Source organism: Haemorhous mexicanus, chromosome 23 (assembly GCF_027477595.1).
Source record: "Haemorhous mexicanus isolate bHaeMex1 chromosome 23, bHaeMex1.pri, whole genome shotgun sequence".
Taxonomy (NCBI): domain Eukaryota; kingdom Metazoa; phylum Chordata; class Aves; order Passeriformes; family Fringillidae; genus Haemorhous; species Haemorhous mexicanus.
The window spans coordinates 2961024-3104176 of NC_082363.1; the positions used below are offsets into that span (position 1 = coordinate 2961024).

A 143153-nucleotide genomic window follows, 5' to 3' on the forward strand; every position below is an offset into this window, starting at 1 on the left:
AGCCCCTGCTCCTCTGCTCCGAGCCCTCGGCAGCGGTCCGTCCCAGCCCCTGCTCCTCTGCTCCGAGCCCTCAGCACCGCTCCGTCCCAGCCCCTGCTCCTCTGCTCCGAGCCCTCGGCAGCGGTCCGTCCCAGCCTCTGCTCCGAGCGCACCGAGCCCTCGGCACCGCGCTGCCCCGCCTGCGGAACCGCCAGAGAACAGTTTTCGGGAAAACGAAAAGTCTAATTCGGGTGGTTTAAGGGTTGGACGTAATGAGGATGCATTGTGTTGGATTGCACGAGGACGATTAGTGAGAGCATCTCTCTTTAGCAGAAAGGCTGAGGCCGTTGGGTCTGTTTAGCATCGAGAAGAGACGGGTGAAAGGGCACTCGCGCATGTGTAAATATCTAAAGGGAAAATGCCAAGAAGAGGGAACTAAGGCTCTGCTTAGTGGTACCAACCAGTGGGACACAAGGCAACAGGCAGAAACGGATGCTCATGAAGTCCCAGCTGAACATTAGGAACAACTTTCCTATGTGGATGACCAAGGACAGGAATGGGTTGCCCGTAGAGGGTGTGGAGACTTTGACTGGACATATTCAGTCCTGTGCCATGTGCTCTAAGACGACCCTGCTTGAGCAGGGAGCTTGGAGCAGGTGACTCGCTGTGGTGCCTACCAACTTCACCCATCCTATGATTCTGTGGATACTGCAAAGGCAGATGCAGTTGTAGTGCTGGTGGGCCCAGGTAAGGGCTCAGTGGCCTTACAGAAGGTGGTGTGTTCTGTGAGAAGCAGACTTTGGGAGAAATGCACCAAGGTTCTGCCAAGAGTTGTTCTCCAGCTAGGTTACACAAAGACCTCCAACAGCTGCTGCACAAGAGTAAAACAACCTCACAGAAGGGGACTCCAGTGCTACAACTTCACAGGCACAACCAAGTGAATAAAAGCATGGATGTAGTTGCTAGTCACTTCCACTAAAGACATTTTAAAAATCATTTGCAATTCATAAAGGGAAAACAGAAAAAGACCAAAATTAGGATTGTCCTTGAAATGTCACTTTCCTTGGAATTTAAAACACAGGATTTAAACCACAGAGATTTTAATATTTCCTGGGCCAATGGGGCTTTTGCAATTTCTTCAAGTAAAAGCAATAACAAGAACTGGTAAAGCTGACAAAGAATTGGCAGCTGCAAATGAACTTGGAGACAATTGCTATTTAACTGCCTTTTTACAAAAACATTCTCCAACATTCAGCCCTGCAAGCAGATTTTATAAGAAAGAGATTCTCTTCTACCATTACAATGCTTAGTCAGCACTGCTCACACTAAGATACCCAAGGAGGAAAACCCCTCCTCTGTTCCTTGCACTCCCTATTTCCCAGAAACAGGGGAAAAGATTGAAAACAAACTAAATCTCCTCATAGTCTTTGTAAAATAAAGCCCTGTTAAAATGTCAGAGGTCTTAATCAGAATAAACTCAGTCACTGACCCATCCAATACTGATGATACTGTTTCTGGTACTCTTTCTACAAAGACTTAAAGATAACTCACTGTGGATATTTAAACTTGGACATGTTAGTTTAGCTGTAGAGATTCAGTTGCAGCACAGAACCCTCTTCCTTTCCCTCACCACAACACTGCCAATCCATGTTCTTCCCTTCTGCCTAATGCTCTTTGCTCTTACTTTCATTCTGGAACTTTATGGTGAAACCATTGGTCTCCTATACCTCTTTTTATTTCCTTAAAATACAATCATTCCATTAAAATACACCAATACTGTGAGGTAAAATGCTCTTTTTCTGGATTACCTTCTCTTTTTCTGGATTACCTTGTATTTTAAGAGATGAGCTGTGCAGCTTAATTTGTAAGCAGGGTCCATCATGAAAGACACTCTGGCCTCATTTCCTTCTCTGAACTGCTAGGGTTTGAGCTCCAAGAAGTGACAAGTTTAGCCTAATTGTGTTTGAGGACACAAGATAAACTTTCAAAATTATAAACAAAGCAACACTGTGAGTATAATTAAGGGAAAAAAAAAGCACTGTGAATATAACAAAAGTGACATCAGTTCAGATGTTTTTCCTTTTGGAATAAAAGGATTTTAATGGTTTTAAAAACTTTTCTGTACAAAAACTGATCAATGGCTGGCATTTGCTTTCCCATGGTGGCAACAGTTCTAATTACTGTTTCATTCTGCAGCAACTCCCACAGGTCCTGTAACAAAGATTATCTCTTTGGCCAGTGGTGTGTCGAACCCCTGCAAAAGAGTTTAACAAACGCTTTAATTCCTGCAGAAAATTCACTCAAGATTGAAAACTAACCCTGTTACAATGATTCTATCAGGAGAGGGTCCTGAGGCAGAGAGCACCCTTCTCCCTCCAATACTGCCCTCAGCTAGTGTTGTTTTTTTATGACTAAGTAACACACAATAATCACACCCTGCAGGCTAAACACTAAGTATCTATTCAGAATAAGAATGTTCATACTTGGCAGTACTTTTACTCCTCCCAAGCTTGGCAAATATTCTCCACTTCCACCTATCTTTGATCAAAGAAAGCAACTCCCACACCCTTTAACACCAACTTTTACCTCAACATTTCAAACCTTCCACTCAGTCATTGCATTAATCTAAATTTTTGCATTAACTTTCATGCATTAATCCTAAATTGTTGTGGCTTTTTTCTTTTTTTGTCCTTTAAACTGATGTCAGGGTGTGATGCACCCTCTTCCATTAAACATATGCTAAAGCTCCCACAGCAGCAGAGGCCAACAGCTATGGTCTGCCCATGGTTCTGGGGTAGGGTGTGCAAACACTCCAGCTGGACAAGAGCAGGGTAAAACCACACCTTTCAGCTTTCCCCGCCAGGTAGGACATGCTCCGGTTCCCAGACTGTTGAAGTTTGTTAGCTCCAGCAAATTTCTGCACACAGAAACAAACAAACAAATCAAACACCACCACAGTGAGGTTCCTCCCAGTTATATTCCATGACATTCATGTGCTGCCAGATCTTTCCAATTTCACAGAACTCTACTCATTGACTCCCCTGTGCTGGTCACACACATCCCTTAATATGCATAAAAAGGCAGCATAAAACATTGTGTCTGTTCATCAGCAAGACATGGTTTGATTGTTTATGGGTTTTTTCTTCTTTTCAATCTCAATTAGCAATAAGTTAAGTAAAAAAATCCCTGAGCTGAGACTGTTCCTAATAACAGTACTTGGAGGGGTACATGAGCAACATGCAAAGCTGCCATGTCCTGGAACCACTGGAATGCCTGTGATTTTAGAGAATTTAATCTGGAACTGGAATTTGTGGTGGTTTGCTGTGGTGCAAATGTCATGCTTGTGATGTATAAAAGCACAGGTGTGAGCAATGTATGAATAGGTGGGAAACAAGAGAGTCTGAGGGACTCCAAGGAAGCTGCTCCTGAATGGGAAGAAATAGTAATTCCAAGCATGAACTTGGGATTGGAAGCTGCATCTCAGCAGCTGTTAGGGAACATTCTGCAGATGCCCAAAATATCATGTGCCCTCCCAGAGAGCCCCTGGCTGGGTACATACAGTTTCCCACATCTCTGTTCCTCCTTTCATGACAGGTCCATACCTTGCCTGTGTAAGCTTGCTTGGCAGGATCAAATTGTGGTGACTGTTTTGATTTGCTGCCTCCTAAGAGAGAGAGGAGAGAAGCTGTTACTAAAATTTTCTATAAAGAACAATGCATTGCACAGTGTTCCTCTGATGATATGGAGGTTTCACTACAGTCTCCCACACAGTAAAATCCAGAACAATCTTTTAAGGGCAGGAGATGTTTTTGAATAGCTGCTTTTTTACAAAGGAGTCAAATCTCTTTTGCCTCTTAGCTCCTGGCTCCAATTAAACAGATAAGAGAAAAGAAACAAAATCCAAATCCGCAACCCACTTGGCCAATTGTTTCAGGATTTTGTTTCCAAATCAGAAAAGGAATACTCAAGTGTACATTCCTCAAGTCAATTTTTTGAACTATTTCCCCACTATAAGCAAGCACATTGTAACAGTCTGTACTGCACTGGCACCCACACTCACACAGCCCTCTCAAGGCTCAGCTGGTAACATTTTCCACAGCATGCAGCACTCCAGCAAGGGATCAGATCTTACCTGCAAACACTTTGAAGCTGGAATTGCTGTAATCAAAGGGGGTAAACTGCTTTAGTGCTTCCAGCTCCTCTGGTTGCTGGGTTTTTTTCTGCCGTTTCTTTTCTTGTGTTGGCAGCTCTGCTCCTGTTTCTGCTCCCATTTCACTTGTGTCTCTCTCCTTCTTCCTATTAGCTTGCTCCTGCTATGAAAGCAACCCACAGAATAGAAAAAAGGATAAGTTGAAGAAAGGAGAATGAAACATCTCATTGGGCAAATTAACTGCCCCATGGAGCCAGGCTTCAGTGACTGCTCTTGCTTTAGCAATAATAGCATGGGGAGAAATCTCTGTGCTCTTCCTGGGGCCTAAACTGCTTTTTTTGTTGTTTTTTTACCTCACAGTAGGGACTTCTATAAAAAGCTAAATTGTCATTTCACAGGATATGGGAAGCTGAGATCTGCTGTGGCCCCACTGGCATATTTGGGGGAACCTATGCAGAACAGCCTTAAAGAAAGTGAGGAGCAGTAGGGCATCAGTGGAAAACATCCCCTGCTGCACACATGGAGGGATGGGATGATGTGCACAGCACAATTAACAGGAGCCTGTCACACCTGGGGCAGCACCACTACCAAAACACTCTCATTCAGCTGTTTCAGTTACAGGGCTCAGAGTTTCACTCTGAATTATAACAGTCAAGATGAGCAGTGGCTGGAAGGAGGAATTTTATGACATACCATGGCTTGCTGGCGAACAGATACAACATTCTGTGCTGCCTTTTTATTCAGCTTTTGTGTCTGGACATGGGCAGCTATGGAGACAAACAAGCATTACTGTAAAAAGCAGGAGTAAGTTAGCCAGGGGCTTAGAAAAAGCAAGCAAAGCAGCTTGTATCAAGTCTCAAGACACACCAAGGAAGGGAAGAATGGCTGTACCTGACTGCTGGGCTGCTTTCTTATTGGTTTCATTCTTGGACTTCTTCTGTACTGGTGCCTGACTCATCAACTTCCATCGATTGCTGATCTGCAATGAAAAAATATTACCTGGAAAGGCTTTCTTTAAAGTTTTATGGCAAGAAGTTGCTAACACATGCTGCTGCTCATTAAGAGTATAAAAGACCAAATTCAGCTGTAAAAGAGATTAAGATCTGCTGCACCATGTGAAGTAAAACCAAACACTTTAAAAGTTCAAAGCTACAAACAAGCCTCAAAAACAAATGCACACACTTTCAGTAGAGCTTTCAGCTTTGACAGACAGGGACTATACAGCAGAATGTCTCCAATCCCTGGTCTTCAAAGGATACAAATGTCACAGAAACATGTTAAGTTTCTCAGGAAGTATCCAAGGAGAAAAAAATAAATCTATATTGCTGAGGCTCCCAATGGAAAATAAACTACTTCTTTGTTTCTTTTGTACTACTTGGCAGGAAATTTTAGCACCAGTCTTACTTCATAAATTTTTGATGATGGGTCAAACTTTGCAGATTGTGAGACATAGGCAGAATTCTCCTCTGGAGGTAGATACTGTAGAGAAGAAAAAGATTTTGCTTTAAACAGCATGTAACATTTAGCTCATTGCTAAAATGCTACTTGTTGTAAATCAGTGAGTTCATTTGAAGAAATATTCCACAGATAGAACACCTTGTGGAAAAAAAGAAGCCACCACAGCTACTGCCAAGAGAAATACTAAAGGAAAAACAACTAAAAACCCCTCCCCACGAAACCAAAACACCCCCAACAGACCAACCATCAACTGCACACCAGAAAAAATTTTGGTATTATTTTCTGATAATTTACCACTCCAAATGTGTAACAGCATTCTATTGTTCTTCTGATTCATTACAAGAGTAGAATCAGCTTACTAATGCTAGCCATGAAGGACAGATGAAAAACCTGAAAAACCTAAAACTAGCTTAAAAAACCCATGGTGAATGGTCTGTTTACTATGTAGAAAGACTTGTATCCAAGAGGTATTTAAATGTGTTTTGAAAACAAGTCCACACATGTGTCTTTGCAAGGACAATCCCTTGATTCCAGTCAGAGAGCAGCAGCTGATGCTCTATCAAGCCTTTCTGATATGCCAGGAAAAGTAGCTCAGGGCACCCTCTGCACTGGGTAATCTGAATCCCACTACTGGGAGCTTTTACCATTTTAAATGGATTTTCAAAGGACTCCATTATTAGCTGAGCTTTCCGCTGTGCTGTGGTCAGAGTCCTCTTATTTCCTTCGCTTTCATCACATTCCTTAAAAGAAAAGAAGAAAAGGAAGAAATATTAACATGGATATTCTTTTTGTTTGGCTACTGCCATTCCATGCCATGCTGCTTCTCACTCTGAAATTCTACTGCCAGCAGGGACCCTCCAGAGACATGGAGGAACCTTGCTGGCTTCCTAACCCAGCTGTCTTGGTTAGGCTTACGCCTGTCAAGTCAGTACTGTTGCCATGCATTCCCACCTTATTTCTTTCAACACTTCCACACAGTTTTATCAGATTATTAAGTCTGTTTTCTAGTATTTCAATACTGTCACAAACATACTGCTTACACTGAATATGCTGACAGTGGTAGTAGCAACAAGACATGTTGACTCTGGCTGATTGTCTTGAATATCCATTGTCCTCTCACTGTCTGAAAAGAGACAAACATCTTCCAAAACCAGTGCAGGGTCTGCATGAAAAGGAGACAAAATTTTCATTAGAGTCTTGTGTATTTTACTGCTCTTTTGTGTCATGAGGTTTCCCTGAAAGTTTTTTCAGGGCTGCTTATTTTCCCCATGTCAAAGCTCCATCATTACTAGCACAGCTTTTAGGTTAACTCTAAATTACCCAAGGCAGAGTTATTCTGGAGATGATCCATAGGAATCCGTGAACTGTCATGTGGTCCAAAGAGGGCATTCTCCAGCTTCTGCAGAGAGATTCAAATTATAAACACCATTGATACACTACAAATCTATTATTTTCACATACTGCAGAGACACTTTAATGAAAATTGAAAAAAAGGGATGAAATTCAGAGATGGAATATTCTTAGTGCAGCTCATGTGCCAGAGCACATTGCATCTGGCACCAAAGGCTACCTGTGCAAACACCCACAGGCTAATGAGATGCTGTACTTCATGTACATGACAAGAGAGAACGAGTCAGCCTTAGAAACTAATCTGAAACCTCTCTTCTTACAGCTCAGTCAATATATTCCAATATACATGAAACTGTCCAGTAGCCAGAGTGTTTGCTGATGAAACCTTAAGTGCTGCTTTATGGTGGTTTGTAAAATATCAGTTAACAACTGGTGGTAATATGAATCTGGCACAGATAAGTACCATTAAACTAAAGCAGAAAACTTGTAAAATGGATGAGAGAAGTAATTTACTAGCAGGTAGCAAAGGTTGATACATTTGTTTCCAAGTTTAAGGCTGAAGACACTAGGTAAAAATACAATACAAACAATACCTCAGGGTTGGGTAGAGGTGCTCTCTTCCTGACTGAAGTAATCTCAGACTAGAATGGGAGAGAAAGGTCAGTCACTTAAAAGCCCTGTTTCTTCTAGGCCGGCCACCTTACCAATGTTTTCATCACATTTATTACAAGCTAGCAGGTTAATAAAATTACTTTCTTCTTCTCCTGCAGTATTTGCACTTGGCTATACATTCAAACACCTCACACAAAGAGGGCACATGCTTGCTCACATATGTTTTTTTCACTATGGATGAAAGCTGAATTAATATCAACACGCTGCTGATATATTTTAACTAATTAACTTCTTACACCTAGGTTGGTTCTTTTGCCTCACCATAGCTGTAAAATATTTATGAGTCCATTTACATGGCCAGCAAATTCCTCCAGGTGCAGTTCTTCCTCACACAGGCAAATGTGATGTATAGTGTAAGACAAACTGCATTTTGCTCAAGAAGTGTCTGTTCATTTACTGCTCCAGTTTTCCAGGAAACTACACTGTGTGTAAGCCACTACACAGCAGACAGGCAAGAAGTTACAACATATCTTTCTGTTCTACTACAAAATTCAGTGTTCAAAAAGCAAACTTCAGCATACACATCACCACAGGTCACCATTCAGCTCCAGGGCCTGGCTTAGGGAATGCCAGTGATTAGTCTCCTGTGTGGTACAAGCTACTCCTACCTTGAGAAGAGGCATCTCTCGGGCCTGCTGAATGAGCAGATGCAATTCATTAATCTGCTGGCGAACAAGTGGTGGGACAGGGTTACAGCAAGCAATGATACCCTGGCATTCTCTGCAGAGAGAGGAGGAAAATTCAGTGTGCTGTATTTATGGCTGGTATGCTGGGCATTTGCATTCAAAGGATGTGCAATTCAAAGGATTTAACCACTATCCTGACTGTGACGGAGCAAGACAAGTCAGATTCATCTCTGTGATGAAATTCTGCACCAGGTTTGTGCAGATGAGGAGAAGCCATCAAGTCAGGCTCCTCTCACTTCTGTGGTCTGTCTGTCCTCATGATCATTTATTTCATTCAGTATTCACCTCTGAAAGTTGAGCCAGGCACCAGACCTGCCTTTAAAGATGTATTTTTTTTATTCTGAAGTATGGTTGTTAGGTGATGGGTGCCAAATGTTTGGGGAAAATATTGTATAAATTGGGTGTTTTAAGGGATCTGTCCCTTGCCCTCCCCATTCCATAAGGAACTGAAATAAAAATCCAAGTAAGTTTTGGGGGCACTAACCCCTCTCTTGCTCTGTAAAAGTGAAGGAATCTCAGAGGGAATGTGTAACAGAGAGCATTGCAAAGGAATGTGGTTTATTAGTGCAATACAATTCAAATGATGTATCCCAGACATCTGAAGCCTTCTGAAGGAGTACTGCTATTTATTTCTCTTCCAAACTGAACAACTATAGAGAAAAGCAGTACTGACAGCTGGAAGGAAGGGACCAACTGCATAAGTAATTACACCCTTGGAAGTGACTTGCTGGATATTAAGATCAAGTAAAACTCCTTCAGTGTGAACGAAACTTACTTGGGCAGCTCCTCTGCAATCTTCAACAGCATATGGTTTGGTAGCACATACCTACAACACAAAGAGGTGGTATGAATGTAACAGACTGTTAAAAACAATTAAAAACACCTTCAAAGTAAAAACTCTGCTCCCATTACAAGGTCTGGGATGATGAAATAATTTAAAAAGAAAAGAAACGTAACAAAACTTCTGTGAAACAAGCAGCCTGATGTAGTACAGTAATTTCTAGAGGTAACAAAGTAGTCCCATCTCAGGGGTGGAAGGGGCATAATCCAAGAGATTTACTAAAACATCAAGTCAGTGTCCATAACAAACGACTTCCTACCCTGTGCTCTCATCCTCTTGACGTGCTATCTTGTCTCTCCATGCAAACAGCAGCCTAAATGCTGCCAGCTGTTGGGTATCAAGGTGTTTTTTCTGCCTCCTGTAGAGATCAAGGTAGGATTCATCTGTAAAGAGGGGCTTGATGTATTTCTGGATAGGAAAAAAAGCAGCACTCGTGAGCTTTCCATTTTGCCTCTCAGAGACAGAATTGCACACACACATCAGGGGACTAAATTCACTCTGGTGCAATGTGTCTTTGAGCTTTTTATCCTAAACTATTGGTAGGAGCCTATTTCTGAAAAACACACATCCATTGTTAGGGGAAATCCACCCTCATCAAATCCAGGAGCAGTTTTACTATCATCAAGCTTTACTACATCACACAAAGCCTACTTTCACAGACAGTGCTCTCCACAGGCACCATATAGTTGTCTATGAACTCCAGTGAGGCTTTGAACTTTAGGAACGTCCAGCAGAACCAGAAGTGTAACATCTCTCTTAGGAAAGACACAACTGAATGCATTGTGAGGCCAAGGAATACAAGCATTCAGAAAAGAGCAGGAAGGCATCTGAATCCAAGGACCATAGCTAGTGAAAGTGACTGCATATGACTGAGTCAGAGTATATACAGATGTTTTCAGACACAAAAAAAGACAGAGAACAGGCAAAGGACCTTTTCTCCTAATGCCAAACTCCAATCCAGGTAACCAAAGCAGGTGAAGCTTTACCTTCAGGCAGATGTCCCTGCTGCGCTGCCACACAACCTGCAGCTGTGTGGGCTGCTCCTTCCCTCTCTCCCACAGCAACTCCCTCACTTTATCATAGATGTAGAGCAAGTAGTGAGTGTCTTCACGGGCATAGCGGATCATTTCTTCTGGCAAAGGGCTAGAAAAAGAGCCAGAATTACACCAACATATTTCAGCTGTCCTGCCAAACTGTTACTTTTCTCTAAAAAGGCATATTAGGGCAAAATGCATATGAGACATGCCAAGAACTAACATGGAAAATCTGTTTTCATACCGAAGGATTGGTTAGGGAACAGCAGTAAAATGCTGTGCACTGTCCAGTTCACATTCTTGTTTGTGTGCTGGAGAGCAGGACTGCTGTGTAGCTAAGTCATGTGGCAGAACTGCTTGCTATGGTATTTGTCATAGCTCTCCTCTCTCTGCAGAGCCTATAAAAGTAGACTTGAGATCTCTGTGGTGTGCAGGGTGCACCTGCATAGTCAAGATCACTGCTCCAATACCATCTGCTCTGCCTTGCACAGGTGATTAAATGTTTTTGTGGAGGCACTAGAGGAGCAAATACTATCTCTGTAACACTGTAGTGATTAAGAACTGTCCCTAAGAAGTGGGCTTCCAGATTTTCATTACTTCATCTTTGCAGATCTTTCCAAAAAGAACTCATTTAATAAAAAAACCATGGGGAAATGTAACACTCAAAAGTTTGGTAAATGCTGTGCTCATTCATTTTGAGACTAACCCATAACTATGGGTCCTGCAAGGAGAAGCTCTAGCAATGCAAACAAGGAGAAGTGCTACCCTGCAGCCCATTTGAGGGTCAGTTTTTACCGTATTCTCCAGTCAGCCAGCTGGTACTTCTTGTCAGCATCTACACTGCAATACAGCTTTAGCAAGTGATCCAAAGAATGTCTGCCAAGATTGAGGAGACGAGCAGCTTGGTGAGTATCAAACACATTCACCAAGTACAGACCAAAGTCTCTTTGCAGCCATTCCACGTCTGAATCAGCACCATGAAGGACCTTGAAAAGCATAAAAACTTCAGAATGATACGAAGAACATTTCTACTCCAGGCTGGTAGTGCTGTGCTTTCATACTCATGTGTCTAGATTTCTTTTCTCTGTTTTTTACTGTTAAGTACAGAACTACTAAATAAGTGCATCTGACAAGCAGTTCACTACTAACATCAAGGAAACAGGCTCCTGGACAAATTATAGTGAAAGCAGAATCAAGCGATCAAGACCAAGCACACAGTGTGATTTTACCTATAAGAAAGCTCAAACTAAAACAACAATAATAATAATAATGTTTTAAAAATCTGGTGAGTTTTGCAGCTGACCTTCACAATTGCAGGGTCTGTGAAGGTCTCATTGAGGATGTTCATGTCACTGCGCAGTTCCAGTGTATCAATAATGAAGTCTTCTGTTCGGGTGGAAATCTGCATCAGACACGTCAAGCCAAGGAAGCTCCTGTAGGAGTGGTGCTGAAAACAGGGAAGAGAGATGTAAGCTAGGATTCATTACAGAAACAATACTATAAAACAAATGGCATTCTAAATGAGGGAAGAAAGAGCAACAAGACTTCTTTGAGAAAAAAAGACACTGGATGAGCAAACTTTCTCTTTGCAGTGACTAAGATGACATTAAAAAAACAGGATTAATTGAAAGAAGATCAAATTTACTAAGAAGTGCACAGCCAGCCCTGCCATTGGAAAACTTCTAATACTGACACAGTTTAATTCAACCTTATAGATAATATCAGACAGATCAGGGGTCAGGAATTGTCTTTTCATGTCAGAGAGTACAAAGACCACGAGAAAACCACCCTCCACACCCCCCATGAGAAGAATATGATGGTCTCCTAGCTCCTAAAAGTACATGTGTAGCTTCTAAATAAAAAATGCAATTGGATTACCTCTAAGTCCAAGGCAAATTCTTTACAAGTCATAAGCTTTTCATTTAGTTCTACCAACTCATCCAGTGTGGTGATAAAATGACAGGGTGTTTCCTCGATGGGCCTGTACATCTGGCAGAGCAAATGAATTAGGTATGGTATATTCACTGTCAACTCCCAATCCCAACCTCCACCCTCAAACCTGAAACTTGTCAAGTATGGCTTTAAATGAACTACATCTGTTGTTTAAAATTAAAGTGGGCACCAACCTGGAGTTCAGGTTTCTTGAGAACTTCATCTGGTGGAGAAAAATGCTCCAGTTCATACTGGTAAGGATGAGCAAACCTGTGGAAATTAGGAAGAGACAAGCACAGACTAAATTCCAGTCCTCTTTATGAGGACAGAGCACAGAGGCTTTGAGAGCTATGGCTGTTTCCCTATTCTGTCTCTTTTCAAGCAGAGGTTTAGTGTAACTGCAGAGGTCTAAATCAAATCACATACAAAGAAGTGTGGACACAAACACATGCAGAAGTGTTATACATGATGAGCATCAGCACAATCTGACCACACAGGTTCACCCAGGGGACTCCAAGCACCTTGCTGTCAGGTTAGTTTCTTACATGTCTTGCTCAGTTTTCTGCGTCCTCTGCTGATGTATGAAGTCTGCCAAAGCAGCTGGCACATCCAAGTCCTCAGGGCGCTCCTTTCTCTGCCGTCCACTTTTTGTGAGGGCTGAACAACCAATATGGAATAACTGGACTAGGTCCCCCACACAACATGTTCTCAGCCTACTACTATCTCCCCCTCCACCCACCACAAGAGTTTACAAAGTATCAAAAATTTTAACAATTTAGTGCTGCTGTTTTCACTGTCATTTTGTACCTGAAATAACAACTCAGTTACTTGGCTGTTTTTAGGATGACACAAGGTGATTTTGGCTCAAAAGCTTGGATGGAAATTGAAAAATCTACAGAAAAACTTTTCAATCCTTCACGGTTACTGAAAGTACAACTGCATCAGTGCAGAATACAGATGAACTGGCAGCAGCAGAATGTGTTCCTGAGACAGGGTGTTACCAGCAGCTTTGATAAAGCACCAAAACCAAAGGTAGGTCTCCCCACACACCTCCTGCAGCTCACTCATCTGAAAGAATATCTGTAAAGATGACTAGTCACGACTTCTCATGCAAAAGTGACTCTCATGTATGCTCAGGGTAGTAAAAAGCAGCAGCAGATTATCTGTTTGGAACAGATTATTTGCTGTATACCAGCAAGAAGATGCTGTTTGCTGACCTAGCCTGACATTGCAGATATGGAATCAATAGTGTCACCAAGAATGCTACACCCAAGGTTCAACATCTCCTGCTATTTGTTTTTATAGTCTGTGATTTCTCCTCTAGACTGTGAGGACAGGTTTGTGTCAAATACTTGCAACAAATTACTCCCCCAAAAATAAACCCCTTACCTTCAGGCAAAGGCTTCAAAGCATTTGGTTTGATAAAAATTTTAGGTACAAAGGGAGTGTTGGAATTGTCAATCTTTTCACGAAACTTCAGCTGTGGTCGAGAAATATTCTTGGCATGAAGCAGTCGGAATGTTTCAGACTGAGTTCTTTTGTGGAATTCTCCTGCCTATATAAAAAAAACAGAGGTAGAACCAACATGACTTAGCAGACATTCTTTCCCTCAGTCTGATCCAACATTCAGAGGAGGAGTTATACTCCACATTTAAAATTGAGTAACTTTTTTTCAGTAAGGAAGAAAAGTTGGGATTCAAGATCCTGAATTCATAAGCACAGGAAAGGCTGCTGAGGATGTGAAACTGGAATGGCAATTGAAAGCACAAAGATTTCAGAACTAAGTTTGAATGAATAGGAAAAAAAGAGAGAGGTACTTAGAATGTGTGAAAAACATGAGGGAACATTTAATTACTCTACTGGAGAACTGGTAGTGCAATGGCTGGGAGAACAGCTGAGCTAACACAGCCTAACTGAGCATGGGGGCCCTCACCTTACGGTTCCAGCTGGAAACAATCATCTGTGGGGGCTGTAACCCAGCTGGCAGGACTGGCTGCTGGTTTCTATTCACTCCTGATGCTTCATCCAATAAAATACTCTAAAATCCAGAAAAACAGTGTGAAACACCTGTTAAATTACCACACCTGTTAAATTACCACCTGTTAAATTACTCAGACACTGTAGTCAGACTGAGTAAAGTCATGTAGGTAGGTACCTCCGTAGCCATCTCCCCCAAATTCTGTGCAACACAAGACAGACAAACATGGGAGGAGTATGTTAAAGATCAGGGGTGGGAAGAGTTTCTTCAGAGAAGTACTCTCAGATGTACAGACATGTTCTCAGGCTGTGAGGATTTTATGTCAAACTGCATTTAATTTCCTCACACATCCCATATTACCTTCCTGCCCCTTGGCCCACCTACCTTAGCTGCAGTGATCTCTGGCCTGGCAGTTGGAAGAGTTTTTAAAATAAAAAGGGAATACATAAAATTGAGGAAATAGTGACTAATTGTGGAAGCTGTGCCACTAAAGTTCTTGCAACAACAAAAAAGAAAACTTGTGGCAATGGAACACTTTTTAAGAACCACATCCAGAAATAATTTGCTTACCACTCTTTCAAGAATGACATCATTGGAGTCAACCAGCATATCAAATTTATCTTCCAGCCCTGTCACTTTGCTGGAATCTTTCATGAGGCTCCGGCAGCCGTGGTACTGCATCACCTGGCTCATGCTTGCAAGAGAACAGCACAGCTGTCAGCAATCTGAAAGCAGGCTACCTAAACACTAAAACACCCAATTCTCTTACACTTTCTACACTTCAAAGTCTGAAAAGAAATCAAGTTATAGATATCATCACATGAGCAGTAAATAGAAAAAACATCTGTACAGTATTAAAGTGTTAGAATAAGTTTCTCACAAACATGACTTTTAAAATGGACAGCCTAACTGTTCAGTATCAGGTGCTCCTCCCTGCACAGCTCCTCATGGCAATATAATAAAATGCCCTCCTTAAGCTTGCCACTTCACCTGCCAAATGCTAGAGAAGCAGCTAAAACCAGATGTGTGAAATAAACAACCTTTTTACCTATGGCAAGTTTGAGGTTGTCAAAGAAGGGGGTACCTTCTGGTTTGGATTGCCAGCTACCAGCACCAGCCCAGAGGGGCAGAAGGGCCCTTACCAGCGGAGCAGGCGGTCGCTCTGCGTGCTGCAGTAGGCACGGAACCCAGGGAAGCTGCAGTAGAAATCGTACTCGTCTCCAGGCTGGGGGAGCCCATTGGATGCCTTTGTTGCAGCCACCACCGTCCCGAGAGCATACTGTGCAAGAACACCGTTATCAGCTTTTTGTCAGTATTTTGTTTCTGTTTACTCGGGATACTCCTTGATAGAAATGCACTTTACCTGGCTGGTTGGAACTGCATGGCTCTAATGTGTGGTATTGTGGGGTTTTGCACCAGGAGTAACTTCATGTAGTTATTTAGACAGCTTTAAATAATGAAAGTCTAAAAACTTCCTTAAAGAACTACTAAATGATTATAGAACTGCTACTGATCATCCTCCAGTGATCAGGCACTGAACAGGCTCCCCAGGGAATGGTCATGGCCCCAAGGCTGCCAGAGCTCCAAGAGCTTTAGGACAATCCCCTCAGGCAGAAGGTGGGATTGTAGGGGTGTCTGTGCAGGGCCAGGAGCTGGACTCCTGGATGATAATTACTTTATTACTCTACCAAAACACCCCAAATCCCTGCAACGCTTCCTATTTGGGATCTGGCAGCCATTCCCTCTCCGGAATCAGCATCGTGCATAGGTAAAACACACGGGAGCTGACGCTGCGATTTATAAAGCCGGGGCAATTCTCATCGCAACAAGCCGTCCCGAGGGTCCCGATTCCTTGGCATTTCCAGAAATCCCCGGTGGCTGACAAGGCCAGGGCCCGACCCAGGCGGCTAACAGGTCCCGATACACCTCTCTGGCCCCCGCAGCCCCCGGCCCGGCCCACACCCTCCTGCTGGCATTGGGGGACACCCTACGGGTGTCTCCCGCTCCGGCTGGGATCCCCACGCGGCCCCCGCGGGACAGGACTACAGCTCCCGGCATGGCCCGAGCGCACACGGCACGCCGGGAGCGGTAGTGCCTCGCCCGCTCTCCCTGCCCCTCTCCGACCGCACCTTGACGAAGGCGTCGGGGCTGTCGAACCCGGGCAAGGCCGACATCGTGCTGCTTCCCTCCGCGCCCGCGGGCATCCCGGAGCTGCCCGCCTGCCCCACCGGGCTCCCCTCACGGCCGGCTGCCGCCATGTTGACGCGCGGCGCTGTCGCGAGAATCGGGCGCTGTCGCGAGAACGCAGCGCTGCCGGCCGGAAGGGGGGAGAGGAGAAGAGCGGGGCCCGCCGGCGCCCCCAGCGGCAGGACGGGGCAGGACAGGCCGTGTGAGGGATGGCAGCAAGGCCCTGAGGGGAGCCTTGAGGGCCGCCCGGCCCGGCCGGGCTGCTGTGCGGCACATTCGGCCTTTTCCCCCACAAACACACACCGGTGGGACCCAGCACCAGAAGGGAAGGGGCCCAGAGGAATCATCAGCTCTTGGACACCCCAACAATCCCACTTTGTACCTGAGAACGTTGTCCAAAGGCTCCTGGAGCTCTGGCGGCCTTGGCAGTGACCGTTCCTTAGGGAGCCGGTTCATTGCCCCACCACCCGCCGGGGGAAGAACCTTTTCCTGATATCCAGCCTAAAACTCCCCTGACACAGCTCCAGCCGTTCCCTGGTCCTGTCCCTGTCACCACAGAGCAAAGATCAATGTGTGCCCATCCTAGTCCCCTCAAGAGGGAGTTGTAGACTGCAATCAGTTTCTCCTCAGACTCCTCCAGGCTGAACAGACCAAGGACCCTCAGTGGCTCCTCTTCCCCATCTTCCCGTCCCTTCTTTGTACACTCTAGGGGCTTAAAAATCTTTCTTATATTGTGGTGCCCAGTCCCCTTGACAGCCACACCAATGCCCAGAAAGGGGCAAGGGCCAATACTCAAATTTGTGACTGCCACCTGCCCATTTCCCATTTTGGGAGTGCAGCATTTGCACAAGCAGCTGGGGAAGCCCAGGGAATCCCGTCCAACACTCCATGCTGTGCCCCTGAGCCCAAGGAAGCTGATGTTCTTATCACACAGATGATATCACATATTCTGGAAAACAAAAATTTAGGGGCTGCATGCTCACAGTTTGTTTATACAACTGACAGATTTCATTCAGCTGCTGTCAGAAGGGAAATAAAGCCAATGACCTGAACTGATGCACAAAAAGACAAAGCAATGGCAACAGGAACCTTAAAAAAATTGTAATCTGCTTCCCTGCCCTTGCCTAAGAAAGACTTAGGAATAAACAAGAACACAGCTGAAGTGTTTACATTTTGATGTAATTTATTGGCACAAAAATATGCAAATACAACATGGCATCTAAACATGGCTACTCTGTTGTATTTTGTGCATTGTTTTTAATATTTTTAATTCATAAATCATAACTTCACCTTCAACCTCATGTTTAATAACCATTATTTTCCGTTTCAAGTTACAATCAGTTCTCCCCCACGTCTGCCTCCTGTGCCAAACCCTAACTTTCCCTAGTTATTCCCCAACACTTCTTTTTAACCCAGACACTGCAGGAGGCTCCTAAGTGGTATTTATTTGTACCCTGCATCCAATGTGCCACCGATCACTCTGCACACAGGCACCCCAACTTTGCTCAGGCTCAAGGTTTTCAAATCTTGCATGTGCTCAAAACCCTGATCTAGTCAGAAAGACAAATCCTGAACTAGTGTAATGAGCAGATAGACAAATTCCAATTCTGGGGCAAGAATCAAGTTTGAAAACAAGGTACAGGAGGAAACAATGGTAAAATTCTACTTATCTTTCTTTCCAGTTATGCAGCTCCCCTCAAACCTAAATGAAGCCTCCTGCACAAGCGCATTTAGCTCACTGCACCCACATCAACAGGAATGACCAGGGCAATAATTATTCTGCAAGTTACTTAGTTACATTGCAAAGTGAGTGAAAACCCGTATAGTTATTTTCAATGGATCTCCAGTTCCCCAAAGACAAAGTGGAACCATAGACATCTGTGGTACAATCAGTCTTCACTGTCCTGGAAACCCAAATCAAGTGTTTTGTTTCAGACAGCTTGTTTTTCCAACAGCAGCTATACATTGGCTTACACCAACTTTTAATATACAATAACTCTTTAAATTTACATTTAAAAATATTTGACAAAGGCTGTATTTCAGTCCAACGTTCAATTCGTGTTTGTAGAAGAGCAAGTTTGGAGTGAAAAAGCCTCCAGAATAAAAGGCTGTGCATACTCTGGAATCTCCTGTTACCAGAAAGGACACCTAAAGAAAATAAAGATATTGCAATAATGTTGACTTGCATGTAGTTTCACAAAGACAACACTGAGAAAGACTGAGATTTCATACAGACTAGGCACCATTTTAGCACAAGCAAAGTTGCCAGGTGATCTTTATTATTTTTAAACATTAGCAGGAAAGAGATCTATTTCCTTAAGCATAGTTCTAAATTATCTAACTCTCAAAATGACACTAAATCAGCTTTGTTCTATCCTTCAGTGTAGCTGAAAGCACTGACCACCACATTCCTTATTTCAAACATTTAAAATGTAAAATCCTTGTCACTACTTATAACAGCAAATTTCCTAGAGGACTGTCTATGTCTATTGCCATGAGCTTGCAGAATCAAGATTTGTAGGAGCCAGATCAGATGCAGTATGTGGTATGGCTCCTACAAATAAACTGCTCAAGTGAGGTTCTCTTTAGCAGTTCCCTGCTCAGACTATTCCAGAAGAGTTTTGCCAGGTTAGCTGAGTGACAAACTCACCATCCAATGTAGCACTGGCACAGGTTCTCATGGGAAGTTGCTTGTTTAATGAGCAGTTCTACTTGTGTGGGTACATCGAGAGTTTCGTCATGAGAGAAGTCTCGACCTTTGAAATTAAAGGATGAAAAAAACCACAAAAGGAGTCACAAATCCTGGTCCTAATCCCTTCAAGGACATTATCTGGCAGGAGGGGAGTAGTTTCTTAGAAACTTTAAAAGTGTAAAATTTTGCAACTAAATGCCGCAAACTATGAAGCCAGTACAGTAGAAATTCAACTTCCACTAACAAGCATGCAAAATATTAAGTCTTTGTAGTTACAAACACCTCTGTACTTTTCAAATCAGACTTATTTGTATCTAAATGCAGGCACAGTACTTAGGTTTTGGACAAAAAGCAGGAAAATGGCCTCATCCACTTAATCAGAATATGTTAAATTAAAGGTTTAATACAAAATACAAACAGTAAGGATAGTGCTGATCCATCAGATTTTAAGTTTCTTTTATATAAACCTAACTAAACACTCACCGGTGAGCTTATCTCGGACCCTGTTGATGATCTGAATTGCCTTCTTATTTAGAGCTTCTGGCTTCACCAGACCATCTCCTACTAAAAGAGAGAAAGAGGACACAGAATAAGCACTTCGTCTGAACAATATTTGTAGTGCTGTTGGATGTGCCCTTTCCAAATATACTTTGAGAGCAAACCTAGATGCATTTTCTACAGATACAAATCTTTTTGGGAGTTGAGAACACAGATCATTTTTATGCTGACAAGAGACTGTAGCTGTCCCATCTCATATAACTGCATTTGGACATTGACAAAATTTTCTGATCTAAGAACAGTTTCTGGATCAGTATAGAAACAACAATGAAACTCACTGAAGGAATGGATGGATTCAGGCACTGTGGTTCCAGTTTTTTTGTGGGCTGTCTCACCCAATTCCACACTGTCCAACATTTCTATTGAAAACAACATGAAAACACAAAAGCATAAATGTGAAGCTGAAAAGCAGCTGAAATATTCTGGAAAAATTAGCAAGACTGCTAATCAGCTAATTTGAAAAGCATATTTGTGACATCTACCATCTTTTCTACTCACCCACTGACTGACTGGTTGAGTAGGAGTCTGTTCTTGTTCGTGAGCGCTTATTGCCCTTGGTATTTGCTGCAAGAAAACAAGGAGTTGGAAAGGATGAACTGAAGTTTCAGTGTTTCAGAGCAAATTTGTCCACAAAAAATACAGATCTGGTTGCCTTTCTGCTTCTCCAGATTTGATGTCACCTGAAAATAATTTCCATCTCCTGATCGCTGCTGTAATTTCATGTTAAAATCCCTAAAACTGTGTGCACATAAAAATAGCACATGCAAACTAACAGTCTGATCAGATTGTTTGAAAACACACTGGATTTCAGGCTTCTGGATTTCTTGTATGCATATTCTCTTGCTGTCACTATTTTATCAGAATCACTTACTGTCCATCAGTCTCCAATTCAATAAGGGATCATACACAAAGGCTTCCAGCACAGCCATGACACTGTCCTTGTGCTCACGCAGCACTTCCATCACTGTATGACAGGTGATTCTATAGTTCCCATCGAGGCCTGTCACCTTTGGAAGAAAAAGAAGTGAATCTTTGTTCACTCTGCAAGTACAACCCCAACACTCAGGGAGCAGGAAGTAGCTTTGAACTGGAGTTCTCTATGCTCTGTTCATTAAGAGAACCAGACACACATTAATTACAAACTAAGAAGCTCTCTTCTCCATGAGGATGATCTTTGTAAAGTACCATGCAACTGGCTGTGTCTGGTTGATATAAACAGCTATTTGAAATGGGGACACTAAGGAAGGCCTAAGAAATTGGAGGAATTTCAGGGTAGTTTATTTTTTAACTAAAAAGTTGCTTTCCACTGTAATGTACTGCAGATATCACAGGTGATGTTTTAACTCACAGAAAACCAAGCTGAAATATTAACACCTCAGGTTCTTAAGAAGTGGTAAAATTTAGCCATAACAAAAAAATACAGGAGAAACTGAGAAATGGTTGCCATTTTCCCAAGGAACAGTCTCCTCCAAACCAGAGGGAATGCTTACCTCCATAGCATTTGTCAGCATCCTTGTTAATCTAAATGGAATCTTCTCAGGGAACTTTTCTCTTGTCATTGCAACCTAAACACATGATGATGGAGAACAAGTAAATTAATAGCTAACTTACTTTTTAAAAGTTATTAACTACTGAGATCCTTTTGCTACAATCTTGAAGATTTCATTGCAAATAGGGAATAAAGTCACAGCTTTATGTTCCTCAGTTTTCACAAATTACTTGGAGAAGCTCAGTGATAAACTTGATAAGAAAGGGAAAACTCAAGCATGTGCCCAGCAACACAGACCGCCTATCAGCAGCCTAAATTGCTCCAAGAAATTTCATGGAGGTGATGTTAACACTTCTTTGCTTGTTCCAGTGGTCAGCTAATCCCCACGACATGCTTCTGAGATGAAGTGTCTATTATTTTCATCCTGACTGTAGATAGATGCAGGGAGGCTCAAGAGAGCCAAAGGGTTTGCCCAGGATCACACTCCAAGGTCAGTTTGTCCTGGCTTATAGATTAATTTCTGTTCCACCAGAAAATGTGAAATATTACTGAAAATGTCATGTCCAAATACAAAGACTTACCTCAAAACAGTCCCCAAAGTCGATATGCAGGATCTTTCCACTCAGTCTGTCTAACATCAGATTGGAAGGGTGTCTTTGATGAAGGAGTGGGAGAAAAACAGACCATCAGTGACAGAGCATAACAGAAACCCAAAGGAAATCACAGCAGCTCCAGTCTGAAAATACATTTATCTTCATGAGCAAGAACAGCCAGTGGTAGCTTACTTGTCTGAGATCTTCAATCTCAGGATGAACAGGGAACCTTCCTGACAGTGTGTTTTGTAATTACCTCTCACAAGTGAGAGGTAATTATCTTCTCACCTTGGAAGATAAATAAGCTCCCGGATAAGAACCATCAGTACATTTCTTGGATATGAATGTTTATGAATGTTTATTTTTCAGTTAGGATACATTTTTCCACTTGTTTTATGCCTTTTTTTTTTTTTTTAGTGTAGAAAAATGTAATGCATTATGCTGCACTTGAAGTAACACAAATTGTTTTACCACCAAAAGAGAAGAAAATCAATCCAGACTAGCAAAACTACAGTGCTGTATTCATGCTTACATCTTCCAATTTTGTCTTAATTCAGTTTTCAAGGGTTTATAACTTCATGTTAGAGACTTTAAAGCTCAGAAATAAGAGCTCTTGCTATTAAAACATTTCAGGGTTTAGCTGTTTTTGCATTATAGATTTTAAATCAAATATACATTGTCTTTAAAAGTATTTTGGAAATTATATTAATAAAATGGATGGAGAAAGATTTCCCATTCTGTAAAAGGGCAAAATTAGAACTTGTGGTCCTTAATGTAGTTCCACGTGCTTTCATTTCAAAAAGACAGAAGGTCTTACTTGTACTCAAGGTACACAAACTGCATCTCATACCTGCAGTGCTGAAAACAGCAGCAGCATAATTAAGACCTGAGAGATGGTATCACTGCAACTCAGCAGTAACCACAGTGGAAGATGTTACCACAAGAACAGATTTAGGAATGAACTGACGCCTTCACAATCTGTGCTTTTAAAGAAAAAAAACCTTTACAGCTTTACTTACCTGTCCCCAAGGCCCAAAATGTACCCAACCATTGACATCACAGCTAGTGAACGGGTGTAATTTGTTCTTCTGTCAAACCACACCTACAAGTGGAGACAAAACAGAGAAAGCCAGGCAGGTATGTTGCATGCTTCACTTTATATTATAATTGATGCATTAACCATTTGCATTTTGCACAAGCAGAACTGTGATATGCTTAGATTCAGTGCTCTGTAAGTTTCACGGGGTTCAAACACCCTGTGCCCTTGATTGGATGTCTAAGTCATTAAGAGAATATATTGTGGGGCTTCTGCTTTTCTCTCTCTGCAGAGTATATGGAGACTAAAATCTCCAGTCTTGTGCTTTGCACTTCACTTGTGCTCTGAGCCTTGTAAGGCCCCTGCTGTGGGGATACATGTGTGGATACGTTCTGCAGTGATTCAGCTGGGGTTTCGGATAAATAAACTCCACCTCTCACTCACTCTGCAGAGGAGATAATTACACACTCTGCTGTTTGCCAGTACTTGTGTTGCACTCACCTCTGAGCTTGGACTTTTCAACCACAGCAGTTTGGCAAGGTCATCCCCAGCTGTGTTATTGACAGCATGTTCAAATACTTCTACTTTCTGCATCAGAGTCAGGTGGTCATAGTCTGGAGCCATCTATAATTCAGAAGTGACATTCAGCAAATTAAAAAGCCACCTCCAGTAGCTTCTGGTTGCACTGTGAGAAACACAGTAATCATAAATAATTTCATATCAAATTTACACTTAAATTATTTGTAGACTGACCAGTATGTTTCAAACACAGCGATATAATCACACAACAGTGAAGAATTGTTTTTAAATGGGATAGCAAATGCTTTAGTATCCACAAAGTCAGTAGCCCACAGCTCTATTTAACAAAAAAAAGTGCACAGGTAAGTCTTTTTCAAAAACGATTATCCAAAGTCTTCTGGGCTGGCAAACGCTTTCCTTTTTGGCAGGAAATTTCCAATTTTCTAGCAGTGTTCAGTTTCTCCAATCTGTCCAATTTTGGTCCTGCTGCTTAGACACAATGGTTGTAATTCCAGCAGCACGGCACCTTGTATGAGACACACCACAGTCATGCAAAATTCCAAACACATATCAGTTACCAAATGGCAACAACTTGTGCTCACTAACTCTTATCTAAATATTTTTTATTTATTGTAACAATCAGAAAAGAGGCAGAGGAAGAAGCCTTGCACCATTTTCCTTCACTAAGACAGTGGTGTGCTAAGAGAAGGTACCAAAACCTGTGCCAGCTTTGCCCCTTACCCTCAGCATGATGCGATGCTCAATGTTGAGCAGGATCTTTTTCTTCTCCCTGTAGTCCCGGATGAGTGCATGCAGTGTGTCACAGTGGGGCACCCAGCCAATTAAGCCTGAATTTGTAGACAGTGGAATAACAGCATATCTCTGGATGCTGTGGGGAAAAATGGAAAATCCCAGCTCAAATTCTATTGTAACTTATTATTTGGGATGCTTAAAACAACTACTGTTAAATCTGATTCTGGTCCAAACTGTCAATAGTTGCTCTGCTTGTCTTTTCAAACAGACTTCAAACATCCATTTTGCACAGATTGTTGCCAGGTAATCTACAGACAAGCTCAAAGTTTACATGGTTTTCACTGAAAGGCTGCTTTCAGAAGGTACATGTTGTGTCACTCACAATGATCTGTTATTTGCACAGGATGTGTTCTTGCTGGAAAGACACTGCAGAATTGCACTCAGTGACTCTTCACCAAGCTATTTAGTGACTATAATAAAAATCTTTGGCAAAAACCCATTCTCAGGCTCCTAAGGCAGTGCTCAAGGTGTCTTGAAATAGGCATTGCTAAAAAGACCGTAACAATTTACAAGATAGTACTTCAATTAAATAAAATAAACAAACAATCTCCTCTGATACATTTCCTCCATGTTTGAATTCTATGAACACTGGTTTTCTTTTCAATTAACTTAGTTCCAAGATTTACCATTTCTTCCCAAAACCACTGCTTGTGCCAAGGTTTACTTGCAAAGCTGCACCTGTGTAAGGAGTCACATGTGCACAAGCATTTTCAGTGATTCCACAGAGCACACACCTGAGGTTTTTACGAAGAGAAGTTGGGTCATTTGCTAACAGAGTGTTGACCAACCCAAAAAGCTGCATCACTCTTTCATCTTGGCGAAGGTCTTCATGACCTTTCAGAAGGAATACAAACTCATGCCCATTGCTTCCTACAAAAGAATTAGTGCACAAAAGTTCATTCTCATTGAATAAACAGACAAGAGTAAAGCCCAAAACTGGAAAGAGTGGCAGTCAGACCGATTAAGAAAAACTTCACCTGAAAGGAAAGGTTGTAGAGGTTTTATCAGGTAAATATATAGTTGGACCTAAGAGCAACAAGAGTTTAAATACTGGAATAGCAAAGTGAAAACTGCTCTCTCTTACCCATTAATGTCAACTTCCTGGGTCGCTGCTTGGAGGTGATGACCTGCAGAGAAGGAGCGATGGACTGAATCCGTATGATGGGCTGGTTGGGATCGTACGTTCCTGGCACTGCCAATTCCAGATCCCGGCACATTAAGAGTTTTGGTGACACATACTGTAGCTCCAAAGAAGTGAGCTACCAAAAGCAAAAGAAATACAACCCCTTAGAATTTCAGTTCAATCTCACAGAAGCATCTGAAGAGTTCATGTTGTCAAGGGCCCTAAAGCAGTTCAGGCCGTGACCAATACTTCAGGTACTTAAACACCAAATTTGCAGCACACCCTTTGCAGTTATTTCCAGAATACCCAATTAGTATGTTTTGAATAACCAGAAAACATAAAGCAAAGGTTGGTATTGAGAGCTTGCACTGTAAGACCCAGAAAAGATCTGAATCTCCCCCCTCACCTGTGGCAGCTGCTTGGAGATACGTCGGAACACGTGATAATAGAGATCCCAAGCCTGAGTTAGGTCTTTGACATTTCCTGATTTCATATACTTCCTGCACCACTCTTGAGCTTCCATGAGATCTCTGCCATAGGCCTAGGGATTCAAACAGCAGAAAAATGAATTTCAACAGACTGTAGTGTAACAGGTGGAGACCACTTAACATCTACAAAGAGCATCAGAGTCTCTTTTCAAATTGCACTACAAATACTTGATCTCACATTTTTATAGCAGATTAGAATTTTATAGCATTTTTTATAGCAGATCCAGAAATTCCTAGATCCAAAATCTGCATTCAATTTATCAAACAACATAGCTCACAAGTAGACTTCATTATAGGAGGAACTGAATGCTTAGAATCACCCTTTAACAGCAGGCCTACAAGCTCAGTTAATTCTCTGTTATCTGTGCTAGTGCTTACTGTGAACAAAGCAGAGCACTAATCCCTTTGTAGTCCCTATCAGACACTCTGCCAATACAAGACTGCAGGGCTTTGGACTACCATGGCCTCTTATAATCACCAAAAGTGACACAGATCTGAAGATAAAGATTTCATTTCAATAATGAAATCTGCAAGTAACATAATGAGTCCCAAGAGATTCACTTTTTGTGTTAAATGGCAAAGGTTCTTGTAACACATCTGGGGCAGGTGGCTGTCCTGAAGAACAGCCTCTGGGCCATTTGCTGATACCTGATTGAAGGATGTCTCCTTTAAAGTCTGAGGCCCTCGCTCCATCATTGCATGAAGTGGCTCCAGCACCTCAAACATTCCCTTTACATTTCTTTCTCCAAAATACAGACGAGATGCTTCTTCCAACCCTTCATGCCACATCTCATGCCACAGGATGGCCACACGAATCAGCTCTTCACTCACCTGTTTCAGGAGAGAAAAAAAGATTAACATTTAAAGAAATCCCTGGAACTGGGTCCTGACTTAAAATTGCAAAACTCCTCTCTTCTCTAATGTTATGAAATATTTGTTCTTGGAAGCCAGAGGGAGCCACAAGAACTACCATAGTGATGGCACATTTCTTCTGTAAGAAGCTAACCAGGCTTTTCTCACCTTATTTGTTACCTTTGAAATTCTCTACATGCTTGTGCAGCTTGGCCTGAAAGCATTATTTTTCACTTATTCATAAATATATTTATCAAATTAATTACATTACTCTTTCTTGCTATCTCAGTAAGTTTTGTTTCTACTTCCCATTAAGCAAAACCACCTCTTTATGGAACAAAGGTTTTTCATGTATTTCTTCTCTAAATGTATTCATAAGGAAACACAAAAATTCAGTATGTGATTTACTGTAGAATGGAAGCATTCTCTGGAAATTACACTAATACTGTAACTTCTACCAGTTGCAAATACCTCAAATTAATTATACTTGAAGAGAATCAACAATGAATAGTGATTTTGTGTTACTATAGCTGACATCCATCCATCCAACATAACACACAATGCTACACTGAGCACTCACCATCATTGCCTGCTGCACCAGAGTGTTGCTATGCTCACACATGTTTTTCAAGATCTTATTTGCAGCATTGTGCCGAGCAGTGGTCGTAGATTTGGAAGCCACAGTCAAAGGATAGATCAAAGCCTGCAAGGGACAGCAACCAATAATACTTTAGAACCCCAAAGAAGAGCTACATAATCTTAAATAATTAGCAAAGCATTAACAAACAGCAGCCTTAGGAATCAATAGGAGGAAGCAAGCTTGCTTCTGAAAAGTAGTGACAGGAATTTACTACTCAAAATTTTCTGATCCAACAACAGGCAGTCAAGACTTTAATTCACTGAATAGCAGAACAACACTGAGAGCCTCTTTCAAACTGGAAGAACAAAAACAGGTTTTAGGATTTTGTGATATTCCACACTGTGGAAAGAAATTTAGATAAAACCTGTGAGGAAGGTTCTTTGTAGTCACGTACACACATTAAAGGTGATTTGCACTGCCCAGTAGACATTAAATTAGACAAAGAGCTCTTCCCAGGCTGCATGGCTCATTCACCTCCTTCCCTTTTTATGTGAAGTGCTGAGGTGAGAGCAGCAGCAGCAGCAACAGGAATTGTCCCCATCCTCAGAGCCATCACTTGCTGTGACGTGCTGTGCAGGCAGGGGACAGCTGTGAGAACTGCTGCTCTGGGCTCAGGCTCACCTGCGGGTGGTAGCGCCCGATGTCCGTGAGCAGCTGGTGGATGAGCCGGCCCACCAGTGGGCGAGGGGTGTCAATCCTGGCTATGAGCTGAGGGATTACCTGGGGGCAAGGAAAAGGAAAATAAACACTCCTGTCCATTGCATTTGCAGGCAACCCCTGACGAGGGGGAGAGAATGATGAGGAGGACTCCACTGATATCAGAAGGCTAATTAATTACTTTATTATACTACATTATTCTATACTATATTACATTATGTCTAAACTGAATCTGCCAAGCACTCAACTCTGCACACACTGCTCTGAATTTCATGACTGTCAGTGACAGTCCCAACACACACACACACCTGGCCCTGATAGCCAAGGAAACAAAACCCCATCACTGTGGGGAAACAATCTCCACATTGCATTCTACTTTGGCACAACAAATGATAAGAATTGTGTTTCCTTTCTCTGAGGTTCAGAGAATGTGAAACCCAGAGATATTCTTGGGAAGAATTGTGCCTTGCTTTTCTCTGTGAAGAGAAATGTGGCTACACCTGTCATCTCAGGTGTTCAGTGCCCCAGCTGTTGTGCCCTCTCCTAGAGACCTCACAGCATCTAAAGGAGACAGGGAAGCCCATCACTCATTTTTGAGTTGGTCAGAGGGCAACACAAGGTTCCAAACAGAAATGTACAACAGTTCAATGAGATCACAACTGTTCTGTGCAAAACTGTTACAGGATCCTACTAAGGAAAAATGCTTCTTGAAGTATAATGCTTAAATAGGAAATAAAGTATTTTTAAAATTAATTACAAGAATCATTCGACAAGGCAATCCTGAAATAGACTGTGAACTACATCAAAGCAGGACAGAGGTGTTTTATACCTGATCACCACTGAATAGATGTCATCTTTAATTTAAGAATTTTCATTCTTTCTCATAAATATGCACTAATCTGCATATAAATACAGAAACATTTCTCATTTATTCTGTTCAAGATGCTTGTTAAATCAGCTACAGACTGCACTGCACACTGCTCTCAGCACTCACCTATGGAGGATTGTTTAGCAAGGGATCATAACAGATATCATGCAGCAAATCCCCAAACTACCCCCAGAACTGTGATCTCTTTGTGTTATTTACCTGCAGCCAAGTGTCTATTTGGATTGCCTTGACTCCTTCTACCAAAGCCTCATTCACATCAGGCCAATGACCATAGTCAAACCACAGAGTAAGGACTCTGAAAAAGAGAAATACTTTTGTTAGGAACAAACAAACACACAACCAAAACAAAACAAAAACCACCAACCAACCAACAAATAAAACCCCACCACAAAAACCCCAAACAAACAAACAAAAAACCCCCAACCCAAAACCTATTTACAAAGAACTTTTCTTCCCAGAACCCTCAGAAAGCAGGAATAATCCATCCAACAAAAATTAGCCTGGACCAAAGCATTCACTTAATTCAACCATAACAAAAAAGAGCAGAAATGTGTTCTACCTAATCTGAAACCATGTGTTCTTACCAGCTGGATTTCATTTACCATGTGCTCTGTTGTGTACCTTAGAGTGTCTTGGAGGTTGTTTCCTCGAGACAGAGAAATGGATCGGAAGAAACCCTGGACAGCAGGGACTGTGTACATCAAGAGGGTCTTGGATAAATCCTTTTGGAAAGAAATTGCTGCATTAGTTTTATGCAAGTACATCAGCCCACATGAATCCTAAACTCAGGAAGGGGAAAGAGGAAGAAATACATGGAAATATAGACCTAATCCCCAGACTTCTGCTCCTACTCCTCACAGGACATGTTGCTCCTAGAATTTTATGTTGTGCTTGACTACACAAAGGTGTTTCAGCCTGGCAGGGAAAATGCTGTGAAGTGGTTTTATACTTCAGTTTGTTTGCAAAGCTATGGACAGCAGCCTAAAAACTACCACCTTACTATAACTGGTAAATGACAGAGATTCCTCAGAGTCTTCCATGAAGGGCCTAACCAGCAGAATTTGTCAATGCTCTCTATCCCCTATCACAGCCCCTTCAGGTCACAGCTAATAATCATTTGTGTTAATTTAGCCCACAATTTGTACCAATCTCTCAGGAAGAAGAGGGAGGCAGGAGGGTACCTCAGTGACTTTTTTCTGCACTGGGGATGGGATGGGACTGTTCTCAGTGCTCTCTGCATCACTCTCACTGTTGCTGCCCTCAGTGTTGGCGCTGGTGATGCTGGCTCCGCTCGCGTGACGGAGTTTCTTCTTCTCGTCTCTGGCCTGGTTTTGATGTTTATAGTGAAGCACTGCTTCAAAGTTCATCACTGCCCAGGCATGCCAGGCCTGCCAACAGACAGAACACAAGTCAGACTCCTTTCTGCAGCTGGCACTTCCTAATTGTTAGATATAATCCAACCTTTCTGTGTCTGCAAACAACAGCAGTAAGTAATATCCTGCAGACAACACAATGCTTTGATTTCTCTAATTGCTTGTAATTTGAACTGTCTTATTATCTGAAATATCATCATGTTGAGTTCTTGGCCTGGAACTCCCTGTTGAATATTAAAGCAAATGAGCTCTGTACCAAAAATAAAATTATATTTGCATATAGCTTAATTTTTCAAAGGCTAAAATTAAAATGAGTATGTTAGGCCTCGGGGATGTGTAATGGGAAAAAATACAGGAGATGGCTGCCCCAGGGAAGATCTGGCACCAAATATTAATTGAAACATCACAACCATGAAATCAAAAGTCTTTGGAGAATTAACAACAGGGCTATTTTCCTCATTCAAGTATACTGACTGAGAAGAAGTTAAATTTTTCTATTTTCTTTCTCCTTCATTGCTAACTGACAAGAGGAGAGAGTCTCAAAAGCAAGAACAGAAACTGAACTGTGGCCTAGTTTTAACAACCAGACAAAATTCTAAACAAGAATCTCATGGTTGCCTTGGGCCTCTTTCTCTGGTTTTTTGGTTCTGTTTTTTTAAATCCTACTGGCAGTGACATGGCAGACAGTTATAGGAGGCCTTCCAATGAACACCAATGGGGTTTGATAAAATTTATCAGGAAACTTTTCTGCAATGACCTTGTACCAGTTGCGATCGTGCTCCGTTGCAGCACTGTAGTATTGCAAGACTTTGGGGATGGTGCTCTCATTGATGCCTTGCAGGTTCAGCTGCCACTCACCCAGTTTCAGGAAACACCTAGTTAAGCAAAGGGATTATTGATTCAAAACCTAAAATGAAAACAAAGCCTCTGGATTAAAAGGCTAACTTGCTGCCTGGAGTCTCAAAGACATTCCATGTGGTGAATCCAGTCAGGTAGCCTCTCCTGCAGGCTGGATGCAAGAGTCAAAATATCTCCATCTTGCTTGCAGTGTGGAACTAACTAGTTGAAGGTTTAATTTAAGAGGAAAGGTGGGGATTAAACTTTTATTTCTCATCTGTATAAGTTATAAAATAAATGTAAGAAGTAGGTAACAGCAACACTGAAAGACTTCATCAGTCTGTGCTGATAAAATGCATACACATGTGCTGCTGAGCTGTGCTGAGCACCCTATGAATGAGCCTTCTGGGGAGAACACTGACAAACAAACAGGGGAAACACAGAGGAACTGCTCTTCCCCCAGCCAGAACCCCATTAAGTCATTCCCTCCTAGAGGAAAGGAAAAACAACATATTTTTACTGCAGCAGGGTGGGGCTGTCAAGGTTTGCCCAAAACTTAATACTCTGCTGCCTCAGCAGGCTTTAAATGCCACAGTTAGGACATGGCTGTCCTTCCTGTATTTTGAGTTTTTCAGAAAGCATTGTGCAAGACAAATACAGTATGCAAATCATTACAAATTTGTTTTCCATTATAGTCACTGAAAAAATAAGACAACCAAGGCTCCCCATCCTCATAAAGGCAAATTGAGTGCACACCTCCCTTGAAAAAAAGCAAACCTTCAACAGAAAGCACGATGCAATTTTCAATTTAAACTGAAAAACCCAGATCTGGCACCTACAGATGCACAGAAGAAAATGGAGAAAGGGTTTTTATGCAACAGCATTGTAAGAGACCATCACATGCCAGGCACCTACTGCCCAAAGCACTGCTGATGTGCTTGGCAGCCTGTGTACTTCACACAGATATGCCAGGCCTGTGGGAAGTGTTTCTTTCCTAGTGACCGAATCTCCTGAAAAGCAGAGAAACAGACATGCTGAGAGCTCTGCTTCTGCCAACGAGCACAGGGCTGGAAAAATACAACCAGGCACCAGCAGCAAATATAAGCTTGTTTAGGCTGATGTGTCCCAGTAACATTTACTGAACATTACATGGTAGATAAGAATGTAATACCAAAGCAGCTAAATGAGAAATCCTCTTCTTTTAATCAAAGCATGAGCTTTGTCTGAAATGTGTCCCCCCCAGGGACCCTGCACCTCAGGAAAGGCTTCAGTAGAGTCTAGAGCTAGAGGGTGCCCCGTGCTGACCGTGCCATGAGCTTGTGGAGCTCCTGTTTGTGCTGCTGGTCCTCCGTGGCGATGGCGTGCTGGGCCTGCTGCTGCATGGTCTGCACAAAGTGCTGCATGTGCTGGAATGCATCAATCTGCAAAGGAGGGAGGCAGTCAGCACCACAGGCTTAAATACCATTTCTCAAAGGAGAAAGACAATGTAGAAGTGATTTTCACAGAAATAAAAATATATGGTTTTGTTTTCTTTCAAAGCTTTTCAGCCATTAATCCCTCTAAAGTCACTTTACACTTTAAATATGTTTAAATAAATGAAGAGGTTAGAGATTCTTATTGTCTCTGAAATTGCTCAACTGAAGAACAAATAACTGCATCCTTCCAATGCCAGGCACACCTCCACTGTCATAGAGACAGAGCCAGAGGTATGACTGACCATAACACACGGTGTGCAAGAGCTCCACTCTGCCAAAGCCACAAGGTCACCTGCACAGGGAGAAAGCTTCAACAGCAGAGCATGTCCTGTTACTGTCCACCCAGGGTGAGACACAGATACCTCTTGTTCAGCTGAGCATGAACTTAGCCTGGCAATTGCAACAATCAAATGTTTAGAGCTTACAAACTGTATCTGACCATGGCAATACTGAACAGACAGGATCACAAATGCAGAGAAGCTTACCTGTAACATGCTACGGGCAGACAAAAAAACCCCAAAAACAACAACAACAACAACAACAACAACAACAAAAACCAAAAACCCAAACCCAAAACTACAAAAAACAAAAATAAAACCAAAAAAAAAGCCACCAAAAAAAAAAAAAAAACCCAAAAAAACAAACAAAAAACCAAACCCATGACAATTTGAGAAAATAATGCCTGAAGGAAAACTTGCAGCTTTCTGATCTTCTCTCCTAACCTTTCAGCTTTGTCTGGGCTTGAAGTACACATCATGAGTTATTTCAACAAATTAAAGTTTAGTTTTCACCTAAAGTTTTTGAAGTTCAGATGTGCATTACTCCTTTGCCAGAATATTATACAGGGCAATAGTGCTAAAGCAACTTTCACTACCAAATACTGAGGGAAAATATATTTTTAAAATTCCTTGGAAAGTATTCTGGGGTAGGAGAACCCAAGAATAAAGATTTCAAAAAAACGCATGCACGCTTCACTGGAAAGAATTAAGAGTAAATCTCCTGCAATCTGCAAGGTCATTTCAGGTTAGGAACTGCAGAATATGCAGTTAGAAGCCTGATTTACTTCTGTGCATCTATAGGAATGAGCTGTGTTAGAGACAAAAACCACTTGAGCTCAAATGCCTCATCTATCCTGTTCCAACATCAGCATGCACAACTCAGTGCTGAGGAAAAAGGGAATTACCCAGGGTGAAATAAAGAAAAGAAAGGATCATCCTTATAACATTAATATGGTGCATTCAGCCCAGGGTGAAATAAAATAAAGGATCATCCTCATAACACTAATATGGTGCATTCAGCCCAGGGTGAAATAAAATAAAGGCTCATACTCCTTAATATGGTGCATTCCACAGCTGGTAATCTAGACAGAAGGGAGTGGGGGGTGGTGTAAATAACAATCTTATAAATAGTTATGCTAGACATCCATTAAAAATAGACAAAATATATTGCCAAACAGAATTACTACAGAATCTTTTTATGTGCCCCTCTCATATCTAGATACACCCAACAATCTGGTTTTCAGTTTCCTTTAAGATTGAAAACTGATGGCCATAAACTGACAGATGGAGCACTTAAGACTGAAAACAGCAAGTTTTCCAGAACAACTGAATTCCTAAGTTTGTATGCATCATTTCTATGGGATATGCCTTAGAATGCAGCTGCTGGCAAGGTCTTTGTTAGAAGAAATGAAATAGGGTTGACATATAAATTTTTCTCTGTTGTTTAAGACTGTTATGGAGCTCTGCAAGTGCCATAAGGCTGGTTTCCTTCTGGATGCCAGCTTTTTTCCTGCTGGATTTGACAAGTGCCAAAATGGCAGCACTGAAAACTGTCATTTTAGGTCAACAAAGGAACCCTGAACTGCTGAGCTAGAAAAAAATGGTCATTTCCCACCACAGCAGCCTACATCAGCACCTTATTACTTAGGATACCAGATCAAGTGAACACACATAGTTACATAAAACTACCACATCACCAGGTGTAACTATGTATTATTGATCTATTTTGGTATCAGTTTTCCCTCACCTTCAAGGGGTCCACTTATTCTCCCATCAGTTAATTTTAGACATGTTCTCTTACCCCCTTAATCTTTGTGCCTTCTCTCATTCTGCTTTCCACCACTGCACCAGTGTCCTGCACCATGTCCATCTACTTCCTGACCACAAGTCAAACACCACAAAACACAGTTTCCCTCACAGAGACAGGCAGAGACCCCAGACACTTCTGGGGTCATTTACTGAAGAGGGTGAGAGGCAATTTCACTGTTTTACAGAGCCAACAGAACAGGGCCTCAGCAACAGCTCCTTCTGCCTTTTTAATTCAAATAAAGAACAGTTAGTTGTGGCAATGTTCCCACAGCAATGGCTCTGCTCCAGTGCTGGTAATCCCAAGGCAGAAAAAATAAAGATGTGGCAGAATATGAGGATAAATGGAGGCTTTAATGTATATTAAAAAAAGAGATAACTTATCCAGTCTGAAGCTTATTGGATTTGATTACGTAAATTCTCCCTGTGTTGCAATGTCAAAAATATTCACCCTGGGCTCTCTGGTGCCAAAGTGTTCCCATGACAAAACTCTAAGTACTTTTCAGCAGCCTTTCAGTTAGAAATTTCCAATGATCTCTTTAGTAAAAATCAGTTCTGCTCAGCAACTAAGTGCAAACTGTTCAGGACACTTCTAAAACTGGTAATAAATCCCCTTTACTTCCCTCTTTCTGCATGTGACCCTGAGCACAGGTACAGTGTAGAGACCCAGCAATCAAACAGTGAATGAAAAGTCAGGCAGCAAACCTACACTAGACAAAAGAGCTCCTACTGACCATTAATCCTGGCTGCATCCTTTGGGTACCAGCTACTGGGTTAGCAAAAATAATCTTTCCATATAGGAAATAAAATTAGGGCCAGGTTTTCTCTGCATTACAGAGTTTTAATGGAAATAAAAAGGTTTCAATCTGAATAACAATAAGGAATTTGTTGTGGTGTGAAGCTCTGCTTCCTCCTTGCCTTCCCCCTGCCCTCTTCCTAACTGCTGTCTGTCCAGTCCCACATTCCAGCAAGGGCATCGTGTGATTGGCAGAAGTTCAACAGATGCTTCTCAGACCTGGGGTCATTGGCCTGTCCAGGTGTCATTGTCCCCTGAGACCCTCCCCCTCCCACCTGGTTGGTGGCTCACCTATCCTCTCCCTCCCACCTCCCTGTGGGCTTAAAAGGTGTTGGAGCCATGTGGTCCCTGTTCTGTTGGAGTAATTACTGAGATTCAGAACTGTGTCACCCTGGAATAAACTCTGGATTTAACCCTCTGGCAGAACCTGCTCTCTTTCTCTTCACCATTGCCTGAACCTTTTCCACTAGAGCTAAACTGAGTTTCTACCATGCAGGGACTCATTCTGAGTGCCCAACTGCAACTGCCAGCCAGCCAAAGGTGTCTCTGAGGAGAAACATCCCCAGCAGTCATCTCTGGCACAGTGCAATCAATAGGAATTAGTTACTCCCTTTTAGGGGAGCAAAAGTAAAACATCCAACCATCCAGCTTTGCCTTTGCTCTGTTGGGAGCATGAAGAGCTAACACTGCACAAACCCTGAGCAGAGGAACAAAGCAGTGTGCTCTGTACCTTACGGGCACTCTTCCACATGTGCTTCATGTAGGCATAGGTCACTTGGGGGTGCACTGTGGGCAGGGGGTGATCCAGCTGTCGAGAGGGATCTACTCCCAAGAGCAGGACAAGGGTCTTGTGGGCCAAAGCCTGAGAAGTGGCAAAGACAAAAAGCAGGTTAAAATAGAATTGTTTATAGCTCATATTGCTTCAGAATTGTCCAACACTAAAAAAGTACATCTGACCCTCCAGCCACAACACAGACACAGCAGACTCCCTGGACTCATAGAATACCACATGATAAACCATATGTCTTCCTTTGGATCAGAGCATTAGATTCTCATTTCAGAAGCCAGCAGAAAGTGTAGAGTCTCTGTTTCAAGTATTTGGTGATAAATTTTGTGATGAATGTTAAAATAGAACTGTAATGTTCAACAGTAACATCACATTCTAGATTTGACTCTCTGCTCTATTATTAATAATCTCCAGTAGTGCATAAAAACTTCCAGTTACAGCATGCAATGAAAAATTGGCCCAGGAACTCTCAGGTATAATATAAATCCCACAAAAATAACTTGGCTACAAGCATGAACTTTATGCTGGTTAGGATTTTAGCATTTCAACAATTTCTGACTAATTTCTTCCTCAGAGGAGAGCCCATCCCACTTGGGCAATGAAAGCATTTAGGATTGCTCAAGGCTGAAGCAGCACAGTAAAGCCAATCATCCCAAAACCTGCTGAAGAGGACAGAGCCTGACAATGCTCACCAGCCTCCCACTCTTGCCACACAAGCTGGCATACTTGAGCCAAGTTCTCATGTCCTCATGAGGATTCACAACAAGAGATCGGACCATCAATATTCTTTGCCAGTCTTCCACGATTCGCTGACAGCCCTGAGAGGAAAAAAGAGAACTTGTTAGTGTTTGGTCTCCAGAGTACTGCAGAGAATCTTGATTCAGAATCTGAAGGGATTTCCTTCAAGACAGAGACTTCTATATGTGCCCATAACTCACAGCAGACTGACATGAGGAACTGCCTATTGTGGCATTCACATTCCCTGAACGTGATTCCTTTGCCCAGGGATTTTCTCCTGGGAAGCTGAGGAGCCTCAGAGAAAAGAAAAACAATTCTTATGTCATTTGCTTCTCCTGTGTTGTGCTCATGTGGAATGTGTTTGGAGATTGTTCACCCACAGGTGATTGTTCCATTGCATTCTGCTGGGAGTTGTTTTCACTCTTTGGCCAGTCAAGGGCCAAGCTGTGTCAGGACTCTGGAGAGAGTCACAGGTTTTAATTATTATCTTTTTAGCATTCAGTAAGTATCCTTTCTGTATTCTTTAGTATAGTATAGCATTCTTTAATACAATATAGTATAATAAAGTAATAAATCAGCCTTCTGACAACATGGAGTAAGGTGCATCATTCTTCCCTGCCATGGGGCTCGCTGTGAATTTACAACTGTCTATTTCTTTAAGACTGCAGTGTGTGAAGAAGGTTCAGTCCCTGACTCTCACCATCTGCAGGCAGCTCAGTGCTTGCAGTCTAATGATATCCTCTAATGGAAAGAGGAGAAAAGCTCCTAAAGCTGAAACACATCCAAGAATCAGAAAAACTCTTCATACAATTCCAAAGTGAGTCCAAGTGCCTTCCAAAGTGCCTTCTCCACCTATTTTTGGTTTATATCTCAACATGGAGATGGTAGAAAACCAAATGGTTGTGAAGATATTTTTGTCATTGCACTTTTTCTTTGCCTTGCATGTATTCCTTTTGGAGGCTGGCACCTCTAAACTGGTTTTCTGCCAGAAACTGCAGCTCCAACAGCTGTGCTGTGCAAGCATTGTCTGGTTCTTGTCTGTCTGATGGGAGAGGCACAACACTGTCAGAGCAGGATGAGTCTGTATTTCAAACATTCAGGGATACTACAGAGAAGTAGAATTGTGAAAGGGACTGTAACAACTAAATCCATGGTGCTTGATATAGTGGCCAAGCACAGGGTAACAGTGATGCTCAAAGTTTCTATTCAGCCAGGAACAACTTGATTTCGAGGTAAACAAAAGATTTTCCAATGACAGCAAGGACCTTAGCACCAAAGAAGTTATTCTTTCCTTTTTTCTTTTCTCTCAAGTTGAGGACTGGGAAGTTAGGCAAAGCCTGTTCTGTAACACACAAATAAACTTCTTCAAATAGGCATTTAAAAACCATTAAAAAACACCTATAAAACACTCAAGAACTGTTTGTACTGCTTTCAGGACTATAAAAAGCTGTATTCAGACATTACACTTTCTGCCACTTCGTTTTCTCTACCCCAGTGGAATGGTCCTGAGCTTTTCCAGACAGGAATGCAGATGGGAGACTAAAAGCTTTGTCACAGTTTCCCAAACAGCTAAAAAATATACAGCAGGCTTTCATAAGGTGGCAGATTATAGCACTGCCAGTGAAGAACTCTGCACAGGGATAAGTTCTTCCTTTAGGCAGCATTTCCCCTCAGCTATGCCCTCTTTTCCTTCCACCCCCTTCTCTTGCAGGAACCACCCACCTCTATTTAAACAGTATTCTTGGATGTACTACTGCATCTGAGGATATTCACTTTCACTGTAGGGATGCCTCTTGTAAGGAAATAGTGTCAAATATTTGTCTGATTTAAATTTTCAGAGGTACTTTGGATTTTTGAGGCTTAGAAAGGCACAAAGAAAGGCACAAACTTCTCTTTCAATACTGGAAAATCAGCATTGCTAAAGGTCTCTTCTGAAAGGTCAAGATTAATCATAGCATCATTTAGGTTGGAAAAGACCTTTATGATTATCAAGTCCAACCATAAACCTAACACTGCCAATTCCACCACTAAGTAATGTCCCTAAATGTTACCAATCAGCTGGAAATGTTCTTGTAAGAGGTCCAAAAGGAACAGGATAATCTTTTATTTTACAAGCATGTGAATTCTCTGACCAGTTTCCCAACATTTGGAGAGAATTCACTTTTTAAAATCCAGCCAGCCAGGTAAAAAGTTCAAACTAGCTTGATCTAAACCAGTATTTCCAGATATAATCCAATATTGAGATTACAGCCTTGGGGATGTTACTAGTGTCTCTCTTCTGCACACATCTTTTCAAGGCTTTTAAAGTGTCATATGAGCTGAGACCTCAGGAACATTAATCTGAAAAAAAAAAGCCCAAATGAAAACCCCAGGAAATCAGGATAAGCACAAAGGAGATGAGCACACAGCCATGTGAGCATGGATGGAAAGAGACATGGAAAGATTTGCTGAGCCACCACAGTGCCTCAGAAGGAAGCTGTTCATGCCAGCCCATCAGCATCTCCATCCTTGGCCTGCCCAGGGATGTACCTGCAGCCTTTCCCACCAGATCTGGCGGATGATCTCACGGCGCTCTGGTACAAGTTTGTACTGGATAACCTCTTCCAGCTCTGACAGCATCTGGCAGGACACCATAGCCTGAAGGAAAAAAATCACATTCCATCCCAATCACTACAGAACAAATCTATAATTGAGGAGCAGTATTTTGGCATCAAAATCTGAAGAACATAGGCTGCCCAACACAAAGAACCAACTGCTATATACTGGTACCTAGATGACCTGCTGATTCAAACTCCAACTAAATATCAATTCTTATTGACATTCCTAAGGGTCAATTCTTATTTCTTCTGAGGGGGTGACCTCACCTCACTTTTAGTTTGTCCCAAAGCTGCTCCTGCAAAGCTGTATATTTTATCTGACAAAAGCCATTTAGCTTGTGGGCCTACACAGGTCTTATGCTGGAGACAAGCACTACTCTGAAGTTTTATGTAACTTTTAGAGATAGTCTGAAGCAGCAATGAAGGAAGGGAATGAAGGCTGTCTCGTGTTTTGTGTGTTTGAAATGGCCCCTGAGGTATTACAGTCTCTTTTTTCCCAGCCCTGTGACCGAAGAAGTTGAGATTCCTTGGCTCTGCTTTTCAAGGTTGTTTATTTTCTCTTACCAGTTCCATTCCTTCTCTGACCTGCTGAGATCTGTCCAGCAGGTCGGGCTGTGGCACACTGACCACCCTTGTAATTTCCCAATACCCATGACCTATGTTAGACAGTCTGTCTCTGCTCTAAACCAATCCAGAAGTGCCACCATCACAGCATAAGATGGAGGACACGAAGAAGAAGGACAGGACATGCCCAGATTCCTCCATCTTGCCTCTTGAACCCCCATTCCAAATCCCCAAAATGCTACATTTTCACCCTGTGACAAATTCCCTGTCATTCTACTCAAACCCTTGTGGCTTGTAAATCCTCACACAAAGTTGGTAATTGTTTCCATGGGCTAAAATCCAAGGCACAGGTGTGTTTGACTCTGTGCCAAGGTCCCTGAGCCCCCTGCCAGGGTCTCCAGTCCTCCAGGGCAGCCAGAGGAACGTCCTGGGTCCTGTCAGCTGAGAGCTACACTCACCCCATAGGCTCTGCTGTAGCTCTCTCCTGCCATGGCAGTCAGCTCAGCATCCAGCAGGTCTCTGGCTTTGTCAATGCACTGAAATAGAAGAAGATATTGGGGCAAAGGCAGTGTGCTTTATCTAGAGTCAACTGCTGAAGCTGCTGTTCAGCTGCTCCATCTCATGAACAAAGCTGGCATTGTTCTCACTTTCCTCTCTCTGGGAAAGGATCCTATAAATAGAAAGATTTGACAGGAAAGCAGTGGCCAGGGCATATATAAGGGAAGTCAAGGGACCTTCATTCATCACCTGCACAGTTTGAAGTCTGTCTTCCTAGAAAATCAAAGTTTGCAGTATTTCTAATCCTACTGTGAATGTAGAGATCTTCTTAAGCAACATTTGTAGAGGAAAGGTTCATATTTTAGTGCAAAAGAGTTGGTTCCAAAAAAAAAAAGCCTAAAGAAATGTCTCTTGACACCACACAATGAAAGAAAATAGCTTTCACTGTTTTACATAACCCAACAGGATTTTATGAATTTTACAGGACAGCAAATTTCATTTCTCATCCTCAAACTAAGACAGGCTCTTCAAGCATGAAATAAATCCTGCTCTAGTTCTAGTCATTATATAATCTCTCACCTATAGCTTTTCCTGTTCAAAATGTTAAAGGTTAATCACAAACTTTACCTTTTTGAATGCCTGGTTAATTTTACTGTGCACATCATCCAAAAATCTATTTATGGGTTTTGACAGCACAGATTGAATTACTCCTTTATCTAAGCTGGCAAGCCAGCACAGAATTTTGAGAAATGGGACTTGAGCTTCCTTGGAAAGTAAACAACACGTTTCACATCTACAGAGTCACTCTGCAAAACTCCTCTGTGACAAACAAGCACTACTAACACAATCATTACAAATAAAAATTACAAGCTCTGTTTAATAGACTCATTCCTTGCCTTGGTACCTCAATTTGAGATTTATCAGTGCTACCAGAAAAATTAAGATTATTGCACATGATATATGTGAGCACTTCACTGAAAATGCTGTAAGAGACAGAAGTGCACAAAAAATCCATTAGGAATCTTACAGGTGTCTCAGGCATTCCTGGAAATTTACAATCAGTGCCTTTAGGACAGAACCTCTGCTGAGATAATCCTTGTGTCCTGCCTGTCTAGAAAAGAGGCACAGAAGTAAAAGAAGCCAAAAAATGACAGAGGCATTCTAATGTTCTCCAGCACTGGACCACTACTATCTGTCAATACATTCACTGCTATGTTTCTGGAAATATCTATCACCCAGGCCTAATAAATCCATGGAAAACACATTATTGGGTAATTCACAGGTTACAGCCAACTGCTTTACTACAGCCTGTTTTTCCATGAAACTCTGTAGCCTAGAACACCTGAAACCAAATTTTGGGGTACCAACAAGGAGGATAATTACTTGCTGAGCCAGTGAGAAAAGGTCCTGATGCAGTGCCAGTACAGCCCTGTAGAAAGCACCATCATGGGTGTCCCTGGGGATCATGCAGGTATATTCTTCCATGCTGTCCCACTGACCTGCAGAGACACAGAGACCCTCAGAAACACAACAGCAGTGCTTAGGCATCAATGCCTAGGCCTGAGTGCTGTGTGGGACTTTTGCATTCAAGTCAGCTCTCCAACAGCCTGTCTTTGGTAGGGACACTGTTACATACATAAACATACACATAGCTACAGACAAGAAAAACATAGGCATTTTTCTTCTAGACAAATTGTTATCCTTGTGGAAAAGGTTCTTTCATTCTTTGTGATGAAACAATTAAAATTTGGACACTTCCAGGACATTTGAATGAATGAATGCCCTACAAAGCAAAAGATGAATTTTTCTCAGCAAAGGCTGGCAGAGAGCAAGTGATCCACCAGCCTCTCTAGTAAATATCTTGCTAACAACACAAATGGACATTTGGACCACTATAGATTTATTCACTTAAGATTGTCTACTCTGCAGACACAACCTCTAAAATGTTCAGCAGATACTGTTCTTGTTCTAAATAAGAGTCTGCCACAAATCTGAGAAAGTCTTTTAACTTCCAGCCTGAGCTCTGTTCAGTGTAAAGCCGAGCAAAAACAAGCATTTAAGCAACCAATCATCTGCTCAGACCACTCTGTTACTGGAGACCACAATGGGAGACCTGATGTAAATGAAGGTTTCCCAAAGGACTTCAATATGGAATGACACTTGTCACATTCACAGTTTCTGAAAAACCCCTTCGCCCAGCATTCTTCTCCTGGGAAGCTGAGAAGCCTCAGAGAAAAAGGAAAACAAGAATTATCCCATTGCTTCTCCTGTGTTTTACTCCTTTGGAATGCATTTGGAGATTGTTTCATTGGTTTCTGCTGTGAGTTGTTTTGACTCATTGGCCAATCAGGGTCAGGCTGTATCAGGACTCTGGAGAAAGAGTCAGGAGTTTTCATTATTATCCTTTTAGCCTTCTGTAAGTGTCCTCTCTGTATTCTGTAGTATAGTATAGTTTAGCATTCTGTAATATCATATAGTATCTTAAAATAATAAATTAGCCCTTGGAGAACATGGAGTCAGATTTATCATTCCTTCCTGCCACGAGGGTCCCCACAAGTACAACAGACACTTCCTTTCCCAGTGTAAACAATGTGGTTACTTGATGCTGCTGTTTCCTGTATTCTGTAGCTCTGAATTAAGTTAAAACTATCTGTGCTTGCACCTCTGGGCTGTTGCAGGCCAGCACAGGAGGATACATTACCTAGGCCCCAAGCAGCAGCAGCAGCCATCCTGGCCATCTTAGCTTGAGTCTCATCATTCACCTGGGTCCACTTTTCACAGCATTGCTGGTGGAGTTGCCCCCTAGGAAGAATCCACAATTTCTGATCAGCAAAAAGCCTCTTCCAAGAATTCTGCCTCATTAAACAACCACTTCCCACTGGTAAGACAACAACCAGCCCCACTGTTCTTTTTATGCTTTATATTTGACTCCTCTGGCCAACTCAACCATGCTAGTCAGATGACAAATATCCCATCATCAAAAAATAATTTTAAGATACACTATGTTTTAAAATACACATCCAAAGAGAACTTTGAATTTGTTCCTTAGTGACTGCTAATGCCTACTTTAAAATTGGACTGATAATGCCAGTTTATAAAAAATTCTCAAGAAAACAAACAAACCACCAGCAAAAAAGGATGCTTAAAATTTTTGCAAGTGTCAGTAGAAGAGACATATGATCTGCATAGCTTGGGCATGGCTCCTACTAGCAAACATTTTGAATTAACAAATCAAGTCTGAAGACAAAGACTGAAGAATGAATGTTGCTGTAACCTCATATGAAGACTTGTCATGGCAGGATCTCAGAGGGCATCTGAGTCTTTCATCTCCAGTGGAGAGGAAGCATCAGGATTTTTTATATTATTTCTTTCAAATCAACTGTGAATGCTGCACTAAAAGAACCAATTACCCTGGGTGTTGCAGTTCCAGGATTTCTCAGGCTGGATACTCTGTAGCAGTGAAACAGCTGCCAACAGTGAGGGAGAACAACTTGCTTTCCCTGGTGTTATCCTCTCCCCTCCCAAAAAGGAAGATGAGTTAGTCAAACAGAACCAATGGGCTCCCACAGGCAAGAGAGTAATTCTGACAGCTTAATGGCCCAGGAGGGAAAAAAACCCCAAAGCAAATGTAAAGCCAAGCCAAACCTAGCAGCAGCAGTAAATCAGGACCTCATTGATGCTGATAAACACTATGGGTCCTACAGGAATAACTGTCTGAGGAGACAAATGGCTGGGAATGTTTTGGCTGTACTCTAAAAATACCACAGCAGAGTACTGCAATAGTGATGCTGCACAACATCATTCTAGATTCTCTGCCTTATCCTGTGGAGCAGACTCCAGCAGCACAGTCAGTCAAGCTGAACACTTCTGAAGAGTATCAGCAGCCAAGCTATGGAATCCTCAGGTTCAGGATGACATCTCTAGAGTCAGCTGCAGGGCAGCAGACAGCACTTTGCAAAAGCATTTCTGAATTGTAAAAACACCTGCACAGAGTTGGAGTCCAGCTCCACAAGAGAACTTGGAGACTCTGATTGCTCTCATCACTACAGACTATCAATATATTCATGATATCTAGCTCCAACAGAAGAAAATTGCCCTTTTGTTGTTCCACAGATTTGTTGTTGATACATGAATAAGCAGGAGGTTCAGAAAGGACACTTAACACAAATACACACCCTGCAGGGGGAAAAAATTCTTCAAATCCCTGGTGAGAACAGCCTACTTGTAATAAAAGCTGACTGAGGAATGCCCAGTGGGAGGACCTATTTTCCCTACTGGAAGAGCTGCACCCTATATGTCTCATCCCTGTTTAGAAACAAAAAGAGCAGAAAAATGCTGCCAGAATTAAGTTTCTCAAGCAGTTCTGTTCCTAGCAGTGAAATGACTTTAGTGAAGAGGAATCTCCTCACTGTGGTGCCATCCCCTGGGTTCATGTCAGGACCCATCAGGAGAGAGCTTGTCACAGGCAAAGTTCAGTAGAAAGGCGGGACCTGGATGAACCCACACCTGCCCCTGGCTAGAACTGCACGCCACGGTGAGCAGGGTGCCTTCTCCAATTATCTTCTTTTAATTAAATAGCCAGAAAAACCAGAAGCCCCCAGTTAAGTAGTAAGCTGTAAGTCACCAGCAGCTCACCCTGCCACAAACACTGACTGGAATCAGTTATGTGTTGACAACAGATGTTTGACACAAAGCTTGAAATACTGAATGTCCACAGAGACAAGGCTTAAGAAATGCTGAAAAAGACTAGGAAGGAAAACCTCATCCTTCTACAAGGCATGGCTCTGACACTGCATAACCACAGAAATCTCTCATGTTTTAATCAGAGTTTAAAAAGGAGGGTCACAATGAGCTCCTTTTATGACTCTTTCTGACAAGTTCTGCTCAGTTAATGTTTCCTCTATCTACAATGTCTTTCTCTGTTATAAATGGGGTTGACCTGATTATAAGATTGCAGATTCTCTTCCAGAGAGACCTTAACTCACCAGCTGGCCAGTCCCAAAAGGCTTAGAGATGTCATTACCAATTCTGACTTCAATGCACAAAGTGAGATGCCACACAAATACTCCAAGTAAGTGGGAATAAATAGGAATTCAGGCAAAAAATTTGCACCTGAATGACAGTATCCAGAGAACACAAAGACACCATTTTCCTCAGTCTTCAGGCTTTCCCCTCTTACCATTCACCAAGGGCTTCCAAGCAACGCATCCGTCCCAGCATCAGCTCAGGATCATCCTTGTTTGTGTCCATCTTCTTGTCATAGGCCACCAGAGCATCTTCCCATTCATGAAGCTTTTCATACCAGGTAGCTTGAATTTCCTAAGGGAAGGGAAAAAAAAGTTAAAATAAACAGCAGGGTTAATGTTGATCATACTATATTAACTACCACAGCTTTTCCTAGGAAATTCTGTGTCTGTGCTGGTCACTTCACCCTTCTATCATTCTAAATAACCTCATGGACTTCTGTGACACAGAGAAGAGCCTTGAGCTAGTGTGAAAACTGGATTCCTGGCACTGCTCCACCTGCCCAGAAATGCACTCAGGTTTACCAGAGGGATTAATCCATCACCTCCTTACTCAGTGCCACTGAAACACCAGATCAGCAGCTGGTGCTTTTCTTTTTGGAGAGGCAGAGTGAGTGGAACAGGAGAAATGGTAAATCTGTAACATATTCCATTTCCCATTGTTGCACACACCTGCATTCAAACAAGTAAAACAGCCTGGTGTTCAGGAATGGAATGACTAACTAGAAAAAAAGGCCAAACCTTGCATTTGGGTACTGCTAGGCAATTACTTAATACAGCAGGCAGTGTGAAGTTGGGGCCCAGTCACACCCTTCACAAGGGAAGGCAATGGTTTGTAGCAAAGCCATTAGAAGTTAGCCAAGCAGTGATCCATATCACCTAAACCCTTTTCTTCAGTCTTTCTTTCTAGATTTTGTTTCTCATTTTTAAGAAATAAAATGCCTTAATATATTTCTATGCTTTTCTCTGCCAGTGTTTTTCTGCTCAGTCTTTGGCAGCTCATGTCTTGACACAGGCTGCAGAGCAGATTATTTTCCCAGACCTGTGGGCAGGGTCACTATAAACCATAATTTGCATGCCAGGTCTTCCACTTAGCCCTTTAACTTCTCAGCTAAGTCATATTTCAATTAAGTCCCTGAAAGTAGAGCTCACAACTCCTCTTAATTTCTTTTCATTTCATTTCAATTCTGGCAAGCTCTGTGCTTTGAACTACATTTACTGTCAGACTATATTGCTGCTAAAGAGTGAAGTCAGAATTAGGTAATGAAGAACTTTGCTCAATCCACCCAAGGAATTATAAGAAGTTGCAAGGATGTTTTGAAGTCTGTACTTCTCCCAAAAAGGACTTATTTTCCAGTCTAGGTCAAAACCACACATAATCCTACACCAGAGGATTTCCTCCATTTTGTGCTTATACCTGGTTCCCACTTTCTAGTGGTGACTGCTTAGAGAGGCTGATCTACTGTGCTTCCAGGGCTGCCTTCTTTTCCTAATTATCCTAAAACTCTGCAACAATTACCACTGCAAAATCATCTTTTTTTACCAGTAGAACTATCAGGAGAGCATAGGTGGTTTGGTCTTTGAACACAAATTAAATGACTCATAAAATGAGAAGAAATAATAAAAGGTACATCATTCTGAGGAGGACACACAACAAATCCATAATGGGGTTGATTCTGGTGAGCAGTCCAAAATGTAAAGAACTGGTTAATTTGCTATGCTAAATAATGCCTGTGAACACTTTTGAGAGAGACTAGAGGTTAACATCCAGTAAATCCTTATCTTGAGGCTGTTGATGCAGTTTCTCAAATCCTTTAAGCTTAGAACAAGAACTCCCTCCCTCCCTTCCCAGCTTATCCTAAATTAAAGGACTTAAGTCAACAAGTTGCTGGTTGCTCACAGCTGCATTTAGTACCAACAGCAGCTGCAAAATTCTCCTCCAAATCAGCTTCTTGCAGCCCTCCCTCTACCCAGCCTTTGCTGCAAAGTGCCCACTGAACATCCCTGTAAGCAGCAAGGCCTTTCTTTATGAACAATGAAATATTATAATCAGGGACAGAACCTCGATGTGACTGAGAAAACACACCACCACCCACCAAAAACCAAGTACAGAAACCATAAAAACATAGGACATGAAGAAGTGGGTTATCCAGCAGGACTCACCAGCTCCCCAAAGTGCTTCATGGCATATTCCAGCACACCAGCAGCTGCTTCTGGCTGTTGGAGTTTATTGTTAATGCTGGCAAGGGAGGAAAAGAAAGATGATTTAACACAATTGGCAGATTAGGGCTTGGTAGGAGCTTCTACTTGATAACACCAAGGTCTATCATTTAGAATCACCAATGGAACACTTTTTGTTCAGACTTCCACATGAACAATTAAACCACATAAGGCACACAATGACCTATGTTTTCAAAACAATAGGTGCACACATTCTCTGCACATAGTCTGAAGACTTGTTACACAAAATAGAGATGGTATATCTATGATTATCAATTCTATGTAACAGCCTGCATAGGGAGAAGAAGAGCTGCCAATAATTTTAAAGGCATGATTTTTCAAACAGATGTACTAAAGAGTTTTACAGTACTAACTTTTTCCTTCCCATTCTCTTAAACAGACTACCAACTCCTCTAAAAGTCAAAGCAGAGAATTTATTGATGCAGGAAACAGTCTATATCATTAAAACAGCTGACAAATGTCACCAGGAAATTACATAAAAAGTGTGCAACCCTAATTTCAGTTTCACATTTCATACAAAGCCTCTGCACTGGTACTAGCCAGCACTGGCACTTTTCTTTGGCTGGTTTTCAAGAACATGCCAGAAACTGCTGCCATCACAACCAATCCTCAGCCTGTACCAGGGAAGCACTTGTGTTGCAAGCTCTGCTGAATTTTATGAAGCACAAGCAAACAGGCCATTCTTGAACCTGATTCTCTAGTTCATGATGTACAGCTAATCTCTGAAATCATCTCTATTTCTCATTTGTTTTCTTATCTACTATCAGAAATGGGGTACTCAGTGAGTAGCACTACTCCTAAACCCCAATTTAATGAGGAAATTATCTTTTTATTAAGCTTCTGCTATTTTATAAAGCTTGTTTATGAACAGTCTCTGGTTCATTGCCTTCCTCTTTCCCTACTGACCCTGGAGAACCAGAAGTGCAAATTGTTCAAAGCAACATCACAACACCTGAGCATGTACAACACATCCTACAGCCCAACATTAACACCAGTTCATGTCTGGAATGGTGTGGTGCTCCCAGCTGTGGGTGTCTCTGGGTCTGGACTGAAGGCACTGAGACAGCAGTTCATGCTCACACTCAGGTGTTTATTATTTCTTATCAGTCAAACAGTCTCACTGCTGTGAGTTCAGCAGCTTTTCATTACAAGGCACAAAATGCCCAACAATCTCTTGGTCCAAGGGCTTGTGAGACTGAACTGTCCAATTAAGAGCTGACACCTGGATTATTTTCCCTTTTAACCCAAGAACTGATCCCACAGAGCTGCAGTGCAGACTTTTCTGCCCAATTACAAAATGCCACCCAAACCCATGGAGAAGGAGGAAGAAGAGGCATGAAGAAGAAACCCAGGACAGCACCCTGTGCCCTCCACCTTGCTGCCATCCACAGCATCCTAAAAATCCCAAACCCTCAATTTCTCACCCAGTGACACACCTGCACTGCTCTCTATAATCTATTTCACACTTTTGTGGGTTCCAGTCTATCCTGAAGTCTGGGAAACTTTCTCCATGGATGAGGGTCAGAGTCAGTGCTGCCCTGGGGGTCAGGGCACCCCAGAGCAGACACAGAAATATTCCTGTGCCCTGGGTTTGCACAGAATGGAAAGAGCATAATTAACAAAACAAAACATGGTAACAGAGAGCAGTGCAAAGAGACTTTAATGGTCTTTGAACAGGACCACAGCCACAGGCAGCTCTCAGAAATGCTCTTTCTTGCTTGCCAGCATCAGAATGGCTCCATGACTTCCCCCTTAGGAGAGGGCAGGGGATGAGTAAAGAGAAGCAAATCTAAAGTACTGAAGGGAGTAATACACAGAGAAAAAAAGGGGAAATTTTTCAAATGAGTGCTGCATTTCTTCTGTCTCTGGAGGCCTCCTTTCCTGACAAGTAAAGGATCAAGCTCCCAGACATACTCTGGATACTTGTGAAGGTTAAGTAGAATACTCCTGGATATTGGGCCTTTGGATTGGTTGAACTAAAATCAGATTTAGCCATCATCACAGTTCAAGATGACTGGCACCAACAATAGGAAGCTCTTAAAACAGCCCTGTGTCATTTTTTTAACAAAGTAGTCAAAAGACCACACCAACTCCAGCTGGTGTCCCAGGGAAAGCTTGGCAGGAGCCTCAGGAGAGTGATAAATGGCTGTCACATTTCATGAGCTGATGACTTAAAGAGCCATTGCAGACACATTCCAGCATGTCAGACAGTTAATTACTTCCAAGTTATCCTTCTTGACACTTCCTGACAAAACTGACCATTTTCTTTTATTATCTTACAATTAGCAATGTTCCTCTGCCACTTCCTGGTGCACTCAATTACTTCTTTTGTTTCTTACTTTCTTAACTGTCCAAAGCAGAATTAACTGTCTCAAATCAATTTCTGGTTAGGTTTAAGCAAAGGGAAGGAAAAGATGGGGAGGGAAAAGAGAAAGAGATTCACAAGAATTCAAGCAGTAGTTGTTAATAATCACAAATTACTCTCCTGTAACAAATTATCTACAACACAGTGAGCAGTGACAGGTAATTTTGTGGACTAGGATAAGCCTCTGTGAAAAATGGGTATTTTACGATTGGCTTTTTGCAAATATTGAAATGAATATTATATGTGTTATGTTAGAAAGTTATGCTGTTTAAATTCTCTGAAGTAGTGTGTTAAATATGGTTTTAGGTTGTAACATAATGTTAAAATAAAAACTATGCTGTGTAAGATACTTTTTAAAGAAAGGACTCACACTGAGCTAGCAGCCACAGGACACCTGAATCCTTCAGAGAAAGAGAATTTATTGCTCCCTGATCAGAAGAAATGAACTTCTTCCTGCCTCACTCAGCCCTGCAGACGCCGTCAGGATTCAGAGGCAGAAGCTGACCCTGCCCAGACAGAATCCTGTGTGTGAATGGAATTGATGCACCATGGATGAGGTGTATGAATATGCAACAGGCTGTTGCTGTTAAGGGTTAATCCTCTGTGCACGTGGGGCATTTTTTGGGCTTATTTTGCCCTGAAAGAGGAACCTGGACTGTCCCTAACTCTTTGTTTTTATTGTCTCATACTGTTCTAATTCAAATTGTCCAAATTACTATTACTCTAATTATATTATTATTTTTATAACATATTTATTACTATTAAACTTCCAACATTTTAAAAACAAGTGACTGGGGTTTTTCACAGCCTTTGACTGGGATCAGCGTCTCCCAGCAGCTGCTTCTCCCTGTGCTCAGGACCTTTCTGTGAAAGCAGTAAATGTTGGGACTCCCAGCTCCTGTGGCATTCACATTCTCTGAAAAATCCCTTTGCCCAGGATTTTTCTCCTGGGAAGCTGAGAAGCCTCAGAGAAAAGGAAAACAATCCTTATCTCATTTGGTTCTCCTGTGCTGTGCTCACATGTGGAATGTGTTTGGAGATTGTTCACCCCCAGGTGATTGTTCCATTGCATTCTGCTGGGAGTTGTTTTCACTCTTTGGCCAACCAGGGCCAAGCTGTGTCAGGGCTCTGGAGAGAGTCAGGAGTTTTCATTATTATCTTTTTAGTATTCTGTAAGTATCCTTTCTGTATTCTTTTGTATAGTATTCTTTAATATAATATAGAATCATAAAATAATAAATTAGCCCTCAGAGAACATGGAGTCAGATCCATCATTCCTCCCTTCATCAGGGCACCCCCCAAACACAATATGCTCCCAGCCCATTTTGTATGCACACTATTTTAACCTGGTACTTTCAAAACACACATTAAGAAAATGGAACATTCTGTGCTTTCCTTCTCTTTCACCTTCCTTCCATGAAGGCACTGCTCCTGTCCCTGCAGACCCAAGGAGTCTGAGCTCAGACAGAACCTTCCTAAATGTTATAACACTCTTAAAAGCACTACAGAGCTGTTTTCCAGCCACCATGCTGGAGACTGAGCAGAAACAAAAACACTGCAGAAAAGCATCCAGGCATTCAGAAAAGGCCCTGAGGGCTAATATTCCAGCCAGGCAGAGTTGCCAGGGGTTTTTAGCCACAGTGTTGCTGCTGGAAATCAGGGCAGTTTACTGGATGAGAATCAAGGGGATGGATTTCTCCTTCTATCTGGAAGAAGATAAACACAAAATCTCTCTGGATTAAAGGAGAAGGTGGGAAAACATCTCTCAAGATATGAGAGGCAATGCTGTTGGCTAAGCTGCTGGACAGTAACTGAAGTCTTTGTTTACTCACAGATGTCCTTGCAATTATTCCTAGAATAATGTTAAGTTTAAGATAAAGGAAAAGCTCAGTTGCTCTCCACATCCACTGAGGGAAGAACATATTCATCAGTTCATTTTTGTTACAAAGCTAGAAAAAACTCCACCACTACCTCCCTCCTTGAAGGCTTGGCAGGAGGGTGTAAAAAAACATTTTTAGGGCATTTTAGAAGTTTTTAGGTATAGGTTTGGTAGGTCACTGGTAATATCTGCCAGGAAACACCCAAGTATTCAGCTCTACTGCCTGAAATGGGCCAGCAGAGCCTTCAAGTAGTAATGCTCAAGGAAAAGATTTTAAAATTATGTGTTCTCAGTGCTAACATACTTACTAAAATATACTGAAGCTATTTCAAGACACAGCTGTCCCATGCTTGCAAGTGGGAGACCACAGAAATAAGAAGACTTCCTAAGTCATATCAACTGGACTTTCATATACTTTGAACTAATGCACTAATTTCAGTGCTTAATGCCCAGCATTTCATTTCACATTATATTCAATAAACAGAGTGATTAACAAAACCAACAAAACAACAGAAGACCCTTATACTTTCCCTCTAAATGAGCATAAATCAGTTGCAAAACTAATTCTTATCACTGAAGTTTGGTTTGAGTTCAGCTCATGTGGGCTCACTGCATAATTAATTATGCAGAACAATATAATTTAAATTTCCCCCCCTGTTTATTAAACAGTATCTGTACTGGAGTCAGAATCCTGTCCAACCCTGACCTATTTGGAGCACTTGATCATGATGAGTGGGATATTAAAATGTAAACCAGCCTTCTGATGAAAAACATTTTCCAATTGCTATGTCAGTCTATCCCTATAAAAAAAATGACTGCCCTTGACAAACTTCCTTAAATATAAAAATCTTGGTCAAAAATTTTAAATCTTCAAATTTTATTAGTAGTGAAAAGCTACATAAACCTACTGCTTGATTATTAAGATATCAAAACTGTAGGTTTTATATGTATACTGAGCTAGAATCACAAAATAGAACAATGCTTAAGAGAAATATACTCCTATTGCTTGTATATTTTAAAGGTTATTTAAACAGAAACCAGACATGAACTGGGAATCAAAATCCTACCTCACAGCAATGATTAACCTGCACTGGTGATTAACCAGAACCCAACCTGCCACACTCATCAGAGCACTGGTTGAGAAATCTTAAAACTGGAGAAACCTGAAATTGGCAAACCAAAATCACTACACCAACTTTACTGGGTTCAGTGGGAAGAGAACACAAATGATGGGCTTTTCTCCCCTACAAACCCAAGGCATAAATGTGTAAGATTTACTAGAAATGTTCTCTTTTATAGTCCTGGGAGCTTTCCAGTCTTCCATTCTCTCTTGATATTGACAATATTCTCTGTCACTCAAAATATATTAAATTTTCAAGAACTCAGAAGCAACCAGCCTTTCCTCATCTTCTCATAAAAATTAGAAGAAGAAACCCTTTATTTTAATAGAGCCTTTTCAAGCAGTCCCAAACTTATCCATGAGGGAGCACACACATTTCCTATTGCCAGAATGCATCCCAAACAAAACAAAGAAACTTTATTTTTGCAATAAAGCAGCTTGTATGCAGAACCTAGACAAGTAGATAACATCTTATTTTTTCCAGTCTCCTCAAGTTTGCATAGAAAGATTCTCCAGAGGACAGATTTTACCAGCCTCAGCCAAGCTTGTTTTTCCTTCTGAAGAAGTGCTGAGAGCTGCCTCTAGGATTGGAAGGCACTGCTGCTTTGTGGAGACTTGGGGGAACAGATAATCCCCTGGCAAAAGGAGTTGGCTTTGATGGCCATTTTCCCCAGTTCTATGCTTTATTTGTCTTGAGGCATCCCCCAGTCCTTGACTCAAGAAATCTCAGAAAACCAATGCATGTCCATCATGCCACTGAAAAGTTTTACCATTCTGGGAGCAAATATGTTTGAGAAACTGATACCAGGAAGGAACTGTTTCCAATAAAGAGTTGTGGTGATTGAGTGCTTCCAGGCCAGAGCAGCCCCTCTGGCTTCCACCACATTGCTGACAGGCATCAAAATTCCCAATCTTGATAAAAATGCTTGCAAATCAAATCAAAACATTCATCAGGTTTGAAAGAAAAAAATCAGTGAAAAATGCTGCAATAAATTTCTTAGCTAACCCTGCTGCTAAGGCTGCAAAGGAATCACCTATTGTATCACCTATTTTTTATTAGCCAAAAAGCAGAGAAGAAAAAATTGCTAAGTAGGATATTTAACAAAAAAAGGTGAAACACAGAGCCAGTCTTTGTGTATTGGTTATGCAAAGAGGGGATGCCTTAAATAAAAAAGAAACCACAAATCACAAAAGAAAGCAGGAAGTAGCAATGTTTTGTTTCTTATCAAGCCCTCTCTCCTGTCCCACCTGTCCCATATAATTTCAGAGATTTACAACACAATCTTGGTTTAAAATAAAGCCACAAATGGTTTACTTTGACCATAAAGCTATAGTAGAGTAAATGTTGGAACATTTATGAGCATCTCCAAAGCCAAAGGTGAACAGTTCCACAGCTCCTGGGAGGGAAAAGCAGTATTTCAGAGCTCCAGCACAGTGTGGACTCCATAATGGGCCAGCTGAGAGCTGATGAAGCTTCTGCCACCTCAGCAAGCATCAGGAATTCCAGATTTAAGCATTTGCCAGATGCATATTAAGGGGTTTGCAAGGAATGGCTACCAAATAAATAGCCACAGGGCACTGAGCTTTTCTTCTTGTCTCAGCTCTGCATACACCTGCCAGAACAGCTTCCCAGAGAAGGCAATCATTTAAACTCACCTCTCATTTAATCTGGCCCTCCAGGGACAGGAGAAAACTGGTTCTAATCAAGTAATAATGATATATTTGAATTTAGTAACATCAATCAACATTATAAACACATGGCACATACAAATTGAAACCATGATTAGCCTCAGTTCTCCCAACCACTTCAGAACTACATCAGGAATAAAGTCCAAAAGGATTTGTCTCGTGTTCTTGACTTTATGATCTTGTCTTTTTAGCTATACCACAGTATTTCCACACCCAAAATATAATGGAGGAAAACTAGGGTGATGGATTTCAGGCCAAATGATGCTCAATTTCTCCATCACTATTGGGGAAAGCAAAGAACAGGACCCACTCAGTAATCATGGAACTAAATTAAATTCTCCCCAGCTATGCCCCAAACTTTACCTCTCTACAAAAGGTTCCAGGACCCTGAATTCAAATCCTAAGTAGAACAGTACAGAAGAGCAGAACAGCTTTTGTCAGCTCCCACCCTGGCAATGACTGCCACCTGCAGCTACTGCTACCTCAGGAACCATATTCACTTCTCCATGAAACTGGGACAGACCCATCTTTCAAATATCCATAAAGAAATCAAATTCCACTAAGGCTGATATCTCTGTCAAGGGATGGCTCTGCCCAAATCTCTTTGAATGTTTTCTCTAAAATAATGACAGATGGGAAGATTTGTGCTTTCCCATTCCTGCACAGTATGTCTGTTGTCACCCTCTCACACAGATCAAAGTATCCTCTTTTAAAACAGGTAAATCAAAGGAACCTGGAAGAAAGATGGTTTGCATGTGGATATACAAATTGGAAGCTGAATCCAAAATAAAACCCTGGCTGTCTTATTTCCAATTAAATACTCCAGTTTAGAGAAGGGATTTGGAGGCCTTTTTGTGGTGTTTTGTAACATGTGTGTTCAATTGAATCTTGGATCCTTTCAAAATTTGCATAAAGAGGGAATGCATGGACCCACGAGTGGCTCCCCTCTTCCACATCTGTCCAAGCCAGGAGAGCTATGGTGAGTGGGAGCAGCAGCACAATGGACTGAAGTCCTGTGTAACTCAGTGGGGGTGTTAGCAGGGTGGCCTTTTGGGGCAGAGAAGCAGAGTCTGGCCTGTCCTATTTTCTGTTCCAACTTTGACAAAAACATGTTTCTCATCTCAGGAAGCCAGTGAAGAATTTGCCTCTGGGAATCACAGAAGCTCCAGCTGGAAGAGGGCTCAGACAGGATTAGAGGCAGAACAAAAAGGTCAGGCTTTCATCTGAGTGCAGTGGCACTTTCTGGTCTGAAGTATAAAAAGCAATTTTGCTATGGAAGGTTTCTGGAATGTCCATGACAAAAATTGACTGAAGCCTATGGTCTGTTCTGGAGGTACCCTCTGTGCTTTAAACAAATTGTACTTGCATATCTCTGGCAATATCTCAGCTCACCAATCCCACACACTGGCCTCACTAGCTGACACAACAGACTCAGTTGTTTTCTCCTGGGCACAGCACACAGGCAGGCAGTCACCCACAAGACAACTGCTTGTTTGGAGAGCTCTAATTCTGACCTCCTCATCAAGATTCCCTCTTCCTTCTCTGTGGAAAATTCAGGTTTACAAGACACCTGTATCCATATTCCACTCCTGCAGTGCTTGGATCACTTCATCTCCCAACATCTTCACACTCCTGTGGGTCTGTTTTGGAGCAAGCTATCAGCCAGCCCCAGTGAAAGTCAGAGGCAGTAACAAAGCATCAAGCAACAAGTGTATCACAGCTGAGGAGGGAGAGAAACTGCATCAACAAGCAGTTGTGCTTGCCATTTCTTTAAAAGCAAATGTCAGATCAGCAAGGCTTTCCTAATGGTTCCTAATCAAGCAGAAATCCTGCAGCCACTTTGGATCAGCAAAAGAAGCCAAGATGGGGCAGTGTGTGTCAGCTGGGTTTGTGCTAATGTCCTTTGTAAGAAGTGCAAGATTAGCTTTCTATTGTTTCCTTGGACATCAAGAAGCTTTCACAGTGTTTATGCAAGGAGCAGATACATGAGGCATTTAATCCTTTATTTCATCTAATTTCTGCCCATTATCCTAATCAGAAATTTCACAGGAAGATGCAAGAACCCACATGTTGGGCAATTACAGAGCAGCTGGCCTGAGGAGCAAAATCTGATCCAGAAGGATCTAGAAGTCTGCAGACCTTCTGGAAAAGGCTGCACCTTTGCTGAAATGGTTTTATTTGGACATCAAGCTGCTATACTAAAATTCTGAACTGTTAAAAAATATAAAAGAGGAGGGGAAGTTGCCATCTCAGCCAGCTGAGACTGGACTAATACTCTGAACGTCTAAAAATTTAAGATTTACTCTAAAATCTACTGTTTATGTAACAATGGATATTTTAATTAACCATAGATTTTCCTCTCAAAATCCTATTAAAGAACTGGCCTCCCTAACACTGGAGTTAGATCACATTGCCAGTAAAAACACCCACCCTGTGTCAATTTTACACAGACTCTCACCATTACTTAATGTCCTTTCACTTGCCCACTATGAATAAACAGAGGAGTGAGATTTTACTTACACATTCTGCAGATTTCATTTCATCCCACCCTCAGATATCCCATTTCTAAAAGAACAGCAGTGGATTTTACAACATTAATAGTGCAGAGAACCCAGTATCCAGAGAGAAGAAGATTAGATGCTTAACTAATTAATTTGCTAAAATACTGTCTGAATTAAGAAATAATGCAATGACGGAGTTACCCCCTACAACTTCTGGGGTTGTAGTAGGACCTGTAGCAGTCAGGGCTACCTTCTAGGGAGTTCCCTTCCTTGAACTTCTAGAAACTCACCCATTTTGAACTGCCTTTTCACATTCTGGATCTCTAATGCTCTCATGTTATTTAAGTGCCAGAACTAGTCACCAAGAGGGCTCCAATCCAAGAGGCAATAATTGCTGGAAATTCTTCTCATTTCCTAGCCCTCTCCTACACCCCTTCAAGACAGAACTGAGGGAAGTCTCTCCTGCTCTCCCCAACCTTTCCTGGCTGAAACCTGTTCCAATTTCCCCCTGGAAATACCTGATATGAAGAGATGAACTGGGAGGGGCCAGCAAGCTCTTCATAGTTTCAGGGGGGTGGAGGTAAACAGAAAAATAGTATATAAGATGCTTTGAGACAGACTTCTAAAGTGCATAGACTCTGACAGGAGGTGTCTGAAAAAAAGCCACTTCCTCAGGCTCCACCTTCAGAGACTCACTTCACTGGAAGCAAGGAAGGTACCAGGCTGCTGCAGGAAATTTTATACCTATCCCAGCTGCATTCAGCCTACTGCAGTCAGCTGGAAGGTTTCTGTTGCTGTAAGCAAAAATGCCAGCAAGACCCAGGGTTCAGCTGGCATGGCTCTGCATTGTCACTGTGTGTGTGGTGATCTACCCAGCTCTGCTGCACAAACCTCCCAAGAGGAGAATGAGCAACGGGAATGCACAGCTGAAGGTGCCAGGCTGCTGTGAGGAGATCAAGGAGCTCAAGCTGCAGGTAGCCAACCTGAGCAGAATGCTGCAGGAGCTGAGCAAGAAGCAGGAAGGGGACTGGGTGAACGTGGTGATGCAGGTGATGGAGCTGGAAGGGAGCACCAAGCAGATGGAGTCGCGCCTCATCGACGCCGAGAGCAAGTACTCCCAAATGAACAACCAGATAGACATCATGCAACTGCAGGCAGCTCAGATGGTCACACAAACGTCAGCTGGTAAGGAGGGAGTCACCAAGCTCCCAGATGCACCTCTCAATGCACAATTAATGCCTAGTTCCTAGGGCTAGCACGTCCTGCTAACGTGGTTAGCAAGCACGCACGCTGAAAACTGCTGCTAGGCAGTGACCCTGAGGAAACTAGCTTGAACTTCTTCATCTGTATTTTCATATCTATGTCTGTTCTTAAGGAGTGCAGAAAATGAACAGGTATTGCATTTCTATAGTGAGGAATTCAGTCTAATATTTCATTTTCTGAGCACTGCACTAGCTGTCCTAAAAGAAGGGGAGCTGGCTTGGTTAGGGAATGGCTCTGGCAGTAATAACCTCTGAGCTCACAGTGCTGACAGGAGACTAGAAATTGTTAAAACAATTAGAAATGCTCTCCAGGAATTACTAAAGATTTCTAATTGTATCTTTATGACTATCTCTGAACCAGAGTAAAAAAAAGAGTGATCCATTCTTTTTAAATGATAATTCTTAAAAATTCAAGGCTGTAGATTGAATACTAACTGTGATATAGAATACAAACTGTGATTCATACCTAGCCAGACCACAGTTAAATTCTTCAAAATTCTCTTCCCTGAGGGAATATGTCACTGCACACAGTGATTGCACAGGCCTGTACTCAATGTGGAATGCAGGTGCATTTTTAGGTCAGCTACCTGTAAAGGCACTTCTAAAGAAAGCATCCTCCTTGCAGACTTTTCTCTTCAAATGAAATTCACTGCAAAGACCTTAAATTGTCTCAGTCTCAACTGGGTTTGCCAAAAGACTTCATTTGGATTTTTTTTAACATTAAGGAAGAACTTCTAAATCTATTTACTTAATTCTTCTCTAAAATAGTTCCATCTGGTGGGGTTTGACACATCACTATTTACAGTAGGCCTTAAAAAAAAGTTACACTTTAACAAGTCTCTTTGAAGCTGAAGAAAAAACAGTTACATGCCACAGAAACTGGCCCAGAAGGTCTTTAACACAGATGTTTCTCACCTCACCAGATAAGAGACATTTCTGAAAACTGTCAGACATTATAAAGCCTTGCTTCAGCTCATTCATTCTCCTCAAATAGCTATGCATTTTACCATCTTCAAGTCAGCTCCTGCACCAGGAGGAAAAGAGGCTTTCACAGACTGAGTGACTGCAGCTAAAAGGCACTTTCTTGTCACAGATGCCAGTGCAGAAAGGGCTGAACAAATATCCCTCAACCACAAACCTGGCCAACCTGCTCACACCCTCCAAACAGGCACCTCGCAGCAGGCTTGGCCATTTCACTGGATGAGTCTTTATTACTTCCTAGGGGGTCAGCAAATCTGCTTCCAGCACAGACACACACTGGCAATGTGGTGAGAAAGCAGAGATGTCTTTTTGCACAGCAGAGGTTAAAAAAATTTAAAAAAATCAAGTAATAAAAATCACAAAATCCCAGTGTTACAATGCATACACTCCTCATAATGAAGCCATTTCAGGAAAACATCAGACTTGTGGAAAGCCTTCTTCATCACTCCTTGTACCACAAGCTAAACTTTGCAGAAAGCACCTTCACAGAAGAGGAGTTCTTGCTGCTCAGATTCTCACTTTCTGGTTCTGATCCAAGTAGATGCTGTTTATGACTGCTCATCACTTTACCAGAGGAACTACAGAATTTCTGGTGTTTACAAGTTACCTCCTGATGAATTTTTGGGAATTCCAGATCTGGAGGTAAGGCTATTCAGTACACAATGTATATTACATGTCTTTTAAAATATAATCAAGAAATACCTCTCTACAGAGATGAAAAAAGCACACACTAAGTTTTGGTACCCTGCACTTGCCATCAGCATCTTTATGTAAGCAAACTTAAAAGGATGGAAAGAGTGTATGTACATTTAAGAGAGAAAACAGCAAAAGGGTTTATCTAATAATTTTTTGCCATAGAAGTTTCTTCAGGTTGTGAAATCTGGAACAATGTCATGTTAAGAGAATTGAACCTTCCTAAGTCTACTGACAAGTAACCACTGCCTTTTTTTCCTATTCCAGGTGTTCTGTGACATGGAGACAGATGGAGGTGGCTGGACTGTCATCCAAAGACGAAAAGTTGGTTTGACATCGTTCCATAGGGACTGGAAACAATACAAGGAAGGGTTTGGCAATATTAAGGGAGATTTTTGGCTGGGAAATGAAAATATCTACAGACTTTCACGACGCCCCACTGTTCTGCGAGTAGAGCTGGAGGTAATTAATCAGCTCTTAATTTCAGCAGCAAAAGGCTTTTTTATTCCCCAGTACCAGATACCATCTCCTGTCTTTTTAGGAGGCCCAAAGAATTTGCATGCTTTAATTACAGGAGAAGGAAGCAGGATCAACCCAGGAATACTTCTGTCTTGTGTTTGAATGTATGTTCTCCCATGTGCAAAGTCAGTGGCACAACCTTCTGTCTGCACACACACTGTGTCTTCAGAATGTGTGGGGTTCTTTGCAGAAACCACTGCAGACAGAGATCAAACTGCTGATCATCTCAGATTTAAAAATTCAAAAAGAGATGTCCCATTAAGTTTCCAAGCCTCTGAGTCTTTTCATTTTGCAGCCTGGGTACCAGAGTTTGTATTGTGTTACTCTCAATTTCTTCAGTCTGTTAAAGGCTTGGATTTGACTTAGACTAGTTTATAGTTGGTACAATAGCTTTGAGGGATGGGATATGTACAAACTGAAAGGCTCAATTGTTGAGTTTGGGAGGTCCCCAGGACAAGGTGAGAGATGAGGAATCTGACTCCATGTTCTCAGAAGGCTGATTTATTATTTAATGATTTGATATTATATTAAAGAATGCTATACAAAAACTGTATATAATATACTATATTCACAAGAATGATCATGAAAAACCCGTGGCTGACTCCTCAGAGTCCAACACAGCTGATGGTGATTGGTCATTGAGTAAAAGCAATTCACATCAAACCAATCAAACATGCATCTGTTGGTAAACAATCTCCAGACCACATTCCAAAGCAGCAAAACAGGGAGAAGCAAATGAGATAATATTGCTTTTTCTCTGAGGCTTCTCATCTTTCCAGGAGAAGAAATCCTGGTGAAGGGATTTTTCAGAAAATATGACAGTGACACTTAACATCTAAAAGTCACTGCTTTAGAGAGGAAAAAAATTACTTGAGGCAGCATGCTGACACAAGGATAGTGAATGCAAGAGCTGCACATCAGGTTTCCTACAGGTTGTACAATACCAGTGCAGATAAAACATGGAAGTTTTACCTTGTTTTCAAGTTTTACCAAGTGTTTCATGCCTTGCTCTGGAAAGTTCCTTTGCCTTAACAGAGCAGTTTCTGCAGTCTGAGACAGTAAAAATACATGTATATAACCATGGATGTTGGGTCTTTTTCATGACTGCTCTAACAGGACTGCTTTCCTCTCCCCTGTTGGGGCAGGACTGGGAAGGTAACACCCGCTACGCCCAGTACCAGCAGTTCACCCTGAGCAATGAAATCAACAGCTACAGGCTGTTTGTGGGGAACTACAGCGGCAACAGCGGGCGGGATTCGCTGCGCTACCACAACAACACAGCCTTCAGCACAAAGGACAAGGACAACGACAAGTGTGTGGATGACTGTGCCCACTTCCGGAAAGGTAAAGCCCACAAAATGTCACTGGTAGGTCGGATGTGACACACACACAGGATTAGGTGTTGCTCTGGATCCAAACCCTCCATCAGAGCCGACTCCTTTCCTCCACCATTGCATTAAAGCTTCTCAGCCAGAGGTAACCCCGAGGAGCAGACCCTGTTATGGGGGAAAGCTCCATCCCACCATCACCAGAGCTCCTGCATGCCTGGACTTGTCTCCACGTGCTCAGCTGCAGCACCCAGCCAGCCAAAGCTGTCTCTGGGGTGAAACACCACAGTGCTGCTGTTTGGTTCAGCATCAAGGGCCAGACAAGCTCAGGCATGTCCCCATCTGGCTATATTGGTCTAACCCCAATAATTAGGTCTAAGAAGAAAAAAGGTTTTTATTTTGTGTGTTCTCCACTGTCATGGTTTGAAAAGGAAGTGAGGTTTTTGGGAGGCTGTAGTCAAACCAATAGGTGCTCAGATTTGAATATTAGCACCTGGTGTAGTCACCACGACATCCAGCTTATATACTCTTAACAAAATGTGATCTTAAGTCATTAATACATCACAATAACTTATTATATTCATTGGTGCAAAGCAATTAATGTCAATATAATTGGCAAAAGTTTTACAGAAATTCAATAAGGCATGTATACACATCTACTTATGCACGTAGTTTAGCTTACAAAAATTCTCATGTATCTTTCCTAATCTGTTTCCATGCTGACGGCCCTGTCTTCTTTGCTATAGATACACTTGAAAATCACCAATTGTTATTTCTTCTATGAACTCAGCTTTGCTTGCAGGCCAGCTGTCCAGCCCCTCCATACTCTCCCTTTTTGTAGCTCAGCAACAAACACAGCTGACAAGGATTTTGCAGGGCCCCATGCAAAAATCCAAGCAGACAAGGGAGATACAGGGCAATAATTACAATCACCAACAAAATTAACAATCCAGTCTTCAACAAGGCCTTAAGCCACCCAGTGATGCCCCAGCTCTTGAAAAAACTGTTCAGCCATCCCCATCCATCATTCACTTGTAAGTAATTGTTTTGTCCAATCGTACCTAAGAAGGTTCTCCCTGCATCTCCCCTCCTGTCCCGAGAGAGCTGCTTGGGTCAGGTGTAGAGAGCCCAACACTCCCTCTTTCCATGCCACTAGTAACATCTGAGTGGCAAATCAAAGGAGAGGAAAATACACTTATGTGGGAAGTCTGGCAGTTAAAGCTGATTTACAGAGCCAGACTGTCACCATCATATTTTCTGAAAAATCCCTTTGCCAGGATTTCTTCTCCTGGGAAGCTGAGAAGCCTCAGAGAAAAATGAAAACAATAATTATCTGATTGCTTCTCCTGTGTTTTGCTGCTTTGGAATGTGGTTTGGAGATTGTTTATCCAACTGGTCACTGTTTGATTGGTTTCATGTGAATTGTTTTAACTAATGACCAACCCAGTCCAGCTGTGTCAAGGCTCTAGAGAGTCACAAGTTCTTAATTAGTATCTTGTTAAGCCTTCTGTAAGTATTCTTTAGTATAGTTTAGTATAGTTTTAGTATAGCATTCTTTAATATAATACAATATATAAAATAATAAATTAGCCTTCTAAGAATATGCAGTCAGATTCATCATTTCCTTCCTGCCACGGGGGACCCAGAAAATACCACACCAGACTGTGAATTACAGACATCAGTACTCTTAAAATAACTGTGTGCTCTCAGTCCCTTATAGTATCTGCCAGACTATCTCACATGCTGATAAAACACAGTGATACAGGAAGTTATTCCTTAATATCTATCAGGTTCTGATTTTTTCTTATATTTTTGTAAGTTTTCAAATCCTAGTATTAGGCACCTGTAATTCTTCTCCTGTATTCACCTCCACATTCAGCTTGACTTGTGATCTTTATTACAACCTTATTACAAGCCTCTAATTTCAGAGGTCATTCTCTTAATTTAATTTAGTATCTTTGAGCTCTGTCAAAGATAATTATCTTCATTACATCTTGCTCTTTAATTTCCCCATTGTGTCTCACACAACATGCAAATAAAACTGTTGATCTCAGTCTCAGTAAATACTCAGAGAGTTCAGGAACTTTTTAAACACCTTAAGATGTTCTAGGGAATTACCCAGACTCACTTCCTATGCTAATTCACTGAGACAGAAACATGTCAAGGAAATATTCTAAGAGGAATGAGCAGCTAAATTAAAAGCTACTGGACTAATTTGACTATAGAGCTGTAATGCCTTTAAGTTCCTAAATATCTAAGTTTTAAATTTACCTGCAAGCTCAACTATCAGAGCCACAGGCTCCAGGGATTAAGTGCTGCATTCTGCTCAGTGTCCTCTGGAACAAGCAGTAATCATTCATACAAAATAATTCTATAAATAGAATTAATTTAAATTAATGGCAGGAATCTCTTCTGTTTCCTGGCAAGGTGGATATTGGTACAACTGCTGCACAGACTCCAACCTGAATGGGGTCTACTACCGCAGAGGAGAGCACACCAAGAACATGGATGGCATCACCTGGTACGGGTGGCACGGCTCCACCTACTCCCTCAAGAGAGTGGAGATGAAGATCCGGCCAGAGGATTTCAAACCATAGAAGAAATCAATGTTTGATTGTACAGCTACATGACTTCACCATGCCAAAGGTGGGCAATAAACAGCCAAATAATGTTTCATTTCATCCAACACATGCATCAGCTATTACTGGTGATGTTCACAAACACTGCAACACCAGTCAGAGCCACCAGTATTATCAGGACTCAGGCCTGTTCCCTCCTCTTCAGGCTCTTTCCAAAGGGAAAAATATTGTGTTAGAGTAGCTTAGAACTGAATGCACTTATAGCACCTTCAGAAAACCTCTGGGTGTGTTTTCACTAGCAGTGTGATTACTGGGTTGCCTTAGTACTATTAACCAGATAGGCAGGGACTGAAAAGCAAAAGCCTCTGGGCTTCCTTTCCTTCAGTGTCTGGAGCAAGCACTGCAAATCAACTTCTTTCAAGAAATACTCAAACCACAAAACTTATAGACTCATTTCAAGCCAGAGGAATCCATCAGAAGTGCCCCTGATGCACCTTTCTTTAGTGTACAGTGACTTACTTTCGCACAGAAGAAAGAACAAAGCTCAAAAATGTTGTGTTAATTAGCATTGTCCAGATTCTCCCCTGACCTTTTACTGCCACCTCCTGCTGCTGCCTCAAATAATCCCCACTGAAGGCTGCCCTAACAAATAGTAACACTGGAGGAGGATTTGCCCCATGGGCCCTCCAATGTTTATTTCTATCCACACAGATCACCTAAATGCTGATAAAGTAGAAAAACAACTTTCTGGGCTGTTCCCAAACTGTGTTCAGGTTAGAATACAAACATGCTGTATGTCAGTAAGGCTGAGAGTGAGCAGCAGGTTAGCAAGCCAAAGAACTCAACCCCAACACTTAAAACCACTGCATTCATGAGCAGAATAACAGCTCTCACACCAGAGAATCCCTAAGTGCCAAAAGTTATTTCACTGTAGGGGAATATTTGCTAACACAGCAGACTGAGGAGTATCAGAATCTGATCCAACTTCCCAGGTGGAAGTTAGCTAGAGATAGTCTGTCAAAAATAGTAAACTTCTCCCTCATGTAACAGAATGTTAAAGATAACAGTTCAAAAAGAATGAGACTCCTCCTATAGGCCTACCATTGTTTGAATATGTTGGAAAATGATCATGATAATTAATATATCTATTTTTAGTCACCTTGAAGAGAGTTTGAATCCAGATTGGGTTGTTCAGTCCTGTGTGAAATGGAAGATAAAGGTGTCTTGGGAATTTACATATGTTCAAATATTCATAATGCAATTTTCAACTGTGTGGAACTATAGTTGGAACTATTTTAATTGTGGTTTATAATGGATTTTTAAAGGTTTCTAAAACTTTTTCATTTCTAATAAATTGTTTCATTTTTAAGTGTGCTTTACATCAATTCTTTGATCCTTCACTTGTTTTTTGATACACAAAAAAACCAACTGCATAAGCAACTGAAACCAAGAAAAAAATACACTGAATTCTGTATTTTTCTCAATAACATGAGGCAGAATGAAGGGTGAAAACAAAATAGAGGAGAAAAAAATTGGAAAACACAATTCCAAGGAAGTAGGAGGGTTGAAAAATTCACTGCATAAAGACAAAGTTAAGCTTTTGCTCAACCAAAATCAATTTGTTCATCTCAAATAGCTAAGCTAACATTTCTGTGATATGGAATAGAGATTCACATTTTAAAACATGTGGTTTAGCATCAAATCCTGTGCAGGTTATTTCAGGCTAACATCTGTGTCACTGACCAAGCTCAGAAACAACAGACAATTTATATATCTATTTGACTAAAGAGCAATGAGACCTATCTAAGCTAAATCAGCACAATGTGATGAGAAATCTTAATTAAGAACTTCAACTTTTCTGACTTATTTATATGCAGGTATAGAAATCTGTCTCATTTAATGTTCACATTTAACCTGCAGCCATTTCATGACATTCCACAGTGAACTGGAAGGGTGAGAAAAGGGAATCAGAACATTTTCCTGCACTTCTTCCTGCAAAACTTCCCTGGGCTTCTGTCATAGTTTTAACCACACAGCAGACAGAACTCAGCAGCTAAAATTGCACATTTGCAAGTAGCTGAACAACATCTTGTGACAGAGTGAAGTCCTAAGAACTACCTAGATTAATCCTAGTGGTATCTTAAATTGTAGCTACTGCAAGAGCAGAAATCTCACCAGCTGTGGTCCTACCTGATAAGAGACTCTAGAATAGCTGGGGTGGGACCCTTTTGAAATTCCAGCTCTTTGTAGTGAAGGGCCTTAGCATATGCTCGACATTTGGCAGCTCTTTCCCCCAGAAGGACAATGCCATTGTCATCTCTCAAAGGCAGGGGGCCCTGGGAAGGAGCACACACATCAAAACCAGGATGAGTATTACAAAATAGTCATGAATTCCACACCACAAATAGAATAATAGAATAGCCACCACAACAGCACTGTAGGAGCTGCTCAACAGCATCTCTACCTTGTCACTGTGCTCCATGAACTCTGCCAAGTTCAGTAGTGTCTGAGTGACTTCTGCAATGTCCTGAGAAGTCAAGGCCAACTCAATGCTTCGGATCAGCTCATCTTGCTGGTCTTCATTCAGCTCAGACCAGCATGAAACAAAGGCAGCATTGAAGAGGTCTCTGGGGAGGAACACAAAAGACAGTGTGAGGTGGGGATTCATGAGAAAAAGTCTGTTTGACAATGGGCTCACCTTCCTACCCAGAGAAAGAGAGCTAAAAAATACACTTACAGGCCTGCCTGCAATAAACAGTGATTAGCTTTGATAAAGCTAACTTCTGTGAAACTTTCATTTAAAAAATATAGAACAGGCTGGTATATACTACAATAATAGAAATATTGTGCTATCATATGCTACCAAAGTTTCTCCAAACATGCTGGTTGTAAAAAACCACTGCAGTTTATTCCACTCAGATGCATTTTTATTCCCCACAGTAAATACTCCATACAAATCATTCATACTCTGCTGTTTTTCCAGCTTCACTTATGTGCATCACCTTATTTCTGGACTAACATGCAGAATTTCAATGAAAGATTTGTGCACATCACGGAGCAGCCAACTAGGAAGGGTGGAAATGAAATCAAGCTGTTGGCTCTTTGATTTATGCCAAAGCAGGAACTGTCTCTATTTATGAAACCTAAGAGCTTCTAAACAACCTTCATTTTTCCTTACAATATCCAGCTTCCTTCTGCCATTTCAAGTGAGATAAAATTCTGTACCGAGCCATGGGATTATAGGCCTGAGCCAGGGCCCAACACGAGCGCAGGGATGGTGAGGAAGAATCTTTCAGCAGCTCCAAACTCAGTCTCCTTAACCATTCCAACCAGTCATCCTTGGAAACTCTTCTTGCTGCTCCCCAGGCCTGCAGTACAAAGGAAGATAATTCACTTACCAAACAAAGCACTATCCAAGAGCACAAGAAATCCATCAGTGGGCAGCATTATTTCTTTACAGCTCCAAACCACATGCTGAGAATTCCTTTTCAATTTCCTGAAATCCATTACCTTTACCAGATAATCTGCAGTACTCAAGTCTCACGTCTAAGAAATCTTCCCTAAATGTATTCCTGCCATGAGATGGGAAGTATTTAACATGAACAATCCTTTCTCTACAAAAATACATGCTGAGCTGAAGACACTGTTGAAACATCAGCTTAAAATACATAATGCATTTAGAATTACATTTTTGAGTCCAGCATTTTCAAACCAATCCATCCCATTACTGAACTGTGTGCTGCATGCATGAACTGTTCAAACTAGCCAGTGCTTAGCTACTAAGTTCTGCCCTCAAGAAAATATAAAACTAGGATGTAAGAGGGCAAAAGCAAAAATACAAAGGATGGCAGAGGCTCTGAAAAAGATGTCTCTATTGGCAAGAGATTATTCATTGTGATCTAGAAAGTCTTGCTCATACTTAACAAGCAAGTGTAAAGGTTACTTCACAGCCACTCCTATCTTAAAAGTTGTTCAGCACCTTCTAATTTTAAAGAGTCTCAGACTCTACTTTGACTTCAGTTTTGTGCAGAAGAGAAAAGCAACATAAAAGCAAGATAAATAAATGTAGTTCAGATGCATCAGACAAAACTCCTTCAGTGTGACACATTAGCTCCCCTCAGCAGCAAATTCACACTGTGAAGGCTCTAGTCTTACCTTCTGCAGGTTGATGGTGCTCACATGTAATTTCTTCATGGGACCTGTTTCCACAGGACCAGTGGCTGAAGTTTCTCCCTGGTTGCTTCTCAACATTCGATGCTGATAAATCAGGGGATCCTCCTCTTCATCAGCAAGAGTGTAACCCTACAATAATTGGTTTACAGTGAAAACCACACCCACACATACAGAAGCAATTCTTGACAAGCCAAAAAAAAAGAGCACTTGCAGCAAAATCTTGCAGCAAAATCCGTGAAGGAAATAACCATGTTTTGTTATAAAGATTACACCTTATAAGTCAGAGAACTCTAAACAGTATCCCTTTGAAACTCAAGGTAACTGTCAAGAACTCTTAGCTCCTAGTACAAAAAGCCAAAATAATGTACATTGAAACAAGCACTGTTGCCTATTTGACTTGCTAGTTGCTTGTTCCACACACATTGTAAACCAGTTACTAAGTTTTTAAAATGTAAGACATTCCACATAAAATATTGAGATAACAAGGTCTCCTCAAGTCCTGAAACCATGGGAAAAATAGGATAAATCCACATTCAAGAAAAGAATAGTAATGACACTGGCTACAAGTCTAAGTTCTTCCCTAGAGCTTGCCATGATTTTTCTGTAAGAAATATTTAATATCAGTAGACAAAAAAATCCCATTGCAACCTCAAAGCTGCATTAAAAACCTGCACTTAACACAGAAACAGAGCAACAACCACTCCTTATTTTATGAGTAAATCCAAGTGAAAGTTCCAGCTACATCTGTTTTAACATGACAATATCCCAAAAGTGCAAACAACTGCACACTTGTCAGCTTACCTTCACAATTCTGCAGATGAGAACATCATAGCGTTGATGGTTAATTCTGTGTCGCACCAGGACTTTGTTCACCATCGGGATAAAAATTTGGTACTGTCAAAGGGAGTGCATCATAAACTTGTTACTCAGTGGCACCGAGAGCAGTAAAATTCCATCACTTTGTTTCATTGATGAGAAACCAGTTCTGACAGTTTGATTTCAGTAACTCTCAATTCCAGAAACAACAAAGAGAAGAAAAATCAGTTCTCTTGGAAATCTGTGAGTACGTTACAAAACTTCACCTTTAAAGCCTTAATCTCTGGGACAGTCACACCTTCTGTGAGCTTTCAAGCCAAAGAAAAATATTACCTTCTTTCCCAGCTGGAACACCAGAGAGGAGAGGGTGTCCATTGCAGTTGTTCTGAGCTCAGGGCTCTGATCTAGTGTTCGAACAATGGGGTGAATAATCCGTGATGCATAATCCGTGAAATCCAGGGACTCTGTCAGGCGGTCCACTGTTTCTAGAGCAGCTCTTAAGTCAGAGCAAAAAGAGGGAAGAGCTTATCTCTCAGAGTGTTAAGAAAGAAATAAGAAAAATTATTAAAGTGCTCAGTCCTCCTAGGATTAATAACAATAGGAAAAACAGGCCACCAGAACTCTGTTAAAGCAGTGAGTACTTGCAGGACAGTTTGCAAGTGACTAAAATAGTGGCAGGTGAGAATCAGAAAATTTTAAAAACCCCAAAGAACCAACAACAACAAAGAAACCCAAACCAACCAATCAAAAACAACCAAAACCCACCAACAAACCCAAAAAATTGGTAACACTGCTGTAACATCCAAACAAAAATAACCTTCCACAATGATTTAACACAGAAAAGCTGAGGAAGGGACTAAGTGGTATTTAATGGTAAATGTTCAGGCACTGCAGAACTTGGATATCACAGGTGAAACTACAAAGAGAGAGCCTGAAAGCCACCAGGACTTACTTGCGAGCCACCACAGGGACATCTGGGGCATCAAATAGCTTTACAATGGGAGGTAGTAACAAGTGAAGGTAGTCATCCAGGTTAGCTCCAAAGAGCTGGATTGCATTAAGGAGCTGGAGAGAAAAAACACAGAAGACTAGAATGTCAAAGGGTTTGAACAGAACTTAAAGATCATCTAGTCACAACCCCCCTGCCATGGGCAGGGACACCTTCTACTAGACCAGGTTGCTCAAGGCTATATCCAGCCTGACTCTGAACCCTGCCAATGCTGGGACTTCCATGCACAACCTGTTCCAGTGTCTCACCACCACGCAGTAAAGAATGTCTTCTTAATATCTAACCTAAATTTCCCCTCTTTCAGTTTGTACCTGTTACTCCTTGTACCTGTTACTCCTTTCCTTTTCCTCTTACTCCTTGTTCTTGACAAAGTGTCTCTCTCTGGCTGCCCTATAGCTCCTTTCATATTGTGGGTCTCCATACAACCTTTTCCTCTCCAGGCTGAAGAGCCCCAACTTTCTCAGCCTGTCTTCATAGGGGAGGTGCTCCACTTCTCTTATCAACTTTGTGGCTTCCTCTGGACCTGCTCCAACAGTTTCATGTCCTTCTTACACTGAGGACACCAGAACTGCAGATAATGCTCCAAGCGGGGTCTCACAAGAGTAGAATTGAGGGGGAGAATCAAATCCTTCTACCAAAAGGACCCAGTGTGACTCAAAGTTATGGATGAGATCCTTAAACAAGTCAGTGTCTGTCACCACATTTCTCTTCACAGAGAAAAGCAAGGCACAATTCTTCCCAAGAATATTTCTGGGTGCCACATTCTCTGAACCTCAGCAAAAGTAAAAAACAATTCTTACCATTTGCTGTGCCTGTGTTGTGCCAAAGTAGAATGCAAGATGGAGATTGTTTACCCATAGTGATGGTGTTTTGTTTCCTTGGCCTGTCAGGGCCAGGTGTGTGTGTGTGTGTGTGTGTGTGTGTGTGTCGGGACTGTTGGCTGACAGTCACGAGATTCTGAGCAGTTGTGTGCAGAGGTGAGTGCTTGGCAGATTCAGTTTAGATCTAATATAATATAATAAAGTAATTAACTAACCTTCTAATAAAATAGAATCAAATACATCATTCTCTCCCCCCCACTGAAAACAAAAATATCATTGATCATTTTCCAGTGAAAAGTTTCTTCAACCTTGCACCTGAACAACTGTCTGCATCATTCCACACCAAGCCACTGCCAAACTGCACCTGTCCCATTGGATTGTGCAGCACACAAGCAAGGAGCCCTGCTGAGCATGGCAGGCTGGGAACACCTGCCTGGGCAGTGCCCAGAGCACAGCAGCCAGTGCAGCCCCACTCACCTTGACAGAAACAATGCGACCCTGACTGTTGTCATGCATGAAGACCCGTAACATGTGAGGGATGAGCTGAGGCAGGTAAAGTTTGAATTCACCTCCTAGAGCTACCACAATCTGCTCAATAAGTAGGATAATTGTGCTCTGTATGGAGTTGTTCATGACCCAGAAGTCCTATAGAAGAAAGGAAAAAAGGGGGAAAAAAAATCCAGCAGTTCTTCAACTGAGCTGTACCAATTAGAGGAAAAGCAAACTGTAGGAGACAGTCTGTAGATAAATTCAAGATTGCAAGGAAGGACTATAATTCCTGTTTTTAAAACACTTGGCACTTCCAGTACATTTATAGTTGTTGAAAACAACCTTGGAAAACTGATTTTCTTCCTAATCCTTCTACAAGTTTGCAAACATTTAGTGAAAATTATGTGAAAAGACACCTATTTATGAACTCTAGATATCTCCTGCTAAAACTGTGTTTCTGAAAGTAGTCAGTGCACAAAATCCAAGTGCTGGAAAGAACTCAGTCACTAACAGAACCCGAAGCTACGCTTACTTCAGTTACTACCAATAATGCATATTCTAACTTCAAATAAATGGTATTTCAAAATACAATTATTACTTCAAATATATGCAACTCTGCACTTCATATGAACTTCTGAAGCAGCTGATACCTTGGATAAGTTATTTGAAATAGACTGTCCACCCTTCTTGACAGTAAAGTACTGGCATAAAGATTGCACTCACTCTCATCAAGGTGACAATTTCATCCATATAGGGCCGAATATGACTTCTCACAAAGGACACCAACATTCCTAGCTGCTGAAACAGGAACTGGAAGGAAGAAATGTGAAAAAATCAGTGTAGCTTATCCAGATATCAAAGCCACTGGGTAAAGAGTTTCACAGGCAACTGCAAGCTCATTTATCAAACAAATAGCATGCATAGCTCCCATCTGCTCAAAATCTGGGGCTAAATTCTTGGCAGCTTCAGCTCAGCAGTTTGGGTTTTGTGGATTTTTATGGGTTTTGGGTTAATTTTTATTGTTGGTGGTTTTTAAGGGACAGTGGGGAAGAAAAGTGATTTGGGGTTTATTGGTTGGGTTTCCCCCCAGCTTGCATAAAAAAAATAAATTGCAAGCTCAAACCCTCAGACACTCAAGCACACAAACAGGGTTTATAAAGTCCCAGCAAATCTCTAGTGTCAGAACAGACTTGAAAGCACAGACACCTCAATTACAGTGTATTGTAATTTATGTTTGAAGGATGCTTCCAAAAATTCAGCCCCTAGTCTTTTCCCCCTGCCTGAAAACCAAACTGACACACATTTTAAGATATTCCTTCTGTACTTTTTCCCATCCCCCACAAGATATATTGGTGAAAAGTTACTGGGGAACGCAGTTAGGTCCTTGCCAGAAACACTGCATTTTTTTAAAAGATGGTTGATTACACCATTCATTCTCCACCACCAAGAAGAATTTTGACTTAGACAATTTTATTTGGATACACTATGTATTGTGGTGGAAGGAATTGCAAAACTGTCAATCTTAAACATCCAATTGTGACAATGAATTTACTCTTTAAATTGGTATGAAATCACATGGGCTAAATCACCCATGTAAAATTGATGTAGATAGTCTATTTTCTCTGTACAAAAAATAGGAAAATGTAAGCTACTGTCTATTAAATTTCATTTCTTCATGCAGTTTTTGAAGACTACAGTCACAAACTACAACGTGGAGCTCATAAAAAGAGAAAACACTTTCATGAGAACTAAATAAGAAATAATCTCAGCTTCTTTAGTGAGAGCAGTACACACACATTTACCAAAGATGAACTCTGAGCTCCTGTACTGTGCCTAATTTTTGGTGTAGTGAGAGGATGCTTACATACAGGACAAGGACCTTCCTCTTTAAGGCTTTATGTCACGCATACCCACCTCAGCTCTTCTCCCCAGTACACTTTCACCATCTTCTTTTACCTGAAAATTTTTAAACAGAGTGTGCACAAGTGCATAGCTTTCAAGCAAGTTAGATCAGTCAGGTCTAGAACCTCAGACAACTCAGACACGAGATGTTTTCCTTACAATCTGAGTAGTAGTTCAGGCTGGGAGAAAACAGCAGTTCTATAGCAGAACTGGGATTCTGCTAAGGGAGCACCTATAAAACACAGCAGCAATAACAAATGCAAACTGCCCTTCACACCCCAGAGCATTTGGCTGCCTGAAGAAGAGCCTTGGCAAACAGCAGCCATCTCTGGTTAGGTGAACCTTAAGCCCATCATCATCATCTTCACACAATTCTCATTTCCTTCTATACCTGTAAATTAAGTGGGAAGGAAGAGAAAGCACTGCTGTGGAATCACCACCCATGTTGCTCTAAATGTTAGCAGACTGTATCAAATTGATTTTTCCTTCTAATAGATGAGCCAAAGTAAATGACTGCACCAAAAATTTGAAGAATCAACCCTTATTATTTAATAATACTGTTTGCCACAGAGTATTAACACAGAGATCACTGAAAGATCTGGAAGCTGCACAGATGTTTTCCTGAACAAGAACAGCTTGGTGAAAACACAGAATCAAATACTGGCCTTCCAAGGATTATGCTCAGAAGCAGCCATTTCAATAAAAAGCAGAGAAATTGTTTGCACTGGGCATTCCAATAATTGCTCACAGAAGGGAAAAAGCAAAGCTGAACCTCACTTCTGCAGTGTGCTTGGCATCAACACATAGCACAGCAATGCCCAAAGCCAGCCACAGTCTCTTCCAGGAAATGGATTCTCATTTTTTAGAGTGGAGCAGGCAGGAGGGGTCCCTGGCACACTCACCTCTCGGATGGCACCGTCACACACCCGGATCACGTTCAGGAACGTTGGCATCACCTGGGGCAGGAACTGCACACACTTCAGTCCAAGAGATTTGAAAATAAAGGTGATGGCCTGAACTACCATAGTGTGGTGTTGGGACAAGGATTGGTCTCGGAAGATTCTCATCAGTGCCACCATAGAGACAGCTGGATAGAACTCATCCAGAGGGAGGTTTCCCATGTTCACCAACATCTCACTGGTGCTGTAGTCAGCTAGGAGAAAGAAGGCAGTGTCATGAGCTAGGTATTAAAAGATCCTGAATATGGGTTCAGGAACACCCAAGTGTAAGTTGAAAACATGTACACTAACAATTCTTTAAGAAGGGACAAACTGGTAACAAAACAGTCAAGATCTGTTTGTAAATCATAAAGCTATCTATCTGAAAGAAGCTGAGATGCTTACAAGAATCCTGGCTGGATTTGGACTCCGAGAGGCTAACAGCTGAAGCATCTCGTGACTGATCGATCATGCCAATGTTCACTTTGTGTTTGTAAGGGTCCAAAGCACCCAGCAGCCCTAGCACACGAATAGCCTGAAAAGACACAAAGGAAATCCACCAGAACTTCATCACTAAGGACAAAGACAGCACTCTAACCCCCATATTTGAAAAGATCCTGATGATTTAAGAGGGAAGATCTGGAACAGAAGTGACTGCCTGGAAAAAACAGTGCTTTCCATCTAGCTTCTGGAAGCCATTGAATTGACTTTACACATGCACTCTCTTATTTCTGCTTATTGCATTTTGCTCAGTCACAACAACATTCTCTCCCTCCTATGCAGGCACATTTACTTGGCACCTCTCTCTTCCCAAACAGCTTTGCTAAGTGGTTGTGTGATAGTTTCATGTTCATACCTCTCTGCGGGTGCCCTGGTTTTGCTCAGTCTTCAGGAAGTTCAGGAGCACCTCCAGCAGAGTTGGGTACTTCCTGTATGGTTCTACCACGTAACCTGTGCTAGCCACAAGCTGCCCCAGGGTCCAAAGAGCCACCTACAAAGATGAAGCCCAAAGAGGATTAGTTTTGACCAGGGAATTTATTATGCCTTCTGATACATCAGTCATTCAACTTCTGTAAAGTTTCTTGGAGCATTTGATCACACTGCAAATCACAGTCCATGGTTGGAAAATCTCTATAAAGAACATTTTTCTATAAGCAATAGTAAAGAAAGTAATAATCCACAATATCTCAGGCTGTCACAATTGCTCTCACTCAGAGGTACAATTCAAATAAACATTCAATTCAGTGAGTCCAAGCCCTCCAATAAAAACAGCTTTCTTTTCCTTCTTGTTTTTCCTCTAACAGTTCTGAACTATGCCACAACAGGCACTGTAAACCCTCACCTGTGTACCGTGACTACAACTCCACTAGAGACTCGAGTGATTTAAAGTTTCATTTCAGCAGCTATGATGAGATGTGTGGATGTTTTGTTACAGCTATGGTCACAGCAGCTGTCAAGTTTAGCACAGTTGTAAACACTTACTTGTCTTTTAGCCAGAAGGGAGGAGTCCTGTAGCATGTCCATAATTATAATGAAGAGCTCATCCACCCACTTCCTCATCTCCAGCCCACTGACCTATTGAAAGACAAAAATTCATCCTTCATCCAGCATTCCCAAAACCTTAACAAGCATGGCAAAGAGGTATCTGCAGTATATCCCTACCTGTGCAAGCTCCCCTATCGTAGCCAGGACATTGTTAATCACACCTGGATTGGGATCTGGATCAGGATCTTTCAGTTTCACAATCAGTGCCTGGTGGATGACAGTGGAACAAATTATAATGTGTTTAAAGAGTACTCAAAATTATCTTTCCTTTTGTTTTCACCTGAAATTGACCCCACAATCATAGTAAGAATTTCAACAGTAAAAGAAACTTGGGTCTCATAAACATGATGCAAATCTGGAATTAAATTGGGCTAAACTGTCACCCATGTGCATTCCTGTGAGTAACATCTACACCAATCTGTTTTCTTTCCTGCTGTGATGAAGCAAAAGAACTGTAGCTCCTGAGGGTCAAGTAACCACTTGCTGTGTCACTTCATTCCAAAGTCACCAGGAAATGTAGAGACTCTACCTTAAGGATAGGCTCCATGTAGGGACGGATGAGGCGTGGAGCATTGGAAACCAGGTGACCCAACATCCTGGCACTTTGCTCTTTGATTCTGCCAACACCACTGTGTTCCAGCTCTGTTAGAATCTGCACAAGAGACAATGGAAGCAAGCAAACCAGAAAAATAAAGGCAGGTAAAAATTCTTTTCATTTTTTGCTGTCGCAACTCAGTACTTGTAAAGGCTGTTCTATGTTTCACTCTGTTATCATTTATCCTAAATTAACTAAAATTAATTAGCATAAAAGCGATGGCTCCAAAATCTGTGTTTACAAAGAGGTACCACACATTCAGCCAAAAGCACCACACAACATTCTTCCTCAACAGAGATGGAAAGCACTGTGGCATGATGACTAGGGGTGAAATAACTGCTATCCTTCCTTTCCCTTTTAATACATCCACAAGCTTCAGTCCAGCCATTGATCATGAGAAAGATCTGCTGAAATCCACTAAGCAGGGCAATAACTACTTTCCAAAAGAGATTGATTCCCCCTGCTCTCCATGCATTTACAGCTAGATAGCCCAGTTCTTTAACACCACCTTAGTCTCAATATCAGTTACTCTGTTTCCCCCCCGCAGGAATCCCTCCTCCTCACCTGGATTAACATCTTGCGAAGGAAAGGCATGACAAAGGCAGGGTTCATGCTGCTCAGGCGCCCCACGGTGCAGATGGCCAGCTCTCGGATTTCAAACACTTGATCATTCAGGGCCACAAAAAGAGCTTGCAAGTTTTCAGCCTGGGCAAGGTGAGCATCAAACCGCTCATCCAGAGAAGCCAACACGCAGAAACGTATATCAGGGTCTGCAGGAACACATTTATTTCTCTTTAAATGCACTAAATTCCAGTCACTTTTTTTGCCTTCATTCACAAAACAGCCTCAAAAATTCTTCACAAGAGCTTGCTCAGAGCAAGACACGATATCAGTGTTTCACACACAAAAAACATGATGGGTCAGCCCAGAAATCTCTGTGCTGCTCAACATGCCCCAATAACCAAGTCAGTACCAAGTGTCACTTGGATGCTACGTGGCAACCTGAGTTCAACTGAAAGAACAAAAAAAAATCAAGTACAAATTTTCAGCAAGAAGAATCAATTCCTTCCCAAACTCCAAAATTTAAGGCTGTGACCCAGAACAGCAGCAAAAGGAGTCTCAGTGTTCTGCTTAGTTCAAAGGATTACCAAGGGCACATCCGGAGTATTTTTCACTAGTGTTCTATTAATACCTCAATAATCAAGATGTGGAAAAAGAAATTGGGAAACTTTTTATCCTAATTTACCAAGAGTGATGGATTAAGTTTAGTGGCAAATACGTTCAAATTCTATTCCAAATTCTATTTGTATTCATAACATCATCACCTGCTCACACGACAGAATTAACATGAGGTAGGAGAGCCCTTTTCTCTGAATCCCACACTCACCTGGGTCAGTTATTCCAACCACAAGCAGTTTGCTGAGGACATCAGCCACGACCTGCACTGCTGTCTGACTGACCACATGGGCATGGCCACTGATCAAGTGGATGGAGGGTGTGAGCAGGCGAGAGCAGGTGCGGGCGGCTTCCATGCGGATCTCCTTGTGCTCGCTGTTCAGGAAGTGATCAGCACAATGCCGAACGAACTGAGTCAGGGAGTGGCCTGAAAAGAGGAAGATGGGTGGTTAAAACACAGGTTTACACCTCAGCTACCCGTTTTACCAGAGAACAGGAGTTTAAAGAACATGCTCCCAGAATTTTTCTGCTACTTGTACTCTAATGCCCCAGCTGTTTCTATCCCATATGCCCTTGCCCCCTGCTTCTTTATTTCACCATAAAATCAGAGGGTTTTGGGAAAGCTGCAAAAGGCAGGCTTCAGAGACAGCAGAACCATGATTAGAGCTAAGTAGTAGCCATAAGATTGGTCAGCAGAAAAATTACGTAAGAAGTAGAAAACTAAGAACAAATAGAACAATGGTCTGTGTATTAACGTTTGTCTAGAATAACTCCTTAAGCTGCAGAAAGGTATATCTAGCAAGATATTAGGAGGTTTTAAACTTAATAATGGAGCTCTGTGCATTGTATTTTAAGATTTAGAAGCAGGTATTGTATTTGAAATAAGCAAGCATTGTTTTAACCAAAGGTACGTGTGCTTATAGTGGTTGGATGGAACTACTGTCGATATGGTTTTGCTTTGTGTGATTGGTCAAAAGAGTTTTAAAGTAAGTTGTAACATTAAGTTCTTTGTCTGCTGCCTGGGATGCGAGCTGCTGGCATCTTCCCATTGTCATAACCATGGAATGAGAGTGATGCTGGAAAATAAAACAGCTGAAGACACGTTCCCAGCAGTCCTGTCCCGTTGGTGATTTGTACACAGCCCCCGGCCGGCGATACATCTCACCTTCAAACTCAAAGCTACCGAGCGTGCGCAGGGCAAGGGTGATGCTCCCCACATCACTGGCCTCTGGGATGTTGGTGAGACTGGGGGAGGCCAGCTGGTGGGCAAGGCCCTTTGGCATGCCTGGATGTCGCAGAGGCTTGTGCATCAGAACAAGAGAGAGCATTTTCAGCAGCCCATCCTGGATATCCTTCTTCAGCTGTGGGATCTGACGGCTCAGGTCGTACAGCACAGCTGTTAGAGCAGGGCTGAGGGCAAGAAGCAAGCAAAAGTCATTAGAAAAGAAACAATGATGTGCATATTTCACCTTGTTTATTTATGCCTTTGCCAATCAGAATATAATTGTGGGCATTCACACATGAGAGCAACACCTGCAAGCAGAGCACAAGGTCCTTGTGTAAGCTGAGACATGAGGTGACCTTCCTGTATAAACTGAGCAAAGTCCCAGGACTGCTGCACACATCACTACATTAGCCAGTGTTGCTGGAAAACTGTTACAAATCCAAATGATTTCTTACACTTATGTTTTTTAAACAAAAAGCAACTAAATTCACTTCCAGATGACAATATAATTTAAACAGCCTTGTGCTACCTTAAAACTTTCTCCATACCTTTCCATACTAACAACTTATTTATTCCACCAAAAAGAACTGTCAGCTACAAAGGTGAAAGATGCCAGGAGCAAATATTCAGCACTTCAGCTCTCCTTCTCTGCCATTTTGATATGACACAAGTCTGCTGGCTGTCAAATGCTTTCAAAAATTTCACAGGTTGCTGCCAAATGTGTTTGAAGAGTGGAAAATGAAGGAGAATACTTTTGGACTAGCTGTTCTACAACAAGATTTCTTTAGTGAGACATGAATTCTCTTAAATAACAGAGATATGAATTCTCTTAAATAACAGAGACATTAACAGTTAAAACATACCATTCTTCTGAAACAGCTATTGTGATCTTCTGAAAGATCACTTATGTCAACTTTAAAGCAATAATCTTCCTTATCAATCTGAAAACTTTTATGATCTCACTCTGTATGGCTGACAATGCCATCCTGAAGCTAACAGCAAAACAGATTTCTGCTTACCTCAGGCCCACAGCCAGCATAGGTTCCAAAAGCTCTTTGATGTCCTGCTGGATACTGGGTCCCATGGCTCGTGCCAGCATACTAATGCAGGTGAAGACTGTGGCATCAACCTGCACAGACTTCTGTCTCCTGGAAAAGGACCACAAAATTACAAGGAGCTGCTATTTTTCAAACATCTTTCTTCATCCTCCTTCTGTGTTACCAGTCTTACAGAAACACTTCAGATTTTAATATAAGAATTTGATCCACATTATAAAAATTCTATAAAGAGCAAGTGTTTTCATTTCTTCCTTTAACTTTCACATACTTACTTGTGGGCAAAGTCCTTTGGGGGAAGAGCTGCTTTTATGATTTCAAGGACTTTTGGTAGGTAAGCTTGAAACTCAGACCTCACTGCCACAGAAAGCAAACCCAAGGCCTGGAAGGCTGCTGTTCGCTCCTTCTCCTTCTTCACACAACTGAGAACATGATTCATGGTGTCTGGAAGATACTGATCAGCTGCCCACAAGAGAAAACAATACTGATATTAGAATTCACTTTGGTTTATACAGCTGCATAACATTTCCAACTAAACCTTTACAAGTGTTAAAATAGAAAACAGACATAGCAATATCAAATTTGCTGACATGATCAGTGGCAAATATGTCACCATATTATAAACTTGTCAAACTACAGAAGGCTTTGTTTTTAAAAAGAAAAATCACCAGAATAAAGGAGCTATAAAACACTCCCACTGCAACTGGTTTTATACACATATAAGATAGTGATAGTTTCATAGTGATTAATTGGAAATTTGGAATAATTAACACAAAAATTGTTCCAACTCACTAAGAGCAGCTTGGTGACTTGCCTCCAACTCTGATACTCTCCTGAACTTGCTTGATAAATCAACTAAACTGCTTTAAAGCTGGCAGTTATTTCCTAGCACACGCAACAGAGAAAAAGGAAGAGAACTCTAATAATATTTGACATACACTGAGTCAGAGCATGAGAGAATTCTCCTCTAACATATTGAGGAGAAAATAGAAAAATGAGGTTTTTATGTCTTATGGTATTGATCACCAAATTCTGAAAATAGATTTCAATCTATTTTCTTAATCAGAGCAACATTTTGGCATCAGCTATCAAGTCACACTTATTCAGAACAAAAGACTGTCTTCCCACAGAGGAATGTGCTCATCAGACAAGCACCACATTTGGTGTGCTGCACAAGTTCATCTGGACCAAAGAGATCTGGATAACTTCCAGCCCAAAATCAGCAATATTTCTATAATCCAACCATTCATCTTGTCACCTGTGAACGCTGAAGGACGGAAAGCAGCCAGTCGTGGTAGCAGATTGAGAACTGTCATCTGGATCAAAGAATTTTTGCTGGTTCTGCACTTGAGAACCCACTGGCAGACCTAGAAGGAAATAGATTAGGCTTTAAAGGATGGCCATTGGCAGTAACACACACATGTTTATCACCTGTGTGCTTTTAGGCATTCTACTGACATTTGGCTTCAGAGTCCCTCAAAGAAAAGGATAATCAAGACTGCTTCCAAAAGGAAATAAATCATTTGCCCTAAGACAGTGACAAAGCCACATGTAAATATTGAGTTTTGAAGGCTCAGTTCAATACCAGCTGGTATTGCCTGCTAAGTAAAAACGCAGAGTACAACTCCTCTGCAAGAACAGAGGTTGAGAATGTTGGGAGACAAGTTGAAGAACTAATACATACTTGATCAAATTTCTCTTCCATTAGATCCCTGCAGCATCGACTTTCTACCAGAGTAGATTTTACTGGAACAGGTGAGGTTGCAAAACCCATAATTCCTTGGTGAGCACTGTACCCCAGGAGACCAGCCAAGGCATTTGACTGAGAGGGCTGAAGAGACTGAAAGCTTGTGAAGGGAGTGATGTGGCGAGGCTTGGTACTGAAGCCCATCAGGTCTTTGCAGTACTTGTCATGCACAAGCTGCTGCTGAGTGATCTCTTCCATCTCCTCTCTAAGGCGCTGGACAAAGTAGAGAAACATTAAAAAATAAAAAGTAACTAAGATACTCTCAGAACAGTATTACCCAAATCTCCTGAATAGCATCCTGTATACTCAATATTCAAATGGCTGTAACTGAGTAAAATCCAGCAAAAATAATTGAGTATCTAACATGCAAGAGAGTCCTCATTCCATAGAAAAAAAATATTTTTCATTGTATTTAATCAAGTTAATAGACTTTCCATTGGAGCTTATTACCTCCTCAGCCCAAACTCGTCCCTTTTTATTTCTCTAATACACTTTAATGCTTGATTCCATGCTCAGCTGAGTCTTCCACTCAACAACCCCACTGCAACACTATGGGATATTTCCACAGACTGCAGAGTTGCTATACACTCTCAATCAATGCCCACAATTGCCACCTTGCTCCTTTGCTCACCTCTCCCTCCATACTGCTGATTCTCACTAGCTCATTGAGGATCAGTAAGGCACCGTGGATTCGGTCATCACGATTCATTCCTTTCTCTTTGGCCAAAGTCTCATCAAAGCCCTTCTCAGCCTCTTCATATGTATGCTTGGGGCAAAAGAAAAAAAATCTCAGTGACAGTGCAGAAACAAAGTCTGTGGAAATGAAGTAGTACTGCCAGTCAAGAGTTAGTGACATTCTGAACTTTCCAAGAGTAGCCACAAACCTCAATTGAGTAATAAAAGAAGCATAAGGCAATACAATTCTGATTCACCCAAAAGCTGAGGACTCTGCTGCAGAGCATCTTCAGCAGCACTAATCAAACAGCACGGTATCACCTTCATCACTATCTGCAGCACTTATTTGATTATAAGAAATCCAAATTCATAACATCTGACTGCAGTGCCCAAAACTTACTTGATATCACCAAACTTGAATTCCTGTGACAATGGCAGCAAAGCAAAGGTTCAGGCAAAAGAATTCTTATCTTTCACACTTATGTTTTATCTACACTAATAAAACCCTCTACTAGTAAGAGATGACACTAGATAATTGCATGGCTATAAAACTAGGTCAACAGCTGAAGATGAGGTGCAGATAGACCAATGTAATCTTGAAGGAGTTAAATCTTGCTTACTTTTGCAGCAGTAGGCTGAAGGAGCTACTCACTTTGGAAGCCATTATATTTTCAACCCTTTCAAGGAGAGGCAGTTTTTTAGCTGACAGAGGTGACAGGTTCTTAGCTTAGCCAGCTCTTCTGAAAACTGGCACCTCAACATCTGTATTGCATTATAAGGGGCTGCTTCAAAACAAGGTTATTTTCTTACTCTGTACCACTGGGGCTTCTGCATCTCTTTAGGCTCCCGTTGCGTGGTGAGGATAAGGCAGGCTCTTAAGGCAGAGACAGCTCCCTCTCGGATGGCCTGCTTGGGATCCCACACAGCCACAAATATATTGTCAAAGAATGGCTGCACTTGTTGGAAGAAGAAGGTAGGCACGCTGATTGCCAGCTCCCGCAAGACAAGGACCTGGACGTGGGGAGGGAAACAGTAACAATCTGAGAGATGAGCACACAGAGACAAACCTCATAACTTTTACAGTGCAGTACCATTTGTTTAGACTGTCGTTGTCTGTGAGCTGTTTCCAACCCCACACTCTGACAATTCATTAGTCACTGGGCTAATGGAGAAGCAATGAAGCAGCACACTGTCTGCCCAGGAGAGCATTACAGATTCTCAGACATGGACTGGCAACCATTCCCACCCTGACCAAAGCTTTTCTGCAGATTTCTGTGCATATTTCCTACCCCTGTTCACTAACCCCAACTATTTCATGACAACAAAAAAGGCATCACTTACAGCTGCATGTCTACGACCTTCATTCCTGTCAGCTCCCAGCCACTCCAGAGCTCGTTTCACCTCAAACTCCACATACTCAGCTGTGAAGGTGTCACCAGCCATTGCAAGCCTCCCAATAGCCTTGGAAGCCATCTCCATCACAACAGGGTCATTGGATGGCAGGAGGTTCCTCAGGTAGTTGGCAAACCTGCCGATACGGGTGGCATTACCTCCTTCAACACCGATAAGACTTGCTGCAGAGAAAGGGAGCAATGCTGCAGTTTTCAGGTGCTGCAGTTCTCCCCAAGAGTCAGTGAGGCAGACAGTAGGGAATCCCTGGATGACAGCTAGTATTCCCTACACATTCTTTAAAGATTCCCATTAAGCCCCCCTAAACTATAAATCCACAGGGGAAAAAAAAAAATCAAGCTCAGGAAAGGGCCACCATTCTTTTGAGCCTGAACTTTTAAGAGAGTGGAAAAACGCATCTGGTAGCCTCATAAATTTTCCCTAATTTTAGTTTTAGAAGAGGAAAAAAATAATTCACCCTGGGATCACAGAACCATTCCTAATAGAAAGACATCCATCTGCATGCAACTACTACAGCTAGTACCCCTCACAAGAAAAGTCAGAGACTACACAGACCAAGGAAATGCTCTCCTCCTCAGTCCTAGAGACAGCCTCTCCTGGAGAGGGTGGAGGAAACTCATCAGACACCAGCATGGCAGAAGCTTTCGTTGCCAGTGCCTGAGTTGCACTTGCTTTGTAGATAAAGAGGCCATAAGTGTCCAGGGCTGTCAAGCTGGCACCTTTCAACATCACTAAATTCACAAAACAACTTGAATGTGATACTGTCAGCTTAAGACCTGATGTTATCAATAAAGATTTCTCTGAGGGATTTACACTGCCTTCAAACACATTGGGACTGGATGATTTTTATGTCTATGAGCCTAAACCATAAACATCTCCCTGGCTATTTAAGAAGTAACTACAGTAGCTACAATACAGGGCTACTTGCCTGGAAGGCAAAGTATTTATGCAAGCTGACTTCCCCAAGAGTGGGGATTCAGGCAGCTCTGCAATCTCAGAGAGCACACAGCCAGAGCTGCTAATGGAGAGGGTGATCAGAATCAAAGCAGAAGCTCTGTGAGCCCCTCTTGGGAATGGAAATTGCTGTTATGGAGCCAGGTAAATTTAAATAACAAGAATCGATCTCTCCAGATGGAAGAGAGTTGAGAAAGTCAGCCTACCCTGAAACATAGAAAGGGTCAGCACAAAGCGCTCTCAGCTGAGCTCCAGAACAGAGTTTTCATGTGCTCAGCATTCACATTTGATGTTCAACTCCAAGAAGAGCTCAGGGCCCATTAAGTACCAGGTTTCCAGCCACTTTCAGTAGCTCCCATGCTGACACTTCACGCAGATTTTCAGAGCCAGCAACTAGAACACGCCCAGGATCCTGAGCTGTCAGACATCAGGCCCCAACTATAAAAGCTCATTCCTTTTGAAAATCTGTCCCTAAAGGTAGTTGCATTAAGAGAAAATTCAGCAGAAGCATTATGCACTTTCACTTACCTATAGCCAGAATGCCACCCTTCCTTTCATTTGCATCAGAGCTAGAGACCAGCTCAAATATGTGATGGTTCAGCTGATCGTAAAACCTGGTAGATTCTTCCTGACTCATCTGTAAAAGCAAAAAGTTCAAATCAGCTTTCAGCATTCACTCTCTCTCCCTCCTGCTCCAAAACCTCCATAATGACAATGCTTCTTATGCCACTTAAACAGAAAGAAATTAAATCAACCATACGTTACAAGCTCAAAATAGTTTCTCTTATTTGTGACCTATATGCAGCAAGTTTACTTATTCTGGTACTTGACCACCCATTTGTGTCACCAACTTTCTCACCTCTCCAACATGCCAGGGGGCAAAGATAAGCTCCCATCTCCTCCCTAAGACCAGCTTCCATATTCCAAAAATCTCCACTGCCAAGGCACCAGCCCATTCCTCTACACTCACATGATACACAAGGATGAATAATGCCATTGGTAGCACTCACCTCACGCAGCTCCATGGTGACATAATGCTGCAAGTCCTTGGCAGCTTTGGCCCTTGTCTCTTCGCTGCGACTCTTCAAGCCATTGGCAAATTGCTGGAGAATGGACACAGTGCCCGACATGGTGGCAGTATGCTGGGGCTCAGGGGCATCAAGTCCTGTAAATTCTTCAGAGACACACATCTTTTACTGCTTGAACTGAAATCTCCGAGCTTCTTTCTTAAGGCTGTCCCTCCTAACTGTTCCCAAAACACCCATAAAGATGCTGTGTTGGTAGACCATAAAATTACAAGCAATGACTATATTCCTTAGGCATTACACTCCATGATAAAACTGTATCACCACATACCATGACCCCCAGCCTATTTGCTCTCTAGCTCCTCAAATACCAAAATACATCACAGTAGGCCACGTCCCCTAGGGTGATCTAATCCTAAATCAAGGGTAATGCAACAGTTGAAAAACAGCAGGGTGAAACTAGGGTTTGCAATTACCTATAATAAGTAAGCACAACCATTCCCAGGATTATATCACTATCATATGCCCTCCCTGAACACTTCCATCCAAGTTTCTTCACAGAAATCTCAATGTCACACCAACACAAGGAAGACTCAGCACTGGCAAGTGTTACATCCTCCAGTAGATATTTAGAGATTGGAAGTCCAGTTATAGCAACGCCAGTCATTGCAACACGGGGTTTCCCAGCATAACACATAAACAAACTTTCTCAGGAGCCTTTCTTTACGTCAAAAACATTTCAGATGCTTGGCGCACCCCCTCCCCGCCCCGATATTCAGATTATGTAAGACTAAACCAAGCACTAACACCAGAACTTCAACTGCTTCTCCCCAAATATTCCACACGCGGTCACAGACATCCAGCGGGACCATGGGCGAGGCGGCTGCTGGCAGGAGCCCAGCAGAGGCTCCCCGGATCACAGAGCAGCGGCGGGGTTGCTGCTGCCCATCAGCCCAGGCCGGAGGCAGTTCCTGGGATTCCTTCAGGGCCACAGAGCCCAGCGGGCAGGACCCGGCAGGCCCGGGTGCGGGGGGAGCCCCGCAGGCCGAGAGTGAGGGAGGGGTGAGGCGGGGCAAGGCGAGCACGGCCGGCGGGGCCGCAGGCGGTGGGGCCGCGCGACCGGGCGCTCGGGCAGGTCGGGCCGGGCAGGAAGCGGGAGGTGAGGGGAAGGGGAGCCGATGAAGATGAGAGGCACCGCCGCTCTCACTCACCCGCCGCCGCCTCCCCTACTTCGGGCCCCGGGCCCCGTGCCTGCCCCGCCGCCGCGCCTGCAGCGCCAGCGAGCCGCGGCTGGCCAATAGGATCCCGGGAACGCCGTAATCGGCATCACATCTGACCAATAGAAAAAGGGAAAGGGGGAAGAAGCGCTCAAAGCTCCACCCCTTCCCCAAGGAACCGCAAGGGCAGTCGCCTTTTCACCAATCATCAAGGCAATAGTGACTGAGTGGCAGTGCATCTGACCAATAGAATGGCTGGGCTTACTCAGTAGGCCCACCCTCCCGATGCCGGCTTCCGCCCTTCCGTGAGGTGCCGGCTAGGGCCGGGCTACAGCATGGGTAGATGGAGTAGAACAAGCGGCATCATCTGCTTGAGCGAAGCGCTTGGACTGTTCTGCATGACATCCTTGTCTCTAAACTGGAGAGACATGGATTTGATGGATAGACCACTCGTTGGATAAAGAACTGGCGGGATAGCCGCACTTAAAGTGTTGCGGTCAGCGGCGCATTGTCCACTTCGAGACCAGGGACGAGCAGTGTCCCTCAGGGGTGGTACAGGGGCTGATAGTATTCACCAACTTTGTCGGCCACAATGGGATTGAGGCACCCTCAGCAAGTGACACCGAGCTGTGTGGTGCTGTTGTGGAAGAAGAGAAGGTTGTGTGGAGATCTCAGAGCACCCTTTCAGTATCTGTAGAGGCATACAAGGAGGAACTCTTAACCAGAACAAGGGGGAAATGGGTTCAGACTAAAAGAGAAGAAATTTAGGAAAATGTTTGGGGAGATCCTGGCATAAGTTGCCCAGAGAATCTGTGGCTGCCCCATCCATGGAAGTGTCCAAGGCCGTGTAGGATGGGGCCTGGAGCAGCCTGGCCAGCGGAAGGTATTCCTGCCGTGGCAAGGGCTGACACGAGATAAGCTTTAAGGCTTTAAGGTCCTTCCCCGCGCAAGCCACGCTGCGGGTGTGAGCGCTGAGTGCGCCCTGCGCATGCGCAAAGGGAGCAGGGCGCTGCCGTGCCCGCTGTGCTCCGCTGAAATGCGTCCGGCCGTGCCCGTGACAGCAGCAGAGGTGGCTGTGTCTGCGCCGGGCTTTGGGCGCTCCGTGGCGGCTCTGACATGAACCGTGGTGCTGGCGCGTGCTGCGGGGTGAGCCCCTCGCCGCCGCGGATGACGCCGTCGGCCGCTTCATTTTCCTTTTAGTTTGTACAGCGGGAGGTACCGGCAGGTGCGGAACGCTTCGCACAAAGCCGCGGGGGTGGCGAGGCCTGTCAGGCTGGAGGTCCTGTAGGGCGGGTAATGGCGGCGCCCTGGCATCTCCCGCAGGCCGCCATAGCGGCGGCGCCCCTCGCTCCTCCCGGGCCCCGCTAACGCGCGGCCCTTCCCCTTCTAGGTGCTGCTGCTGCTGCTGCGAGAGCGGGGCGAGCATGGGACCAGCAGACCTGGTGCAGAAGATCAGTATCAGCGCCGAGAGCCCCCGCGGGAGCGAGAGCAGCGGCACGGCGTTGGCGGGCGCTGACGGGGCCGCCCCCGGCAGCTGGAGACACAAGTGCGCGGCCTATGTGCTGGCGCTCCGGCCCTGGAGCTTCAGCGCCTCGCTGACCCCTGTGGCGCTGGGCAGCGCCCTGGCGTACCGGGCTGAGGGAGCGCTCGACCCGGGGCTGCTGGTGGGAAGCGCCGTGACCGTCCTGGCTGTGCACGGGGCCGGCAACTTGGTGAATACCTATTACGACTTTTCCAAAGGCATCGATCACAAGAAGAGTGATGACAGGACATTGGTGGACCAGATTTTGGAGCCGCAGGATGTAGTCCGGTTTGGAGTCTTTCTCTACACCGTGGGCTGTATCTGCGCTGCTGGGCTCTATGCTGTGTCGACGCTCAAGCTGGAGCACCTGGCCCTGATTTACTTTGGAGGACTTTCCAGCTCCTTCCTTTATACCGGAGGTAAGTGCTGCATCCTTTTCTTGGGAATCTGAATACAGAAGTGACAGAATCAGCTGAATTGTCAAGAGGTTTCTAGGAGACACACGTGATCTATCTAGTGCACTGCATTAAAATATTTATGGTATTTCCTGAAGTACTGGTACATAAACTTGTATTCTTTGCAATTGAATGTTGTGGGAAGAGTCATACTAAGATCTTCAGTTGGATAGTGGTGTTGAGGCATTATTATTTACATATATGGCTTTTGATGCTTATCAGAACTGTTGCTGAATCTTTTTGTGAAGTTTATCTCATATCCTTTAGCAGTGTAGCTAATGGCATATTTTCTTTCCTTTGGTGGGAATGTTACTTTGTTTTGGAATGTTTTGTTGTTATTCTTTAGATGGAGCTTCACTGTGAATGCTGTACAGTTTGTGATTCTTCTTAATAAGACAAGGATATTTTAGTGTCTTCCTGTGTTGGATAGATACAAACATCATTAGGAGGAGAAGAAAAAGCAACTTAGTTTCTAACTGTCAGACTTTGAGATATGTGCATTTCCCTGAAAGTATCTTGTCAGCTTTGCATTTCGTTCTGAACATTTTCTGTATTTCTTCAGGATCAAGTTCTAGTATGCATGATCACACTGAAAAGTACCTTATTTCTATAGGTTTCTGCAGACAGCTATTTCTAGGTGGGTATTTAAACCTGGCCTGTTGTATTTGCATTGCCCCCTGACGAAGGCAGGAATGATGCATCTGACTCCAAGTTCTCAGAAGGCAAATTTATTACTTTAAAATACTATATTATATTAAAGAATACTATACTAAACTATACTAACTAAAGACTACAGAAAGGATACTTACAGGAGGCTGAAAAGATAATATTGAAAACTTGTGACTCTCTCCAGAGTCCTGACACAGCTTGGCCCCAATTGGCCAAAGAGTGAAAACAACTCACAGCAGAATGCAATGGAACAATCACCTGTGGGTAAGCAATCTCCAAACACATTCCACATGGGAGAAGCAAATGAAATAAGAATTATTTTCCTTTTTCTCTGAGGCCTCTCAGCTTCCCAGGAGAAAAATCCTGGACAAAGGGATTATTTCAGAGACTGTGAATGCCACAGTGGCCCTTAGTTTTTGTTACATTGTTTGTCTGGAGAAATTCTTATCTTAAAAAAGAAGAAAGAAATAACATGTTTCTTGTCCATAGCTGCATGTGCTTTGGTTGTTTTGTAATATTCCTATGAGAAAGGCTGAACTGTTATGTCATCCGTTCTCTTTTGTCATTTGAATTCTTTAATAATGCTTGATTTTATTCTTGTGTCTTGCCACAGGAATTGGATTTAAATACGTTGCCCTTGGCGATGTGGTGATCCTGATCACCTTTGGGCCCCTGGCTGTGGTGTTTGCCCATGCAGTGCAGGTTGGTTACCTGTCTCTGACCCCCCTGCTCTACGCTGTCCCTCTGGCCCTGAGCACTGAGGCCATCCTGCACAGCAACAACACCCGGGACATGGAGTCAGACCGGCAGGCGGGAATCGTCACCTTGGCCATCCTCATTGGCCCCACCTTCTCCTACATCCTCTACACTGTGCTGCTCTTCCTGCCCTACCTGATTTTCTGTGTGCTGGCCACACGCTATACCATCAGCATGGCACTGCCACTGCTCACCATCCCCATGGCATTTTCACTGGAAAGACAGTTCCGGAGTCAGAACTTCAGCAAAATTCCTCAGCGGACAGCCAAACTCAATCTGCTGCTGGGCCTTTTCTATGTTTTTGGCATTACATTGGCACCAGCTGGTGCTCTCCCCAAACTGTGAAAAGAGCTGTAGGGTCAGGCCTCATAATTCACTATTCATGCCAATTACCAGTGGATGTTATGAATAAATGGCGCATTATGGACAGTGAGAAGAATGGAAAGACCACCTTGCACTGTTGATAGTGAATGTTATGATTTCTGGCCTTGGATAGCTTGTACAACACAGCTTATACCTTCAAAAAAGTGATTTATCAGTTCTTCAGAAGGGGAGAACTGTGTGGCTTTGCTTTGAGGAACAAGCTGACATAAGGTCAAGGAAATGTTTAAAGAACCTCATCCTTCTGCTGCCTAACTTTTTCACTGTCAGTTCAATGAAAGCTAGAGCCTCAAATCACACTCTCCATTCACTTCACAAGCACAATGATTTCTCTTATCACTCCTTTAGTGGTGAAGGAGTCCAGTGGCTCCCATATGGGAATCAGAAAACACTGCCAAATGTTTAGTATCACAACGTAGGTGCCATTAATTCACTCTCTTGTAAGTGTATTTCATCTTCATCTGTAGCATGTTTTAACTTTTGTTTTGCTTTTCCTAGCCAAATTTTGAGCCTTTATTTCCAAGCCCCCTGAAATGCACTAGATACTGATTCATGAACTATTGCTTCTGCTTGTCCCATATAGTCTAGAAATGTCAAAGTTATAAATCTCTGTGGGTTGTGCTAAAATGGAGCACAAATAGCCCACTGCACAAACTTTAGGCCAAAACCAGTAAATCTGTATTCTGCTACAAAAGCTGAAGCTGTAAATGCAAACCATGTAACTGGAAAGCCCTTAATGGGTAGAAAAACAAATGGTTTCCATTTTTGTATTTGCTTAGAATTTACTTTCTGAAATGACAGTTTTTAAGTTAGGGAGAGCTGACAGAGTGCCAAATTTCTCTGAATAGCTATGGATTAATGGATATATAGGTGGGAAACAAATTCTTGATTTTAAAAAAGCTTTTTTTTTCAATTTGTTTTTTTCTATTTATTTAGATTATTATTCACAGTATTATAGTGAAATGTTTTATTATAAAAAGCCCAGTTCACCAAAGAAGGAAGATATAGTGTTGGAAAAAACAAATCTGAATTATTGCATTGGCTCTGCATAAAAATTAGGACTGGAAATTGGAATAAACCAATCTTTTTAACAAGATTTTTCCTAATGGAGTCCAGAGTTTGTGTCACTGAGTCACAATTAAGTGAGCTCTGAAGGGAAGTTCCCCACTTTATACCTTATAGCATTGCTTTGTTTTCTCCTTGCCACTTGCTGTTCATGTGGCCCTTTGGAGAGCTGATTGTCTCAGCAGCTATGCAGCTGTGTGAAAAACATGCCAAACATAATGGGGAAAATATGTGCCTTCCAGTGCAAAGATGAATTTGATCCATAGTATATTACTTAGTGGCAACTGAATTCTCTTCTGTGTTATTTAGTACCTGTACACAGGTTTCCTGAAAAGCTTTGCAGGAGCTGTGATAAGCTCAGAGGAATTGATGCAGATGTTGAGCTAGAGCTCCAGGTGCCAGGTCACAGCCTTGCTTTTGAACAAGTGTGTGTGGGAACCATTTTACACACGAGCAATAAACTAGCAATAAGCTCACGTGGTGTTACCCTGCATCTGGCATAGGTAAGCTATAGCCTCATGGTGTAAATCTGAAAGAGCCAAGTGTCCCAGTAGTGGGTTGTACTGACAGCAGTAAAGCTGAGCTGATGGTACCAGAGTACATGGTACAGCTCTTTAGACACTGGTTTTATGGCTTCATGTTATCCACTGTTACCCAGCAGTTGTATCTGAGCTGAAGTTAATGGGGAGGAGTCTTTGCAGGCCTATTTAATGAGCCACAGTTTCATCTTTTTTTTATTAAAACGGGCAAATGATCTCTCTGATCTGGCACTGGACAAGAAGAGATGGACTTCAGCAGCTGCTTGCTACAGCAAAATACTTGTTAGGATTAAAAACACAAGGAGAAAATGCACGAGTTCAGCTCGGATGGAGGGGAGATCCAGAAGGTTTTGGAGACTATTCAATGCAGATATACACAGCAAATTTCTACTGTTGCTTCTTTGTGGACCTACAGAATGAAGAAGAGCCTAGCTCCAATATCCATTTCACATTTCTGCAAACCAAAAGCTTTTGGTAGAGATAAGTAAGGGCTGAGCTGACAAATCTGTTAACCTTGCACTTGGGGATATACAAGTTTATTGGGTTAATCCTGCCCTTTGTAGCAGCTGTGTGCTTCATTTTAGGATAGCTTGGTTTTTAATAGCTTTCCATTTCAAAGAATGGTTAGTTATCTTTTCTCTACTTTTTTTACAAAAACTAGAGTACTCCAGCTAAATTCCTTAAAGTAACTTGGCTTGTATCTTTGATAACTGTAATTGTAATAATGGGAAGATCATTGGAGTGTGTAACTCTTACTGTATCTTGACATCCTACCCTTTCTTGGGTGGGATGTCTACTTAGGGCTGGAAAGGACCAGTGCTTTTTGTTACTAAGATGAAACAGCTCATTATTACAAAAATATATGTGTGGAACACTTTCTGAGGTAGGGGGAATTAAAAGTATTTTAATAGAAAAACTGAGATGAAAATTCGGTAATTTCTTACTAGCAGATGCTGGTTGCCTCCAATTCCCTCTCTTTGAAGAACAGTATCATTCCAGGTTCTTGAGGATATTAGTAATAACTAACACATTCTTCACCATGGTTTTGATGAAGTCATTTAACTTCTCTGTGTCTCAGAAAACAGCTAATTTTTGCCTAATTTACAGGGTTGCTCAGCTGACATCATTGTCATAAAGAGCTTTGAAGGTAAAAAGTGTTTTATCTCTGTGCTTTCCAAAAAGCTTGTTAGTACTAGAAAACATTTTAGATAGAAGCTAACATAAAGGGTGACTTAACCAATGTGATTAGGCCAAAATAATCTTTACATATAATCAGTGAGTGGTTAGAGAGGTTCATTTATTGGTTTGCTTTGTGATGAAGATGCTGGGTCTCTTCCCCTACCCGACTTTTCCCTGTCCCATGCTACTTTCCCTGAATATAAACTTTAGAAATTTTCTTTCAGGTCACTCTTGATGAGCTGTATTGCAGTGTGATGAATGTGCACTGGTAGATGAACTGGTATGTAGCCCATCTGTTAATGTGTTCTAAAGCACCTCCTGGCCTTTCTTCTTACCCAATAAACTGTCTGAATGTTACTCAGTTTATTATGCTATGTTTAATTATTTTGTATTACTCAAGTTGTATTTTTACACATGGATTAAAACACAGTCACAAAAAAAAAGAAGGTCTTCATCTGTGTCTTGGTTTGGAAAGACAGGTGTGTGCTGAGGAAGGCAGGAGCCTTGTGTGAAATGGAAAATGTAAACCCCCCCCCCCCCACCAAATTGTTATAAATTTAAAATTAAGGGGCTCTCAGGCAAAGACATGGGAGCATATCTTTCCTTTTTTTCAGGAATAACAGTTCTTTACTAGGGAAGAAAATAAAATGATAAAATAAACAATGCAGTAAACCAAACCAACACTGCCAGAGTCAGAGCACAGCCTGACACCCTGTGGGTCAGGGTGCTGGCAGCAGTGCCATTGGAATTGTGGCTCAGCCCTCCTGCAGTGCCAGGGCTGGTTCTGCTGGAGCAGGGATCCTGGAGAAGGGTGCAGTCTGCCTCTGGAGGTCCAGGGGAAGAGGCAGCTGCTGCTCCTCTGGGAATCCAGTGGAGAAGCTGTGCTGGTGTTCCAGAACCTCAGATTCTATCCAGGTAGGAATGCCTGGCTCCTCCCTCTGGGCTCACATCTCCCAGTGGGATGCTGCAGTTCTTATCAGCCATGCAGGGACATTCCATGGCCTGTTATCAGCAGGTGTCCCCTCCCCAGGGAGGGGTGATTGTGGAAGAGATAAGGAAAACTGCCCACTGAACAGAAGACAACTGCCACACCTCTAAGAGATGGCAAATAGAATACACATTGCCTTGCAATCTAGGACAATCTGCCATGTTTATAGTGTTAGTGCCTGAAAAATCATACTTTTTTTTTTGTCTAAAAGTCCTTTTATGAATCACATAGTCCTGTCCTTCCCTATCACAAGGCAAACAGCTCTGTAACAGTGATCATTCCCTACTAATGGCAGGCTTAGAATAGTTCTGGTTATTAATCAATGTGCAGAATTTTCTCTGATGCAGTTTTCTGTGCTGTGTACTGTTCAGTGTTTGTAAGGAGGTTTCAGCTGAACTTTAATACCTTTAATAAAGATGAACTTTTTCATCCTCACCAGTGTGTTCTGCCAGTTTTCCAGTGCCATGGTCACTGCTCCATACAACTGTGACAGCATAATGCCTCCCCCATGTGTGTCATAAAGGAGCTTAAAGCATGGCTTGAAATTTTCCTGCCTTGGCCAGTGGCACAGAGTGCTTTACAAACACATTTAGAGATAAAATACAGGATAACATGCTGTCAATACATGGCTGGTCTTTCCAAATAAGGAAGCTTCAATTCCGAGTGTCTGCAGATGGCAGCGTTGCTCTTCCCTTGCTGCTGCAGAGCCTTTCTTCTACAGGCACCCATGAGCTGTGCTTGCAAAGGATTTTTTTAGTGTTTGGTTGTATCTCATGTAAGGGAACTTGAAAGATAAGTGGCTGCAGACGAATTTTTATAGTGCAGATTATGACTGGACAGATGTTCCTGGCCTAGGCAGGTACTGGCAGAAATGGGCATTTGAAGAAAGCCAGCCAACTCTTAAATTTTAAAGCCTTTGTTGATGGCTTAATAAGCTTAATAAGGCTTAATACTCTTTCTGGTCAGATGCTGAGGGCTGGGTTTTCAAAAGAGTGTGGGCAAGCTATGCATGAGGCATAATATACTTGTGGGGCAAAGAATGCCATGTCTGCACACTCCATGAGATGTACTTCTGTTCTGTCAATTGCTTTTAACACATCTTGAATCCCCAGTGAAAAATCTTAATACTTTTGCAGTGGTTTTGGTAGCTTGGACTCTATTCTCCCTGTCACTTGGGTGAGCAGACTGAATCACTGCTGCTTACTCGAGGTGATGCTCCTTTGTTGCAATATGACACGAAATGAATGGCACTCACATGCTGTGATGTTTAAGGTTAAAAAGGTGCATTTATTTCTGGACTTCAATATTTACAGAATTCTAAAAGTGACCATGAAATTGCTACTTCTCCAACCACACTGGTCAAACCAACAGTCTATCAATTCTCTCTTCCTCCAGAAAGGAATGTAAAACAATCATAATTTACATGAAAAGTGCATGAAAAACTCTATTAAAAAATGTAAACATGAGAAGACTAAGAAGAACTTTAGAAGAACAGGACAACACTCCTTGGAGGAGAGCACTTAGTTCTCCTTTCCAGTCTGAAGCCTTAATAACTGGGCCTTTCATGGGTAGGTTATTTTTTATTTTGTTATAGATGGGCAATGCAATGGTTGGCACTCACAATTAAGGGATGTGTATGTTAAGAGAAGTTTTATAGATGTATATTTTGTTGTTTTAGTATGTTCTCCCCATAGTTCTCTCTCCCTTCCCCCTTGTATTGCTGACACTGCTCGAGCATTTAGGGAGGGCAGGCGTGTTACTAGAGTCGTGTGTCTTGGTTTGGAAAGAGAGGTGTGTGCTGAGGAAGGCAGGAGTCTTGTGTGAAATGGAAAATGTAAACCCCTTCCCTCTGAATTGCTGTAAATTTTACATTAAGGGGCTCTCAGGCAAAAAATATGGGAGCAGGGAATAACAGTTCTTTACCAGGGAAGAAAATAAAATGATAAAATAAACAATGCAGTAAACCAAACCAACCCTGCCAGAGCCAGAGCACAGCCTGACACCCTGTGGGTCAGGGTGCTGGCAGCAGTGCCATTGGAATTGTGGCTCAGCCCTCCTGCAGTGCCAGGGCTGGTTCTGCTGGAGCAGGGATCCTGGAGAAGGGTGCAGTCTGCCTCTGGAGGTCCAGGGGCAGAGGCAGCTGCTGCTCCTCTGGGAATCCAGTGGAGAAGCTGTGCTGGTGTTCCAGAATCTCAGATTCTATCCGGGTAGGAATGCCTGGCTCCTCCCTCTGGGCTCACATCTCCCAGTGGGATGCTGCAGTTCTTATCAGCCATGCAGGGACATTCAATGGCCTGTTATCAGCAGGTGTCTCCCTGGGTGTGGAAGAGAGAAGGAAAACTGCCCACTGAACAGAAGACAACTGCCATGCAGGTGGCAAATAGAATACAATCTGCTTGGCACTCCAGGACATCGTGGCATGGCAACACCTGACCTCTGATCAAGTTGTAAGAAAATGATCTCCACCAATGGATGGCAGAAAAGGAGTTGACTGACAAGAGGGAGGGGCCAAGGGTATAAAAACCAAAACAATTTTGTAGATGAGGCCCTGGCTGTTTAGTTCTGTGCTCACAGCCCTGTAATTTTTCCTTGTTCAGTTTTTTGTTGTGTTTTGTTAAGGTTTAATAAACCTTTGAAATTTTAAAAGTGAGTGCTGTTTCTCACATATTTAAATCGCCTTCAGTCACTTCATACTTTGAGTTTGAGCCTGCTTAATTATGTTAAGGAATGAAATGCTGCTCTTTTTTTAAGGCTATTTTTCATTTTAAGGTGGAGTTAAGTATCTAGCCAAGATAAAATCAATGGTATTGCTTAAAAATGTGTAAGTTTCAATGAAGCTCAGCAGAGCTGGATTATTGCAGCTGTATGTCTAAAGGAAACAGGCCCATTGCTGGACAGAACCATGCCCATGTTTTATTGTCTGAAACAAGGTCTTTGTGCTTTTCTGAACTCAGAATAAGGCTCACAATGAACTAATTTGTCATGGGATTTTTTTGCACTGTCTTCTGCTGATAACTCTTAATTCTGTCACTGTTTATTCTTGCTACATCTTGAGGAAAACCTGTGTTCTAATCCAGATATTTCAGTGGCCACAAGGATTTGTAGTAATGACAAAAACTTGAAGGACCCAGTTAAGCATTCCTTTGGGGTCAGCTGAGAGAGTGTGACTTGCTCCAACATTTATCTCACTGATCTGCAGGTCCATTCCCTCAGGAAGAAACCTGTGCTTGTGCATCTTTCCCAGGCTTCATGCATGCACTGTCCTGAGTGAGAAGTTCACACTGAGGTGCATGTATGAAGCCTGAGTGAGAAGTTCACACACCAGAGTTCACGACCTCTCCCCATGAAGACCCAAATGTATTTTAAAAGCAGAGCAAATCCAAACAAAACTATAACCCCTGACTGTCCTCTCCTGAATACTCACTGCCTTGCCAGGACCTGAGTGATTTGAAGAATTAAAAATGTATGGCACCATCAAGTTACTCTATCATGAAACAAAACCGAGGAGAAGCTGCTCATTGAGGAGATGGCTGAGCAAGATGGATTTGCTGGCTGAGAGATGTGTCACAGGCAGTTTGTCAGGAAGCAAGGAAAGCAGTGAACCTTGCTAAAACACTGGATCACAAATGCTGCTCCAGGAGCTTGAAAATGTAGAGAGCTTTAGAAACAGGAGTTTAGGGTCTGCCTCCTCCATCTGCCTCCTGGCTGGCACCTTTCAGGTGTCCTGAGCTGGAGTAGCACTGGACAGGTCTGCTAGTCTGAATTCTGCCATAAAGCTTGTAACACACAAATGGATGTATTTACCAGGCTCAGCCCTTGAAGAAGGAGAAAGTCTTGGTTTCTGACAGTTTTTTGATTTGCTTTAGTTCCCAATATAGCCTTAAAAATTTCCATAATTTCCTTTTACGAGCTGTCAGCATATTTAGAAAAAAGTGCACATCTTTGTGGTCTGCAGTGAAAGAAAGGACAACAAAATGTCATCCCTGAGACAGCACTGGTATGTGAGAGGATTCAGATGAGATATTTGGCTGCTCAAGAGGTCTAATTAAGAATTTACAAAATCATCTGGGTACAATAAGCCTTACCCATATTAACACATTAATGGGATTGATTTATCTCCAGAAACTACAAGGGTTGAATTTTCTTTCTGCAATGCTCCATGTGCTGACACAGCCACTTTAGGTACCTCGAAGGTGACATCATTTTGTCTGATTGTCAGTGATCTTTAGTCCTCTCTTGGCCCCAGACTTTGTCTCATTCAGAAAGGAGCAGTTCCTTGAGCATGCTTTCTTTTCCAGAGACACATCCTTCTCCTTATTCATTGGCAGAGTCTTTGCATTGAACATTCAGTGGTTGCTGATAGCACACCAGGTATGATCTGGGGTATGACCTTTGTGAATTACTGTGAGGTGATGCTTACACACCATTGCTGATTTTAGCTCCTGATTTTTTGGTTTGGTTTGGTTTGGTTTTTTTGGGTTGTTGTTGTTGTTTAGGACTAGATTTAAGGCCATTGGGAGTTCCTGTAAACTCCCTGCAGAGATGGGGATAGTGTGTTTGACTTCCTCTGTGGTTTGTTCTGCATTTGTGAAGATGTTTTACAAGAAGTTGGTTCCACTGTATTTATGAGCTCCTCTGTGCTGTTGCCAAGCACTTCACAGTCCTTGAGAGATGATTTTGTTATTTAATGTGGGTTCTCTATAAAGAAGAGAACACCTCTGGGGTATTCACATTCTCTGAAAAAATCCCTTCGCTCAGGATTTTTCTCCTGAGAAGCTGAGAAACCTCAGAGAAAAGGAGAACAATTCTTATCTCACTTGCTTCTCCTGTGTTGTGTTTGTCTGAAATGTGTTTGGAGATTGTTCACCCACAGGTGATTGTTCCATTGCATTCTGCTCTGAGTTGTTTTCACTCTTTGGCCAATCAGGGCCAAGCTGTGTCAGGGCTCTGGAAAGAGTCAGGAGTTTTCATTATTATCTTTTTAGCATTCTGTAAGTATCCTTTCTGCATTCTTTAGTATAGTATAGTATAGTATTCTATAATATATCATAGTATAATAAAATAACAAATCAGCCTTCTGAGAACATGGAGTCAGATCCATCATTCCTGCCTTTGTCAGGGCACCCTACAAATACAATACACCTCCTCTTCCTCCCTGCTTTTCTGCTAATGCTTCTGCCTTTCACTGCCATAACCTGAGAAAAAGCTGACAACACAGAGCAATACTGCCCAGCCAAGGTGGGCTGCCAGGTCTGGGCTACAGAAGTTTGTATCCAGCCCTGCTTGGACAGGAGCAGACAGTTCCATACCAGCCAGCCTACCAGCACCCTTTGGGAAATGGACTGTTGAAATAGGGGTCTCCTCCAGCCAGGTCTCACAAGTTCTTGGAGATCTATTTCACACCCAAGAGAGCTCAGCTGCCTTGGAAGGCATAAAATCAGCAGGATGGCTTCTGTGGTAGTGTTGGAAACAAAAAGGTTTAATAAAAGGCAAAATAACAAAACTCTTTACAGAGAAAAACTGAGCCAGGGCAAGAGGTTCTTGCTCCTGTAAGACACCTCACAAAAGTGATTTGTTTCTGTGTTCTCTTCTAGTAAATTGCTCAGGGGGAACTTTTAGGCTCCTGTCCAATTGTCTATCCTTAAGTTTGAGGTGAAGTCCCCCAGGTCCTGTGAGGTGTCTTTTTACCTAATTGAGGAGAATTTCCTGGGCTTATTTCCTTTTTAGGGGGACAAAGGATAGTTTTGTCACTCCAGAGGGGGCACATTCCTATAGACTATATTATCCTTTGTGTTTGTGGATGTTGTGAGCTGTTGTTTCACAGTATCTGGGAGAAAGGTGTATCCCTCTCTTGTTCCAGTGGGAACATAAGACAGAGCTGGTCTATCAGAGCCTGACTTCCTTGCACCAGCAAAATCTTTATTTTTTTCCCTGTGATTATTTTAAAAGTTGTTACCTTGCAGGCAATGCCTGTGCTGGATCGTGTAATAAAAGACTAATTGGGCACCTTCTATCCCAGCACAGTAAACTGAGATCATGACCTTTCAGGGGTTAGCAATCCAATTATCTGGAGAAACAGTTCCAGATTGAAATACCCTTCTAACCTCTTGCTGCTTAGTTTTCCAAATCCGTACTGGAAATTTCAAAAGTCGCATAATAAAAAAGGCTGGAATTACCCTTACACAGCTTCCATACAGGTTTATATTATCTAGTGATAATTCTGTCTCTGAGCCTGTTTTGAGAAATTTCTGGATTCACATGAGCCAAAGAGAACTGACAATTTTAGAAGATCACACTTTTTTACAGGCTCTCCAGGGTGACACAGAGAGCTTGTGGGACTAACTGCATTTCAGATGCCTGAATTTGCTTCTTCCAGGAAGCTAACACCCTATGAATTGTTTTCTTTAAGTTTTTAAAGCAACACAGAGGTGTGAGGTTTTTTGTTTAAAAGACAGGAAATACTAAGACAACAAGCAGTGTGTAGTCAGTTTTTCCTTGATCTGGGCACTACTGGTTCTCTGTGGGATACTGGTACATAGTGGGAAATTTACCACCAAAGGAGTTAGGAACTTACACTGGTTTTGTCTGGGGTGTGAGTCCAGATGTTGCTATGATTGTTGTTGTTTTTAGTTTAATATATGTTGAAGCTGGCAAATATATGCTGAGAGCCAGGTGGGACAGATGAGATGTGACGAAGCTCTCGGATGATTGATAATGAGCAGGGAAAATCAATTGTGTTAATTTCTGGCTTGTCACTGGGTTGGAGAATTAATGAGAAAGTCTCTCTAACTTAATGGTATTTGCACATTATACAGGCTGTGATGAAATGGTCTTCAGGCACTGCTTGGCATCACAATTGTGGGATTATTGTAGATCTAGAGGCAGGAACAGAAATCTACAAGCACAAAAACTCCCTTCCCAAATAGCCACCAAGCAAAGACATACCACCTAAGAGAGCTGAAGAGAAAACAGAGACATCATCTTTTGCTGCTTGTACTGTGCCTTTAGGAGCATATTGTAGGGGCTGAGGCTTTGGGGTGTGATGATTCATACTGTGAGTGGTGCTGTGCTGCTGATAAACACTGTGGGAATCCTTCCCTCCAGCACTCTGTAGGCTGCAGGGAGGCTGCTTGCAGTGCAGTGTTTTCTAGAAAGCTGCTGAAAATGCTTGAAAGATTTTAGTCCCCATCTTCCTTTGAGCCCAGGAATGGCTGGCCTTTATGCCCACTGAGCATGAATTTTGTGCCAGGCTAGCAACAGTGTTATGGCACAGAGGGTGAAGCAGTGGTGCCAGCTTCCCTGCACCGACCTTCCAAAGAAGGCAGGAGGGGAAGCAGCAGATGGCCAGTGGACCTCTGGAGCAGTCTGTGATGCTCTCAGTAACTCCCTTGCAGAACTGAGCACACATGTAGCTGCTTGGATGAGAGGGGAGTGCTGCTCTTGATCATGACTGATGATGACATCACTTGATCATGACAGAAAAGGGGATCCATCTCCACAGCTGCCTCCTGTCTGCCCGTTCATCCAGCTGAGACAGCAGCAGTGTAATTGATGGTGCACTGCTGGACAAGTCATCCATAAACCTTGTGTGCTCAGAGCACCTGCAGAGCCTCTTTGCTTCTCTTGTCAACCTCCCTGTCCTTGCTTAAAATCAGCAGGATGGCTTCTGTGGTAGTGTTGGAAACGAAAAGGTTTAATAAAAGGCAAAATAACAAAACTCTTTACAGAGAAAAGTGTACTATGGTGTACTTCACAAACCCTCCCATTCTCCAGTCTACACTGAAGTATGCTAAGTGCTCAAAATCCCAGAGGCTCCCAGGGCTGTCAAAAATGGAATAAATCCAGATCCTGTATAGAGAGTGACACTAAATTTGTTCAGTGTTTTCTCTCTAAAGATTTGGTGCAGGTTCTTTTCTTTCCATCTCAACATGTCTAGGTTTTAGTTGTGATGGAAAGTTTTGGAAGAGAATGTTTGAAAGTTTCCTGTTCTGACAGGTGGACAATTACAAAGTTTAGAGTCAGAGGAGTAGGCCAGACCTCAAATGCCCCCAGAACTGAACTCTGCAGGTTTCTCAGCTGCCTGGACTCTTATGGTATTGCACAAATATCTTAACATGTCTAGAGTCTCAGTATTACATATTAGGGTTTGGTATAAGGCACTTGCATCAAGATAAAAGTTTAGCAAAATCTCCCACTCACTTATTAATGGAGAGATCTTTCATGCTTGGGAATCACATCATTAATGCACTTCCAATGTAGAGGGTGATGAAATGTTGGTGTGAGCAGCATCAGGACTATTGTGCCAAAGCTCAGCATCCTGATGGACTCTGTACAAACCTAGGCCATGCCTGGGGATAAGTGACTGGAGTTGGCTTCACATTTGAATAATATTGTCTTTGCTATGTATAAACTGAGATGGAAACCTCATGGGCCAAAATCATTTTTGTCATGCTTGAAATGACTCAAACAGAATCATACTAAGGATGAATTTGTTCTTTTCTGCTAACTCTCAGCATTCCTGGGGCTTTAAAGCCAACATGGAAGAGATGGTATCTCTTGCTTCCCTCATATCTCTTTGAAGTTGGCATCTTTCCTGGGCCTTGGGCATTAACATCCTCCTGCACAGCCAGACAGTGACAGCGAGCAGCATGTAGTGGCTGTAGTATCATTCTTTAGTTTCTTTAGCAGAATATAATCACTAGCTCTCTTACCATATCACTGCCATAGAGCATTACTAATGATGATGATTAATGGGTTTAATTTACTTAGAAAGAATAATGTGCAATAATTCCATTGTGAAAGCTGAAAATCTGGAGTTCCAGCTTCGGATCCTGTCAGTACTGCTGTTACAAACCCTTCTGTGCTAGGCAAAAGTCATTCAGAGATGTTATTTCCCATATGTTTTAGAAATAAGCTACCCTGGGAATTTTCCTTTCCACTGATAAGTCTGCTTTGCCATGAAAAATCTTGTAGGAAAATCCTGCCTTACTTTTTCTTTACAGTGCTTAAAATTTTCTGTAATTATGCTTTTATAAACAGTAAGAAATATTTATTATCTGTTGTGTTGAAGCAGAGGAGTCTGCTGGGTTTTTTTGTAGTGGTAGGTGAGAGACAGCTCTTGGTGGTCTAGAATATGAGTGGGACTGGTTCATTTGAGGCTGGACAGGCTGGCTTTTTTCACATGGGGTAAGGAATCCCAGGAGGACGAGATCCCACAGTGAGGTGCTTAATGCATTTAAATAGATCACATTTCTGCCCTCTTCCTGCCTGCTGATGGAGCAGTACCAGAGGCTTGTGGAGGTGAAGGCTGTGTATCAGGTGCCTGATGTCCTCTGGAAGGCACCTCCACATTTTTTCCTTTATTTTATGGTAAAGTCTCTGAGGTTTTGATCCAGAAGAAACACAGTGCAGCAGGGCCCTGGTTTAATTTGAGGTCTTTAAGAATGCTGTAATATTCAAGGTGATATTTCATGGCAGGAAAGAGGGCAATGTTGAACTCTATGTGATTACCTACTGGCTCAGCTCTTATTCAAGTATCCATTAAATCTATCTCCCTTCAAGTGAAGCAGAATCTTCATCCTCTCCCTCATGCTTCACTGAAAGAGTTAATGGATAATACTCATGTTTATAGTCCTGCCAGGATGTTTTTAATTACCTGCATTGTTTTATTACATAATGGTGATATTTGCTCTGTTGGGCTATTGGCACCTTTGCAGGAAGCAAACAAACCAGGCATCCATCAGGCTGAGCAATTACAGAGAGTTTGTTTATTTTTTACAGGTTTCCTAATCAATACTGGCACTGTTTCTGCTCCAAGCCTGGCTGCTCATGCAGCCAGCTTATCCTGCTGCCTTAGCAGTCAACTCTTTGGGAGATGATGAGGGTTTGGTCATCCTGAAAAAACAGGATGGCAAGGAAGGCAAAGGAAGAGAATAATTCATATAGATGGCAGTGATTTCACCCTCCTCTCCAAGGTGTGATGAGGCTGATGCCCTGATACAGGAGCACATCTGTGGAAATAACTACCAAAAGTCATATATCCCCCCCCTCAGTGGCTGCCTCCTTTCCTTCCCACAGTGAGAGCCTGTGGAAAGGGGAACAAGGCCTTGTGTGCTGACTTGCTGTTGATCTGAAAAGTGCTGTGTCTTGGAAAGTTAGAGCAAAGGTTCATAAATGAATCCAGAAGGGGCAAGAACCCAGCTTGAAGGCTGATTGGTATTCTGTTCTGCTGCAAAGTGCTTAAGAAAAAAACTTACTCATTTCTCCTTCCACGAAGAGCAGGAGTGCGACAGTAGTCACAGTATCAAGTAATAAAAATAAAAAAAAACCTCCATGAAAATAGATGTTAAGACTCTGGAGGGTTCAGCAGGGGAAGACTGTGTTAAGATAAAGTAGATTATAACACTGATGGACATTAAATGTTGTCACTGTATGGTAAATCATATCAGGAAGTCACAACTGCAGCTCAACACAGTCAGGCCTAGAACACTGATACAGCACTTGATTTATTCTCTGTCCCTGTTACACCATCACTAGCAAACACATGGGTAGAAAGAGGAGAGGAAGAAGGGAGAGACTTGTGAGCTAGACTGGATTCCTGAGCTGTGGTTTTGGGGAAGTTGGATGGGACTGGAGTGATGCCAGACACATTCTTCCCTTCCCTTTCTGCCAGATGCTGGGGCTTTGCAGATGTCCTGCACTGCAGAAGCATGGATTGAAGCTTTCCCCAAAACACTTATCTCCTGTGGGGTAGCAGCAATGATCTGAGTAGGATCCACACAGTTCTAGAGCTGTGTGTCCCACAGAGAGCATCTTGTGCTCCCCGTGCTGATGGAGACTGCCAGCTGGGCTCCTCCACTGTGCAGACTGTCTCATTGTCCCCACAAGGGCAGCATCCCAGCAGCAGCTGCCACTCCCAAATATGTGCACATGCAGCCTGGAACGTCACCATGATATTTTCTGAAAAATCCTCTGTGCCTTGGATTCTCTCCTGGGAAGCTGAGAAGCCTCAGAGGAAAATGAAAACAATAATTACCTGATTGCTGCTCCTGTGTTTGCTGCTTTGGAATGTGGCCTGGACATTGTTTACCACCAGGTGAATGTTTGATTGGTTCCATGTGAATTGTTTTAATTTAATGACCAATCACAGCCAGCTGTGTTGGACTCTCAGAGTCAGTCACGAGTTTTTCTTAATCATTCTTGTTAAGCTTTCTGATGTATCCTTTCTCTTTCTTTAGTATAGTTTTAGTATAGCATAATAATGTAATATAATATAATATAATATAATATAATATAATATAATATAATATAATATAATATAATATAATATAATATAATATAATATAATATAATATAATATAATATAATATAATATAATATAATATAATATAATATAATATAATATAATATAATGTAAATATCATATCAGCCTTCTGAGCACAAGGAGTCAGATTTTCATCTCTCACCTCGTCCTGGGGACCCTCACAAACACCACCCCAACCCAATCTGTAGCATCCCAAAAGTGTCCCAAGCACACCTACACACTTCTCAGCTGTCCAAACACTTTTGAAACTTGCTCTCTCCCTTCTCTGCCCAAAGTAAATTGCTGAAATCTCTTTATTTCTTGCTTAGAAGTTACAATCCAGGAACAATGCAAGAACCTATTTAAACCTGCCAGAAATCTCCTGATGGGACTGTACACATTACATAGCTTGAGCAAGTCCTTTCTCTCTTGTGCTGGTAAATGGGCAAGACAAGGGTCACTGTCTCTCTCCTCCCTGGCCAATGCTTTATGTGCATCTCCCCAGGAGTGTGACCCAGTTCTGTCTCAGATATGGATTAAACCAATGCCAAGAATCACCTCCATTCTCATTTTGCAGCTGAGTGCTTTCAAATTCCTGCCTCTCATAGTTCTGTATCCTTGACAGATAAGCAGTTGAAAGTCACTTTGTATTCTGCCCCAAATCTTAAGTGTCTACCAGATAGCCTTACCAGCAAGAGGTGGGAAAAATCACAGACAAGTCCTGTGATTTTCTTTTGTACAGACACCACTGACACCTGCAGAAAGGTCTTTTGCTAGTGCAGCTTGTGTGGCTTTTGCAGGTGGTTTAACTGCAGCAGCACTGAATTCCTCCTCGTGGTCAGAGAAGCACTGCACCTTCCAAGAGCCTTGGCAAAGACTGGAGCACTGTTTTCTTCCTTGCACACGGACAGTGACCTGCTCTGTCACCATCAGAAGTGTCCTGGACACACAAGGTGTTGTCCTATTGAACTCTAGAATCTCAGACTGATCCTCAAGTGAGGCAAGAGCATAGCAGCCTTGGCCTTTTTGAGGTGCAGTTACATTAAAAACTTTCCCTAAACCACCATTTTTTTAATCTTGCTTTTTCAGACCAAGCAAATGTTGTTTTGACACTTCTGCCTCCAAACATTGTTGGGTGTGGAAAGCTGTCTGGAAGCTGTACCTCTCCATCTTTGCTAAACTTGCACAAATGTCTCTTGTCTGAATGTGCTTCTAAAACTAAAATGTATGTTGTTTTCTGGCCTTGGCACCCTACTCTGTCTAGTTCCAGGTGAAGAGTCAGTTTGCAGGTTTCATAGTGTTTCTGAGTATTAAAATCCTGAGAAATGAAGGCAAAGGCATATAAAGTATAACAGGCTTTTGCTGAGAAGAAATGTTACCTTGTGTAGATTAAATAAGTACTTTCACTAGCCAATATGCAAATTTAGAAACTATTTCAGAGTGTGGAAACATTTAAAAGGAATGCTAATTTCAAGCTGAGAGAGGTGTGTTTGTTGAGAGAATAAGAAAGCCAGGACTGACCAGGTAAGAAATGAGCTGAGTTAGTTCTGATTCTTCTGCTTCAGCTACATTGCTTTGTTTGCTAAAGTATTTCAGATCTCCTGCCCATTGCACTGCTTTATGAGCTCTCACGTGGTGGGGAAGAGAAATAAGACTCAACTTTCCTAAAGGATGTCAGGGGATGTAATGAGAAGAAGAGAATAAAAGTTGAACAACAGCCAAAGTGCTGGAAGGAGGATAGAATAGCAAGCTGCATATTAAAAACAAACCCCTGTGATTGAACTGCCTGATTTCAGCTAACTTGCTTCCCACAAAACAGCCTGGATTCACCCAGGTGCTGAGCTGTGTTCAGAATCTGAAGCCTGTTGTGGGCTCTGAGGCTGTTTGCATGTTCTGCCAAAATCATGCTGCCTCCCCTGTTAGAAGCAGAAGAATGTCAGGGAAAACCTGACTCTCAGTTTGCCCCAAAACTTCTTTTTGCAAATATTTAAGTAGATGCATTTTGCTGGCACTGAGGTTTCTTGAAGTAATTTGAAGCTTCATGCACAACACTCAGAGGAGTCAACATGAACAGCTACACACTTCTGTGCCCTTCAATTGAAACTGTTCTCTGTCACTTATGTGGCCAACAGCAAAGTGATAACTGCTCAAGCCTGTGAATTTTTATCAAAATTTTATGTCCAGTACAGATAAACTCAGTAAACAGCTCTGAATAATGACTCTATTTCTGGAAACTCTTTTCCATCATGGTAGGATCACAACTTGTGTATATTTATTCTTACACAACTCTGTGAAATGTGGCAGTGCCAAGAAATTGCATCTGGTTTATACAAAGGAAGCTAAAGAGGTGACTTGATCACAGTCTGTAAGTACAAGAAAAAGATTTCTGATAATAGAAAACTCATTAATCTAGCAGACAGTGGCCACAGTGAGATCCAGTGCCTGGAAACTGAAGTTTCCAGTGCCTGGAAGTGTATGGATGTCACTGACATTTCTATGAAAATCCTTTCCTTAGGATTTTTTCCTCCTGAGTTGCTGAGAGGCCTCAGGAACAAAATGTAAACAATTTTTATCTGCTGCTGTGGGATGCAGCAGGTGGATCTGGGATTGGTCTCACCTGGTTGTTTCTAATTAATGGCCAATCCCAGTCCAGCTGTCCTGACTGTCTGGGTCAGAGACAAACTTCTGTTATTCATTCCTTTTCTATTCTTAGCTAAGCCTTCTGATGAAATCCTTTCTTCTATTCTTTTAGTATAGTTTTTAACATAATATATATCATAAAATAATAAGCCAAGCCTTCTGAACTTGGAGTCAACTTTCTCATCTCTACCCTCACCCTAAGACCCCTGTGAAAAATGCATCATATGTCCTCTGACTCATGCTGGGAATAAAATGTAAACCAGGAGATAATTAGGTACTGGAGCAATTTGCCTCAGATTGTGGTGGATTGTGTCTTATTAGGAGTCTTTGAATGAGGCTGGGGGTTCTTCCAGAAGGTGAATGATCCCTTAGGTGGCCTGGCTGGCTGAAGGAATGTGGTGGGCTTTTGGCTGTAGTGGCTGGGAGCCTTGCTTTTGTTTCCACATCACCTCTACCTTCTTCTGGCATCATGCAGGGTGTTTTAGAGGGACTGTGGGTAACACCCCACAACGTCCTTAAAATCAGTGCTGGGTTGGTCATCAGCATCAAAGGCATCAGGATTTTACTCCTTGTTTTATTGGTGGGTTTGGTTCTCCAGCCTTTGTCTATGGCATGACAGTCCTGACAGGAGGGCTGTGCCTTATGTCCTTGGGCTCTTCTGGCTGGGCAAGGACTGGTCTCCTCCTATGTGAAAACCATGTCCAAGCTTGCAGCTAATGAGACTCTTTCCATGCCACTGCAGTGTGTCCCTAACTGGACTCTGGTTATCCATTATGGTTCTGTTTCTCTAGGAATATTTTTATTAGAAATAGCAGAGAAGCTTTAGGTCAAAATCCTAGGGTGAAAGAGAAAAGAAAAGTTATAATTAGAACAGAATATCCAGAAGTGAAACCTTCTGGTCCTTGACCAGTGGTTTCTCTGACTGGCCCTGGACCTTTATGAGAGAGGCTGCTTTGATCTGGTTGACCAGAAAAACAACTTAAATGGAATAGCAAAACAACAAACAAGACAGCATGCACAGTACAGAGAGTGAACCAGGAAAAAGCCAGGGGCCAGGGTCTAGCAGGAATATTTATACATTTCTATATAGGGAGGGGTTAAAGTGGGATCTGAGGGAAAGATCCAATAAAAGAGAGCAGTTAGGAATATTACAATTTTTGCAGCAAAAAATTTCCAATGGCAACACAGAGAACTCAGAACTTTCTAGTAACAATTTGCATAACCAAACAAGAGGATCATGGGTGGGAGCTCCTGCTCACCCTAAATAAAGAGGGTTTTCCCATGTTCTTAAACCAAAGTCTTCTCAATCTTTCAAACTACCCCAGCACAGAAGGGTTTAATTTGAAGTTTCTCTGGCAAAAGTGAGCTCTGTATGGTTTCCTGACATTGGGAAGCTGAAGACACTGTCTAGTCTAGGTTATCCTTATGTGCTTAATATAAACTATTTTCCAGTTTTCTGAGCATTCTGTTTTGCTCCCTCAGGGGGATTCCTACAGGATTTTCATAGGAAATTTCCCTCTCAATCTTATGCCAGACCTGTGTTCCTCTCATGCTGGGAAGGATAGCCTACCCAGCCTAAAACTGCATATACAAATAAAATCATGAGGCTGTGTGAAGGAGACCTTAGTTCCACCATCTCCTGCTGTCAGCAGCCTAATGAGCTGTGTTATTAAACGGCTCTAGATTGTTACCTTGGGCTGGTGCTGGACATGGTCAGTGGGCAGAGAGGAGCTAAGCTTCCCAGTGGTATTGATTTCTTCTCTGCTCACAAATCTGGATTGCACTGCTGACAGGGTGTTGGTTTAGCACTTCAGTGACTGCCCAGAGCCTCATCCCACCCAGGGAAGGCAACTGTGACTACAAAGGTTGCTACTAACTAGGCAAAGGAGGGAGCTCACCACATCTGCCTTAGAGATAGTGTATTCTGTGTGTTCTGAATCCAGCCTGAGAACTCCCTAGGGTGGTGAATTTCTCTGGAGATGCTCCCCTTGCTCAGGTCAGGCTCCTGCTCTGTTGGACTCCAAGAGACTTGTTTCCCAGAGTGGGTGGTTCAGGCAGGGAGGATGGGCAGTAGAGGGCTGTCACTCTTGAGTCAGAAATGACACAGAGTTGGCCAGAAGGCTCAGTGGCATAAGCACCCCAGCTTCACTGAAACAGCTTCTTTCTGCTGCTCTGATACAGGTGGACCTGACTGGTCATTTAATCAATACATTTCACCTGATTAGCTAATTAACAAGACACCCATTTGTAAACAATCTTATGAGAATAACAGGAAAACAGACACTAGAAAAACAACACCTGCAGGTTGTTTTTATAATTGTCTATTGTTGTTTATCACCAGCTTCCTTCAAGATCTCCAGGCCAATTCTGGGAAAACTTTCTCACTCTCTGACCAGGCTGTCAGAGAGAATATGGAATGTGTTATGGAGATTTGTTTACCAAAGATTGGTTTCTTAATTAGCCAATGGTGATGGTGTTTGGATTGGAGGACCAGTTAGGTAGAGAAACAAAGCTGTACACCGACTTGTTTGTCTATTTTATCTCACCTTGGGTGGTTATTCCAGCTCAGCTGTTGCACATTATATTCTTAAACTGCAATTCATCCTATGTCTGAATGCCAGGGTGTGCTGTGAGGCAGTCACTGGGAACTTGAGGCTGTGAGGGGCTCATAGTAACACCCAAGCACAAACCTGATTATGGCAGCCCTCCTGGGAAGAGCTAGCCCTGAAAGGGACATGTCAGATCCTGCTCAGAGAGCAAAAGGTATGAATCAGCACTTGGAAACAGAAAAATTAACAGAGCTGGCCTCATTACTGAGTAGCAGGTTTTTTGATAACTCCCATTCCTGGTGGCTCTGAGGGAAGGAGGCAGTGTTCCAGTATTTCCCTCTTCTATGCTGTCCTAGATTGCAAGGCAATGCGTGTTCTATTTACCAAGTGTTAGAGGTGGTGAAGTTGTCTTCTGTTCAGTGGGCAGTTTTCCTTATCTTTTCCACACCCACTCCTCCCTGGGGAGGAGACACCTGCTGATAACAGGCCATGGAATGTCCCTGCATGGCTGATAAGAACTGCAGCATCCCACTGGGAGATGTGAGCCCAGAGGGAGGAGCCAGGCATTCCTACCTGGATAGAATCTGAGATTCTGGAACACCAGCACAGCTTCTCCACTGGATTTCCCAGAGGAGCAGCAGCTGCCTCTGCCCCTGGACCTTCAGAGGCAGACTGCACCCTTCTCCAGGATCCCTGCTCCAGCAGAACCAGCCCTGGCACTGCAGGAGGGCTGAGCCACAATTCCAATGGCACTGCTGCCAGCACCCTGACCCACAGGGTGTCAGGCTGCGTTCTGACTCTGGCAGTACTGTTTTGTTTTACTGCATTGTTTATTTTATCATTTTATTTTCTTCCCTAATAAAGAACTGTTATTCTGCTCCCATACCTTTGCCTGAGAGCCCCTAATTTAAAATTTATAGCAATTTTGAGGGGGCAGTTTTTACATTTTCCATTTCAGGGGAGGCTCCTGCCTTCCTTAGCACACACCTGTCTTTCCAACCCAAGACATATGGCCAGTTTTGATTCAGGAGGAAGGAGCAGGAAATAACAGAAGTATGAGACACAGGTAATGCCATTATGATGATATAAAACTAACAAGAAGCACATCCTGAGTGCCAGAATGAAGCTCAGCTGTGTCTGGAGTGTGGCAGAATGGTACCTAACTTTCCATTTGCCTCCCTTGCCTCATACCAGGATGTGCTTTAGGGAGCTGGAGCACCAGCAAGGGCGTGACAGGGCTGGGAAGGAAATAAATGTACTTGTACATAGTGCTGCCCTCAGGAATTGCTGGCTATTAATAACAGTAATAACACATGCCAGGATGTGGAAGAAGCATATTTTGTAAAGTGCTGATCACTGCCACTATCTGAGGTAGAAACAAATTGAAAAAAAACCCAGTTTCATTATTTTATAATGCACAGTAAGGCCATGTTTTGTTGTTTTTTGTTTTTTTTTTTTTATTGTTTCCTTGTGTTTAAATGTTGTGTGTAGGAGAGCTGTTTGTTTTTAGTAGGCTGTGCTGCAGACTGGCAGGTAAATTGGGGTGCTATGTGTGGGAGGGTGCTCAGCAGCCCCCGGCAGCCATCACTAGAGTTAGCCAGAACAGAAAGCTGTTAAAGCAGAGAACAGGGTGCCTTGTTTAACCTTGTAGAGCCTCTCTTACATGCTGAGTTGTACCACTCTGACATCTATAATCTATTTTATTCGACTGTAAGACTCCAGTTTGCAGATAAGGGAAGAGAAGCAAAGAGAGTTGAAGAAATATGAAGAAATAGGTTGTGGACCACTGGAAGAGCCAGGAGCAGAATTCAGTAGCCCCAGCTCACCTGCATGTACATGTTTGCAACAGCTGAGAGCACTGGATATGTTCTCTGTGATGGGGCAGAGTCTTGGTGTATCTTTGCACCTTGTGTAGCCCAGAGGAGTCTTGGCTCACTGGTTAATGCTGCTGCTGCTCCCTGTATACTTAAGAAAAGTCAAAGTTCCGCCACTTCCGCCACTTCCGCCACTTCCACCACTTCTTCCGCCACTTCTGCCACTTCCTTCCTTCCGCCACTTCCTTCCTTCCTTCCACCACTTCCGCCACTTCTTCTGCCACTTCCACCACTTCCTTCCTTCCGCCACTTCCACCACTTCCGCCACTTCCTTCCTTCCGCCACTTCCTTCCTTCCTTCCGTCACTTCCGCCACTTCCTTCCTTCCGCCACTCCCTTCCTTCCTTCTGCCACTTCCGCCACTTCCACCACTTCTGCCACTTCCTTCCTTCCTTCCTTCCACCCCTTCCGCCACTTCCGCCACTTCCACCACTTCTTCCGCCACTTCTGCCACTTCCTTCCTTCCTTCCGCCACTTCCGCCACTTCCGCCACTTCCACCACTTCTTCCGCCACTTCTGACACTTCCTTCCTTCCGCCACTTCCTTCCTTCCTTCCGCCACTTCTTCCGCCCCTTCTGCCACTTCCTTCCTTCCTTCCTTCCTCCCTCCCTCCCTCCCTCCCTTCCTTCCTTCCTTCCTTCCTTCCTTCCTTCCTTCCTTCCTTCCTTCCTTCCTTCCTTCCTTCCTTCCTTCCTTCCTTCCTTCCTTCCTTCCTTCCTTCCTTCCTTCCTTCCTTCCTTCCTTCCTTCCTTCCTTCCTTCCTTCCTTCCTTCCTTCCTTCCTTCCTTCCTTCCTTCCTTCCTTCCTTCCTCCCTTCCTCCCTTCCTCCCTTCCTCCCTTCCTCCCTCCCTCCCTCCCTCCCTTCCCCCCTTCCCCCCTTCCCTCCTCCCTTCCTTTTTTGTGGGATACAGCCGTCTATTAATTCACTTCAGTCTTGTAACATAGAAGGTGTTTGTTCCTTCCATCTGGCTCTACAGCCAAACAAAGATAAACACAGAGGGTGTTTTGGAACACACGTTCTTAAAATTGCACCAGGCTACTCTCATGTCTCCTCAGAATCATCTGTTTTCACAGGACTTGAACACACAAAACACTAAGAATTAAGCTTGGGTGCAAACAACTTTTTTCTGTACAAAACCTGAGGTGATAGAGCAGTGACTAGCAGTATTTCACCAGGCCAGAGCCATTACTCTTTGTCTGAACAGCACATTTCAGAGCAAACTTGGGTCTGAGGGAAGGGTAAGTGTCAGTGCTTCATTTCTCTTGACCCATCATTTAATCTTTCTGGTTATGAGCCTGTCACCCTGGTTTTTTAAGATTTTCTAAGCCTTCTGATGTTGACATTCTTGTAGAAAACTTTCTCACACCCTTTCTGTAAATAACACATTGTTTTACATTCTTTTATAGAAGAAGAGAAATTCGATGGACTGTTGGTTTGTCCAGTGTCATTGGAGAGGTGGCACTGTCACCCTCCAATCCACTGTCACTTTTGGAAATCTATAAATATTGGAGTTAGAAAATGAACTTCCCTTTTCTCTTCACCTTGAGAACAGTGGTGTGTGCCTGTGTTCTTTCGTGTCCTGCAGTGACATGAGCCAGACATCCCCTTGTCCTTGCAGGGCACTGTTAAGAGGCAGAGCAAGGCCATACAGCCTTCAGTGCCTCTGTCTCGTTCTATTTCTCTAAGCTGTGAACACCATGGGACCCTGTGTAAGGCCTTAATGATGCCCAAGCAAAGGTTGACCTAAAAAATTCCTCTGTGAGCTGTGCTGTAGGTGGAGCAACAAGTGGATAATAAAAGGGCTGGAGACTGAAGGCAAATCCTCCCCTCAGGTTAAGGGAAATTAAATCCCTTGGGGGATGTGTAGTGTATGAGGCTTCATTATTCTTCTTGGGACAAGCAGTGTGTGATCCCTTGGTTGGACAGATACAAGGATCATTAAGTGAAATGGCTCCAGATAGTCTGTGTGACTCAGATGGCTCCAGAGGATGTGCTGGCAGGAACTGGATACAGCTCAGCCTGTCTTGTGCTGTGAAAACAGTTCCTGTTACTCTGGTGTCTTGGTTTGAAAAGACAGGTGTGTGCTGAGGAAGGCAGGAGCCTCCCCTGAAATGGAAAATGCAAACCCCCTCCCTCCAAATTGCTATAAATTTGAAATTAAGGGGCTCTAAGGCAAAGATATGGGAGTAGGAGTAACAGTTCTTTATTCAGAAAAAAAATTAACAGAAAATATAAAAATAAAAATACAGTACTACAAAACAACACTGCCAGAGTCTGAATACAACCTGACACCATTGGGCAGGGTGCTGGCAGCAGTCTGATTAAATGGTGGCTGCAGCCCTCCTGCAGTGGCAATTGGGGGTCTGTTAAGGCTGAGATCCTGGAGAAGGGTGGAGTTTTCCTCTGAAGGTCCAGTGGGGGTGTAGATGGGCCTGGTCTTCTTCTGGGAATCCAGCAGAAAAGAAAGCTGCTCCTCTGGGAATCCAGGGAAGAGTCTGGATAGTGCTGCTACCTTTTGCTTAGTCCTCCCTTTTTTTTTTTTTTCTCTGTGTGTGTGTGGAATAGAGGGAGCTGAAAAGAAAAGAAGAGCCTTGTGGGAAAGAACAAGGGAGCCCTAGCAAGGCAAGCAGGTGGAGCTGCACATTCCACTACCCCAGAATGCAGGAGATGCTCAATCATTGCCTGTGTCAGGAATTGCCAAGGATGTCCTTGAAAGCATCTGCAGCACAGGTACTTAATCCTCCTGGTACACCATGGGGATGGCACAGACACCACCAGTTGTTCCTGGAAAGCATCCAAAGATCCTTCTTGCAAATCCTGAAGTTCTTTAATGGAAATTCCCTGGTTTCTCCCCCTCTGGGTCTCATCAGGCTAATGAAGGCCTCATTTCCCTCTTTAACCACCACACCACCTGAGGTCTTGTGAACATCTGGAGTGGTCCCCAAAAATTCTGGGCCACCATTTTCCACAGGGTGGCAGCAACATGCTTTCAATTTCCATGCTGAGGGCTCCCACTTGGGTGCTTCTCTGTCGAGGTGCTGGCTGGGATTAAACCCGAAAAGAGAAATGTTTCTAGAAGGGAGGGAAGGAATTTGCCCATACTCCATGCAGGCAGCATACATCCCCAGATGAAGCATGCTGGCAACGTCAGAAGACAGCAGACAGCTGCAATGAAGGATGTTCCCACTTCTTTCCAATGCAGCATGAACTTGCCTTCCACATTAACCCTACTTTGTTCCACCCTGCACAGAAAGCCCTCAGGGCAGGAAGGAGATTCCGTTTCTCAGTTTCTCACGACTTGAAACTGTGAAATGACAGCTGAAATTTTTCTTTTTATGGTTGGATTTGAAATGATGGTGAAAATTCTCAACAAAAATACCTCATGAATATTCAATTACAGCGCCAGCAACATTTTGCAGTAATGGATTATTTATATATGAAATAACCAAAGCTTCATAAATAATAGAGTAGCAGCAGTCTCCACTGTGTTTTATGTTCCCCATATCCAGCTCGGGGGTGGGAGGGATGTGTCTTTGTAGCAGATTTACATGCTCTCTCTTGCAGGCTGGGAGGACAGAGGCAGCAGAACAAAGTGTGCAGGTGAGGAGGTGTCCATGTGTACACGGAAATGTTTCCTTTGCTCCAGTGCTTGTGGGTGCCCCTGGCTGCAGAGAATTTATGGTATAGCATGAAACAATACTGGTTTTGAGGTCATAGCTGGGAGCACGTGCAGAGGGAGAAAACTTTCATCCAGGACATGCTGCTTGTAGGGATGCAGATCAAACATCTGGCTGCCTTTGGCTTGGTGTGGCTTGATTGCAGCTGTCTGCATGGCCATAAACATGTGGGATATCTGTGAGGACTGACTGAGGTGGACTCTGCTTATGCCAGCAAAGCAAAGCCAGTTTGTGACACAGTTTACCTGTATTTGTCACTTTCATAGAGAATTTTCCACTCCAACCCCTTTGTCCCAGTCCCCTTAGAAACCCAATCTTCTGATTTTTCTTATGCTAGTAGTGTCCTTTGTTATCTCTTTGGCCAGTAAAGTCCCTGTTGCATCTCCCCTGGTCAGGGTGATCAGTGTCAGAGGGTCAGAGTGACCCTCATGGTGTCCTCACTTCTGTCCTTGCCTTTTCTCTCTCCCTCAGCTTTCACTGCACCAGGGCCCAAAGGTCTGCAGTGCTGCCCAGCTCAGCCTCTGTAGCTGTCTGATCTCTGAGAATATCTCCAAACTGGACTGCTAGCAGGACATCAAGTGGTTTAAGGAAAGGAAGCCCTCATTTCTCAGACTAGGCCCTAACTGATCCATGCTCAGTGGTTTCAGATCATCCCAAAGCTCCATGTTGGCAGAGCTGATGATCTCTTGGGAGAGGCTTGTGTTGTCCTAAGTGGGAATGGGTAAAGGACAGGGCATCCCTCTAGCCAGAGCAGCACCTGCATGTTGTCTCATTTAGGTAAAGCTGTGCTTTAATTCCCAGCACCAATCTCTCCCTCCCATTTTCCAGATGAGCAATGGGCACGTGCTCACAGCTTGTTACACCAGAAAGAAGCATGATTCTGGGTGATGCATCATGGAGCTCCTCTTCTCCACCCAGCCCCACTGTCCAGTCAATATTAAAGGAGAATAACAATCCTTTCCTTACCACCAGGCAGCAACATGAGCACCTGATCTTTGCAGACTCCACTGCTCTTGGAAGAAAGGTTCTTCTGCCCAGACACCTTTACTGGGTGCTCCCCAATCCCATGGGAATGAAGAGAACTGAGCCCTCCATTCCCCATGGTCTTCTCTCCTTTCCTGGAGGTTTATGCTGAAGCCCTTCTTGCTATTGCTCCCACTAGGAAGGACGAACTGCCAAAGCACTGAGGGATGATTCATCACTCTCATTTGGTGGCAGCATATTTATCCCCCCACCAGCCCACCCAGCAATAGAAAATTCCTGTCATCTCTTTTAATGGGACATGTGATCAGGTGGTAACGTGGAGCGTTGCCTCAGCTCAAAGTAATTCAGGATGAATTATTCATTCCCTTAAAAAGCCTTAAAAGAGAGGGAAACTGTCTCCCTCTCACAGTATCTCTTCCTGGCATTGCTGCAGTTGGGCTTTGGTTGAGGAGTCTGATGCTCAGCATGGTGTGGCATTCACATTCTCTGAAATAATCCCTTCACCCAGAATTTTTCCCCTGAGAAGCCTCAGAGAAAAGGAAAACAATTCTGATCTCATTTGCTTCTCCTGTGTTGTGCTCATGTGGAATGTGTTTGGAGATTCTTTACCCACAGGTGATTGTTCCATTGGATTCTGCTGTGAATTGTTTTCCTCATTGGCCAATAAGTGCCAAGCTGTGTCAGGGCTCTGGAAAGAGTCAGGAGTTTTCATTATTATCTTTGTAGCCTTCTGTAAGTATCCTCTCTGTATTCTTTAGTATAGTATTCTTTATATAATATAGTATCATAAAATAATAAATCAGCCTTCAGAGAACATGGAGTCAGATTCATCATTCCTGCCTTTGTTAGGACATTCCCAGCAAATACAACAGGCATGGGGTAGGGAGAGTTCCCCACCAGGTCCCAGGACCTTCTGCAGCTCTCTCATGGCTGACACAGCACTTCTTCCCTGTTCCCAGGGACAAAGATGGATCCCCCTGCTGGAGGTTTGGGAACAGATTTAAATGTTCCTCAGCATCCTCCTGAGGGCTTGTTAAGGGGGCTTGGAGGGCATCTGGTCTGGATCTCTGCACATGGCAGAATTTTATCTCCTCTGCAGGGTCCTTGTTGATTATCCCCATGGGAAGACCTGTCCCACAAAAGTTATCCCCTCCACAAAGAAAACCTCCTACAGTAGCTCAAGAAGGCAAAGGCTCTTTGAGAAAAAAGACCAGGGTGAGCTTTTCTTTTCTGTTTTGCATGGCCTGGTTTTTTTTGGGAGTGGAAGACCACAGAAGTGGCTTCTGTGAGAAGCTGCTGGAAGCCTCCACCATGGCCAGCAGAGCCAGTCCCTGATGGCTCTGAAGGGGGACATGCCCCTGGCCAAGGCTGGGCCAATTAGAGATGATGGGAATGCCTCTGTGATAACAGACTTGAGAAGAAAATCAAAACATGGTTATTTATAATTACCAAAACACAACTCATCAGGGTAAAACATGGTTTTGCTTGTTTGTGTATTGAAAAAATTGATTGTGATTGTGTGCAAAGTTTTGAAAGAGCTGTAGATTAGCTTTTTCATTTTACCTTCTCAGCTAGCCAGGAAGAAGAAAAATGCTCCTTAAAGAGAGGGAAATCCTCTGTATCCACCTTCTCCATGTAACTGATTTGATATGCATCTTTTCCCAGAGGAATTATATTGGGAACCAGAAGTTGCTGGGAAGGAGAAGTATTCTGTATCATTATTACTTGGATCAGGAAGAGAAAAAGAATCTACAAATATTCCAGTGCCTTTTGGGTAGGAGATGCAGCACAGGTGTTTCTGGGATTTCATCATGGTTTGGCTTGTGCTGTTCATTCTTTTTGGGGAGTGGCTATTTTTGTTATCTGCTTTCCACTCATTTATCCTCACTTTAAATCCAGTAATAGGAAAAAGAATTTCTTTCTGCTAAGAGAAAGGCCATGTGTCTTCCACTCAGGATCCCACAGAACTAGGGCAGTTCCCCTTTGCCATGTAGGTAATTCCATTTATGAAGAGTTTGTAAGGAAATGGTGAATGAAACATGAACTTTTTACATCCATGGAGAAATTAGTTCTCAAAAAATCATGGCTGGAAGAAGTAGGGAAGGGAAAACGAGCAAAGAAAAGTGAGAAATATTGTAAACATATTAAGCTGGGTTTCTCTAGTTCAGTGTTGGGAGCTGTCCCTGCTATAAATGGTATTGATTGAGAAGCTTCTTTGAGCTGTCTGCTGCTATCAGTTCCTTTTTCCTTACTGCTTTCTTTACCTGCTGGGCAGTTGATGGTCTGACAGAACTGAAACCCCAAGTCTTCTCAACCTAGAGCTCACGAGAGCTGGAAAACAGGAAAAAGTAATTTCCACTACTGCTGTTTCCTTCTGGAAAGACAAACAACCCAATGGCTTTATGGGTGGGCTTTTTCCAATGTCTTGAATTGGAATGGGAGAAGTCTGTGCCCTGCAGTTCCTGACCCTTCCTTCAGGTGCTCTGATGAGGAAATTACTGGCTCATTTTGCTGATTCTTTATAATGATCTCTCTCTATATATAAAGATGAAAAATAAAGCAAAGTCTAGCTTCTTTTTTCCAAATTCAGACCTCCAGTATCAGAGCAGCCCACAGAATTTTCTTGGCTACAATCCAGTAAAATGAACATTCAGGTTGTTGAAAAGGCTTTGAAAACCTCAGTCTGAGCCTTTAAACGTCCAATTACTGTCTCAGTGCCCTGACTTCAGGTCAGCTTGGTCTCTTGACTTCACTAACTGCTTTAAAACTACCTTGATTTTCTCATCTCTTTTATTCTATGGGAGGTCTCTTTCTCTGCCTTTTTTCTCTGACCCTTCATAAATCCTTTTTTCCCCCTTCTTGCACAAAACCAGGCAGGCAGAGATGCAGGGCAGGGTAAGGTGAGGCTGTGCCTGGTTCAGTGTCCTGCAGCTTCATCACCTCAAGCTGTTGTTAGTTCTTGTGTGCTGAGCTAAATTGGGCTGGATGGCAGATGCTGAAAGAAACCTGATTTTACAGGAGAAAATGTTGGAAACCTGGGAGCTTTGTGTGCACAAGGCTCTTAAGTGTGACACCAATTAGCTTGGTCCCAATGCTGCCATGAGCTATGGGAGGTCAGGTGAGGAACCAGTGATCTTGCTCAAAGGTTGCCCATTTCTTTAGTATTTACTGCAAACTTGGCATGATTCCATCTTCTGGACACCCTAGAGGAACAACATGCCAGAAGCTTTTTTGTTGTGCTGAGAAATCAATTCCAGTCTCACAGTTGCAGTGGAAAGCTTGAACATTTCACCCAGGTATGCTTTAAAATGTTTCTTGTTTTCTGTGCCAATTTCATGAGTTACAAAGTGTTTGACTTAGATTTGAATTCAAGAGACTTCAAGCAGTTCTAAAAACACTTGGCTGTCAACTGTGGTGGTGTTTGAGGGCCCCCAGGAGGAGGGAAGAGATGAGAATCTCAACTCCATGTTTCAGAAGGCTGATTTATTATTTTATGATATTTTATTATATTTAAATGCAATACTAAAACTATACTAAAGAAAGAGAAAGGAGACATTGGAAGGCAAGAAAGGAATGAATAATAAAATGAATAATAAAATTTTGTGACAGACTCAGAGAGTCCAACACAGCTGGCTGTGATTGGCCATTAATTAAAAGCAATTCACAAGCTGGGTAAACAGTTCTCCAAATCACATTCCACAGGAGCAAAACATGGAGAAGCTGAAGCTTCCCAGGAGAAGAAATCCTGGCATTTTTGAGAAAATATGTCAGTGACAGTCAACAATCCCTGTGCCTGTATGTATTGGGTGACCCTGGTGCCCAGACACTGATACCACAAAGAGACAGGGAGATCTGAGAACCTTCTAGAAGAGAATCCCTCAAAGGTGTTTGTCAGTAGGATCCTGAACTGCTGAACACGTTTGAAAGATCAGGGTTTCTACTGACTAAACCAGTGCTAGTGTCAGTAGTGTTTTGGAGGATGCTTTGGAGCTGGAAAATGTGGCATAATCATTTGGGCCTGACTGAGGCAGTGCCCTGGCAGCCTCCTGGAATATGCAGCTGGAGCACACCTGGCAGGGCTGTGCAACTTCATTCCTGACCTGGACATCTCAGGGCATTTTTACTTTTTAATTTCTTGTGCTGTAACCATAGTTCAATATGGTGGGAAGGCACGAGCAGTCCTTCTGAAACCTTCTCCTTTTAGCTGAATATGTGGGTCTTTACTTGTCACATATAGGTAAAACCTTAGAAAACAAAGGCCTTCTAAAATCATGGTTCAGGCCTTGGTGCTTTGGCTAAGTCCAGCTAACAGCTAGCCTGATAAGTTCCTGTGAGAAAAGAATTGTAACAGTGAGAATCAGCTTGCACATCAATTTATTCCTGCAGGAACGGATTGCTCCTGTGAGGAGAAAGATTCTTACCCATGAGAAATTGTTTTTTACCTAGGAGACAAATATGTAAACATCATTAGAGAGAAAAGTTTTGATGGACATGTACACTTATAGGAATGTGCCCTCTGTTGACAGAGTGACAAAACTGTCCTTTGTCCCCTTAAAAAGGAAATAAGCCCAGAAGTTTCTCTCCTCAATTAGGTGAAAAGACACCTCATAGGACCTGGGGGACTTCACCTCAAACTGAAGGATGGCCAATAGGACAGGATCCAAAAAGTCCCACCTGGGCAATTTACTAGAAAAAGGAGAGAGCAAAGAAACAAATGGCTTTTGTGAGGTGTTTTACAGGAGCAAGAACCTCTTGCACCTGGCTCGGTTTTTCTCTGCAAAGAGTTTTGTTATTTTGCCTTTTATTAAAACCTTTTTGTTTCCAACACTACCACAGAAGCCATCCTGCTGATTTTAAGCCTCCAAAGGTAGCTGAGCTATCTTGGGTGTGTTATAGACCTCCAGGAGCTCGTGAGACCTGGCTGGAGGAGACCCCTATTTCATACACTGGTCATTGCCAGCCAGTGAACTGAGTTACAATGAGTTGCTGACCAACTGGAATTAAACACAATCCCTTCTGACAACCACATAACTATGAACTGTGTGCAATAAAGGTTTGGCATGGTGCACCAAGAAACAGGTGCCTTTGTCTGTCTCTATTATGACATTTACTTTTTTCCTGGTCTTTTGTACAAAAAGCTGTTGTGGTATTTTCTGCTGAAGAGACAGCTGCATTGTGTTTACATGGACAAAAAGAGACTTTTTAATGTAAAAAGCTTAAAATGACTTTATTTTGCAAAGAGATATTTGACATGCCAAAAAGAATGCAGTCTTATGTCTGGGGTGATGGTAGTTTATTTTCACTTGTTAAGAGTGCAATATGAACTTGTTATTTTGATGGTGTATATGAGTGCTATCTTTCTGTTTTAAAATGTGACAAATTCACCCCCAGACATCTCACAGTTACAGCTCAACATCTTTTCATCTTAAAAAAAATCATTGTGGCAAAGGAGATTTGACTCAGATCTGTCTGGGATGAAATTCATCTCTCTTCAGACATAATGCTGAAGGAATTTGCTGAGGTCCTTTATGAGCAAGGCACAGGTACAGACTGTGTCATTGGTTAACATCTCTGAGTCTGCCTGTCAGGGCAGGGAGCAATGAAATTCTCATGTGGAGCAATACACTGGCACATGCACAGGTCTTCTGCCAGTCCATTTGCCTGGGGTGTATATCTCTCAACTGCCACATTAAAATTGTACTGCCTGGAACAAGTCCTGAAATTACAGCCATGGGCCAGATTCTTTTTGTCTTCTCAGTGCTCTATTTGGATTCACTCCCTCTGCCAATGTAGCCAGGCAGGCAGAATGTAAATAAATGCTCCCTACCTGGCAGGTGCAGAAAGGTTAGATTTGCATAAAGGGGCTGGTGTAAATTTCTCCTGTTTGTATTCACTCCTCCAACTGGGAATTTCAAGGCAGAGATAAATGTCAGCTGGAAATAGCACTTCAGTGTTAGCAGTTAATCTCATCCTGCTATGTCCCTGTGTGCTGCTCTTTGCCACAGATCAGCCAATCTCTCATTGCTGGTGTTCTGTTGTTGCTTTGCTTGCAATCCTGACTTTCCTTTTATGTTTTCTGTTTGTTAATTAAGCTCTTCTCATCTGGTCAGTCACTCTACTGAAATGGTTGTGCTGAAACAGTCTGCTCCTGGCTTTGTTCTGTGAATGGCTCAGTGTGTCTCTGCCCTCTGCTCCTGAGCCCACATGGGTGAAGAATCACAGAGATTCTCTTTTATCTGGTTCATAGTACAGCAGTCTGGCTAGCTGGGGATGCTGCTGCTGGAAAGGAGAATGAGTGCCTCATGGCTGGATCAAGGTTTTCAAGTCTTTGATCTGGACACTCCCTCAAGGATCTGCTGCTGGCTCTAATGGTGGAAAACACTTCAGTCAGTGAGAGCAGGGACTCTCTCCCCACTCCTGCTTCCCCCCACCCTCTGCTTTTCAGTCCCCCTGGCTCTTGGTGCCCTCTAGGAGGCAGAGGTCTCTTTAACAACTCTATTCTCCACTGCCACCTCTCTGACATTTTTTCAAGTTTCCCCTGCTTATGTTGACTGTTCCTGATCATCTGCTCTAGCTCTGGTTATTTTTTTCTTCATCTTCTTCTGCCTCTTCTCTTTCACAGACACACAACCATTGTTCTACAGTAAAGCACTGTCATAGCTCAATTCAAACCAACTCATGTCGTTGTCATTTGAGCAGCCTACATTGCTCTGTTTGTACCAAAAACACATTTAAGTGTCCCTTGATTTAGCCTGGCTCAGACAGCTGCTCTTCTCACTGCTTCCAATGAGATTTAAACCAGCCCTTAACAATGAGGGCCATGTTGCCATCTCCCTTCTGCTCTGCCCACGTGCCCCAGGGTCACCATCACATTTTCTGAAAAATCCTCTGTGCCCTGGATTCTCTCCTGGGAGGCTGAGAAGCCTCAGAGAGGAATAAAAACAATAATTACCTGATTGCTGCTCCTGTGTTTGCTGCTTTGGAATGTGGCTTGGACATTGTTTACCACCAGGTGAATGTTTGATTGGTTCCATGTGAATTGTTTTAAATTAATGACCAATCCTGGTCCAGCTGTGTTGAGGCTCTGAGGAGTCATGAGATTTCCTTATCATCCTTGTTAAGCCTTCTGATGTATCCTTTCTCTTTCTTTAGTATAGTTTTAGTATAGCATAATTAATATAATATAATATAATATAATATAATATAATATAATATAATATAATATAATATAATATAATATAATATAATATAATATAATATAATATAATATAATATAATATAATATAATATAATATAATATAATATCAGCCTTCTGGGAATATGGAGTCAAATTCTCATCTCTCACCTCATCCTGGGCATCCTCACAAACACCACACCACACTACAGGGATCCTGTCTCCCAAGCAACCACCTGGCCCCTGTTTTTTCCAGCTGCCTCTGCCTGTTCTCAGTAGAGTCCCCAACTCCCCAAGAGTTGTCTCCTGGCTGGTCTAAACCAGGCTCTTCTGTACCCTTAGAATAAACTGTACAATTGTTTCAGCTCTTCTCCAAGAACACTTCAGCCCCTTCACGTTGGCCTCTGATGGGGGATGGCTTTCTGCTCTCTTTCTGCCCTTCTGTAATGTGTTAAAAATATGCTGTTTCAGGCAGCCTCTCCAGGGCTGCTATTGCTGCTTTCAGTAAGAGGGAGGAGATGAAAGAAATAGATCAGTAATTTGGTTCTAAATCACTTCCCCACAAAAGCAGGGCTGAAGGTCGCTTGTAATGAAGCTGTCACACAGGCAAGGCTCACAATCAGGCAGAGGAAAAGGAAAATGAGGCTGGAGATGAGTTCATGGCAATCTGGATTCAATTTCATTGAGGAGCAGGTGTTTGGATTGGGGTTTGGGATATTAGCAGGAAGGTCAGGACAGAGAAACTGCTGGTGTGGATTTATCTGCAGTGCCAGGAGAGACTGCAGAGCCCTTGGGGGTGCTCACCAGAGTGGGCTGGGTCACTCTTTGTGGGAAGGGTGGGGTTGTGCCCTGCCTGCAAAGCATCTGGGCACAGATTCACCTCCTCAGAGAACTGCAGGAGGGCTTGCCTGGGGCTTTGAATCTCCAGCCTGGAGACTCCAGAGCCCCTCCTGTAGCAGTGTGTTAATGTGCAGGAAAGGAGCCCTGATTTGCAGTAAAATGAGCAAATAGGATTTCTTAATAAAAACACTATAAATTGCTAAAAATACATTTTCTTTTTACGTTTAGAATTTATGCTGTTGTAAAAGAAAATAGTTTACCAAAAAAAGCAAACACATTGTGCTGGTTTGAAAGTAAACCAGTGGGAGAAATTAACCCCACACAAATACCTTGCAAGAAATTTCAAGTTGGAGTAATGATCAATTAGAGAGATTATAATAAATGCAACAATACTGAAAAAACTAGTTTAAAACCACCGAGTGAGAGTGCAGCACTGGGGGTGCTCCCAGGCCAGTTCAGCAGGGGTTGCAGTGCTGCATTCTGCTGGCTCTGGGAGTCTGCCACTCCCCACATCTGCTTGTCACCCCTGCCACTCTGGGTTTCAAAGCCAACAATGTGTGATGCACAGAGGTTGTAGAGGGGTTTTGTTGTGGTCAGACATCCTGGTTGAGGGAATGTCCCACAAATGCCCTGCAGGAGAGGCACTGAGGAGCTCAGGTGACAGCCCAGCCTGGTTCATACACTGGTTACAGCAAGATCTTTCTGGTTAAATCATTATCTGGTTACCAGGAAGCTCAAAGGCATCATGTCACAGTGACCCTGTCTAGCTCCTCTCATCTGAAAAGCTCAATTTTTTATGTACATCAGATTATTAAATCTCACAGTGTCTCTGTGAGTCCCTGTGGGGAAACTGAGGCAGCCCTAGGCAGTGATTACTTTTACAGAAAAGGCCCGAGCTAGGAACAGGATCTAGAAGTTCTTGTTTCCTTTGTTCCCCCACTTCATCGTGGTGAACTATCCCCTCTCATGGAACTAAGTAGGAGGTTATTTCCTGAATCACTTCTTTGAATGAAAAAAACCTTTCATGTGCACATACCCAACAGAATGGGCAATATATTATAGTGGAATAAAGGAAAATAGACATGGCCAAATCAGAGGGAAGGGAGTTGTGTGCTCAGATAGAAGGATGAGGTGGGCTGGGACATTTTGTGTTTCTGGGTGATTGAAGCAGCAGAGGAGGGCAAGAGCATCAACAGTGCTGGGAGGCTGAGGATTAACCCAGAGGGAAAGAAAAAGTTCTGTTGTGGAGTTTATCCTGAGTTCAGGGTAGGCTCAAAGGCTGGCATGAAGTTGGTTTCCCATGACCCTTGTATTCCCATGTTCTGCAGGAAAAACATGGATCAGCCTGCAGGAGAGTATTTACTTAAAGGGCTGGAGCCAGAACTGGGAAGGGCCAGAGAGGCTCCTTGAGGGGCTCCTGACTTGATCTTGGAGATTGTGAAAAATGTGGATTTTATGATTGGCTTTTCACAAATATTAAAATGAATATTATGTGTGTTATGTTAGAAAGTTATACTGTGTTAATTTTCTTAAGCAGTGTGTTAATAAGGTTAAAATAGAAACTATGTGAGATACTTTTTTTAAAAGAGGGGATTGAGGTACTCCCAACGAGCTAGCAGCCACAGGACACCTGAATCTTTCAGAGAAAGAGAATTTATTGCTCCCTTATCAGAAGAAACGAACTTCTTCCTGCCTCACTCAGCCCTGCAGACGCCGTCAGGATTCAGAGGCAGAAGCTGACCCTGCCCAGACAGAATCCTGGGCTTGAATGGAATTTATGCACCATGGATGAGGTGTATGGATATGCACCAGGCTGTTGCTGTTAAGGGTTAATCTTCTGTTAACGTGGGGCCTTTTTTGGGCTCATTTTGCCCAGAAAGAGGTATCCAGACTGTCCCTAAATTTTTGTTTCTATTGTCTCATATTGTCCTAATCCCAATTGTCCAAATTATTATTACTCTAATTATATTACTATTTTTATAACCATTTTATTACCATTAAACTTTTAAAACTCTGAAAACAAGTGATTGGTGTTTTTCACAGAAAAACCTTCAGGAACCACAGAGATCTTTGCCGAAGCCACGTGGAAATGCCTTCTTTTGTTGTGTGGATGAGCAGCCTGTCCTTCTGTTGTCACAGGAGCCACCCCAGCACAAGCACTACGTGTGGCAAGCTGGACTGGGAGGAGGAGCTGGGGGAGAGGGACGGTGGGATGATTTTCCCATTGTGTGGGAATACACTGGTGTGGCTGTGCTGCAAAAAGAAAGGCTGGCAGGCAGAGCATCAGCCTCAACTAAGAGGAAAAAGTGTCTTTGTCCTTCTTGGGACACCACACATACTGTGAATGAGATATCCCATGTGAAAAACACCAATCACTTGGTTTTTAAAATTTTAAAGATTTAATAGCAATAAAATAGTTATAAAAATAGTAGTACAATTAGAGTAATAATAATTTAGACAATTTGAATTAAGACAATATGAGACAATAAAAACAAAGAGTTACAGATGTCCGGGTACCTTTTTCTGGGCAGCACAAGCCCGAAAAAGGACCCCCGTTAACAGGGGATTAACCCTTAAAAACAACAGCCTGTTGCATATTCATACACCTCATGCATGATGCATCAATTCCATTCACACACAGGATTCAGCCTGGTCATCGTCAGCTTCTTCCTCCCAATCCTAACAGCGCCCTCGAGACAGGAAGAAGTTCGTTCGTTCGTTCCTTCTGATAAGGGAGCAATAAATTCTCTTTCTCTGAAAGATTTAGGTGTCCTGTGGCTGCTATCTCGCTGCAAGTCTTTCCTTTAAAAAAAGTATCCTACATGGCATAGTTTCTATTTTAACAATTTTTATAACCTAAAACTATATTTAACACATTACTGAAGAGAATTAATACATCATAACTTTCTAACACAACACACATAATATTCATTTTAATATTTGAGAAAAGCCAACATAAAAAACGCATTTTTCACCTCCCATGAGGATGCCACTGCTGTGGCAAAGGGGAGAGGAGTGGGGTGGAGAAAGCTGCATCCCCTTGGATAATTGGGCTTTCCTTGGTGAATGCAGGGAGGCTGAGCAGCTGGAGGCTGGCAGGCAGCATTTGCTTCTGCTGAGCAAGTGCGTTTATCTATAGAGCTCCCAGAGATGTTTATGGCCGAGGGAGGGTGTAAATCTCACTGGATTCAAGTCCTTGGAGGCTCATTATTCCCTCCTTTTTCTGTCTCCTCTCCCCCTGCCCTGTGTATGAGTTCACAGATTACAAATGGATGCAATGCTGTGTTCAGTGTGGAGAGACACTTTATAATCAGGTGAGGCAGAGAGTGGGAGGTGAGGCACAGGTGGGAGGCAGTTTGCCAATTCCTGCTCCTTCCCTCTGCAGTCAGTCCCTGAGCCTCCTGCCACACTCATCTGTGGGAAGCTCATTTCTTCCACTTCCCCTTAAAATGACTTGTAGCCTATAAAGCCTGAAGCAGGACAGCTGCGTGCTCAGAATCCTGCAAGGAGAGGGTGGCAGGATGCAGGGAGGGACTGCATGCCACTGAAATTCCTTCCACATGACTCCAGTTCGGCTCTCACTGCTCATGAGGCTATCAAAGCTCTCACTTAATTACCTAGCAATCAATCTTCCTTCCTGTTCCTTATGCTTCCAGCCAAGATTAGCAGTATTTTTATTCTTGAGGCCTCAGAAGAATTTCCAACTCACAAGAAATCACAGCCAAGCCACAGTAACTGGTACAGGTTTGTGTGTAGGGCTGCATTCCTGCTGCATGGTTGCAGGAAAAGTGGGGGGCAGTGAAGATGGGGACATCTGGACTTGCAAGGTTTTGTTTGGTTTTGCAGGATGAAGGTTCCTTGGAACTTCCCTGAGCCCAGAGAGGCAGACAGGGACCAGCTGAGTGGACAGAGCTCTCACAGTGGCAGTTCCTTGTCCCAAGGCATTACAGCAGGGCTGAGTCATGATGGCATTACCTCTTCATTACCCACAAACTGCTGTTGTAGGGTGGGGGGGAGCAGGGGATAAGGACAGAGAGGAGGGAATTGGCTCATTAACTGCCCAAAGGAATCAAGCTGAAGAAGCTCTGTCAGCACCCAAAAAGGACATACAGCTGCACCACTTTGCAATGCTCCCATAGAGCAAGAACAGTCATCTTTCCTTCCATCACTGCCCACTTCAATTTAGAAACACATATACCAAAACATGCTCTGCACCTGCAGACCAGTTCATCTGCTGTGTAGGTGCTGTTTGCAGCCACATCCAACTCAGGTGGCTCTAAGAGTGCCACCCTCCTAGCAGAGAGCAGGCACAGCAGTGGTACTGAGCTTGCTTCCTATGGACAGGGAGTTGTGTCTCCCCTGGCTGCATTGCTCTGTGCTGGCACTGTGCAGTCCTGTGCATTCTGTCCCCTCAGCTGTGCATTCTCAAGTCTGTTCTTGCCTCTCCCTTCCTTCCAATGATCCTTTTTCCTGCTTTCCATCAGTTCTGCTGGCACACACTGTGGTTCCTGAAGGTTTCTCCCATTTCCTGGTGAGAACCAGGCCCTTGCAGCAGCACAGGCATTGGCAGAGTGTGCTGACACCAGGGCTAGGTGACATTTCTTGAACAAGAAGCTCCTTTTTGGGAGCCAGGAAGCTTTGCACCTTACATGTTATTCTGGATAAAACATGGGAAACAACTCCCAGTGGTCTCTCAGCTCACCCAGCAGCTGCTGGACTCTGCCTGCAATGACTGCAGCACTCTTTATCCCTGCTGCCCTTCCTTCTCAGACATGGATCAGGAAGACATTAACCTGTTTACTCTATGCAGGCCCCAGCCTCACAGATATCTTGCTGGACAATATTTCAACAAAAAGCATTGGACAAGATTTATTGGGCTGTTGCTGCCAACTGTGTTCTGTAGAAAGTAAAAAATCTCCTTGCTTAGGTAGTAAAATATAAAATGGGACCCAATTTCTCTCCAGGAGAAGAATCATTATGTTTGACAATGCTGTAAAACACATGGTGCTACAGCATGGGGGTGAGAGCCAGAGAAAACTCTGCCTGTAGAAATCTTCATTGCAAAGCTGGGATGTGTGAGTCATTGCAAAAGGAGAGAGAAAGGGCCTTGGGTGTAGAGAGTGTCCCTTCAGCCTTTCTCTTCTCTGAAACAACTGGAAATCCCTTTACAAGCTTTGCAAAGACTTTCTGAAACTGATTTGAAATTCATTCAGCTGAACGGGAGCAAGTACTGTGGGTTTATACAGCAAGACTGGTTTGCTCCTTTATTAAATCAATTTGGGTTAATTGGCTCACAGAATGTTTAACCTGATGAAGGACTTTTCACTAGTTCAATTAGAAATCAGGCCTGATAAACCTGAATCCTCTTTGTGCCAGAGACTCTGGGCTTTGTACAAAGATTGTCCAAGGGAGAAAATAAGTAACAGCTCTGAGATGATCATTTGCCCCTTCTGTGCCTGCCTGTTTATCCTTTTGTTTGTCTATACCAATAATTTTTCTTGTCTGTGTACACTGTGCATCTCTGGCAATGTTACCATAGTGAAAAGCTAGCTAGAAGATTTTGACTTAAGTTACATTCTGCTAGGGAAGACCTGTATTTCCAAAATCTATTTTAGAAAAGGCAAAGAGGAGGTGTTATGTCAAGCAGGAATAGAAAACGAAGGAGAGGTGTAGGGCTCAGTCATTCCCCTGGGTGTCAAAGGTGGGTAAAAGGTGTTGATACCAGAAACACAGTGCAGAGGGCATTGTCTCCTCCCCTGTGTGCTGTGCTCACAGAGCATTTGTGCTCAGCAGAATGGTGTCAGCCCACTGGGAGAAGCATCTTTTAACTTCATGTCAACATTTGCAATTCTTAATGAAATCAGATTGTGTCAGGACTGAAAACTCTTCATTCTCTGTGTTTCAGGAAATTCAGAGTAAAAGGAAAAGGCAGTGAGATCACCTCAGGCCAAGACAGGGGGGCTTTGAGCTTACTGTCCTGGTTTGGAAAGCCAGGTGTGTGCTAAGGAAGGCAGGAGCCTCCCCTGAAATGGAAAATGTAAACCCCCTCCCTCCAAATAGTCATAAATTTGAAATTAAGGGGCTCTCAGGCAAAGATATGGGAGCAGGAATAACAGTTCTTTACTAGGGAAGAAAATGAAAAAAATTAAATAGACAATGCAATAATATAAAACACCACTGCCACAGTCAGAGCATGCCCTGCCCCCTGTGTGTCAGGGTGGTGGCACAGTCCCATCCCAGGGGGGCTCAGGGTGGTGGCACAGTCCCATGCCAGGGGGGCTCAGGGTGGTGGCACAGTCCCATCCCAGGGGGGCTCAGGGTGGTGGCACAGTCCCATCTCAGGGGGCTCAGCCCTCCTGCAGTGCCAGCTGTGGTTCTGCTGGAGCAGGGATCCTGCACAAGGGGGGAGTTTTCCTCTGGAGCTCCAGGGCTGCTGGAGATGGGCCTGCTCTCCCTCTGGGAATGCAGGGCAGCAGAAAGCTGCTCCTCTGGGAATGCAGTGGGCAAAGGCTGCTGGGCTGTTCCCAAACCTCAGACTGTATCCAGGTAGGAATGCTTGGCTCCTCCCCTGGGCAGAGCATCTCCCATGGGATGGTGGAATTTGATCAGCCCTGCAGGGACACTCACTGGCCATGGACAGCAGAGATCTCCTGGAGGGAGGATGGGCTGTGGGAGAGATAAAGAAAACTGCCCCATGAACAGAGATACCTGCCCCACCTCTAACAGATGGGAATAGAATGCACACCCCCATTTCCAACCTAAGACACCCTGGCTTACCCTGTATGAGCAGCAGAGAGAACATTCCAGTGGGTGGCTCCTTTAGCTGTATCAGTACATGCAGATGTTTACTTGAGTTGGGGCACTGTAATCACTGACAGCTTCCAATAGCAAAGTAATCAAATTTTGTACAATTGCTGTTCTGGACTGGGGGCTTTGGTTACCACCACTGGCTGGCCAGGATTCCTTTGCTCCTCAGCAGTGCACATTATTGTTAGCTTTTTCTTTTTCCAGTGGGTTCCTTCTTTGATGCATAGCTTAGTTTAATGAAATACTCCTAGATTCTGCTTATCCAGTGTCAAATGTTTTGTATCTAACCAGATCATAATTTATATCAGTGTTGAACATACCATATAGCCTGTACATATCCCATTATGTCCTGATAAATCTCTAGAATATGGACTGGACTAAATCTCTAGAATATGAATTGATGTCCTAACAAATCTCTAGAATATGGACTATATGGGCTAAATTTTCACATGGTCACAAGCTAAGAGCAAACTATTTGAAAGAGATATGCACTCCCTTGATACCACAAGTGCTGCTCTTTGGGATTCTGATCCATGTGGTGATGAACTGCATCTCCCCACTGCAGTGTCCCCTTGCTTCTGCCCTGCTCCTTCCTCAGTCTGTGCTTGGAGAGCTCAGACTCTTTGGTAAACGTGCAACGGGACCAGTCCCCACTGGCTCTAAAACATCCTTAACATTTTAATGTTTAATTAACAGCAACTGCTGCAGAATAGGGAAGTGGCATTCACATAAGGCATTCACTGCCAGTCAAAGGCAGAGTGTGAAAGACAAAGCAAAGAACCCTTAAAAACAAAAGAGAAGAGGTGAAAAGGCCACATTGAGGGCAGTAGTTTCTTGTTTGGCCAAAAAAAGTGGTTTTAGTGAAAAATCCTTTTATTTCCCCTGGTTCTCCTTATCATCCCCCACATGGTATCTCCCTCTCTGATAAGGAACCTGCTCTGGGGTTTATTCTTTACTATGCAAGCTTGTCATGTCTGTGTTTAATGAAGTTTAATTATCTTCTGAGATTCAATGAATAATTATAAATCTCCTCAAGATGCAATCACAAGCAGTCCATGGTTTATTAACAGTGGAAAATCAATTGTAATTCACCTAATCCCTCTCTCCTGACCAGCCATATGCTTGTCACTCCTGTGCACTCTATTGTTTCTCCCTTTTTTCAACACCAGGGAATACATTCATCTGTTTTTCTATGAAACAAGGTATAGTTTAGGGTAGGGGAAAGAATTGTGGAATGTGGGAAGAGGGAGCTGAGGCAGCAATGTTATATAAGCCTGCCAGTGAGCTTTGTCTCCTGCTGAGGGTGCTTTGGAGATGTCAAGAGCTCCAGTGTCCTCAGTCAGACACTGACCTCTGAGAGTGTAGTGTCCCCCCACTGGGAATCATCTGACTGTGTACATCTTGTTTTCCTCTCAGTCTGGTCTTCAGTCTGAACTCAAATTACAGTTTTCCCTGTTGAAAGCCTCCTGAGATCTCTGAACTTTGCACTATTTGAAGAGTAAGGTCTGAAAGTTTATTTTTGTTGGGACTAAAAATGCTGGAGATGTCAGCCCTGGCACAGGAAGCTACTCAGTGCTATCTTAAACTTTCCAAACAGCAGGCAGGATATGAATCCAGCTGCACAATCATCCTGGAGTGACCTTTCTAATTGAAATCTTTAGCCTTTCTGCACAGTTATAGGTACAAATTTTTACTGAATGCAGAAAAGGTGGTTGTTTCAAAAATTTTAAATAAAGGTTAAAAGATTGAAAAAGAAAAGAAAATGAGACAGAGAAAGAGGGATGGAAATTAATGCAGTTGAGTTGCAGTTTCCAGCAGCCCCGGGAGAGCTCTGCAATGAAGATGACATTTCCATACAATTGACATTTCCTGGCTGGAGCAGTCTTCTAATTTGCAGCTGCTTGTGTGCAGGGACCACCATGAAAGGGATCATTAGTTTTTCATATTCATCAAATGGGATTTATTTTCCCCCATCTCCACATCTCCTTCCCAGAACTGGCATGAGTTCTGAACTCTGCCTTTTCTTCACCTTTTGTGGGGGTGATCTTTGCTACACCTCCTGATTTTTCAGCTCTCTGTGGAGTTTAGTGGAAACAAGAACTTGCTTTTTACTGGAAAGATGAATGGGAGCAATGGCTCTTGTGATTTCTGCTTCCAGTTTTGGGAGTGAGTTTTTTGTGTCTTTTCATTTATTTCTATGTTTACTCTTTGTGTGCACAGCTCTTCTTGGCAGAAGCTGCTGTCCAGCACTACAAGGACTCCTGGCAGGGCAAGGTTTTGTGGCTTTAAGGGTCTGCAGGCAATAATTGGCTTCCAGCATCTTACACTCAAGTCCTTCATGGATGAAACTTCCCCCTAGTCCCAGGTTGCTGTGGAACAGAGCAGCTTGTCTTCCAGATTGTAGAAATTTTTCCAAAGTGCATGTAAACTGGGGAGGAATGCTCAATGACACTTCATCACTTTCAATCTGCTTGATTCAATTTAGATGAATAGAATATGCATCTTCAGCTGAATTATTCCTCTTTAATAAATATGTTGCTGCAGTAATCAATTGGCACATACTTAACAAACAATAACTATCTTATTAAATCAAAATGAAATGCAAATGCAACCCAGATTTGTTTAGATCTGCAGCGATGAGTTCTTTCAGCCATTGCTCCTCTAGAGCAAGAGCTGCTGCTGTGGCTGTCCCTGAGTACAATTATTGATGTGCTGCCCTCCAGGGTAGTGTTGAACCATGTTTCATGTGTGCCTTGAGCCTGCACAGCAAGTCACCATGGGCAGAGCACAGCCTGCCCAGCCTGCCCAGCCTGCACAGTCACAGTGGGCAGAGCACAGCCTGCCCAGTCACCACGGGCAGAGCACAGCCTGCCCAGCCTGCCCAGCCACCGTGGGCAGAGCACAGCCTGCCCAGCCTGCCCAGTCACAGTGGGCAGAGCACAGCCTGCCCAGCCTGCCCAGTCACTGTGGGCAGAGCACAGCCTGCCCAGCCTGCCCAGTCACCACAGGCAGAGCACAGCCTGCCCAGCCTGCACAGTCACAGTGGGCAGAGCACAGCCTGCCCAGCCTGCCCAGCCTGCCCAGTCACCACGGGCAGAGCACAGCCTGCCCAGCCTGCCCAGTCACCGTGGGCAGAGCACAGCCTGCCCAGCCTGCACAGTCACAGTGGGCAGAGCACAGCCTGCCCAGCCTGCCCAGCCTGCACAGTCACCACGGGCAGAGCACAGCCTGCCCAGCCTGCCCAGCCTGCCCAGTCACCATGGGCAGAGCACAGCCTGCCCAGCCTGCCCAGTCACCATGGGCAGAGCACAGCCTGCCCAGCCTGCCCAGTCACCGTGGGCAGAGCACAGCCTGCCCAGCCTGCCCAGTCACCGTGGGCAGAGCACAGCCTGCCCAGCCTGCCCAGTCACCATGGGCAGAGCACAGCCTGCCCAGCCTGCCCAGTCACCGTGGGCAGAGCACAGCCTGCCCAGCCTGCCCAGTCACCATGGGCAGAGCACAGCCTGCCCAGCCTGCACAGTCACAGTGGGCAGAGCACAGCCTGCCTAGCCTGCATAGTCACCGTGGGCAGAGCACAGCCTGCCCAGCCTGCCCAGCCTGCCCAGTCACCGTGGGCAGAGCACAGCCTGCCCAGCCTGCACACCCTGCCCAGCCTGCACAGCCTGCACAGTCACTGTGGGCAGAGCACAGCCTGCCCAGCCTGCACAGCCTGCCCAGCCTGCACAGTCACCATGGGCAGAGCACAGCCTGCCCAGCCTGCACAGCCTGCACAGTCACAGTGGGCAGAGCACAGCCTGCCCAGCCTGCACAGTCACAGTGGGCAGAGCACAGCCTGCCCAGCCTGCCCAGCCTGCACAGTCACCACGGGCAGAGCACAGCCTGCCCAGCCTGCCCAGCTTGCCCAGTCTGCCCAGCCACCGTGGGCAGAGCTGGATCAATTCAGGCAGCAGCTGGTGGCCAAAAGGCACAGGCCTTTTATTGCCCTCTAATCCTAGAGCTTTCCCACAGGAGCACTTCAGAGAGCACAGAGATCAAGGCCAGCCCTTTCTATTCACTTGCCAGCAACACTGTGTCTTCTGTCTTTGCCCAAAGCCATTCCCAGCCTTTGTCCCAGTCTGTCTTCATGGTGAGTTGGTGTTGCTGCATCACCTCCCTGGGCTAAAGGCACAGCTGGTCTGTGTGTGTCCTGTCAGTGCACTGTCCTTCACTGCAGCTGTCCCTGCATGGATGGATGGATGGATGGATGGGGGATGGATGGGGGATGGATGGATGGATGGATGATGGATGGATGGATGGATGGATGGATGGATGGATGGATGGATGGATGGATGGATGGAGGGAGGGAGGGATGGATGGAGGGATGGATGGATGGATGGATGGATGGATGGATGGATGGATGGATGGATGGATGGGGGATGGATGGATGGATGGATGGATGGAGGATGGATGGATGGATGGATGATGGATGGATGGATGATGGATGGATGGATGATGGATGGATGGATGGGGGATGGATGGGTGGATGGATGGGGGATGGATGGATGGATGGATGGATGGATGGATGATGGATGGATGGATGGATGGATGGATGGATGGATGGATGATGGATGGATGGATGGGGGATGGATGATGGATGGATGGATGGATGGATGATGGATGGATGATGGATGGATGGATGGATGGATGGATGGATGGATGGATGGATGATGGATGGATGGATGGATGATGGATGGATGGATGGATGGATGGATGGATGGATGATGGATGGATGGATGGATGGATGGATGGATGATGGATGGATGGATGGATGATGGATGGATGGATGGATGGATGGATGGGGGATGGATGGATGGATGGATGATGGATGGATGATGGATGGATGATGGATGGATGGATGGATGGATGGATGGATGGATGGATGGATGATGGATGGATGGATGGATGATGGATGGATGGATGGATGGATGGATGGATGGATGGATGATGGATGGATGGATGGATGGATGGATGATGGATGGATGGATGGGGGATGGATGATGGATGGATGGATGGATGGATGATGGATGGATGATGGATGGATGGATGGATGGATGGATGGATGGATGGATGATGGATGGATGGATGATGGATGGATGGATGGATGGATGGATGGATGGATGGATGGATGATGGATGGATGGATGATGGATGGATGGATGGATGGATGGATGGATGGATGGATGGGGGATGGATGATGGATGGATGGATGGATGGATGGGGGATGGATGATGGATGGATGGATGGATGGATGGATGGATGGATGGATGGATGATGGATGGATGGATGGATGGATGGATGGATGGATGGATGGATGGATGGATGATGGATAGATGGGAACTAGAAATGCCAGCAACTGGCTTTGCCAGCAATTGGAAAATGTCAGTCCTGCTCAGTTGCACTGTGGAAGAGGATATTGGATTGGATATCAGAGATTAGAGACAACATCTAAGTCACAGTTGTCCTGAATTTCTGTGTAACACTGATAGGCAGTGATCAGTTTCAGCTGGGAAATGGCTGTGTTCAGCAGTGAATGAGCTGATCTTTACCTGCTGTCATCTGGGGCATCAAAGCAAGACCTGAGGCACTTGAATTTCTTTCTGCCTTGGCCAGTAATCTTCCTGAACACCTTTAGCAGGTCATTTAATCTCTCTGTACTTTCATTTTCCTGTTTGTAAATGCCTATAATGACACACACTTTCTGCTTAAAAAGCTTCAACATCCCTTGCTAAAAGAGCTGTGCAAGACTAAATGGTTTTTTAGTAGTGTATTGTTCAAGGGCTTGGAAAAAAAAAGACACTACAGATGAGATTATTAGATACAAGTTTGATAAGTGTTGACAGATGATTATTAGGAAGAGAGCCACTGGAGAGCATTGCTTGCAGATTTAGACCATTGGGGTAAATTCATTCCTATAAATGTACACCCAAATCTTACTTGAGCATGGGTTGATCCTATTTACACTGAGAGACTTGGTAACTGACATGGAACTTATTAATTCCAGAGGGAAGCTGCAGCTAGGACTCTTTCAGGTGCAAGGTAAGTTAGCCAAGAGAACATCTCAGGTATTTTGCTACTTCTGGCTGTATCAGAAGTGGGTATGTTTTCCCATGTATGAGGGTAAAAAGAGAGATGGAGAGGTGACCTTCCTTCACCATAATGTGATGACACTCTGGAATACACCCCTCCAAGGAGAGCAGCCCCTGGACCCATTTCTTCATTACTTTTTACCTGCTTTCAGCATTTTTAGCAGGGTGAGGTAAGTGTGACAGTGGTGACAGTTCACACCTGCTTTGCACTGTTACAAACTGGGATGTGGAAAGGTGAGGAGCTTACAAAGCAGTGTGTGGTAGAAGTTTGCTGTTCATCCTGAAAGCTGCCTGTCCTGCAGGCTCCCATCCTGCTCTTCTGTGGGGAGTGGGACAAGGGGCAGCTTGTGTTACAAGAAGGAGCTGCTGTTTGGGAATCATCTCTATCACAAAGCACCTGAAATAGCAGCAGATCAATTGATTCTTAAGTAATTAATGCATTCCCCTCCCCTTGGGCAACTTACAGTCTATAGCTCAGGAATTAAATAGCACAGCTCAGCTCTGTTCAGCTGAGAAAACAGATATATGTATTCCTCATGGCACTGTACATACTACTGGGAGCATCATCTCTTCTACTGCAGAGACCTTCCTGTCTTGTGTTGGAATTCCTCTGTGTGAAATGGAGCAATTCTTTCTGCAGTTGTTGGAGAATTCTGGTTTGAGCAGTTTAAATGGATGAATCACCAGCATGCCCCATTAAATGCTGCAGCTGTCTTACCTTTTGCTTGGTACTGTCACACTCAGGGTGTTGCCTGTGCAGAGTGAGAGAGCAAGAGATGCTCCAGATCACCACCAGTGCCACTGGGATCAGAATTAGATCCTCTGCAGTGTCACAGCAAATGCTTTGCAGAGCTTTCAAAGGTAGCAAAGGCTGGTGCATCCCTCCTTGGAGAGGGAGGCACAGTATCAGAGGTGGGCTTGAGCTCTGTGTGGGTTTCTGTATCTTTCAGTGGACCATCAGGACTCTCCAGATGTGCACCTAGGAACAACTTTTTCCAGGCTATAACACTTCTGGTATCAGAGTAAGGAAAAATAAGGTTTTCTTTCAATTTCTGATCATAAACAACCTGCTCATGGAAGGGATTCTGATATGAGAACAGATGAGCCACATAAAACAGCAGCCCTGCAATGTGGCCCAGTGGGTGGTGTGGTTCCTGGGAGTTCCAGTGGTTTTCTCTCTGCTACAAGGGACTGTTAGATTAAAGGAATACAATGCATTAAAAAGATTTAGTCTAAGTTACTACAGCTTTCTAATCTTCTGATATCCTGAAATACTGTTTCAAACTATTTGGGCATGCAGTGGGGACTGAGCCTTGAGCATGCACTGGACCAAAAGGAACCAGATTCTTAAAATTTCTAAGGCCTAAAGGAATATTATAATTTTATTTATTGTTAGCAGTCGCTTCAAACACTAATTAACAGCCTCCAAGGGGAATCTGCTAGCTGTGCCTCCTGCTGGGTTTGATATCTATTGCATTCATTTTAAGTTGATGTTTTAATTAAAATGCCCCCTAATTATTTTAATTAGCTTTTAAGTAATAACTTTCCATGGAACCACTCAGATGAGCACCTAATTGGCTCCCTTCTGTTTACCTAGGTCTGACTGTCTCAGAAAAATGTGGCAATGGAATGGCAGGTAGGTTTGAGAAGGGACTAGACTCCCTTTCATGGCCTGTGCTTCTGCTGTTTGCCTTCAGGGTAATGAGTCACCTGCCAGGTGAGATGGAGATGGCTGTGCTGGCAGGTGCTTCACCATTTATTCATGTGCTGTGCAGGATCAGGGTACTATATGCTTGTGTTTCAATAAATTTACTCCTTCTTCTGATCACTGGACCAATGGCAAGCTGTTCTGTTTGTGTGTTCACAGGGTTTGGACTAGTTCAGAGCACACAGTCAGTGTATGACCCTGGCTGGGAGCAGGGTCAGTCCTTGGCACAGGCAGTGGCATTATTAATGCATGCAGTGGCTGCTGCAATCTGTACAGGTCATCACACAGGCTCAGTAGTTCAGGGCTTGCTGTGCCTTGTACTGAGTAGGACTGGAAGGAAAAGCAACATATCCATAATTCCAGGCATAATTCCCTCTCCATGCTGCTGTTCTGCCTCCCATTGGGCAGTATTTCCTGTGCTGGGAGAAGGCTGGTGCTCCCTGCAAGCCACAACACCCTGTGAGAGCCTGACTGAGAGATGCAGGACTCCAGGGGCTCTCCAAATGCAGTTTATTACATCCAAGATGTTACAGCAGCCCAGGGTTGTGGGTGACAGAGCTGTGCCTACAGCTGTCAGCTCCAGCTGCAGGCAGGCCTGGACACCCTTTGGTTTTGGTTACATTGCATTCTATACATTTCTTTGCTGAGCATCTTCATACAGTAGCACCAATCTATACCTTAACTATTGTCTGTAGCCCATCATAACTACTGTAATTACCATATTCATGGTACTGTTCTCCAATCACTAAAGTCAGTACATCACAGTTTAAGCTAGAAATTGTTTTTCAGTTCTCTTGCAGTAGAAAATTCTGAGCCCTTTTTTCTACTTGCCACATTTGCTGCCTTGTTTGCCTGTGCTCTCTTTCTGCTCGGTAAAAACATCTTCTTGTTTGAGGTGGGTTTATCCTTTGCTCTAAGTCATAAAAATCCCTTCTAACTAACACACCCTTTGCCTCCTTGGCTATCCAGTCAGACTGGCTCAGCAATTCTTTTCTTCTATGTCAAAACTTGCTTCCATCTTTATTTCATTCTCAGGTTCTACATTCAAAAATCTTTCTGCCAAGCACACATAGCTGTGAGACTTTCTTGTCAAACTTTCATCCTTCCCATCAGCACCCTTTCCAGAGATGTTCAGTGGTGCCAGTCACACTCCTCCTCACCACTGCCTCGTGCAGCTCAAGTGAGGACATGGCACCTGCTGCAGTGGCACAGCAAGTGTGTCTTTGGTTGAAGCTGTGTGCTGGGCTTTGGGGCTGTCTGTGTGCTGTTGGATCTCTGCCTGCAGAACTTGGGGGGTGTCTGTGGGTTCACATTCAGTGAGTGTGTGCAGATGTATGTGTGTCTTGGTTTGGGAAGACAGGTGTGTGCTAAGGAAGTCAGGAGCATCCCATGGCATGGAGAATGCAAACCCTCCCCACCCCTCAAAATTGCTATAATTTTAAATTAAGGGGCTCTCAGGCAAAGGTATGGGAGCAGGAATAACAGTTCTCTACTTGGGAGGAAAATAAAAGATAAAATAAACAATGCAGTAAACCAAAACAGCACTGGCAGAGCCAGAGCACAGCCTGACACCCTGTGGGTCAGGGTGCTGGCAGCAGTGCCATTGGAATTGTGGCTCAGCCCTCCTGCAGTGCCAGGGCTGGTTCTGCTGGAGCAGGGATCCTGGAGAAGGGTGCAGTCTGCCTCTGGAGATCCAGGGGAAGAGGCAGCTGCTGCTCCTCTGGGAAATCCAGTGGAGAAGCTGTGCTGGTGTTCCAGAATCTCAGATTCTATCCAGGTAGGAATGCCTGGCTCCTCCCTCTGGGCTCACATCTCCCAGTGGGATGCTGCAGTTCTTATCAGCCATGCAGGGACAGTCAATAGCCTGTTATCAGCAGGTGTCCCCTCCCCAGGGAGGGGTGGGTGTGATCACTCAGGGAGAGAGATAAGGAGAATTTCTCACTTGACAAAAGCCAACAGATGGTGATAGAATACACCTTGCCTTGCAATCTGGAACAGTGTGTTTGCATATAGACCTGTGTGCCTACCTGCCAACAGCTGCATGTTCCTGCCAGCTGGTCATTCAGCCACACTGCTCAGCACATGGACATTAGATTCAGATCCCTACAGTCATGTTATTTAAATGTTCTCTGCTGAACAGCATTCCTGAGGTTCTGATCTATGTATTTTATCTCATGCTATTTGTCAGCCTCATCTTTCCTTCTTGTTTTAATGTGTTTATTTAAAACCTCTACCACAAAACCCAAAAAAACAAAATGAGAAGAAAATTATCCCAGAGGTAGCAGGTGAATGTGCATAATCCTTCATTACTTGTCACCAATGCAAAACCTTCCTAGGTACCATCAGCTCCATTTGGAGATGTGTGCTAATTAGACTTTTATTACAATGTGTATTTGAAAACAATTAGAATTAAAGTGCCAGCATGGGGCTAATTCAACCTCACAATATTAATTTGGTTAAGTCAGCAACTGCTGACTTGGTTTGATTGCCAGATTCTCTGTGTGTGTGTGTGTGTGTGTGTGTGTGTGTGTGTGTGTGTGTGTGTGTGTGCAGCCTTAGATCAGGTGCCACTGCAGCTACCTGCCTTGAGAGAGTGACACGT

General features: G+C 43.1%; 4 protein-coding genes across 10 annotated transcripts; 2 read left to right on the top strand and 2 right to left on the bottom strand.

Moving 5' to 3' along the window:
* Positions 1-2052: 2052 nt before the first annotated feature.
* On the bottom strand, positions 2053-16372 carry EXOSC10 (exosome component 10). 2 transcript variants are annotated; one of them, XM_059866834.1, is made up of 25 exons: positions 16210-16371; positions 15223-15359; positions 14651-14774; positions 14036-14140; positions 13492-13657; positions 12648-12759; positions 12297-12372; positions 12049-12159; positions 11474-11617; positions 10966-11156; positions 10123-10279; positions 9396-9544; positions 9071-9121; positions 8218-8329; positions 7531-7578; positions 6908-6986; positions 6628-6749; positions 6232-6327; positions 5534-5608; positions 5021-5108; positions 4823-4896; positions 4112-4292; positions 3582-3643; positions 2823-2896; positions 2053-2233 (listed from the first exon to the last, which is right to left on the bottom strand). In XM_059866834.1, exons 1-25 carry the CDS (start codon positions 16336-16338, stop codon positions 2203-2205), a joined length of 2694 nt encoding a protein of 897 aa, XP_059722817.1. In that variant the 5' UTR covers positions 16339-16371; the 3' UTR covers positions 2053-2202. The 2 variants fall into 2 exon arrangements, with proteins under 2 accessions (XP_059722817.1, XP_059722818.1); XM_059866835.1 differs by lacking the exons at positions 2053-2233; positions 2823-2896; positions 3582-3643 and having other exon boundaries at positions 4132-4292; positions 4823-4918; positions 16210-16372.
* Positions 16373-17504: 1132 nt separating this feature from the next.
* On the bottom strand, positions 17505-87425 carry MTOR (mechanistic target of rapamycin kinase). Of its 5 annotated transcripts, none has more exons than XM_059866431.1 (59): positions 87313-87425; positions 86087-86250; positions 85605-85713; positions 84054-84286; positions 83523-83723; positions 82669-82803; positions 81975-82250; positions 81549-81657; positions 80566-80752; positions 80255-80383; positions 79176-79420; positions 78222-78437; positions 77399-77604; positions 76769-76891; positions 76357-76446; positions 76177-76269; positions 75551-75685; positions 75100-75229; positions 74659-74909; positions 73769-73810; positions 72578-72664; positions 71843-72010; positions 70488-70600; positions 69869-70031; positions 69521-69613; positions 68702-68848; positions 67772-67914; positions 67011-67173; positions 66737-66882; positions 47553-47628; positions 45545-45684; positions 43067-43167; positions 41749-41864; positions 40326-40403; positions 39236-39343; positions 36661-36786; positions 35912-36043; positions 32132-32247; positions 30747-30864; positions 29798-30004; positions 29238-29338; positions 28815-28911; positions 27692-27790; positions 27011-27133; positions 26227-26409; positions 25497-25631; positions 25052-25226; positions 24702-24837; positions 23896-24043; positions 23137-23259; positions 22619-22701; positions 21588-21660; positions 21008-21082; positions 20389-20524; positions 20016-20081; positions 19796-19876; positions 19443-19523; positions 18918-19023; positions 17505-18415 (listed from the first exon to the last, which is right to left on the bottom strand). In XM_059866431.1, the coding sequence occupies exons 2-59, from the start codon at positions 86204-86206 to the stop codon at positions 18400-18402; spliced, it is 7608 nt and encodes a 2535-aa protein (XP_059722414.1). In that variant the 5' UTR covers positions 86207-86250; positions 87313-87425; the 3' UTR covers positions 17505-18399. The 5 variants fall into 5 exon arrangements, with proteins under 5 accessions (XP_059722414.1, XP_059722416.1, XP_059722415.1 ...); XM_059866433.1 differs by lacking the exon at positions 87313-87425 and adding an exon at positions 86909-87235 and having other exon boundaries at positions 19443-19520; XM_059866432.1 differs by lacking the exon at positions 87313-87425 and adding an exon at positions 86911-87233.
* Positions 57597-65915, top strand: ANGPTL7 (angiopoietin like 7). Of its 2 annotated transcripts, none has more exons than XM_059866436.1 (5): positions 57597-58369; positions 59966-60069; positions 60388-60582; positions 61785-61983; positions 64395-65915. In XM_059866436.1, exons 1-5 carry the CDS (start codon positions 57991-57993, stop codon positions 64562-64564), a joined length of 1047 nt encoding a protein of 348 aa, XP_059722419.1. In that variant the 5' UTR covers positions 57597-57990; the 3' UTR covers positions 64565-65915. The 2 variants fall into 2 exon arrangements, with proteins under 2 accessions (XP_059722419.1, XP_059722420.1); XM_059866437.1 differs by having other exon boundaries at positions 57598-58369; positions 59969-60069.
* A 1023-nt stretch (positions 87426-88448) lies between the features above and the next one.
* Positions 88449-94330, top strand: UBIAD1 (UbiA prenyltransferase domain containing 1). The gene is made up of 2 exons (XM_059866504.1): positions 88449-89259; positions 90578-94330. The coding sequence occupies exons 1-2, from the start codon at positions 88743-88745 to the stop codon at positions 91063-91065; spliced, it is 1005 nt and encodes a 334-aa protein (XP_059722487.1). The 5' UTR covers positions 88449-88742; the 3' UTR covers positions 91066-94330.
* Positions 94331-143153: the final 48823 nt, after the last annotated feature.

Bases quoted from the DNA above. Each gene is read 5' to 3' on its own strand.
- EXOSC10 (XM_059866834.1), bottom strand. From the start codon at position 16,338: ATGGCGGCAGCCGGCCGTGAGGGGAGCCCGGTGGGGCAGGCGGGCAGC. The intron at 5,609-6,231 runs GTAAAAGCTCCC...TCTTCTCTACAG, and splicing joins TTGAAAATCCATTTAAAATG to TATCTACCTCCAGAGGAGAA. The intron at 2,897-3,581 runs GTATGGACCTGT...TTCTGTGTGCAG, and splicing joins AGCAAGCTTACACAGGCAAG to AAATTTGCTGGAGCTAACAA.
- ANGPTL7 (XM_059866436.1), top strand. From the start codon at position 57,991: ATGCCAGCAAGACCCAGGGTTCAGCTGGCATGGCTCTGCATTGTCACT. The intron at 60,070-60,387 runs GTAAGGCTATTC...TTCCTATTCCAG, and splicing joins TGGGAATTCCAGATCTGGAG to GTGTTCTGTGACATGGAGAC. The intron at 61,984-64,394 runs GTAAAGCCCACA...TTTCCTGGCAAG, and splicing joins CTGTGCCCACTTCCGGAAAG to GTGGATATTGGTACAACTGC.
- MTOR (XM_059866431.1), bottom strand. From the start codon at position 86,206: ATGTCGGGCACTGTGTCCATTCTCCAGCAATTTGCCAATGGCTTGAAG. The intron at 76,892-77,398 runs GTGAGGAGGAGG...TCTCTTGTGCAG, and splicing joins TTCGCAAGATGTTAATCCAG to ATTCTAACAGAGCTGGAACA. The intron at 43,168-45,544 runs GTAAGAGGGGAA...GATTCTTCCTAG, and splicing joins TTGGAAGCCCTTGGTGAATG to GGGGCAACTCCACCAGCAAT.
- UBIAD1 (XM_059866504.1), top strand. From the start codon at position 88,743: ATGGGACCAGCAGACCTGGTGCAGAAGATCAGTATCAGCGCCGAGAGC. The intron at 89,260-90,577 runs GTAAGTGCTGCA...GTCTTGCCACAG, and splicing joins CTCCTTCCTTTATACCGGAG to GAATTGGATTTAAATACGTT.